We start from the raw sequence: 105,747 nt of genomic DNA on the forward strand, positions 1-105,747 counted from the left end.
CCGCTCGGCCAGGAACACAGCCCCGGGGCTGGTTTCCCAAGGGGACCAAGCGCAGGCTCCCGGAGCACTTGTGCAACCCCTCGCACGAGCATAAATGTCAAATTCCTTAAAAAAACACTTGCTGCGGTTTTGGCTGGTGGTCAGGGAGTGGTGCCAGCAGGGAAAAGTGGCTCCTTCTAGCTTTTTGCAATTAATTACTTCTCGATTCTGCTGTTTATCTGCTTGTTCCCACTTGGTGGGGTGGAGCAATCTGGCTTCTCCTCACCTTCAACACTCCTGATAAAGCCCCTGCACCTCGAGCTCCTCTCCCTAAGCCACCCCATCTTCAGGCATGGGTGCTCGTCCTCTCCTTTGAATGCAGATTTCCCTGGGATGGCTCAGGTACCCCAGTGCCCTGCACTGGACTTTCCAGAACTCTCCAAACCAGGTGATTATGCCACAGAAAACGAGAGCAAGGGCACGGGATGCTGTGCTGCTCAGCCACCACATCTGACCTCGTGCTTTGGGGTTGTGGAAGCTCCCAGTGATGTAGGAGCAAGGGGCCAGTGCTTTACTGGGATGAGAGCTCTCATCCTCTTCCTCATGGGCAGGAGGCAAACTTCCCAGATCTCCCAGGAATTGTCTTCATTTCAAGACAAGAGAGTGAGCCTGTCCCTAGGTGTTTGTGGTGGCGGTGGGGATGATGACAACTGCTGAGTCTCTTTCATGTGTCACCACACCCCAAAATGTGGCTTCAGGCTTCCTCGGCAGCGCCAGCTGCTCTCCCTTCCCCAGTGAATCTCAGCTCCCTCCTGTTTGCTGGATGCTCACCATAACAGACCCAAATTACCCCCTCAACCCATCCAGCGCAGCATCTGGGGCTGGTAGAGACACCACTGCATGTGCACCTGGCTTAGAAACAGGCCATTTGTGTCACCTGGCCCCATGCTTCACAAAATGGAGCTGCCAGAGACGAACTGCAGCAGCGGGAGGTGCAGGGAGGGACGAGCATCGCCCCAGGGAGGCGGCAGCACCAGAGGCTCCACCATGGGAAAAACTTCTCGTCAGCTACCGCATCCCCAATCGGTAACATCCGCTCAGCATGGACCCCTCCTCGAAACACGGGAGCAGTCAGGGGAGGCCCAGCAAGTCCCCAGCGATATCGAAAGAAAAGGAAAATCATGCGGTAAAACCAGAGGAGCAGGAAAGAGCAGACACTGGTTTGGTTGCTGGCTCTGTCACTGCCTGCAAAGATCCCAGCACTGATGGGTCTCTCACACTGGCCTCGTTAGCGTAGATTTAATACCAGGATGTTTCATTTAAGGGAAGAAACAGGAAAAAGAGGGAGGAGAGAGAAGTGACTCTGAAAAAGCTCCAGGACAAACCTTCTGCAGGATCCAAGGCGGCAGGAGGGACGCCCCGGGACAGCGGCTGCCCTGAGCCCCTCCGAGCTGCTCTGTTGCCCTGAGGCTGTCGGCAGGGGATGAACAGAAGAGGAATATCACTGTCAAAGCCTTCTCCCCCTGTTACCACAGAGCAGGGGGGCACTCACAAGGCTGCCGGGGCTTCATGTGCTCCTCGGCCCGGGTTTTTGCAGGGAAGGAAGCTGCATCCCCCATCCTTTGCACGGGATGCTGCAGTCGGGAGCCCAGCCCTGAAGGAAACCAGGGGTTTGCACCCACGAGAGCTGCCAGGAGCACGCTCAGAAATGGGGAAATGACAAAAACACTGTCAAGCTCGTAACCAGGAAAGGAAGGCTTAATTAACCTTCCTTCAAAACACCAGAGATCCTGTGCTGTAAGGGACTGGGGGGGTGGCAAAGTATGCCCCCCCATGCCTGGGGCTGTCACAGGGGAGCTCAGGGCCCCAGCTCCGCGTCTCCTCCAGGACTGGGGGGGTATCACACCACCCGCTTTGCTCCCAGACACAGCTGCGGAGGTGTAGTTTTAACTACGGAAGTAGCAAAAGAAAAACTCTCAAAACAAACAAACCAACCCCCAAACCCCACAAAACCAAAGCCAAAACCTCACCACCAAGCAGATGCTTCAAACCCCGCCAGGCACAGCACACTGAGCGGCTACAGAGCTCTGCTGGCCTCTCTCACAACCTATTTGCCTGCTCTCTGCTGCCCTTCTGAATTTAAGAGAGCAGCTCCCAACTCCAGTCATACATTCACTGCTCCCCCTGCACCGTTTAAATCAGTAGCGACTGCCAGAGCTTCCAAGAAGCCGATTCCCTGAGGTATCACGCCGTAAATCCTAGCCAGCGCCACAGCTGCTGCTTTTCCACACTAGAAGTTTCTCCAGCCTCAGCCCCCACTGCCAAGGTTCGCACTGTGACCCCGGTCCCACGCTCCGAGCTCAGGAAAACGGCGTGAGGGAGCTGGAGACGTGTCTGGTTCCACCTGCGGCACCGGTGGTGAAGGGATCAACGTGATGGTACTTGGAGAAAAAGCGTGGGCTCATGGCTCTCCAGCCCTTGGTTGAGCGCAGGTACGTCTCAGGAACCAGCTGGCATTCGGCATCTTGAAAAGGAAACATCATAACGTAAATATTTAGTACATCCCTTCCTGAGAAAGCATCCAGAGAGCCAGCGGACAAACAAGCCAGAGGGATAGAACAGAATATTTCAGTTGCTTCTCGCCTCACTCCGCTGCAGGCAGTTGGCATTTGCCTGACAAGTTCATAACACGCACCTACAAGCGGACTTCAGTACTGTTAGATGGAACAAGACAAGAACATTCACCTCATTTTCTCCCAAAGGAATGCTTTATTGACAAGTTTCCTCACTATTTATCTGTATAGAGAAACAGTTCACTACCCAAGCTCCAGCAGTCCCCGTTTCACTGGCTCTGTTCCTCGCAGGGAGGCCAGTTTCAGTCAAACAAGGAGCTCCAGTAAATGACACTCTACACTCCACCTACTGCCAGTACATCTGCCTTCTAATATTTCATCCTGTGTCCCCAGGTCTGCAGAGGGAGAGGAGCAGGGGTGGGGGAAACAGATTAATCAGCAGCTAAGTGTCAAAACTTGCTTCTCTAAAGAAGGGTCAGAGACGGTTCAGCGCCTCCAGGGTGGTAAACCACTAAAACTACCCAGATATGTACATAAGCAAGTCTAAAGACCTGAGTAAGTCCCACTTCGCCTCTAAGGCACAGAATTGCTCACTCCAGGTATTTCTATGTGGAGGCACCTCGCCTAGAATAAGATCAGGCCTCTAGAAGAAAACTCGCACTTTTTCAGCTCCTGAGCAATGAAATTGGACATCAAAAGAGCAAAACATCCAGCCTCTGGGGGAAGCGGTTGAGCTCCATTGACTCTCTGCCAGTTTTGTAAACCAAGGTTAGAGCCGGGGCTTTCAAGTGAAAAACCCATCCAGTCACAGTCAGATGTACCAGATGGAGGAGCCCAGAGAGAGCAGAACAGAGACCCTCCAACATGGTGTCCGTAGTGCTAGAGACAGCTTTGGCCTTTTTAATCTGGCCCTGTTGCTAGCAGCCTTCAGAAATTCTTCCTCCAAGAACGAAGGCGTAAGCTGAGAAGGGAGAAGCAAGTTTCATACACTCAGGAAACGGAGTGCACCACTGAATTTAACACAACAACTGGCTTATAAGCATGCTGCTACTACTGCATGATGCAAAACTCCAGTGCTCAACATCCAGCTTTATAACCCTTGCAGTCTTCCTTATAGAAAAAAAAAATCATAAACGAGTAAAGCGTAAGGTGATGTAAGGCTTACAATTCAGTTTCAGAGTCCAAGGGAGCATTTCCCTAATATGATGCCAAAGCTTTTTTTTTTGTTGTTGTTTTTAAGCTTTATTTCTTTAAAGTTCATTGCATTTAAAAATAAAGATTTTTAGTTTTGTTAAAGCTAGAGCATTAGTGTAACAACGAGGCAGCTGCTAAGTGAAGTTTCCCTTTTGGGAGCCCAGAAAAAACCCAACTGTTTACCCCATTTACCAGCCTACTCCAATGGGAGCCAGAGAAAACAGTAACAGGAGAAGCCTGGGAGCTCATGGAGAAGCTGCACGGCATGCCCCGAACAGAGACTGTAGCCAGAAGCTGAAGCTGAGATGCCCATGCACTTGGCTTCTCCAATAACTGCCCTCCTCACACTGCTCAGGGCAACGTATCTGTTCCAAGCTAGGTCAGACAAGGGAAAACTGGTTTTATCTATACCACTGGCATTTCTGAGCTACTTTAAGGAAACTCCATCTTACATGCTCTCCCAAGAGGACAGCAGTGATACATTTAACCTACAAACTTTAGTGTAAAATATTATTTTTGTGTACAAAACTTTGCATTCTCTTTATTTGACTTAGATCCAGCAGCAGTGTCTATGAATGAATGATGGATCTCTCCAGACTGGCTCTCAGCCCCTTCTAGGATTCGCATGTTGTTGCTGTTGTGAAGATTTGGGAGGGAGGGGGCTGGCTCTTACAGTTGTGCACAGCCGTGCAAAGCCACATCGCAGGTCTAAAAAGGAGCGTTGTCTTGTGGAGGGTTGTCTCCGGCTCCCGAGGGGGAGTGGAGGCCATCGGTGCTGTTTTCCCTGCTGCCCACCACTCTGGACTGAAAGGAGAGAAGAGAGAGTTAGGATAACAAGAAACCAGCACGGAGAATAACAAGTCGACTCCCCCTTGTCAAGGTCACCTACTGTAGCAAAGGCTTCACATATCTGAGAGGCCGTTTGCGCAAATTCTAGTCTACAAGGAAAACATTGCAGAAATTAAAGTTTCTGCATGAGGCTTCACCCTACATGTTTACAAGACAAAGGAGGCTGTTACCTTTATGGTCCCAACTCTATCTTCGAATGACTTGAAGGTCGCAGAATTCCTTGAAGAAAGGAGAGGGGAAAAAAAAAAAAAAAACAAACAAACAAAGAATAAATCAAGACAAGTTAGTTCTTAATTAAATCAAATCGTACAGTGTGACTGGGCTCTCTGGCCTCTCCCATGCAGTGACAGCGGCACCCAGAACACTTCCAGCTCCTCACAGCCTTTGGCACAAATCTCTCAGGCATATCAGACAAGAATGCCATGTACAAACTCTGAAGGAAAACATTTATACTACACGCAATCCACTCAATTGCTTAAGCTAAAATGTTAAGGGAAACAAGTCCTAGTTCACTAGGGAATCAATGCACAATAAGTAGAGAAGAAACTAGCTCTTAAGTTTTACCAGGCTTCCAACTAAAAGCATGCTGTCTTAAATAATGGAAAGGAAAAGCTGAAAAGGATTTAAAACAAAGGCTTCAGTTTTCCATATTACATCCCATGGGCAAGACAGGCAAGGGCTGTGTGCCTGTACCTATGGGCAGCTTTATTACTACAGGAGTGATCATTTGCATCACGAAATGTTCATAAAAAACACAGTGTAATAAATTACTCAGAGTATTTCTTATTTCTAGCAAGAAATCCAGGTCCATTGTTTGACAACATAACAAGCTCCTTTACTTGCAAATGATTCCAGGGGAGTGCTCAGCACTGAGCGCTGGGACTGGGCAATTACTCACACAGAGCTGCTCTCCCCAGGCTAAGCTGTGGGAGCACTGGGAGATGACTAGCCTCATCTAAGTTATTTTCGTTCAAAAGAGTCACTTTATATCTGTGCCTATAAAATAACCTCTGTTAATCTGGAACGAGGATGAAGAGAGGGTGGGTTTCTGTGGGCCTCATCCAGCCCTGCCAGTCGTTTCTCCTGCACAGAGATCACCACCTAATGCAGCACAAGGGCACGTGAGAAGGGCACTGAGCTTCCACGCTGGAGACAGAGGGTTCAAGTTAGGATTCATCTTGGTATTAGCAATGGCTGTGCAGTGCGTTGCGAGAGGAAGACTGTAATCCCTGCAAGCTGCAAATTTTAATTAGACTTTGGTACAGTTGCAACACTGCATTTAACACCTGTGTTGTTCTTGGACTAATAACCATAAAAAGAGATTGGGTAAAAAAAAAAACCACCCTGAATTACTCAAACTGCAGGACGTGGTTACCCCATACACCAAGTGGGGCCTGCTTAAGAAGGAAACCAGTTGTACAAGTCAACCAAGAACCCAGTAACAACAGTAAGCTGTACTCTCCCACCAACCCCACTCGGGAGACACGGGTATTTGCTACATTACCTCATCGCTGGCATACTTATCGAGTGGCGAATGGAGTAACTGCTACTCGGAAGCATTCAGAATAAGGAGGAAAGAGTTAAATGACAATTTTAGACAGACACCGTGCAAAAGCAGCGTACCCCTGGTTCTTAAGCACTCACTGTACACACACAGCCTGCTGTGGACAACCAAAGCGGCAAGAGCCAGCCCTTTCTTCCCTTATTTAACAGCTGCAGCCCAGAACTTAGTTTTTCTAGACATAGGACAGTAAGCACAAATATTTAACTGCAAACTGCAACTGTGATACAAAAGTCAATTATAGGGCATTGGTTTGTGACAGGTTTCTCAATCTGTGTCAAAAGTGTAGGCAAGGCTTAAATAATCAGCCTCCCCTTAAACATCTGCAAGGGCCTGGCATAGAAACGTCTGCTCTTTTAGCAGCCTTGAAGAATATCTTACCTAAAGGAATGCGAGAAGGGGTGAGCCCTGGGAGGAGCCGCAGGCAGCAGGGAGAAAGGGAAGCAACAATCAGACACTTGTTCGGATCTCAACACTAAATGCAGGGCAGCTAAGCAAGGACACGGTCATAGGATCATAGGGCAGCCAAGTCAACTACCCAGGAGGAAGCCTCTCAAAATAAATTGCGGAAGCAAGCAGAAACCAAATGCTTTTCATTAACTCAAGCCAAGCTAAGACATTTTTCAGAGAACAATAACAGCACCTACAGCAACTTAAGAGCCAGGGTGCTCGGGAGGGAAAGGAGTGGGTGTGCAACAACAGCAACCCCCCCCCCCCCCCCCCGAACATTTTACCTACCCCTATCCATTACTTTCATGTGATTTTTTTATTTTTTAAGGGCACGTTTTCCTAACCTGAGGGTTTTATCAAGCACTAAATAATTTGGTAAAGATACCTCCTTTCCCCATTTCCCCCCCCATGAGCTCTCACACAAGGACAGCATTGCTAGGACTCTGGTTGAGAATTTCTGTAACAGGAACCTGCAACAGATACCTGCACATTATCTTGCCAAGCCTGCAGATCTCAAAAGTTACAGCTCAGAGAACAAACACATCTCCGCATAATAAAGATAAAAGCATCTGGATAAGAGGTATCATGTTTACCCCACAACCTTCTTGCCCGTTTTTAGGTTTCAAGGCAAACTACCCGCCCACAGGTTACCAGATTTCCACAAGTGATTTTGCAATGCAGTAGCATCTCGGTAGTCTGAAATAACAGACTGAGATTTCCTACTTCTAGTAGTAAGATTACTAGGAGGCTCTACAGGAGCTTCTTTTACCAGAAGCAGTGTTTTATTCCACTTAAATATAATTTTTGTCTCTGCAGCAGGAAGCAGTCACGGCAAGTTGGATCTTAAGTACCTTGGAAAGGGGTACACGGGCTGTTCTTTACAGCCAGAGCGAAGACGTTAGGCTTTATGGTTTTATTTCCCCGTGCATCCAAGTCAGCTCTTTGGCAGGGTAGGTAGACTCCTTGAAATGCTGTCTTTGCATGCAAAATAAGTTAACTTTCTACTTACTCTTGCTTAAAGGAGAACACAGATAACATACATCCATGCATCATGCTACTCTGTATGCAATACCACAAGCACTGGATCATCTGTTCAGTATCTTGGCCCCGACACAGCAGTAACCCTTTTCCTCCTTTCACAAGGATTTAAAGTTTATGTAAATTCAGGAATTTGCAGGCACCTTTGGGGCTCAGGCTAACATTTCACAATGAATTTGCTTGTAGTATTATGTACAGCAGCAAACTTCAGGCAACGTGAAGTGTATTGTGGGACATAAAACGACAAAGCAAGCTGTTATCAACAAAAAGAAAACACTTCCAATTTAGCAGTTTACTAGGGTCAGTAAAACACAGGAACAGAACGTCTAAAAGCCAATTTACTTTTTAACTGTAAGTGGAGATAACAGAAAAAGCTGAACTGGCCAGAATTTGGAAGAGTCCCACCCACTAATTAAGCTACGTTTTCTCCCCTCAAGGCAAGCTAATACAGCAGCAGCATTAATGCAACTGGCGTGCAGTTACCGCATTATCTTCACAACATCTCCTTACAATTCACAGCTATAACATTTAAAGTTATTTTGACCAGAAAACAGCAACCCTAAAGACTTAACCCAGGGACACATTACTTGTATTTCATAGCACTTTGGTCCAAGCATTTTTAATGGAATTATGACTACGCCCTCCATGTGTTGGAGGTGTTTGCCCCATTCATCGTGCCTTCCTTGCATTTATCAACCGGTGAAGGCTGACTAAACAAGGAAATCCCTTCTGTTATCTCAACACTTCCAGTGATGGAAAATAAACCTGCTTTACAAGTGAATTTGTAGTGTAAGAGGAAAAAAGAAAGTACAGTAACAGAGGTTGCAGTGTAGGCTACGAGGCCTGTATGGATTCTCTGGGAAAAAAAGATCACCCCCACTTGTTCAGAGACGTGATCACAACAATACAACAGACTTCACTCCTCCTCAGCTCTGCTCACATATCAGAACACCAGTCACAGTTTCACCTGGCAAGGGTAGGAAGTGGGACAACTCCTGCAGAAACTTATGCTCAGAGTTAAACCTTATTCAGAATCGGAAATATCAAGACTTGAATGCAGTACAGGAGACAGAAGTCTGTTTATATGCAGACAGAAAAACTGAAAGTCTTAACAAAAAATCATTACTGTGTTCCCCCACAGGGCCACATAAAGAAAGCAAATCCTGCTGAAATAACTTTGGCAGGGATTGCCGAGTGATAAGACAGAAGCTGCCTCTATTTCATAATACATCACCCAAGGTATTAGCTATAAAACAGAATGCAGATGTTTAAATTGGTGATGAATGCTGAGCAATACCACTGCTGCAAAGGTCTGACTTGTTTGTAGTCATCCAGGCCAGCATCCACAGCCAGTTTTCACTACAACTATGTGAGAGCAGCTCTGTCACCAGGAGTAACAAGCACACTCTTTCAGCCATGCATCCTTTCTTTCTGTTACCTGCTCCTGGGATGGCACAAACATTTCTGCAGCTGCATGGTGAACAGCATTCTCCCAACCAAAAGACAACAGGCAGGACAAAGCCTGCCAAAACGGCTTCTTCCAGTGGCAACACTGGTTCACAAGTTACCCGTTTGGTCCCAAAAGCACAGTTCCCATCCTTTGCCACAACAGCCTGACCAGACTACAGAAGTTTGGCCCCAAATTTACTTCACTTTTCAGTTTAGCGTAACATGTTACCACCACATCTTGTGCCAATATCTGTAATGTACTGTGATTACATGCAAATCTCTTCTTCCAGCGGACTAGGCAGTTTCCAGGAAAGAAAAGTTAAAACTTGAATACTGCAAAGGGTAGGAAGCCAGCTAGTCCTCTGCCAAATTCAGAGTAGTGAGCTACTGAAAACACTCACCAAAAATTACCCTCCAGGAACACAGTAAATAACTCTGAGGACAGCACTAGAATAAATCAGTACTACGTGATCAGAGGCCAACAAGTTCTTACCACTTGGATAGTCCCAGCCACAGTGGAATAGGAAATTCCCTACAAAGAATGACAGCTACCCATTCAATCCAAGATCTGGTACAACATGTTAAACACAAACTCTAAGAATACTTCCCCAGTAGCCTAGACAGGCTGCAAATTCAGAAATAGCTCTCATTCTCATTTCCAAGAAAAAAAACAAACAAACATGGACACGGTATTCTGCATGAAAAACTTGGACGTTGCCAATAATGGGGAAGCAATCTTTAGCTTAAATTTCTGAAGATGAGGTAAATCACCAATTCTAACCTTGAACTTTGCACAGCTGAGAAACTCAAAGCAAGAACCTCAGTCTGCAACCGAGGGAACCAGCCCTCTACTTTCCAGTTCAGAGAGGTTTAAATTTGCAACCCCTTTAGCGGTCATCTGCTTAAGCAATCGAGATAACCACCAACCACAAGAACTTTTTTATGTTGTCACGATCTTCTGAATCAATTAGTATCTTCCAATCAACATGACATAACTGTGCCTGGAAGGCATACCGCCCTTCTCCAAGGAAATTTGACACACAGGACTGGAAACTGCATGAAATGCATTATCCAGATTTGCCCCATTTTAAAGCATAACAGAGCACAGGAGTGATGACCCCTTTCTAATCCTAAACAGTAACGCTGAGAAAACACACTTCCACAATCCAATAATGAATGGAAAAGGTAAGCTTTAATACTAGTTTCTTACATATGATGTAAAAGCTGCAGTGAAACTGTTGGATAGTTAAAAGGGGAAGGCTGCTAAAAACGTTCTGTCAGTTCTCCTAACCCAAATCAAACTTAAATGCCTTAGAACAGATTTTATCCCATGAAGTCTTTAATAAGTGTTCAATCTGTCCTAAACTGCGATGTACGAGGCTAAACAGGAGAAGGTAGACCATCAACAGCAATGTACTGCCAACTAAGCAGAAAAATGGAAAAAAGCCTAGTTATTGTCTAAAGTCTCATTACTGTTTGCAAACAAGATCAAAGCACCAGAGCGCAAAACAGAAATCTTACCTCATGTCACCAAGTTTCCTGCTGATAACAGAACCTACATTGGAAAGGGCTGCTGAAGTCTTCTGTCCTGCCTGGGAAAGGGTTTCTTGGGTCTTCTTATAACTAAATAGAAAAAGAACATCATAAATTGAACTAATGGGTAGCACCTGAAAGCAAGAAGCACACCCTCCCCTTCCATATTAAAGGAAAGAAGCTAGGTTAGTGAGCTGCACTGACTCCACTGAAAGAGGCCCTTCCAGTCTTGCACATATTCAAAGACTGGAAGTTTTAAGGCGGCAGCAAGTGTAGGATAAACCTTTCTATACACTCACTTCACCATTTTGACCATATGTTCTTAAATCTGACAAACATGGGGGGGTGGGGGGGAAGAAAATGAATGACCAGCCCCAAATTCCCATGTGGAAACACCATAGCATCGGATCCTATTTGCTCTACAACTATCTTTTGGTCTCCTTGAAAAAAAATAAGTCTATGAACCTATTCTACAATATGCTTGTAGCCTTGAAGAAGTCATAGCATTTGTTGTAGTGTTAGGTTACAGAGGAAAGAGGCAAGACTAACATCACCGGATAGGAAAGAAATAGAGGAATCTGCATTATCTCTACAACTTGCTGTTTAGAAATAAATTGGTAGAGAAGTTTCCTATCAGTTACCATTAACCACAATACATAAGAAGTCTGACAGCTTGTATTTGTCAGCTGATTACATTTCAGTTTGTACCAGAGCTGGAGAAGGCAGACACTTGAGAACCGTTGTTTCCTTCACATGAGACTAGTCTCAGGAACAAAGATTCTTTGAGCCACTTTCATTAACTGATCCTCTCTAAGCTATTCCACAGTTGGTGATTAATATCTAGATTTATGGCATTCTTCAAATTATTAAAAAAAAGAAAAGACTTAGGCTGGAAAACAAGTCCAACAATTTAAGGGAAGTTTTCTTATTCCAAATATTTCAGTTTAAGATTATTTTTTTGCCTGACTAGGATATTTAGAAGGGCATTATAAACAGCCTAACCTCCTTTCTCATGCCTGAGCTCCCAAGCCTAGAAGCACCACGATGACAGCTGACTTATTTATATCTCATTCTCTCCAGACAGAAGTGCAGGAGACAGCACCGCAGCACCTGAACTGGATTCAGGCAATACCAATTACAACATGTTGGTTTTTTGGTTGTTGTGTTTTTTTTTTTGTTTAAGACCACAGCCAAGTATCAAGTATTTCTGAATCAAGAATGTATACAAGACTTATGCAGAAGAGGGCAAAACTGCATCAGCTTTACCTTCCCTCTTCCTGCTCCTGAAAGAAAATTCCTATAACAAACACATTTTTCAGACCAATTTCTCTTGAATTCAGTGACCCCAGAATAACCTGAGTGTGGCCCAACAGCGAGGTCTCAACACTGTTTCTCCACAGCACAATCTTTTGCAAGAAGCAGTCATTTAAGGACAAGTCAGGAGTGAACTGGTCATCACCAACACCGCTTGCTCTTACACGTGCCTTCCTATCGCAATAGCTGTGGAACCCTAGGGCCAAAGTTGCTTTGGGAGAGGAGGATCTCAAACGCCTTCAGCAGTCAGGCTCCTCCCCAGCTGACTGAGTCCTATCATGGGGTTTGATTTACAGCTGCCTAACAGAAACATCAAAGACCTCATGCTCACTGAAGTATGTTGTGCTAACTTCTACATCTGCTTGGCATTCAACTCTCAGAAATCAGCACTGAGCACCAGAGAAGCAGTGAGAGGAATGGTTTACAGACTCAAAGGACACCATCACTTCATGCACACACTGCAAACTTCAGCAGATAAAGGCCAGAGATTTTCCAACTGCTTTTTCCACACTTGCCAGCTGTATTCGTAAGATAACTGAAGATCTAGCATTCACGCGCTGCTCCTTCTGACTAAATGTGCTCCTTCACAATGCCAGCACAACTGTTTGTGCTGACACAGTGATCTAGACCAAGGAAACGATGCGGCTGAAATATAAACTTGGAAGAAGAAAAGACAGCAGCAGCCAGATCAGATCGCCAGCAGTCTAATCCTGCATCCACAGCTTCCACACACACGTACACACCTCCACCACTGCAACGCAGGAGGCAGAGCCAGGAGAGTGCAGCCGAGATGAGAAGCTCTTTAACCCAGAACTGCCGTCAGACACACATGTGGAGCTGCATCTGTGACAGCCAGGGATCAGGTTATACAAGACTTTAATGCAACTTAACTACGCCCAGCCCTGACCTAGAAGCGCAACTATTCTCCTTGCAAGAGACACAGCCAGGTTTACCATGGCTTTAAATTCACAATCACTCACTTTTTTCCCTTAGCAGCAGTACAAAGCACAATAGAACAATCCAAATCTGGGAGTAAATAAATAAATATGAGCTCTGATTAATACCTTGCTCTACTAACAGGCAGCTGGCAGCAGCAGAAGCTGCAGAAGTGACCTATGCCCTATGGTGTTCATCCTCTGGTACTCAAACCAGAGGATGCACCCCTCTCCTATAAACCCTGACGGGGAGAAGCCAGACCTGCACCCTCAAATCCTCCTTTATCCATTAATACCAGCTTCCCCTCACTTGCTCTTATCCGGCGATTGCCATTTGTGTGGTCTGGTTAAGTACACAAACCATCGAAGCCATCTTGCATCCTGGTTACAATGAAACAAGCTGGGAACAGATTGGGATGATTTCTGTCCTGTCTATGTACTGCTTGCAGAGGGCAAGTCTGTGGCCAGGATTGGGAACTACCAGGAAATTCAGCAGCGCACCAAAGCACAATAAGGTCAGGAGTTCAGCCCATTCCCAGTTCAGTCAGGATGCTCATTAGTTACAATGCAGAGAAACTCTGAAACAGGAAAGAGGATGCATTTGCATAAAACCCCCAAAATATATGAATAAAACCTCATCCTTGGATTTCTTGAACTTGACTCTTCACATTTACTGAGCTTTAGACGGAGTTTCTGTTTTCTGTTTGTTTTCTGAAACGTTGCTGGGATCATACCTTTCAATCCCCCTCACTTCCCCATTTTAATCAGCATCTACCTTGCTAGCAAGAATTGTCACTCTGTCTAGTGCCAAAGCAAGCAGGAAAACTAGCGTGCCACAGCTATTCAGGCTTTAAGTGCTCTACAAAAGCACGCTTCCGCCACATTTCTGGCACTTACTATGTACAAGGAAACAGATATAACGAGAAGTTTTCTATTCTAGCAGGCACACCCAGGGAGGAACTCTGATTAAACACTGCTGGAGTCAGTCACACTGTCACCAAGCACAAAAACCAAGGTCATTCTACTTAGCAAGTGAAACAGTGACAGTTTACACCTTCTTAATCTAGAAAACATACACAGAACATTGAAAGTAGACCTGCACACTTCAAAGTTTCTTCTCATACTCCTACTTTTTATCTCTGCTCATCTTTCACCCACCTCACGAAGAAAACCTTCTGTTCACAGACACGCTGCCAATAACAAGCCAGCTCAAAGGACTGGATTTCATACTCCTACCTCACCATAGTTTAAATCAGTTCAGGAAACAACACGACCTGCCTGCTCCCCCTGCATCACTGCAAAGGATTCCCCGATATACTGTGGGAAAGACGTAGTGAGAAGGACAAAGGCTAACTTCCATAATATGCTTCCATAATTTAGTCCAGATGAGAATTTAATTCTAGGCATTTAATAAAAACATGGCTGAGGGACCTTCACAGACAACAACTGGAGTATAACAGCTGTGAGGTTTAACCCATTCAAGTCCATTTGGGCCACAATGTGCCAGAACAATTGCTTTGGACACTACAGCTCTATTTGTTCTCATGAGGTACCACAGCAAAAACCAAAGTTCCTGCTTCCTACAGAGCATGTTGAGGGTAAGAAGAGGTCAGTCTGGTTATTCCACAGCTTGTCAGCTGAAGATATAACATGTGGTGCAAAGATCTCAGCTACCCAGTGGCTTCAGCCAGTTCTCCTCTGAGAGCAGGCAGACTATTACGTGGACTAAAATGACATCATTCAAGTACTGACATAAGGAAAAGCTCCCTCTCCCAGAAAAGGCATTTATTGGGCTAAAAAAGTGATAGCTAGAAAAAAGAAATGTTTAAATAGGCCTAGTCAAAGCAGAGGAACTGTGAGAAGGGGCACAGAACGTTAGTGACAGCAGACTCTCATGAAAGCATTTGCTAACGCTGAAGGTTAAGACACTCACGCTTCTGATTGAGTTAATTTTTCATTCCAGTCCTCCAGTGTGCTGCTGGCTGAAAGATATCTACAAACACAATGGAGGTTAGATACAGTGCCGAGACTTACTACAGATGCTTCTTTTGACACTTCCCACATTATTAGCATCTCGTTACAATACCATAGGTTTTATTTCTCTGACAATAGCTTCCACCCTTCTCTGTTACAGCCAGAAGGAAGAGAGCTGTTGTTTGAGCGGGGGAAGACACCTAAAGCCCTGGGTTCTTCCTCATTTAAGCACATTCAAACCCTGAGCACAAAGAAACAAAGCCTGCAGTTTAGGTGTCAAGAATTCACAGACTTTGCATCTTCTGTTACCTTCCTACATGCTGTGTGGTGGCTATATACTAAGAACACAGAGTAGTGAAATGAACTCAAGGCCAAAAAAAAAATAAATCTGACTGCCACACCCAAAGCTATATTTTACCAATATAGCATGACCTGGATAAACCATTAAACTTAGTTTCATTTTCTAATCTTTAGAAATCATGTTTTGCCACATAGAAAACAGTACCTTAGGGGTTATGAGAATTAACACTGCAGGTACAGAACAAATACAAGAATCACAGAAAGCATCTGCTGCCAGCTTAGACAACACACCGAAGCGCTCAGAGGAGGTGACGTTTCACAGGCAGTCCACATCACCCAGAAGTATAACTCTCCCCAATTAGATCAGTGCCATCTTGCCTACTGACGAGACATTTCCAGCCCACATTCTCCTCTTAGCTAAATAATCATCTCCTTCAATACAAGGCATAGAAGGGAGAGAATCTTCAGTGCAGAAAACATTCAATGTCTCCCTTATGTTCAGCTATGCAGCAGGAATCAAAGTGATTCGTGTCTCTATTATGAATGGAGGTCTAATATCATCAAAGAATGTATTCTAGAGACAAAAGCAGATAGATGTTCTTTGTCTGCATTTCTCACCTGCTCATATATACTGCAAAGACTAAAATTCATGGCTTTCTAGCATTGATATAATCAAAAAGGGTCACATACATCAATGCAGAAGAGCCGCTACATGGCGGCTTCCAAAAGCTAATATATATATTTGCATTTGCACAGCCCCTATTTTCAGCTACAAGTAAATGCCTTCAGGCACCTCCCCTGTGGCTGTACAGAAAGGCAATAATCAAACTGATTCCTACCACATCTGCTCACAAGAAGAGAAATAGTTTCACAGTAAAGATACAAGTTTCACAAATAAGACACCCGATAACTGATTAACCTACCAATAACCAGCTAAAGGGAAACTGTGGTTAATTTTTTGCATAATTTTTTTAAGATGTGGTCTGGTAACTGATTGGAATTTCTATTCTGCAATAGCAAGACTACAAGAGAGATGATAGCAGGAACTTTTACTCATCTCCTCTGCAACTGAGGAATGCTTATAGCTGGAAGCCAGGCATGCTGCTAATAACAGTCCTGCTTCACCATGCCTCCAGCTCCCAGTCAACCCCTGATGCCTGTGAGAACAAGTAGCAGCACAAATCGGGGAACGCAGCAAGGAGCAAGGAGGTGTTGCTGAGGAGCCCGAGGCACTCACAAGTCAGACTGTGTCACTTTGTCATTCCACTCTCCAAGTTTCTCAGATGTTTTCACATAACTAGAAACAGAAAGTGTTAATGAATATAACTTCAATATTCATTTCTTAGAAGACAATGACACAGATTTCAGTTACAAAGGAATAACAGAAATCAGGCAGGGGTGTAGGAGGGAAAGATAAGGAAAAGACTAAACAGTGAGGTGAACAGCTCAACAATCTGCTCTGCAGTAACACTGTCAGTAACTCCAAGTCCCAGTGAAGTTACATGAGACTTTTTCGACTGAACGATCTCTCTATGGGCACCGAGAGTCCCTTACATCTGGGCACAACTGCAGGGTCAAACTCACCTCTTTGAGTCTCCTTTTGGCACTGTCAAGCCCTGCAGTGATCATGCCCTTAATGCCTGTTCAGGAACAGTCAGTCTAATTTCAGATCTTTACACAGAAATGACTATGCGTAATGCGCACTAGCATTACAGAATTTTTTCCTAGGAAGTGCAGGCTTTTTAATTCAGCCTATACGACTCTGGAAATAGCTTCTAAACTAGCACTATGCAGCAGAGCTTTGAAACTTCTTGCACTTCTCTTTGAGCCTGAGTTCAGAACAAGGTAGCAGTTGCCTGCATCTCAAAGAACAGGTAGAAATGGACAAACTGAACTGTTAAGTGGTGATCTAGATCTCCAACATCATGGGAAAGAGCATCCAGCTACAATTTATCCAGATCACAGACATGAAACTTCTGTTTATGCCGACATAAAGACATTGACACACAATAGCAACAAAATGAATGGTTTTGACTGCCTTTTACTCTACAAACCCATCAGAGCAAAAGCCTGCAGCCACTTGGAAGAGTCCTGGAATATGCTGCTGGGAAATAATTAATATAGAGTTATATTTAAATCTGAAACATGCAACACAAGTAACACTTACGCAGTGGAGACTTGGACATCGTGCCAGCTTTTAGACAGGTTTTGCTTTAACCCATCCAAGGGAGTCAAACCTAGCTTCCTCTTCAGCTCTCCACAGTGCCTCTCTTTAGCAGCCAGAACTTGCCTGAGAGTACCAATTTCTTCTTCAACCTTAGAGAGAGGTAGAGGTTTGGCCTAAATCACAGCTCAATGAGATTCTGAAAATTAAGCCAACTTTCTACCTCCCTCAAAATTAGCAGGACTTCATTAACATGAATTTAAAGAATTGTTAGGAACATCAGGTACATGCAGAACCATTCAACTGAACATGAAGGGTGCTGGAATGGGAGGCCTATAGCTCAGACTTCAATTGGGAAAATATCCATACAAGTCACTGTACGGGCGACTTAATGGCACCAGGATTAACAGAGCTCATTTCTGGCTTTGTAATTTAAATGGTAGATAAAAATCAGTTGCCAAACCTTATTAACTAAGCTTTCTATCTCATGATTCTTTTACTCTGATGTCATTAAAGCAAAGAGTTTTTCCTCAGAAGTCTTTCTTACAACGTTTCCAAAGTACTCTCAAGTTATTTCCACGCAGAGAGGGTTCATTTCTACTTTAACCACAGCTCACCAAGATGTGCCTGACCACCCAGGGTAGCAAAATCCTCCCTTGCTAGAACTTGCAAGTCAAAGAATAAAAGAAAGGACTAAGAAGAACTGCTGCAATTATTTTCAGCGACATTTCAGATAGAAATTATAAACTGAGCTTTAAACCCCCAAAGGCACCCAAAATTGAGGATATTACATTACAAACCCTCAGCTCTTCAAAAGCATGTAGGCATCAAAAATAGTTGGCTACAAAGTGTAATAAATATTTAAGAGAAAAAGGTAGAAAAAGAAAGTATGTGAAGTGCTCCGTTGTTTCAGCTTCCTAAGGAAAAACAAATTTCTTTTGCTTACCATTTGTTTAAAGTGTTTTCTTGCTTCAAATGAAGCTAAAAGCTTAGATTAAGCTCACAGCATCAAAAGCCACTTATTTCCTTACAGCTCTAAATTAAGTTGTTCTGGGAAAGAGCAGGCAACATACCAGCCACAGTGTTTGAAGTATCTGCCAGCTTTGTGCATTTTAACAATTAGGCAAGAGATCCAAAGGTAACATCACTGCAAAATTAAAAAAAAAAAACAACAACAAAAAAAACCCCAAGTCCTCCTCCGGTAGCTTTGTTCTTCCGCAGTGGAGCACAACTGCGTCCCCTGACAAACACCAGTGCCCCATTACCTTAGCCAGCTCAGATCTCAACTCCTCCTCTTCAGCGAGAGTCAGTCCCTGGGGTGCAGCGGTCCTGGCCGAAGCCGCGCTATCCACCGGAACATCTGTCATGGCATCCGATAGCAGACCTTTGTTGGGAGAGTTAAGGTTGATATCTGTCACAGACAAGGAGCAGAGGGCAGACAGAATGAGCAGCCAGCAAGCGAAGCAATTTATGCAAACCCGGGCAGTCTGATGGGAAAGATGAAGACGGGGGCTTCACAGAGAGAGGAAGAGAAACCTCCAGCGGGGTTTCCTCCATGAGCATCTCTCATAAGCGACACAAGCGCTGCTCTGCTTGTCAAAAATAGCTCCTCTGCCCAGCACCAGCTGCTGAATACCCGCAGGGCCCATGCCAGCCGGCGGGGTGGGGGGACAGGACGGGGACCGGACAAGCCCTGGAGAGGTGGGGACAAGCCCCGGGGGGTGGGGAGGGGGACCCTGGGACGAGTCGCCAGCGTCCTCCGCGGGGCCCTGGAGCCAGCAGCGCCCAGAGAGGCCCACAGGCTCGGCGTCTGCCGGGCCAGCTCTCTACTCCCCGGGGGCCGCCTTTCCCCTCATAGCAGCCGCCCCCCATCCCGTCTCCCCGGGGGCCGGCTCCCCCCTCACGGCAGCCCCCCCGAAGGGCCGCCTCTTCCCTTACGGACGGCGGCCCCCCGTCTCCCTCGGGGCCGCCTCTCCCCTCACGGCGGCGTCCGTCAAGGCCCCTCTCCCCCATTCCGGGCCGCCCTTTTCAGGGCCCGTCTCCCCCCGTCAGGGCCCGTTCCGTCCCCGGGCGCCCCCACCACAAGGCGACCGGAGGCGAAAGCCCGTCCCCGGGGGCTGAAGCGCTGCCTCCCTCCGCCGCCCCTACCCTGGCTGGCACTCTCCATGGCGGCACCCCGGACCCGTCCAGCCGCCGCCGAAGAAGAAGGAGAAGCCGCCGCCGCCGCCGCCACCGCCCCCCCGGTGACGCAATCAGCGCCGCGCCGCCCCGCCCACTTCCGGGGAGGGTCGCGGGGAGAGCGCGTCACCCGCCGCGTCGCCACGGCGACGGCGCCACGTTCCCTTCCCCGCCGGGAAAGGGCGGGGTGACGTCACGGTGCCGGGGGTGACGTCATGGTGCTGGGCGGTGGCGGCGGTGCGGTGCCGCCGGCCGGAGGAAAGGGGGCAGCAGCGGCACGGGCCGCCCGGGGCCTGTCACCCGGCCCGGGGGACGCTGCGGCCGCCTTCTCCCGCCCTGCTCGTTAATTAACCCTGCTAATTGGCCGCGGTAACGAACCCCGCTGCCTGCCCTCCCCACGCACCAGCCCCCGCAGGGTTTGGGGCTCCCGGGTGGGCCCCCAAACAGCCCCCTTCCCTCCACCGGCACATCTGGGAGCCGTGTCCCACCTCCAGATGTGCCTCGCGAACGCGGGTTTCCAGGAGGTGCCACCTGCAGCCGCCGCAGGGGGAAGCGATGGCGGGGGAGGAGGGTTTCTCCCTTCCTCTACCTCGGCCCTCGGCCACCAGCCCGCTCGGTCCTTCTGCAGGGGCTGGAGGGGCAGCGGGAGCCCAAACTGCCCCGGCGGCGCAGCCTCCATGTCTGCTTCGGCTTTGAGGAGGGCCCCAGGGCGCGGGGAAGCCTTGGGCCGCTCCGCTTCCACCCGTTGGACGACCCGCCTCACTGAAAGCCCCCTCGGCTGGCGTCTCCTTTCCAACCATTCTCATTTTCGGTGCCTTTTCCACGCGGTCTCTTCGCGTTGCCCAGGATGAGGCGTGAAAAGGGAAGGGAAAATACGTGGGGAAACGGGCATGAATTTCTCGGAGTCCTTTCCAACAACCCGCCCGAGCAGAGGGTTTGCAGTTGGCAGCCCCAGCGCTCCTGGAAATGCCTTTTCTGGGGCATGGCCCGTCAGTGCCACTTGCCCTGCGTGTCTGCTTGTCCTCGGAAGGACGGGGAGCATTTTAACAGCTCAGCTTTTCATTGTAGGGGTTTTAGCAGGGGGGGGGTTATTGTGAAGTTTGAAGCCTCAGCACAGGTCTTATTTTGAAGCAGTGGAAACCCAGGGAGTGGCCGAATGCTGAGCCCATATGAAAAATCTGGATTTTTCCAGGCTCACCAGAGCCCAGTTTCCTGAAAGTCTGGCCCCGAGAGGTGGCTGCAGCGGGAGGAGCCAGGAGGGCTGCGGTTCGCAGGGAGCTGCGGTGGCCTCTGCCAGCTCTGCCAGCCGTGAAACCCCACTGCCAAGTCCAGCCTCACCAAACAGCCAAGGATCAGACTGTGCCTTGTGGGGACACAGAGAATCGCCCTCCAAAGATCCACCACTCCAGCGGCTAATTTCGCTCTACCTTCAAGCACTGGCTTTTAATTAAATGGATCATGCTGCCAACTTAATTATTCCTCATCCCAAGCCCTTGAAGGGTGATGGGAAGCAGAGAGCAATGCTGCATGTGGGGAGGGGAAGAAAAAATCCTCTTTTTTGGAGGATCATTGCTTTTTTTTTTTTGAAGCTGCTGCAGCTCCACTGGGGCTGGGCGGTAATTTGGGGGCAGAATGTCTGCGTCGTCTGCAGAAGCGTTCGCTCACCCCGACAGCTGCAGCTTCACGCCCTCCACATTCCCCCCGAGTTCCCCTTTTGTTGCTGCTGGGCTTTTCGCTTGGTTGGGGCTTTTTTTTTTTTGCCATTTGCTGGCAAGAGCTGAAATGTCAGGCCTGGGGCCGGTTCCCTTCGCTGATCCCCTTCCAGCCATGCGGAGGCGGAGGGGAGGGAAGGGGCCAGCTTCGACGGGCGGGGGGACGTCTCGTTTGGGAGGCGAGTGGCATCTCCCTGTGCCCGGGCATCGCTGGAAAGCGCATGTCCCCGGGCAACGCTTTGGTTCCCAGCCCAAGCTGCAAATCACGGCTGTTTCCCAGCAAAACAAGGAATTGTGTGAATGGCCATACTGACGGGAAGCGGCACCCGTGGGCGTCCTTGGCCACCGCAGGTCCCAGGACGGGGATGCTCCGGGTGAGCACAGACATTTCCCGGCTGCCGGTTCCCCATGTTTGTGCCGGGATCCGGCAGGCGCCGCTGCTCCATGGCTTCGCTTGGAAGCCGACGCGATCTGGGCTCTGTGCCCCCTTTTAAAGCAAGCCCTGACCTAGATTTCCCTGCCCGCTGCAAAGCCAGCTGGGCTCTGCTCTCCCGTCACTCCTCCCTGCGGCTGGAAAGGGCCCAGCAGAGCAGTCCTGGCTCGTGCTCGTTAAGCCAGTGGCTATCAGCCCCATCGAGAGCGAGTCTGCGCTGGCTGATAGAGCCCTATCACGTTTTGCCTGGCCAAGTGCAATTCCCAGGCGCTAACGGAGCATCCCCCATGCAGAAGGGGTGGCCGGTGGGGCTATCTCTGTGCCCAGACGCAGCGGTGATGGCCCACAGCCAGCCCTCGGCCCTGCCTATTCCCCTGCAGCAGTGCCCCCTGTCCCCACCGAGCCCCCTGGGATGTCCCACCCCTCGGCCCTGCCAGAGCACCAGTGCCTGGGCTGACACGGGGGGCACAGCATTGCCTGGGGGTGCAGCGGGAAGGGGGCACGGCTGGATGGCCTCCAGTGGAGTGTGGGTGCAGCATGACCATGCTGTCCATCTGTCCATCCATCAGTTTGTCCATCCATCTGTCTGTCCATCCATCCATCCACCCATTTGTGTACCCATGTGTCTCTCCATCTATCCATCTGTCCATCCCTGTGTCCGTCCGTCTGTCCGTCCGTCCGTCCGTCCGTCCGTCCGTCCATCCATCCTTCCGTCCATCCGTCCGTCCATCCATCCATCCATCCATCCATCCATCCATCCACCCATCCATCCATCCACCCACCCACCCACCCATCCCTGTGTCCATCTGCCTGTCCATCCATCCATCCATCCATCCATCCATCCATCCATCCATCCACCCATCCATCCATCCCTGTGTCCATCTGCCTGTCCATTCATCCATCCATCCATCCATCCATCCATCCATCCATCCATCCATCCATCCATCCCTGTGTCCATCTGCCTGTCCATCTATCCATCCATCCATCCATGGCTCCCCGGCAGAGCCAGACCCCGCTCGTGGTTATGGACCGATCCCTCCCTTGGAGAGGCATCACCCGCTCAGTGTGCCCCACGCCGGGTGACTGCACAGGACGGCGTTTGCCTGGGCACTGGTGGCAAAACACACTCTTAAGAGCAAAAAGCAGCATTAAAAAATGGAGTGTGCACCAGCCCCCCCCGCTCTTCTGCTGCTGTGGACTCGGGATACGAAGGTGGCAGTTGGGAGCATCAGGGTGGACTCTGCAAGCGTCGCTCCCCAGGCACCACCCCGGGGGCTGCCCAACCCCCTCGTGCACACCAAAAAAAATCCCTTTTACACCTCAGATGAGGTGGATCCTCTTTCCCTGTCCCCCAGGCGGGAGCGGGGGGTGTGGGGCGGTGTTGATGTTCCTCTTTCCCCATCCGCCGCAGTCCCCTGCGTGCTGCGGGGCATTGCCCGCCCGCCACCGCAGCAGCCGCCCGCCCGGTGCTGCCTTCCGCTTTTCTCCAAACCCGAAATAACCCCCGGGCTGTGGTGGGGGGATGCCAGGGGTGACGCTTCCTCTTTCCGAGACGCCGCCACCACTGCTGGGGAAGGGTCGGGGACTCTCGAGCGGGGCTGAACCGAGGGGACGTGGGCGCAGCTGCTGGGGCCGGAGGACAGACGTCATGCGTGGGGCCTGTGGGGAGGATCCGGAGCATCCCCTGCGGGATGCGGGATGCCCGGAGACATCCGCCTCATTGCCTGGACCAGCCCCACATCCCCCAAGTTGCCATCTCCCCGCCAGCGTGGATGGCTTGGTGCAGACACACGGGCCGGAGCGGCCAGGGGTGGGCTGGGATCCTGGCATCCCCTGGGGGTCTCCGCCTTGAGCAGAAAGCCCCGTTCCCCAGAAAGTGTCAGAGATTCCCTGGCCAGCAGCTGGGTTTCCCCACCCACAGCCAGACTCCCACCCCACTCCCACCCCTAACGCCCTCAGGAGCCGTGGGACCCATCCTGGCCAGGGCAGAACAGACTCCTCTCCGTGGCTGAGCAGCCTCCTCCCTCTTCCTCTGGGGCCAGTTTCAGAGCCCATCATTGCACCCCTCCACCTGGAAATGAGTCCCTTTTAATTTCTGCTTCGTTACCCTGGCTTGTTTGGCTGCTCTCAGCTCTGAAGCAGCTCCAGGGGCTGGCTGAGCACACCGCGCCAGCCACCAGCGCTGCCTCCCCGGCCGTGGGGTTTCTGTCCGGTCCCCACTTCGTCGCCTCTTGAACCAGCTTACGCCACTCGTTTCCACCCTCGTCACCGGGAATTCCCCCAGCAGGGTTTGGGGTGAAGTTGCTCATCTCTGCAGTCACAGCAGAGCCCGGGGAGCTGCCAGCACTGTGGGGCAGGAGGGATCACCCCGCTCCAGCCCCACGACAGCACCCTGCTGCCCATGAGACCCATCCCCATGGCCAAGCCCCCCCAGGGGAACGTGGGGGGACATGGGGGGAAAACTCTCATCCCCAGGCTTCCCATGCACTCACAGAATGACGTGCGTGCCTGGGAGCGTGCAGGCTCCTGGGGGCACGTGCACTCAGGGGCACAAGGGACATGTGCAGCTGAAAGAGCAAATGGGTGGTGGATCCACATCCCATTCCTGGGACCTTGAGCTCCGCAGCCCGGCTGGGGCACAAGGGATGCTTCCCAGGGGGCACAGGGTGCAAGAGCTGCGCTGCTGCCACTGCGGCTCTGACCAGCTCTGGGCATCAGCGTGGGACATCCTCGCTGGCACCCGGGACACTTGGGAGCTGGGGGAAGGATCCGGCCCTCCAGCCCCCCCACCCCATGCTCCCGTCTGGAAATGGGCTGGGCAAAAGTCATCCTCCTCCTGGCTCCTGCCTGATTTTCCCCTGCCCTGCCCAGGGCTGCTCGGGGACCTGCTTCCCACCCTTCTAACCTCACCCTGGGATCCATCCAGCACCATCTGCTGCTTGGAAAAACCCTGCTCCTTAAGCTGCTCTAATCCCCGAATCCTATCTGCATCCCACAGTCCGTGTGAGCCGTCGGCAACGAGCATCTCCCCCGGCTCCCGCAGCCCACGCTCCCCGGCAGCCCATGGCCATGCTCGCTGTGGCTCTCCCGGCTTTTCTGCCCTTGTGCCAGGGCTGGTTGGGTACTGGACAGGATCCGGCCATCCCAGCCCCTGTGCTGTGGGAAAATGCAAAATGCTTGGAGAGAAAAGGGAAGAAAAGCAATAAATGATGCCCACCGCATCCGCCTCCCTGCCCTTCTCTGCCCCAGGGAGCAGGGCGAGCTCGGCGCCATGGCAGAGGGCTGGAGCGCAGGATGCGGCCAGGGATGGGAAGGCTCAGAGGGGCGAGACCCCCCACCCCCGAGGCCGGGAGCTGGGGGGCAGCTGGCAGGAGAAGAAAGGGAGCGAGGGGCCGGGGAGAGGTGGGAGAGGAGATAGGGGGGGATGAGCCAGCAGCAAAAGAGCCGAACATGGGAGGAGACAGACCCCCCAGCTCAGGAAGCCGGGGCTGGAGGAGCGGGGGGCCGGGGGGGTGTCTCCCCCCGCTCTCCCCTCCGAGGAAGCGCAGGGGAGAGCTTCCCGGAGGACGCGGGGGGGAGAGGAAGTGCCGGAGACAGCTGCACAACATCTGGCAGCGGCGAGGCCCCCCCCGGGACCCCGAGGCGGCCAAGCATGGGGGGGGCGAGCCAGCACGATGCTTCCTGCCACCCCTCCGCCTCCAGATGTGCCCCCCGCTCCCCCCCCGGGCTGTGGCCCCCCTGGCCCCCTGCACCCTGATCCCAGCCCCCTGCACCCCCACCCTTCCGTCTCCTCCGGGACGTGCCCAACACCTGCTCCCAGTTCAGTCCCAGTTCGCTGGCGCTCCCAGGACCCCGCGGTCCCCGCAACACCCAGGGGACATGCGGCCCCGTCGCCTCTGGCATCCCCATCCTTTGATGGCCTTCCCAGCTCCCGCGGGGTGGGCTGGGGGGGACGGGATGACAGTCAGCTTTTGTCCCCAAATGGGGTGCGTTCCACTCCGTAGCACCGCGGTGCCATTCCCCAGTGCCAGGCCAGGCGCGGGGACCCGGCAGAGCGGAGCAGAGGGTGCAGGGACCGCCCCATCCCAGCCAGCGCTTCCCACCCAATTCCTCCTGCCCCGAATCCTCCTGGATGCAGACCACCCCAAGCAGGGAGCAGCCCATCGCCCAGCCCCAGTAAATAGCTGGGTAAGGATGAAAAGCAAGACAGGATTAGCCGCGGGCAGGGAAAATAGCCTCTCTCCTCAAAAATAGCTTCCTGGGATTAAAAATAGCCAGAGGTCCCAAAGCCATTGCTGCGGGGGGACGCAGGCACCAGCTGGGCTGGGCTGCCTGCTCCCGCGCTGGGGGACAATTAGGGGCATTATGGGCAGCTTAGGGCTCCTCGGAGCCATCTGGCCGCGGGCAGAGCCCCTCAGCACCGTCCCTGCGGCAGGATCAGGCCCCTGCGGCAGGATCAGGCCCACTCCCAGTGATCCCAAAGAGGCCAGGCAGAACTAGAGGCAGGGATGGTTCCCAAACCCCGGTTATCCCCTTTCCCAGGGCAAGTCCCCAGGGATGCTCTGGGCTGTCCCAGGGCACAGAGCAGGGTTTTCCCCCACGGGCAGGATTGGGTCCAGCCGGGGGCAGGCGCGGGTGAAGTCCAGCCTGGAGCTTTGCGGGTGTCCCACGGCAGGGGGGCTGCCCCGCTCCCGGTGCTGGAAACCCCCAGCCTGGGGTGATGCTGGCACACGGCCGGGCTCCCCCCATCCCGGCCAGCCCCGGGGGGTTTCTGCCCTGCGTTGCACCCTGCAAACTCCCGTCCCTCTCCCAGGAGCTCAGGCAGGGCTGGAGCAAAACAATTCCCCCTTCCCTTTGCTCAGGCAGGAGATCCCCGAGCAGCCCCAGCAGGGAGCCACATGGGGCTTTGACATCCAGGCATCTACCAGCTGCCCCGGGGGATGCCCACGGGATGGGGTGGACACTGGCAGGACATGTCCCTGTTCCTCCTGGCACAGAGAACCGATGGGTGTCGAACCGCACTTCCCGCCGGCTGCCCCGGCTGCACCGCGCTGCTCCTCCCTGCGCCGCAGGAAAGCGGCATCAAAGGTGGCCGGAGGCACCGGGGCCGGGAACATGGAGCTCAGGTTTTCCCAGAAAGCTCCGGCACAGGCTGAGCCCTGGATGCCGGCAGCAATGGCCATGCCATGGTACGTACCAAACCAAAGCCACCAGCAGTGGCAAGGAGGCGGCCACCGGCATCACCACCACGCTGGTGACCAGAGGCAAAGGTGGTCTCGGTGTCGAGGGGCGAGGACCAAAAGCCACCAGCGAGTGCCGTGTCCCTGGCACAGCCAGCCCCGGGAGGGAGAGCAGGAGCTGGGTTTGACATTTTCACCTCCACCTCCTGTTTTCTGCTCTCCTCCCAGCCGGCGCTTTGAAACGGCTCCTCTTTCTCTCCCTGCTTTTCTTCCCGCATTTCCGCTGGCCGTGGGCTTTGTGCAACATCTCGGCCCGGCAGAAGAAGGAGAGCAGGGACCTCCTCCTGCTCAGACAGGAGGGCTGGGGGGTGTGGGAGCACGCGGGGGTCCTGCGGAAGAAAAGAATTTAGCAGGAGCCTCGCAAAGAATAAATCCCCAGCTCCTGGAGTCACGGGAAATTGTGAGTTGCCCGGCTCACGGTGCTACAGCCAGAAAGATACTTATGGGGCGAGAGCGGGGATGGCTGGCAGGGGACGGTGGCATCCCAGTCTCGAGCGGGGACAGCCACCCTCAGGGAGCGGCGAGGTCGAGGGGGGCCTCTCTGTGCCCCCTGGTTATTGTCGGCTCCATCCGCTCCCCGGCCCCTCTCTGCCCCCGCCGGGCATTAGCCAGCTGATCCCGCTCGCAGCCTCCCTAAGGCACTTAGAGGGGTTAAAAACAGCAACTGTCCCAGCCCCTGTCCCCAGGGCACCCTCCAACACCGGCCCCAGCTCCCCGGGGCACTGGCACTGCCCTGGTGCAGGGTGGGCACCGTGGCCACCCCCCCGCGTGGGTCCCTGTTCCAGGAGGGTCGTGGGTGTTATCTCCGGGTCACCCCATCCTCTCCCAGCGCTGGGGCAGTGGGGGCAGATGTGGGGCGACCCACCCGCATCGCCTCCTCCCTGCCTGCCTGCATGGGGGGGAGGTGACGGGGGACATTAATAAAGGGCGCTGGGCTGGGGGACGGTGGCGGGAGGGACAAAGGTGGCCCATTGCTGTCTGCTGCAAAGGGCCATGGCGGTGGGGAAGAGGGTCCCCCCAGCACCCAGCCGCTGCCCCCCTCCCAGCGCCCTCCCCTCCGCCTTCCCCAAAATCCTGCCCGAAGGCAGGGAGATGAAAGCGGGGCTCAGGCTGCCCTGCCTGCCCTGCCTGCCCTGCCTGCCCACATCCTTCCCCGCACATTCCTCTCCCTCCTTCATCTCCCCGGGGGTGCCCGTCCGCACTCAGCGCCGCGGCAGCCCAGGCTGGAGGAGACCTTGGCGTTTTCCCCTCTGTTAAAAATAGCATGAGATTTATTTTCTGGCAGCATGGAAAGCCCCCGGGGCGGACGAGAGGAAGCAGCCGGGCTCGGGCAGGCCGGGGCGGTGGGGGGAGAGCGTAAAGGGCAGGAAATAACCCCCGGCAGCGGCGGCCCTGGCGAGGGGAAAATGCTCAGATGCAAACAGTGTGCGGTTAATGTGGAAACTCCCAGGGCAGCAGCCACAGCCGGCCCTGCGCATCCTGCGCTCCGGCCAAGCTGCCTCCTCCTGCTCCCCATGGCAGGGCTCCGGACCCCCTGGACACCCCCCCTCCAGCACCCTGATGCCTCTGCACAAGCTCCTGGGTTTGCCCTGACCCCAGCCCCACGTCCTCACACCCTCCCTGGCACCCATTCCCCCTTGTTGCGTTATACAGAGGGGAGGTGGGATGCTGCCGGAGACCACGGGATGCTGGCAGACGGCAGGCAGGGGATTCCAGCCGGCAGGCCTGGGAAAGCATTTCGCATCCCGTCACCCCCTGCCCCATCTCCCTCGGGTCCAGCCCAAATTGCTCCTTGAGTGCTGGGCAGTTGGTTTCGGTCCTTGTCCCCCCTCCACAACCGAGCAGAGCCATTCCCAAAGCAGAGCGGGCAGCTGCCGGCACATAAACCCCCCGGAGCTCTGTGCTGCCCGCCTCTTCCCAGGATTTCATTCCTGGGGGGCTCACCCAGGGGCTTCCACCTGCCCTCTGAGGATGCTCACAGTGCCTCTGCCTGCACCCACCTCCCGCTGTCCCCCTGCCTAAAGCGAGGGGGGGGCCAGGACTGACCCCGCTCCTGGTCAGTGTTTCCCACACTGCCGGGCAGAGCATCCTGCCCTTCCCTGCCTGCCCCCCTGCCCCCCGGGAGCACAGAACCCCCGGTTTGCCCTGATTCCTCCCAATCCCTCCTCGCTTGGGAGGCCCTCTCTGTGCCGCTGCCCCCCACGACCTCCCTCTGCTTCCCGGGGGCCGGTCCCTATTTCCTGGGGACATTTTGCTTCTTTTCCCCCTTTCCCAGCCCATTTCTTATCAGCCTCACTATTATTTCCTCCCTGTCCACCCACCTGCTTATTTTAGCTGCTTCTTCCTTCCTCTCAGCTGCTTTTGGAGCCGAGTCCGGCCTCGCTGCCCCTCCGGTAGCCGCCACCCTGGCCACACCAGCCCACCCCCTCCCCGTCCACCCGCGTCCCCCAGCCCCTCCATCCCCAGCGTCCCCGTGACACCTCAACTGTGGCCAGGCAAGTGATGCTGGGTGCCGGGTGCCGGGTGCAGGCAGCCATGGGGTGCCAGCTCACGCTACCCACGGGCTTGGTTCCCTGCCTGCCCGCCGGCCGGGCGCGGGGGCTCTATTTAAGGCAGGATCCTGCCATGGCTCCTTGGCTAATTGAAGCCTGTGGCTGCTCTTTGAGGCTCCTTGGCTCGCTGGCCGGCTCCTCTCCTCCCTCGCTTGGGTTGCCTGGCCTCTGCCTGAACCCTGCCTGCAGGCTCTGGCTGCTGCGCTCCCGCCTGCCTCCCCCAGCCTGCGCTGGCTTCTGGAGCGCTCCGCCGTGCAAAACGGTTTGCAACGAAGCATCTTCCATCAGGGAAAATGGCTGGGTCACATCCCCGTGCCCTGCCCGCGTCCTGCCTGCATCCCTTCACCCTGCCTGCATCCCTTCACCCTGCCTGTGTCCTGCCTGCATCCCTTCACCCTGCCCGCATCCCCACACCCTGCCTGTGTCCTGCCTGCATCCCCACACCTTGCCTGCATCCCCACACCCTGCCTGTGTCCTGCCTGCATCCCCACACCCTGCCCGCATCCCCACACCCTGCCTGCATCCACAGACGGCTTCTCCCCCAGCTGACCTTCAGCATTTAAATCACATTTTCAGTGCGAGATTGTGATGCTCCATCACAGGAGGCTTTGAAAAGGGGGTTGGCAGACAACGTCGGCCAGTGCTGACCCTGCCAGGGACCCCCAGGACTCCCCCAGCCCCTTTCCTCTGGCTCCCCCCACCCTGGGGCCAAGCTCCCAGCAGCTGCTGTCCCCATTCCCAGTTTGTTTCAGAAGATGGGGGCTGTCGGGGAGGGCTCCCAGCGTGGCGCTGCCAGCAGAGCCGGGAGATGCTGGCAGCTCGTTATTTATTTAAAGCAGCATCTTTGCGGGATGCACCTGTCCTGCAGGGAGGGATCCGGCTGCGGAGGAGAGCTGCCGGCCACCCTCGCTGGGGCTTTTCTCCCCCCTGCCCAGGGAGAGGATACAGCCCCCTTTGCAGCCACTTCTCCCCCTGCCCAGCATGGGCCGTTGAGCAGGATTGGGGGGGACATGCTTCCTGGCACCCCTGCTGTCACCTCGACCCAGTGAGCAGGGTTTGGCCTCACCACAGCAGTGGCTCGGTCCCTCGGTGGTGACAGGGACGTGTGGCTCAGGCGCCGTTTCCAAGGTAACCCCGGATGAGCACGGCCCCCGCATCCCTCCATGCCCCCGCATCCCTCCATGCCCCTGCACGCCAAGGAGCCTCCTGGGGCCTCGCTGCTGCAGGGGCTTGGTGGGGGCAGCGGTGGCTCCAGCCAGGGACTGGGACTGTGACAGGGACAGGGATGGGGACAGGGAGGGTACCAACTGCAGGGAGGAGGGATGGGGAAGGGGAGAGGTGCGGGACATCCCTCCCGTCCCCGTTCCCAGCAGAGCCATCCCCTGGGCGCGGGTGTGTTCAACCCATCCCAGAGACAGGACCTCGGGGACCTTGGGGACCAGGTCAGGGTGTTCCTGTCCTCCCTCCTGGAGCACCTCCCAGGGAGAAAACCAGAAATAGGAGCTGTGGTTCCCCACCCAACCGTGGGCACAAGGCCAGGGCCATGGGTGGGAGCACACCCCGAGTCCCGGGGGGACACCCTGGCTGGAGTCCATCCCTGAGCATCCCTTGTCCGGGCGGGATGTGCCGAGCGGCCAGTCCTGGGAGAGTGGGCATTCCAGGAGGGTCCCACCCTGGGAAGGTGGGGAACAGGGTGAGAGACCCATGGGAGGCTCTGGCCTGTGTTAAACAAATCTCCCAGGGTGGGCAGCCGGGGCCGGAGCAGATGGGGATGCTCCAGCGGCGATGCAGATCTTGGCGGGGGTGGGATTCTCCTAAAGGGAACCAGAGCTGTGGAGGGGATGCTGGACTCTTCTCTGCTGCATTGGGGGACCCAGGGGGGCCGTGGGGAGCGCGGGAGCAAACCCTGACCTGCTGCCGCAAGGAGGGGGAGCAGCTCTGCTGCCAGGATGCTGCCAGCCTGCCCTGGGCACTGTTTCCATCGCAGCCCTCCCTTCTCCATCTGCTCTCGCCGGCTCCTCGGGGCCCTCCTGCGCGCAGGGCCACCGACAGCAGATATTTCTTATTACAATACGTTCCGCTCCATTGCCCCCAAGATCTGCATCCTTGGGACCTGTGCGACTAGGAATTCGATTCCTCGCCGTTAATGAGTTTATGCCAGTAAAGGGCTTTGAAGATGTAAAGCTCCGTACAGGAGCCGAGCATCATTTTTGTTATTGATTTCACTGCCCAGCCCCTGAGACGTTGCTGGAGGATGTGTACCTTTGGGTAAAGTCTCTCGAGTCCTTGGGGTGGCAGTGGGGAAGGATGTAACCCTGGCTTGGAGCAGAGAAGGAGAAATCCCTTCTGTGCAGACACACATCTCCGCAGCGCTTTCAGGGCTGTGCCCTTCCAAGAGCAACCCCCCGCACGCGGCTGGCAGGACCGCAAACCTCCCCTGGTGATGGAGAAACTGTTCTACAGCAAAACCCCACATCAGGGGCCAGGGGAAGAGATCTGAGTCCTGCCCGGCTACTAGCAAACAAAGATGTCATCGCTGGAGATAACGAATGGCTAATTATGCTGTCCGCCACAAAGTGAAGATGAGAGAAAATTGCTCCAGGTTTATTATACTTGGCAAATTCCCCCCTTCAGTAAACAATTTCCATACCCTAACAGGGATCCTTTTATTAATTGAATTAATTTATTCTTATCCTTTTTTTTTTTAAGACTGCAGATGCTTCTTTTCCTTAGGAAAGTGTCAGCAGCCTTGTGCCGTGTACGACACGCTGGACATCCGTAGGAGATGATGCCAAATGGGGCTATTCCACCTGCGGGGTGAAACCGTGATGGAGTTGGACCCAAAGGGACTGGGGAGGGGGGCGAGGCTGTGGGGGACGAGGTGGACCAGCCCCTGTCTCCAGCTGGTGCCGAGCTCTGCCATGGTCACCCCACCCTGCCCGAACCGGCGGATGCAGGGACTGAGATCGGAAACGCTCCGACTGTGGTTCAACCCCTCCCTGCCAGCAGCTGAGACCTTTACTGGCCCTGACAGCCCTTTATTTTACAGGGCACTTTGCTGGTTATCTTTCAAGGAAATGTGGCAGAAGCGAAGTGGGGGGATTGATGGGGCTGGAGACAAAACCTCCGCATGTCCCCCGGCCCGGCAGAGCCGCAGGCAGCAGGGGTGCCCGGCCCTGGATGTGCCACATTGGAGAGAATTTGGGGATAGAGGTGGCTGAGCTCTGGAGGGGATGGAGAGGGGCTGCGGCAGGGCTTCGGCATCCTCATCCCACCGAGGACACAGGGCTGCGGGGAGGGATCTTAGGGAGGCGGCAGGGCCAAGGTCACATCCATGTGTCTGCTGGGTAGGACGGGATGCCGAGGGGCTCTGCCGGTCCCGGAGCACTGTGCACACAGTGGGATGAGTCCAGGTGTGGATCCAGGCTGCGGGAGAGCAGAGCAGACCCCACCAGCGCCTGGGAGCCCAAAGTGGCCCGATGGCATCCCATCACCCTGCCCCAGCCTCAGCCGCCCCAGCAAGCTGAGCCCCGGGGTCCTGGCGCTGCACGGGACCCCAAGCCATGGAGAACCCGGAGCGGCCGAGGCCGGGGTCAGGGTGGAGCCGAGGGTTTAGAAGTGGCCCCTCCACCGGGAGCTGCAGGAAGGGCGGCCGGAGCCTTTTGTCGGCCTCGGCTGGCGGCAGCCACACGAAGGTCCTTGACGGGCTCCACACGGCCCCGTCCCCCCGCACGCTCCCCAGGGACCGGCCAAGCTGGGACCTGCCCTCGTTCCAGAGGGAGCAAACATCGGGCGGGTGTGCAGCCTCCCCCGGCTGCCGGTCCTCAGATGCTCCACAGAACCCCCGGGCTTCGGGAGCCCCGGGGAGGATTTCCTACACTGGCAAAGGGCATCACTGCCCCTTGGCCCGGACCTCTCCCGGCCATGGGATTTTCGGGAAACGCCTGCCCACTTCCCCGCTGCCGGGGCCACCCATGGTCATTTCCCGCGGTGGGAGCAGCCCTGGGTGCGGGTCTCACGTCTCCCTCCCAGCACTTGGCTGGGGAAACACTGCGCTGGGAGAAATCACCGGGAACCACAAAGCCAAAGGCTGGGGGAGAATCAACCCCGGCTAATTATCGGCGAGGGAAGGAAGTGGGGAGGGAGATGCTGTGCCGGGGCCGGAGGGTGGGGAGAGGAACCGTGCTGCTCCCGGCTCCGCCACTGACTCACCAGCAGCCCTGGGAAAGCCACCTCGCTCTGTAATTGCGACAGATCAGACATTGACAACACGCTTTTGGCAATCGCACGGATTGACCGGAGTGATCACCACGCTTGTGCCGAGCCTTGGATCTCTCCCGGTTAAATCCGGGAGGGTGTGGGAGCAGGGAGGTGCTGCATACACGGTGTGAAGACCTTCCTCGCCTGCTCGAGATGCACTGTGTGTTTTAAACTGTTTTCTACCTTATTGATGCTCTTGGATGGAGGAGACGAGGTGGCTGCTGCCCCGAACAGTAGCCAGGTCCTCCCCAGCCCCTGCTAACAGGAGCCACCCAGCCCAGCCATATCCTGACCTTGCGGCGCTGGTGCAAGTCTAATGCATTTCCACCAAGATTTACTCTACAGTTTCCCCCAGAGGTGCTGCCTGGTGATTCACCTCTCCTGCTGCCCTGCTCCTGGGGTGCAAACCTGCCATTCCTCCAAATAAACCAGGAGAACACGCTCGGATTTTCCCCAGCAGGATCTGACCCTCGGCTCAGCATCCCTCCCCAGTGGGTACTACCCCGGGGATGCTTTGGTGGCCCCAGGGCTGTCGAGCGGGACCAGCGGAGGTGCCATGGTTGGCGGTGAGCATGGCAACGCCATGCCTGCAAACCGCCATCAGGAAACAGCTCAAAAATGCACGTTAAAAAAAAAATAATAAAGAAATGAAGCAGATCCCCACTTTTGGTTCCTGTTTTGGGGTCTCCAGCCCCACAGCCAGCCGGTGCCCCGGGGGTTTGGTGCAGTGCGAGAGGTAAATGTCACCTCCGTGCTGGGGACGCGGGGCTCCTGGCGTGCGCCGTTCTCGGAAGGAGGGAGCGGGGGGTGCCCGGCCCTCGCTCGGTGTTTGGGGGATTTTCGGTGGAGTTCCCGCGGGTCCTTTCTCACGGGTCGCTCCCGCTGTGGGCAGAGCCGGCAGCTGCAGGCAGCGGAGGCAGCCTGCCCGTGGCAGGAGCCCCGGTGCTCACCAAAAGTGCTTGGGTACCTCAAGGCTGAGTTTTGGGGGTGGCGGGGAGGGAGCCCGGCCAGCCCCCGTGGGGCCAGCATCCTCCCTGGTGCGCGGGGGTGCGGGGGCGGGCACTGACCCATTTATCAAGGTCACGGCCATGGGCAGCGCAAAGCAGAGGCGATGTGACTATTTCGGTGAGCTGAGGGAACTTCACTGGCCTGATTCCCATAAATAAAACATGCAGGGAACAGCCCCTGCTCTGTCCTATTAATTCTGGACCCCAGGGGCATCCAGGAGCTCGGCGTCGCCTGCTCCGCTCCCCTCTCTGGAGCCTGGCTGGGCTCAGAGAGGTTTGAAAGCCCGTGGTTTCCATGAAATGCAGAGTGTGAGTGCTTTGAGGGCATTTTATGGAAAATTCATTTGTTTTCTGAGACAGTGAGCCAGCCGGGAAGGATGCTGGCATGCGGGTGGGATCAGGGAGCAGAGGAGCCCTGGCTCGCTGCAGCCCCCAGCCCGATCCCTGGTTCCAAGGTGCCAGTGCCCCCCCAGCACCCCTCTGCCCCCGGCGCTCCAGAAGCAGATGAGCTTGCATCAGCTGGTTCCTCCAGCTCCTCATGGAAGGCATTAGCAGAACAAGGGAGTTTAATTATCTGGGTTTTCTTCTAGGAGGGCATGAACCTGTCTCTCTGTTGAATTTATCAATTGCAGCTAGATTTTTATCTCTAGCTTTCAATTTGCTTGTGATGGTGTTTTCTGCACCGGGGGCATCATGTCAGCAGCTCCCCTCCCCGCACGCTACGGACACAGAAAATGATCTCGCTCTTCCCTCCGCGGCATCGGGTCCTGGGCGCTTCCTCCGACACCCACAACACAGCATCCCCCCCCAGCAGCGATGCTCATGTTGCACTCGCAGCTACTAACCACGGTGGCAATGCCCACCCGGCATAGCTGGGGCGCGCGTCTCGCCCCGGGGCTCTGCTACTATCCATGGCCCCACCAGTCATACCCAGAGATGAAGGGCCCCCATTTTCAAGTGACTCAGACTCACCCTTCCTTCCTCAGGAAAACCTGTGATCAGATAAAGCCATCAAACTATCTGGCAAGAATAAACAAGCTCGCATCTGCACGGATGCAGGCTATACCCCTTCTAACCCCTCGCAGAAAGAGGAGGCACCATGTCTGCTGCCTTCACCCTGTCCTTAGCAGGGACACCTCCAGCCCTGGGTGGGAGGACAAGCGGGGTTTGCTCGCCTGTGTGCAAGGCTGGGAGCTGCTCTCCCCACGAAGCTGCCCTTGCTGGAGGTTGGGAGAATCAAATCCCAGCTGGGACCAGCGCCGGCACAGCATCTCTCCTCTCCATCCTTCCATCCTCCCTTGTGCCGCTGAGCTGTATCCGTGCTGCACCAGCAATAAACACACAGGGAAAGCAAAGCTGCCCACGAGGGCGAGCAGAGGAGGAGCAGAGGGGGCTGCACGGGTGGAGGATGAAGAGGGAGGGAGGAAAATGCTTAAAAAAATCCGCAACTGCCACCAGATGGGCAGCTGCCCCCGCGAAGGTGGCGTGCTGGCAGGCGGAGGGGTTGGCAGGGAAAAGAGCAAAGGAAGGTGTGAAGATTTCCCAGCAGATTAAATCAAAAACACACAGCGTCTGCTGCTCGCTAACCCAAGCCCGGGCAGGGAAAACAGAGTGGCTTTGGGGGTTGCTTGCACCCTCTGAGGGTCCCAGTCCACCAGCGGCCAGACCCCCCCAGCTCCCCATGGGTCTCAGCCCTGCCTGTGCCCGTGGGGTGCCCGGAGGGGTCCAGACCGGGCGTTCCCACCCGACCTGGGGGGTTTGCGTGACCCCGCAGGGGCCGGGAGCCCACATCTGCCAGGGCAGCTCCATTCTTAGCGCCCCAAAAACCCCTCAGGGGCCGGAGACGAAAGAGCGTGGTGCAAAGATGAGGCTGCAGGGGCTGGGAGAGGTTACACCTTCCCAGCTCCGGCGCTGCCTTCTCTGGGAAAAGCAAGGATGGAGTGGGATCCGACCGAGGTGTGCAGAGGAGGGGCGCTACGGGGGCGCTGGAACCAGTGCTGGGTCCAGCAGCGGAGGGCAGGAATTGGGTTGGTGCAGCAATGCTGGGAGCGGATAATGCATTACAGGGAACGGGCTCCTGGAGGAGCGATAAAAGCGAGTGGGCTGGGTTTAGGAAAGCTGAGAAGAGAGCACGGATATTTTTGAAGGGGTTTGGAACTACTAAATCCAGGGGGGAAGAAAATAAAGAAGGCATCCGTCTTCTTCACCCGCATCCCTGCACCACTCCCCAGGGGTGGGGGCTCTCCCTGGTTTCAGGGGCAGCGGTGCTTCTCTCTCTGCCCACGGGCATCCACGAACCGGGATGAAGGTGCCAGCCCGGCCAGCGCATCTCCGGCCAGGATGGGCTTCAGGGCTCGCCCAGACAGTGATTATTGTCCCATCTGATGGTTGAAATCAGGTCAGATGTGATGGCCGAGCGAGAGGGCTCCTGCACGGGGCTGAGCACACGTGGGGCGAGGGCTGAAGGCGAGCAGAGGGGAGGCTGAGTTCATCGCTGCTGGTGCCTTGGGAACAGTCAGCCCTTGGGGACGCGGAGCCCTGCCTCCCCTGGACCCCACACCCCTCCAGACCCATATCCCCCCTGGCTCCAGTCCCAGGGCAATGCTGGGCTCTGCCCGGCTATCCCACAGAGCCAGGAGAAGAGGAAACATCTTCCCGAGGGTGGCTGGCTCTGGGAGGGATTTTCCGCAGCCTGTTTGCCGTGTGCTGCCAGAGCCAGCCCGGCCCCCGCTCAGGTGCTGGAACTCTCTGGCTGTAATTTCATCCCTGGGCTCCTGTAACGGCTCCGGCATGAGGGAAGTGACCGGGCCGCAGGTCCGAGCCCCGGCCCGGAGCTGCATCCGCCCAACATTTCCAGCCTTATCTGGCGGCTCCCCCCGTGACTCCCCATTTTCCTCCTCTCCCCGCCCTGCGCACCCGGCAGTGCTTCCTGCAGCAGGGCGAGGGCTGGGGGCTGCGGGGCGCCCGGTGGGACCCCTCCCTGCCGACCCCGGCTCTGCCCAGATAGGAAATCCTGCAGGAGCCGAGGCCTGGGAACCGCGGCCAAGCTTTTCCCGGGGCTGGGAAGCACTGGGATTTTGGCTGCAGGTCGCATCAGCAGCCAGGCTGCTCTGGGCAGGGCTGAGCTGGGAGGAACCTGGGAGGAGAGAGTGGAGATCACCATGACATGCCCACGGCGGACACCCATCACCTGTGTGCTATTTACACCAAGAGGGTTTTTTGATAGAATCATAGAATCATAGAATGGTTTGGGTTGGAAGGGAACTTTAAAGGTCACCTCGTCCAACCCCCTGCAATGAGCAGGGACATCTTCAACTCAATCAGGTTGCTCAAAGCCCCATCCAACCTGACCTTGAATGTTTCCAGGGATGGGGCATCTACCACCTCTTTGGACAACTGAGCCAGGGTCTCACCACTCCCAGTGTAAAAAAATTCTTCCTTATATCTAGTCTAAATCTCCCCTCTTTCAGTTTAAAACCATTACCCCTCATCCTATGGCTCCCCTCCCTGATCCAGAGTCCCTCCCCATCTCTCCTGGAGCCCCTTTAGGGACTGGAAGGGGCTCTAAGGTCTCCCCGGAGCCTTCTCTTCTCCAGGCTGAACCCCCCCAATTCTCTCAGCCTGTCCTCACAGCAGAGGGGCTCCAGCCCTCCCAGCATCTCCGTGGCCTCCTCTGGACCCGCTCCAGCAGGTCCACTTTATGTGCTTAAATGAGCCCCTTTCCCGTTGGGAATGGTGGGAAGCGGGGGCGGCCGTGGGCACCGCAGCAGGAAGACGCTGCCCACCGCGACGCACGGCCACCGGCATGACCCCGACAGCTCCCGGGTCGGTAGGAACAAGGCGTCGTCAGCACTGCTGCTCCCAGGGATGCTAAATGCTATTAACTGCCTTTGAATAGCTTCTAATATAAACTAATTTATCGACAGCCTCATCACTCCTCATGACAAGCAATTTAATATAAATTCAAATATCGTCCAAAATGCCTCCTATGTACTTATGAGCATTTTGCGAATGTTTTGCCGGGGTCCTCCTAATTTTTCTTGTTTTTATTTTAGAATGGGAAGCAATGACAGTGATCTGCCACTACCCCCACGGCAGCTCAGCTCCAGGCACTGCCCCGCGTGGGACCCCAAAATTTGGGCTGTCTGAGCAAATTCAGGACACTAAAGGTAAAGCCAAAAGGAAGCATCGGAGCAGAAGCAAAGTGGAGATGAGCATCTCCATCTCCTGAGCTGAGGGGGGGACGGAGGTGGGGTTAATTCACCCAGAAAGGGCCGGTCTGCGCCCACTGGAGTGTCAGCCCGAGCTCCGCACAAACGAGAGCAAAACTTGACTTGCCGTATTTAACCCAGCTAAACCTCGAATGTGGCCTGAATCGTTAGGCAAACTACCAATTGCGTGACTAAACCCCAAACCACAGTTCCCAGACTTCAGTAGTTATATATATTTTAACTGTTGCCTCTGCCCTTTTCAAGGGTAGCTCCATTACACGCACTATTTATATAGATTGCATGAAACAAAGGACTCGCGTGCGGCCCTGCAATTTCTTTGGGTTCTGAAGAAAACAAAATCTTTGCAAACAGAGGGATTTATTTCAGCTAAAACTCTCTTAAAACGCCGAGTAGTTTGAGGCGCTGTAGCAAAAAGGCTCGAGCTTAACTGAGAGCCCAATGGGACCTTGAAGGACGCTGGCACTATGGGAATGTCCCTGTTTGTGTCTACTGAGAAGAGAAATGGGTTTGCCCATTTCTAAAAGGGCTGGTGTGAGCCCCTGGGTAACGGACGGGAAAGGCTGCAGATGTGAAGGATGGTGATACTGGAGGAGAAAGGATTAAAATTTATTCTAAAGATTCCAGTGCTGTGCTGTTGGTCTCAGGAAAAAGCATGGCCCAGGCACTGGTTCTTCCCAGACGTACAGAGGTGAATGTCAACGAAGAGCTGCAAAAGGAGAAGATCTCGTTAAAGAGGACTATCCAAAATGCAGAGCGATGAGCGGCTCTGGATCCATTCCTGGGAAAGGAGGAAACTGGTTAGAGGGACGAAGCACTACGATGTAAAATAGAGCAGAAAGCAACCTCGAGAAGAGCCCAAGCTCACAAAAAGCAACGCAGAGATGGTTTATTGCAGGAGGGGGACAATGTTGGTGTAGCGCGATGATCTGCTTGAGCCTGGACCAGCACCGAGATGATCGGCAGCTTCTGGGTGGGAATCGCAGGGGTCCCAGGTTGTCTCAAAGCTCCCAACGGGGTCTGCAGAACCAAGGTTTGGCTGTGGCTGCGCCACCCCATGGAGGAGAGCAGGTGAGAGACGAGATGGGACGGAGCAGCTAAGAGAAGGTCTGGGGACAGAGCTTGCTGCTGTCCCCCCCCCCACGCACTCCTGCACCCCGGCCCTGTGCCATGGCCCCAGCACCTTCCATCCTTGCCATCATCTACAGCCTTGGGTGAACCTGGACGAACACCCCGGGGCTGAGCTTAGCCGGGCCACGAGGAGCCGGGAGTGGGGACCGAATTTGGCAGCCTGGATGCTTCTCCACTTGAGAGGCTTTGAAAGGGAATGTATTTTTGGAGCATTAAAGATCAACTGTTTCTGACTCTGGCCAATCCCTTTCAAGAGCAGCACCAAAGGAGGTCAGTGGGATGCGGCTGGTCAAATATTTTGTACATGAGCATCATCTCTCACCCCCTCAAGTATTTACAGACCTGAGAGTATTTCCTGCTGTTCCCCCCCATTGAGTATTTGGTGTCGTCTCTGCTTTCTCTAGCAGGATGGTGCGGTGCGTCTCGGGTAGTAGGGAAGACACGAAGGACCACCCCAGCGCTGCCCTTCAGTACAGAAAATAAAACTAAAGCAGCACAATGTGTTTAGTCGCACAAACGGCAATGGATTTACCCAGCAAGCAGTGAAATGGCAGTGCGCGATAATGAGAAAAAATATGCGGGGGGTGGGGTGGGGGGGGAGATGGGGTGGAAGGAGGGAGTTTTATTCTCCAGGGGTTTTTTGTAATCTTCATTCACCATATTTAGTAGGCTTGTGTCTTGCCCTTGCTAGCTCATGGAGAATTCCCCCAAGTGTTTACTCCCACAACCTAGCAAATGCCTCAATACACATCATGGAAAAAATACAATCGACATCTTCACTCCCACTAGAGCAGGAATTCCAACTTGCCCGGCGCAGACCGGGAGTATGTGCCTGTGAGAGAGACAAATACTGCTTCATTAGCTCGGCTCAGATGTGGTTTACTCCTCAAATGACCTGGTCAGGGCTGCACCACCTCCCTCCCTTCCTTCACCTAAAGAACCGCCTGACCTTTGATCGGAGCAGAAGGGACAGGAATGTGGGTCCCTTAACCCTTTCCTCCGACATCAGCGAGCTGCTCTCAATGTGGCTGACATAGTTGTTGGTCCCAGGATTTTCAGGGATCCCGAGCTGCTGTGATGGGTAGGAGCGGGGCCCTGCAAAAGAGCTTTCTTCCTGTTGTAGTTAGGGAAGAACAGGCGTTTCGGAGATGGAGATGGAGATCCATGTCTACCACGTACAGAATGTGGAAACAAAAGGGGGATCGCTGCGAGCAGAGCTTACAGATCAGAGATCATCCAGGAGGGTTTTTTGCACATTTATTTCAGAGCACAAAACTTTTGTAGGGGAAAAAAAAACAGAGTAATTAGGCCACTTGGGTTTTCTCAACGTGCTTCCGAACTGACCACATCACAAGGACACGCAAGAAATCATTTTATTTTATCATATGCAAAATCTCCTACAACTGAGATAAGGTAGAGCAGAGCTGAAGAGAGGAGATGGAATGAGAATGCTTCACAATTACGGATGATTTTGCAAATGGGATGCAGTATGAAGGCAGCAACCCAGGCAGCTTTCCGCTATCGCTGTTCCCTGGTCCAGTCCCGGCACAGGGGACAGAGGGAGGATGGCTTATTAGCACCAGTAAAGTCTCTGAGATTGTCTAGTGAGCAATCATGGAGGTGCAGGGACACAGAGCAGGCAGAAGAATTCAACAACACACACACCAAGTCCACATGCACTTAATTTGCGCACCCAGTGATGATGATTAGCCGCTCAGCATTGGCACGGGGCTTCAGCTTGGCTGTGCCGGTGGCTGGGATACATTCCCATGCTCTTCGTAAAGAAAGGAATGGGACGATTCCAAACTCTCTTGTGCTACAGGAATATGACTTTTACCTGTTTCTCCAGTGGCTAAAACCTATCAGCAGAGCAATGAACGCCTTCACCTCCGGCCGTTCCTGCCTGGATGAAATCTGTGATATGGTGGCGTGCAAAGGATGTCGACGCGAGCTGGAAACACGCGGTCTGTTATCCCTGACATTTCTCTGAAGAGGTGCATCGTGATGCTCTTAACCTCTCCCTTGCGCACCTTCTTTATGGCGCTTTGCACACCCAAAACCCACACAAACTACCCTGATTTTTCCTCCAGCTCATCTTTTTTCCTATTCTCTTCTTTTTTCCACACACGTTCTTTCCTTCTTTGTGAGGAGAAACCACCTCTCCTCTAAGGACAGGCTGAGCAATTGCAGTATTTACCTAAAATAGGATACAAACTTCTAATTAAAGGAGGAGGGAGTGTGATTGGCAAAAGATTATTAAACCTTTTCAAGTCTCCTGAAATCCTTTGTGCAGAGCAGCTTTGGGAAACTCAGCCTGCCGCCACCCTCCCCCTCTCGGAGCGCGTTCCCCAGGGCAGCGCCCAGGCTGCAGCTGCTGCTGCTCTGGGGGAGTCAGCCCAGCCTGACACACAAATAAATACTACATAAATAAATACTTTTTTTCAACAAAGACCTGAGGAAGAAACCCTGAGTAGGAGGAGAGGAAGGGAACGTATGTGCTGAACCCAAGGAGCTTTGGGATAACAAGGGGAGCTCGGTCTCAAATACGGAGGAGCGAGGAAAGGCAGGAGTGCTTATAGCTGCCACCAGGTATAATATAGATTTTATGCAAAATAGATATATTTACATAAAGATATAGCTTCATTTTCAGTCAGCCTCTCTAACCTTCAAAAAAAAAGAGAGACTTAGAGCACAGAAGGATTTAACACCCGCAGGGGCGGCGGGGATAGTTTCACATGGAAACCGACTTGAGCATTTAGGGTGGAAAAGGGATTTTGGCTGTTTAGTTCCGGTGCGCTTCACCCACAGGTGACGGAGGCTGGAAAATGCGCGTACGAGGAGGCAAACACACGGGATTGCGCGTGCAGAAAGAGCAGGTGGCAGCAGGAAACCCCGCCTGGTGATGATTCGGTGTTGCTCAAATCTAAGAAATTGCGTCCTCCGTTGCATTAACAGACAACTTCTGCAAAGCCTTCATTTGCATTTTAATGGAGCTCTTTCTAGGAAGGTGCTGCTTGGACTCTGTTGCAATATAAAAGAAAGAGGTAATTAAAAACATGCTGGAGTTAAAAGACATTTCATTTTCATTAATCAGGTTTATTCATCGTCTTTTCAAAAATTAAAGGTATTTAGGGTATGAAGGAGGAAACGAGGGGGAGGAAAACACATGATGGAACACCTGTTTATTTAAATTACAGATTAAAAAGTGCAAAATACACTTTTTGTGAGGGGACATCCTAGAGATCAAATGCACCTTGTAGAAATGGATTTGAATAAAGAGTAGGCATTAAAGGCAACTTCGAGGTTTCAACAGTAGGTCTCCTACTTGAAAGCCAGAGATGAAAAAAATATATAGGATGAGGGAAAGGAAACCACGAAGGAAATTTTTAAACCTTAGGCAATTACCCGGGCAATTACTGTGATTACACACCTAGGTCAGTTAACTATGCAAACAAACGGCCAACGCCAGTTACTCGCATGTGTATTTCCCCAATTTTGGGCACAATCACAGTATGCAAATGTTGATAAACAGTTTGCAAACATTTTTATCTGCGGGACCAGTTCCTGCTTTCACAATCCAGCGACCGCAGATTTCAAGAACGATTCCCTTGCTCGCCACAGCTATCGTACGGCCGGCGTTGACTTCCTCCGCGCTCCAGACCTATCCTGTCCTGTTAAGCTCTGTCCTTTGAAATATAGGGCAGTTTCTGTCAGATCCTTCAGCGCGACAGTCAAAAGGGCAAAATCCTGCCCTTTGTTGCAACAAGAGGTTTTTCATCCCCGGATCTGACGGCCGACGAATAACTGTGATCTCCATTTCGCGGTGGCACAACCTCATTCTCCAGACCTCCAGCCACGCTCTCTGGCCATTAAGCCGGGCCAGCGCCCCGCTGCTTGGGCAAGTCAAGGGGCTCTGAAGTCTGCAGGGCCGCAGATCTTTAATATTATTTTTTTATTCCAGGGGGTTGTGTGAAATACAGCTTATTTCTTCAGAGCGAAAAAGTGACTTTTTTCCCCTCCCCTGCAAGGTGCCGACGAGGCTGCAGCACGGCCCCGGCAGCGGCCCAGCCCCTCCGGGAGCCCTCCCCGATCTTCAACCCGGCTGCTGCTCGCCCTGGCCCGGCGGTGGCTCCCGGGGAGGCCTCGGTGGGCCTGACGGGATGCGCCCCGACGGTGTGTGTTGCGGGGGAGCCCGCTGACCGCAGCGGCGCGCCCCCTCCTCGGGCCGGGCGCACCTGCGGCAGCGACGAGGGGAGGCAGGAGACCCCAGAGGGGCCCGGAGAGGGGGGGGGGGGGCCACGGGGGGGGGGGGGGGGGCGGGGAGGGGAGGGGGCAGCGGTACCGGCAGCGGTACCGGGGTCCGCCCGCCTCAGCCCTGTCACCGCGCCGTCCCGGCGTGCTCCGCGCGGGCGAGCCCGGGCGCGCGCCCCCGCCCTCCCTCACTTCCGGTGTCCGGCAGTGGCAGAGCCGCCGGCGGCGCCCCCGCTCCCCCGGCGCGAGAAAGGGGGGGGTGGCGGGGGTGGGGGGAGAAGGGGGCGGGGAAAAAGGGGCGGTGCTTACGGAGGCCCGTGCCCGCCGCCGCCCAATCAGCGGCCGCCGCTGGGGAGGGGTGGGCGGGGAAAGCGCCGGCACGCGCCGGGCGGCACCGCCCTCCTGCTATCCCCTCCCCCCCCCTCCCGCCCGCCGCGGGCTCGCGCCCCGCGCGCCCGAGGGAGCGGCGGGAGCGCGCCCGGGCGCCCCCCCCGCCTCCCCCCTCCGCCGGCTTCACCCCCCCCCCCCCCCCCCCCCCTCCTCCGGCCTCCTCCCCCCTTCCCCTTCCCTTCCCCACCCGGAGGAGCGGCACGGAGTGACCGACGGAGCCACAGCTCCGGCCGCTCCGAGACCCCGCTCTCCTCCATGGGGCCCAGGTAAGCGCGCCGCCCCCTGAGGCGAGCGGGGGGGGGGGGGGGGGTCGCCATGGCCGCCCGCCCGCCCCCTGAGGCGACGGCAGCGGCGGGCCGCCCCCACCCCCGCGGCCGCCCTGAGGCGAGGCGGGCGGCGGGGAGCCCCCCCCCCGCTCATTTATTATCATCATTATTATCAACCCCCCCCTCACACACACACACCCCCCTCTCCTCACCCCCCACCTTCCTCTGCCGCGGGGGGCCCGATCGCTGCCTGCCCCGCCGAGGCGGGGAGGGGGAGGCGGGGGGGGCACGGTGCCTTCTTTGGGACGCGATGTCTTATTTTGGTGTGGGTGGATGGCTTAACTTGGTAAGTGGCAGGGTTTAACCCCCCTCCCCGGGCCCTCCCCTCCCCTCGCTCCTCCGCCCGCCCCCCCCCCCCTCCCCCCCCCCACCCCCCCTCCCCCGTAACCTCCAAAAGGGGAATTTTCCAGCTGGTAATTTCTGCTGCGTCAACACCCAGCTCAAGGGAGAGGAGAAGAGACAAGGGGGCATTTTAACAGCAGCTCCACTTGCGAATAGCCAAGCCTCAATCCCGGCTCCAGCATTAAAACCCTTTCCGCCCCCTAAAAACCAGCATCCGTGCAAGTTGGACCAAGAGTTTGTCAGGAGTGTGGTTCAAAACTGCTTGGAAAAAGGGATGAGGTAATAATACTGGTGAAGCATGTTGTATTTCTCTCTTTCTGCCTGTCTCTCTCTCTTTCTCCCTCTCTTCTTTTTTTCTTTTTTTTTTTTAAAGCCAGGCCTGTTTTGGGTTATTGTCTCCCCCTAAAGCCAGACATAGATCGCCTGGCCTTGCCTCCATTTTAATTGCAGGCTGAAATGGGGGAAGTGACCCTCTTTTTTTTTTTTTTTTTTAAAAAATCCAAACCCCAAGAAACAACAAAAAAAAAACCTTGAAAATATAATGCTGTTCCTTTGGGGGGGATATAGGTGATTTTTCATAAGGCTGTAACAAGTGCAAAAGTGGCTGTAAATGTTTTCTGTCATGCTGGGAAACTAGTGAGGTGTCCTCCCTCCTCCCCAGAAGAAACTGTGTGTAAAATTTGGCCGAGGGGAGAAGGAGAGGTGCTGTGAAAGGTGCTGGTAGGAGAAGGGGTTGTGCTGGTGGATTGCCTTTGTGTCTCTGTAAATAGACATGTCAGTTCCCAAAGTAATACAAGTAGTGTCTGATAACTCAATCCCAGATGACAAATAGAGAATGGAGCAGATTTTCAGTACTGTAATAGTGGGAGGATTTCTCTTTTGAAACGGAGGTAAAAAAAAAAAAAAAAAAAAAGAAATGTTGGTACCTCCTGAGGAGGTTCTTCACCGGAGCGTTATTGTGAAGCTGAGCGTTCAGATGAAATCCAGGGATATAAACCAATATTTATTTATTTTTACACCTGACAGGGGAAAGATAAACAAAGGAGAGTTTAACAGCTCTTTAATGAATTCCTCATGCTTTTTATTTTGCAATCTCAATGATTCATTTGGCAAGCCTTACAGGACTGGATTATTATCAGCATTGTTTAAAGCCATGCTAATTAGGAGATGTGTTTTGCAAACAGTGGTATTGTAGACACCTGTACCAAAGTTATTGCGTGCATTTTAATTGCATCACTGGTATCATTTTTAGCATTTAGTCACTGTAATACGGATCTAGATCTCAGTTCTTGAACTCGATCAAGTATTTATTACAAGTGTGGGTTCTCTGTGTACATAGAGTGGCTCTGCTACTAATGCATTAAATGTATTTTCTCAAAAAGGGCAGGGAGTATTTTTTCTCTTTTTTTTTTTTTTCTGTGGGGATTAAAAGGAAAAGCTACATTATCCAAGACGAGTGAGAAAAACGTAATTCTGAGGAAGAATCTTGCTGTGTCTGGATAGCTCTTCCACTTTTGTCACTACCTTGCTTTAACCTTTTATGTTTTTATAGCATCTTTTAATTGGAAATAAAATTTAATTTTCCTCTTCTAAATTCTGTCTAGCTTTTCTCTCTGTTTGTCAAGTTTTATATTTTGAAATCCTTAGTGATGGAAAAAATGGGTGGAGTATATTATTAGTCACAATATTTTCAACATGTGGTGAGGAATTACCGCTTTAAGGTGTTTTTTGGGAAGTGGCAAGAAATGGGTAGAGGAGCCTGCCCCATGGCTGGAGGGAGAGCTGCAGACAGTATTTAGGGGAGCTCCCAAACATACGTTGCTGAAAAATATTATGTGGTTTGTTACGCTACTGGGATAACTGTAACTGAAACAGAAAACTAGTCTTTTGGTTTTTGATGCAGCCTGTCCAGGAGGGGGAAACTCACTCACAGCTAAACTCCTCTCGCAGTTGTTTTCTTAGGCTGTATGTGAGCTTTGGTGTAATTGAGTCAATTTTAGTGTGGTACCCAAAAATGGGGTATTCTGATAACTCTAACGTTAGATGTTTATTCATATACTTTGAATGCTGCTTCGTTCTAGGGTGTGTAGCCTTTGAAAACATGACCTGTACACGGGGTTCTTGGAGACTGAGGAAAATGGGCCACTTTCTCCCCGTGGTCTTTGTTTTCTGGGACAGTTGTACAACAGTGGATATGTTCTTCGCAAGAGGATTTTTTTTATTTTTTTTTTTTTATTACTGGAAGTGCTTAGAGGAAAACCAGTTTAGCAGGCCCCCGCCTCGCCCCCCCCAACAGTCCTCCTTCAAAAGGAAAAATGCCTCATGTCTGAAACAGAAAGATTTGTTATTTGCTGTTAATACGCCTGCTTTTCCTCCGGTAATGTGTTGTGTTGCTGTGGGGTCGAGCATATTCTTTTTGTCTTTGCTGTCCACTTGTGTGGATTTTTGTTTTAGATATGTGTTTTTGAAGTTTCTAAGCAAAGTTTCCTGTCCTCCCAGCAGTGCGGCAGCAGGCTAACACCCAATCCAAACTGCTATTGCTTGCTTTCAGAGCAGAATTATTTCATAAACAGCTCAACCTTTCCCAGGACATTTTTCCCTTAATGTTCTTCCCAGTTTTACTGGCTGCTCTGGAGCACTCTGTAACCCTCTATAGGCTCCCCCTAAATTGGTAAAAAGCATTCTCAGGGGTTTTCCTGGCTCCTGTGTGCTTAGTTTAATGGGCAAACAAAAGCGCAAAGAGAGGGCTTAGTTTAAGTCTTTGAAGAGCTACCTGCAGTTGTAATGGTGATCCCACATGTCCGTTATAATTCCCAGGAGCTGGCAGTTCGTGTCCATTCCTGGCTGTGAGCGTTACCCTAGAAAATTCTGACACTTTGCACAAAAGGTTTAATACCATGTTTATATTTTGCTTCTGTCTTGCAACTGGCTTGAATATTTTTTTAAGTGTGTAGCTTACCTGTGTTTTGTGTGTGTGATATTTGAAACTTAAAATGTATTAATAGTGAAAGCAGGCGTGCTGTGGGGTTGTCTGTAGATAGCAGGGGTCATGTTAGGCGAGAGTACGAGGACCTACCACGTCCGTGAGATAGAGGGAGGTATTTGGTCTGCATGAAGTACTGCGATCCTGCTCCTCACCAAAGGGTCTCTGGGAGCATTTTTATGATATTTCGGCCAAGTACAATGACAGTCAGGACTCCAGTGTTAAAATTTGTTGCTTCAAAAACTTCACTTTAATCCTTCTTGAGGACTTTTTGTTTTGCTAGGTGATACCTTTGTTTTACAGCCCCCTTAAATACAACCCCCAGTAGTTGGTTTTCTCACTTCCCTCTAGATCTCTAGTCCTTTAGGCAGGAGGAGAAATAAAAGCGTATATCGCTTGTTGCGGGATTTCTTTCACTTGAGAGGCAAGAGGAGAGAATCTTGACTTCCTTAAACAGTTCGATAGTCCTCTGTTTCGTGCTGCCTTGGTGTATCTGGAAGCACAGCTATGTCCAGTTTGCGGGAATAGCTGCTTGGGATTCAGTTCCCATCCCATAGCTGTTGATTAAACACGCTGGTGGTGTAACTGCTTTTCCCCTTCTGTGAAACAAGAGTGCCAGGGTTTACTCAGCTCTTCCAAAACATTTTCTAATATACTGATGAAAAATGATAGTTGTGCTGAAAACACTTATTCTTCGTAAGTGCAAGCTAGTGTGAAGTCCTCACTAAATTTCCTATGAGATGTGTTGGAGTTGAGAGGCTCGTGGGTGGGGTTTTCTGTCCCTTACCAAGTTAGCTGTGGTGCAGTTATTTTCTGAACAGTTGCTTTAACTTTCTTTCCTACCCATATATTTAAGAAACATCCGCTTGTGTTTTGACTGCTGTTGAAATGTTGGTGTGGAATAGCTTCCTTGTGCTTCAGGGGCAGGGTGAGGTCCTTGACAGTAATTCTAATTAGATGGAAATGTGTTCCACTGTGCGGTGTTCTGTTGCGGGTAGGTAAGGAGATGTACGTGCGCGTTGGAATAACGCGGCTGCCGAGAGGAGCAGTAGCTTTGCTGAAATGTAACAGGTAGATGCCAGGTTAGAGCTGAAACTCACCTTTTTGCCTTGCTTTTTGGGGATTTGTCTGTCTTTATTCCAGCCCATAAAGTGGTGATCCCTTCTGTCATGTTACTCACTTGTCTTGTGTGTGCAGTCGGGAAGAAAAATGTCCTGTCGATGTTGGAAGTTGCCCAGTGTTCGCTTTATAGGAAAACTGAGTTGGGGTCCCCTGTAATGGAGGGAGGCAACAAGGCATCAGAAATATTCTACAAACACAGCTGCTAACTTGTGTATGGATTAAAATAAACTTAGTAACAAGAATGTCAGTGTGTGTGCCAGTAATTTAGCTGCTTAAAAACCCTACTTAGAAAAGTGAGTAGGATTTTACATATTAAAGAATATGTTTATACCTGTGTATACTTTAATACTTAGTTATCTTTCCTAATTATTTCCTCCTCGTGTATTGAACAAACTCCTTATTCCATCCAAGCAACTTTGCTTTGTGGTATTTCTCACCTCGTGAGGAAGAACTCTGCAGAAAGAGTTGATATTTCAGGTGCTTAGCACATTCCCTTTGAGGAAAGGGTTAAATGAAATTTGCATCTTTTGCTCTATTACACTATTGGAGGAAATACCTTTCTGACTAGTGCTCAAATCATGCTCTGAAAGAGAAGAATTGATGGTCTGTATTAGCCATTAGGTGCTTAAAATACCCAAACCCAACACCAACTAATTTAAGTACTGATAAACGAAGTAGTCAGGATGCAGTACTCCTAAAAGTCCTGCCACTATAGTATTGGAGAATTGAGGTGGTGTCTAAATATAAAACTAGCTTATTGACTTCCTTCTTATTACCACTGTATCCTTCTTGGTTTCACTCTGTTTCTCTTTTTTTTTTTTTTTTTTTTTGTAATAGTTGATCGGATCTGGATTATGAGATTTATACTAAAAAGTAAAAAGGGATACTTATCCAAGGCATTAAGTGCTTGTGCTGCGAATTACACAAACAAAATTAGATTTTTCACAGAGCACCTCGTATGATCTTTAGTTTTGCACTGTTTGATTTTCTTACTCTTAGATTATTCTTGAGTCCTTATGTGTCTTTTCTGTCTCTGAGGTGCTCTTTCTCTCAGTTCCTCCCACTGCTGTACTTCTTTTTAAAAATTACCTCATGATTCTTCCTCTTTCTTTGGCTCCCTCCCTTTTTACGTACTGGGTTTGGGAACTTTAGCAAAGATCCCCTAGTTAAAAAGCCAAAAAACAATGAGAAAGTTTTGGGGGAACCATTCTTCAGGGCAATTCCCAGCCAGCGTGATGTGCTTGCAGTTCTTTAATCCTCTTTTTCTTTTTTTTAAGGTGCTTTTTATGTTGTTTTTTGTGTAATAGATATACAAGGGCGAAGTGGTTTTGCTTAGAATACTTCTGTGACTCTCTTTTTAGTGGAAGCTTAAGATCTTGTAGGAGTTAATGGCACTTGGACCGGTAAGTGTCGTACTAGCCACAGGCATTCGTATTTTTTCAGGTTGTTTTTTAATCTTCACTGCTAGAGTAGCAGATACAGCTTTTTTTTTCTTTTTTTTTTTTTTTTTTTTTAATATCACCAGACTTCCCAAGCCTGGTACCCTGTAAGGTACTGGCTTTTTAAGTGCTGGCTAGCTCTTTGATGGTCTTGCTGTGTTCTGCAAGGTCCGTGGTATGGGTAGTGTTGGATGTGTTCTTCTCTTGGTGCGACCAGATGAGAGAGAGAAGAAAAATAGGGGAATGATATGAGTAACTGTTTCTGTACCGTGATGGAGAGATAGGCTCATGGACAGAGTTGGAAGTTATGGGGAAATGAGTAAGTGAAATGCAGAGGAAATACAAAGAAATATTACTGCAAGTAAGCATTTTGAACTAGGGCATGCACCTAGTGCCCTGTAAGGAAAGGTGCATCCTGTTGTGTTACCAGTTGGAATATTGTATTTCGGGCTGTGTAGCTTTTACAGGCATGGAAAATAAACCTTTACCTTCTGTTTTACCTTCTTTTTCTGTATCTTTGCGGGTTTTCTTTTTTCAAAATTTTTAAAGGAGGAATAAACCACTTCACTTAGTACTTTTGTGCACGCTGCTCTTTAACTTGAGGGTGACACTGGCTTTTGAAAGCTGCGATTCAGTTGAGTTGGGTGGGAACAGAACTCAAACGTTGTACTTTTGTATAATGAGGGCACATAATTTTTCTGTAACTTTAGGCAAATATTTTGGTCTGGAGGGGAATCACTGTAACTGTGAGGTTAGATTAATACTAACCCCATTTAAAGTGTGGGGATGGCGGCTGTCGCAGAAACATTAACTGAAACTTTATGATGTTAACTAGAACAAAAAATAATGCTAAAATTGTTTGAAATCCTCGTATAAAGTATTGGTTTTTACAGTGACTTTTTCAAAGCACTTCTTTTGAAGCATAGTCAGAAGTGTTAATGATCTCAAAATGTGTGTGTGAAACTCCTTAACACAAGAGCTAAATCATTTTTCCTATGTGTCAGAAGGTATTTACTATATATCAGAATATTTCTTGTTCAAAATCGCAAACAGTGTTGTAAATATGCAGTTACTTATATGCAGTAACTATTGCTTGTCATTATGTGACACTGAAGGTTTTCGCATTAAGTTAAAGTTTAGATTTTAATTTTTGCCTCCTATTCTTTCCATTCCCAAATACAGGACATCTGATGAACCTTTTGGAGCTTGTCACCGGAGGCCATTCTCCTCTACTCATTAAAACATGCACTATCCAGCTGTGAAACAGTGACATTTATTTTTGCTAACAGGAAGCATTTTCAAATATTGGTAAGTTCTCAGTATTTAAAGATATTTTTGTAATGTGGCAAGGGAAAGAGAAAGAGTAGCTGGAGATAACATTGTCACGAGGGCTTACAGTTCTTTATAAAATTTGATTTAATATTAATAACAAAGGCTTGTTTAGAAATCTTACCGACTGCAACAGTTGAAGAAATACCTCTGGCTATTCTTCTGTTCCTGACTTGTGGCAGAGGTGCCTCCATTAATCATAGTCACTTGGTTCACATCTGTTCGATTAGAAGAGGAAAACAGGTGCAGAGCTCAAAGCAAGAAGCAAAAATGCAGAGCAGTGCAAAATAGTATAGGTGTCCACTTTACTGTTCTTACCAGACTACTCTGGCTCACTTTGTGACTCTGGGACAGAGGTGTAAATGAGAGTCTTAACAGTAACAGTCCTAAGATGAAGTGAAAAATACGTATTACCCTTACACATTGCTAACAAAGTAATTTCCCATGTGTCTGTGTTGGTCTGGCTCCCTTACTCCCCCACTTTATTTTTTTTTTTAACTAAGTAACAGGACTAAAAAGAGCTAGCCAAAAACAATTGCTATGGGGAAGCAATCAGAATTAGAGAAAGGCTAGACTTGGCAGTCTGAAATAGAAATTGAGAACGAAGTCATTGGTCATTTGGTTGGGTTATATTTGTTTTCAAGATTTTCAGAGTTCTGCTTGTTGCCATAAGAATGCTTGGATTTTTCTTATTACTTCATTTGTTTATTAGATATGTTATTTCACCCTTTATTAATGACATTAGTTTGTATTGGAAAAGCTTTCTTAATTTTTATCTCCTGATGTTTTCGTTCACAACCTGTTACTACAGAAGGTCAGTCTTGAAATCAACAGTATGGATTTATAGCTTATTTTCATGAAGAGACCTAATCTGTATATTGAAGATGTCTGAAATACAGAGATCAGAAATATATGGCAAATACTTTGCTGTAATGACTAAAAGAATATCATCAGTATGAAGTTTGGAATAAAGCATAGTCAGAAATTTTAGTTGGAGTTAAATGTTGCAAATATTTTACAAATATTGCAATGTTGTAAATATGCTATTCTGAAGAAAATGAAATCAGGTGTACAAGTTGATAATTACAGTGAATGTGTCCTCACAGACAAATAACCCTTGTGTAGATGAGCTGGTTTTTATACCTCGTAATCATAAACATTAATGTTTTATCTGAAAATTCTATCTGTGAAGGTGCCTTACTGTACCTAACTATCCATATTTTACACAGAATTTTCAAAATCTTGTGACTATTTTGTCTCTTAACTTGGCCATTAAACTGGCCATTAAACATTTCAAGAGGAAATTCTCTTGAATATTCCATTGCAAACTTTTTTCAGGAGTTGTATTAGTAGCTTTTTAACCTCAGTATTTTATAGGTCAGATAAGGTGAATTAGTGCCCTTCGGGCCACAAATGTCTCTTTAAAAAGCCATTAAAGTGAGAATGTTTTGAAAAGCTACCAAACAGGAAACACTGTTGTTTCAAGGATCTGTTTGAAGTTTTACTATCTAAAATTAGAAATCTTTTTCCCATACTTTAAGAAGTAACTCTTGCTTACGTTGTTGCAAAAAGGTAGCCAGGCTTTAATTAGCTGCAATGTATTGATACATTTTGAGTTAACATTTTTTCGGATTCATTGGGTCATAATTAGGGATGTTATAACTCTGAGTTTGGAGGGAAATATGTCACTGTTGTTCAGTAATCTTGTAGTTTAATGCTAATAACTTCTTCTGGTTTTGTTTTTTGCTATAGTTCTTTCTCCTGCAAGAGTTCACCCCAGTGCTGTTGGAAGGTCACAGAACAGTGCACTACCTGTGCTGCCCTAGGGCTGTTGATGTCCTCAGCTGTTGTAGGAGAAACACTAGACCTGGAACCCAGTTTGTTACTGGTAAGAAGTAATTGTCTTGGATTTTATTTTTTTGTTTAATATTAAAGTTTACATGCTTTCTCTAACAAAATAACTAAAAAATCTTTTCACTGATTATTAATTTAAGAACACTGTAGCAAAATGTCCAAATGTGCATCTCTGATCTTATTATTATTATTATTATTATTATTCCCCCTCCTACGTTTAACTTTACAGTTTCTAAATTTCTGATTGCCCTCCTTCCAAAATGTGGAGGCTAATGGTTTTCCCTTAGCTTTCATTTTCAGACCTGGTTTTCTCTTGAAATTCTTCCTGTGCCGTTAGAGCTAATGGAGATTAATAGATGGATTTTCCTAAGACACCTTCAGAAATCCTGTGTTTTGGTTGCACTTTTGTAGAGTCCAGCTTCTGCACACTCCCGTCCCCGTAACTTCAGGTAGATGGTTCAACAGGCCAAAGGCCAAAGCCAAGTTGCTGGTTTAAAGTTTTGGGTGGAGAGTGAGGTGTTTAGTGATAGCTCCCTGTTATTTTATGTTCTGCTTATTGGAGTTAGATTTTGCTTGTGGATTGTGTTTGGATTGTGGAAACAAAGCTTTAATGAGGTGGTGAATGACTAGAAGCGTGTAGTGTTTTGCATGTCCTTATTCTTTTTTGATTCCTAATTGCATTCAGATCTATTTATTTTCATGGTAGAAGCAATTGTAAACTGATTGTATGGTCTTAAATGTGTTGTTTTTCCTGACTAAATCTAACCCAGACAGACAGGGAGTTGAAATCTCTTTGCCTGCCCTGAGAACTAGCCATTTGAGCGAGTGATTTCTTTGCCGATGTATTACAGCTGCCCAAGGTGTAATGTTACCCTCCTGCTGCTGTTTGAACTTTGCTCGTGGACTTTCAGGATCGTAACTACTACGGAGATGCTCAACAGAAATGCTGTTTTAATGCTGTCGATGACGGAGTAGCATTGGCTTGAAATTGGAGAAATTTTAGTCGATCCTTATCAGGCAGATGTTAATTGAATACTTTTAGGGGCTTGGGGTTTTGTTTTTTGTTTTTTTTTTTTTCCCTACAGTCATAGAGAATTGAGTGGGCATCTCAAATTTGACAATAAAAACATAACTAGTATTTTTCTTTAAGTTCACTGAAAATCATCTGCCTCCAAAATTCTTTCTTTTTCTGTAATTTTATAGTGTTTCTCAAACTGAATGACGAAACTTTTATTTTCTTCCTGTGACTCCTAACCCGTAAGGATGAACATGCACTGTTGCGCTGTAATTAAACATTCTCATCCCCAGTCATAAGGGAAAAGTGGTACAATGTTGTTTTCACGAAACCTTGAGTTGTGAGTAACCTCTTTGGCCCAAGAGTCTGGTTTGGTCTGTTTACAAACATCTGCCTGTTTCTCTTGAATTCAGAGTTGTGGTTGGAATGACCAACTTAAACAACGAGTGATCGGTTTTGTGAGTCAGAATAGAGTAAGAGAGTTCCTTTTTGGCAACTGTTCATTTTCATAAGCTGATACTTTCATCTACTTTGAACAGAGTTGAACATATGAATATCATTTTGGGGTATCTAGTATCAAGAAATTAAAACTCTTCTAGAATTGTGTGCTCTTCTTCTTCACACACACTTATGAGAAAACACTTTTGGAGAATTGTACTTGTTAAGCTCGCGAGCGGTGTCTTCGCAGGGAGTTCTCATCCATTAATATCCTGAGTCTTCTACTTGCTCTCTCATTTAGACTAAGTACAAGTACCTTCCCTTTCAGTTGCTAAGGTTACGCTGGGTTTTTTTGTTCTTTTTTTTTTTTTTTTTTTTTCCCCCCAGCACAGGGCACACAGATAGGAGGAGTTGTCTGCATTTCTGTTGTCTTTAATTGGACAAAAGTGAAACTTGTATACACACTGTGTCTTGTTGCACAAGGAGGCGTTTCAAGCCCAATCTCACCTTACAGAGCTCCTTTGCAGAGGAATTTAAAAAATGTTGGAATGTCTTGGGAGTGGAGATGTGGACAGAACACAGGGGAAGCAGAGAAGTGGGGCGTGTGTCTTGGGTTTTTTGTATAATAAACCATTGCAGTGAATTTGAGTTCTTCCTTAATCTGTTTTTACTTTTCTCTGAAGGGAGAGGGGGGAGGAAACAACACATTTTTGGTTAAATTCCAGTTGGCCTGTTTTCTCTAGGGAGCATAGAGTAGCTGGTGGAGGAGCGCACTAGTGAATATTTTGGTACTCTGTAAATTGTGTCCTTAGTATTAAGTGTAGAAACGTGTTTAGAAAATTGTAACAGACTAAATGTCATGTAGTTTAAATTTTTGGTTTCCTTATGTGCTGACAGCAAAAAGTAAACAAAGAAACAAAAACCCCTACCAACAACAAAAACCTAAAAAATCCCTCTAGTCCTTTTTTTTTTTTTTTTCTCCCCCGTTTTCCATCTGAGTGAAGGGAGTTTATTTTTGTCCTCACTATTTCCCAAAGGATTGTACTGTAGAGGCTTTCATGTGCGTACTCTGTTTATTGTCTGTGGCTTCTTGTCAAAATTCAAATAATGCACTGAGTTTTAGATGCAATGGATTTGTACCCTTAATTTTACTGGTGGTACGATTTTGGTCAGGCAACTTATTACAGGTATGCATGCTGGGAGGCTGGCTTTGTAAGTATTACTGGCTACTGTTTTTAAAACCCTTCCAACATTACCTGAGGATTGTGTTTATTTACTCTTATGTCATCAGGTGATATTTTCTTGTTCAAATAACTGTACTGATAGTGCAAAATAAACAGCTTTCATAGATGCTATATTTGTATAGCAAAGGTTCATTCTAGCTAGGGTTAAAGATTATATAAATTATTAATGCTTATTTTAAGACTGGGTTTTTGACAACATGAAAAATAAAAACCTGGCCTGTATCTTGGCAGAAGTTTGCATGAAAGGGATTATTAAATCTGTTCATGTTTTGTTCTTTTTGCTGTTACATGCAAGTGTTGTTTGTTTAGGGACAATGTTTTTTAGGTATTTATGGAATAGTAGTAGACTTGAATTACTGTACTGTCTGCGAAAAGACTTATGAAGAATTTATTTTGTGGAAAATCTAGAGATGGGCTTTCATGGTTCATGGGCTTCTTGGAAAGCTGTCTTGTGGCCATGTGCTGTCATCGCAGGCCCAGGCCTAAAGGATTTTAGTAGGTGCTCCACTTTGAAATCCTTCAGTGTACTAAAAAGACCTGAGATAAAAAAATATATCATTGATGTTTGAGGTCTGTTTCTGAAAAATCTCTACAGTTTATTCCATCTTTGCCATGCTTCCACTAGAAGTTTGAAGGGTACTGACTTTCTGAAGAAATCTTTCCACAACATCTTTTAAGTGGAGATAAATATCGTTACGAGGAAAAGGGGGGAAAAAAAAACCACCCATCAACAAGCCACAAAACAGCATGAAAAATTGGAACACAAGAGCACAGGGTTTTGAAGCTTACTGAATTTTTAACTACTAGCAAATTGCCTTAAATTTAACTTGGATTAATTCCCTAGTGATCCTTGACATTAAACGGATGTTCTGGTTTGACATGAGTAGACAGAAAACTAATTAATTCCTCTGAATTTGAGGCATATTTAATTTTCTCCCCCAAAGACCTCTCATTTAAAAGGTACTATGCTGTAACAAATGTTGAATGTGGAACGCTGTGTATAAGGTAGCAGACCTTTAGATGGAGGAAGATGAAGACATCTACAATAATTACTGCTGGTTTGGAAGATGTTAAATTTTATTGATCGGACTGAACAGGGGAGTATCCACATCATTGCTTGTGTACTTGAAAGTGCTATAATGTGCCCACCTGTCAGTGGAAAAGATGCTGCTCTTTGGTGGGCATCTTCCCCATTCATCTCTCTTTCTTTGTACTTAAAGTACTTTGGAACAAGGGCAGGTTGTCTTCCCTTTGCATAGAGGAATGTATATTCTCGTTATTTTTACTTGCTTTCTTATATTCTTTATATTTTAGACCATTGAGTGGTTTTTGCTTTCTTGTCCAAAAGATACCTACCCATTCTCTGCTCCTGTTCCCGGTGTCCTTGGAAATGTGGGCACGTAAGATACAAGGACTGTATGATCTGACTGGAATGACACACTTTTGTTCATCCATGGCTTACCTGGAGGGTGTCTTCTGTCAAGAGCTTGGCGGGTGGGAGGGAGGCCAGTAAGGAATCCTGCATAGATTTTTTTTTTTTTTTTTTTTTTTTTATGTGTGTGTTTAGTAAAACCCCCTTGATAGGAAATAAAGTCAGAGAAAAGCTGTTGCCTAAAGAGGAAAGCAAGTGCTTCATCCAGATCAGTCAATGCCTGAACCTCAAAGTGGTCCAGTCTAAACCAAAAGTAGCAAAAGACAAATACTTTAATCTGCGTTTCTGCCATGGGCAGCTTAAACAAAGGACAAGGTATATCAAAAATAGACTGTTATCAAGAGTGAGGGGGAACCCAACCCACTGAACTAAGCTGAATAAATACATGAAATAGTAAAGAAATAAAGTCTCAAGGAATCAGTGTAATTTCCAGGTGAAAGACATTGAAGAAAAGCTGTTGTTGCATAAATTCACAAAAGCAGGTGAAGACATTGACAAATACTCCTGATGCTAAGGCATATTAAATTGAGGAAGAGAAAATTATACTTGCAGGAGATATTATCCCCACTCCCCTTCCCCCAATTCATGGGAGCTGATGCATTGGAATATGGATTTTGATACCCGTGAAGGAACAGCAAAAGGAAATGCCATATCTGAAAACTTCTGGTCACTTTGTAATTGTATGCTGTGAGGTTTTCTTGTGCCGTCCTCTGAATCATGTGGATATGGCCGCTGTTGAAGACAGGATTGGTGATGGACAACTCACTTTATCCTGTGTGGCAATTCATATTTCCTGAGGGGACTACACTGACTCTTCAACTCGTAAAAGTAGATGCTGTAGTGGTTTCTGGAATAAAGACAAAACCGAACTGTCATTCTGCCTTAAGAGGTGGTTCTCTCAAACGTGAAGACGTTGGGAAGCGGTGGCAGCCACCTTCAGAGCCTGGGCTGGAGAGCTGCTGTGCTGGCTGGTTCTACCATAACCTGAAAACACCTGAAAAATCAGGGTGCTGTGGGTTGTTTGTGGTTGGTTTGTTTGTTTGTTTTTTTTCTTACTCCCTGACTCTGATTCTTGGTTTGATTTTTATTTCTGTATTTCATTTATTTCTTCGAGGTGGAGATGGCTTCTCTGTGAGAATTTGATTTGAGGTCTCTGGGCAGATTTCAATGGTAAATAGGCAGTGTCATTAGATAGTGTAGAGCTACATTGTTGTTGACCTCTTCCAGTTAAAAAAAAAAAAAAATTAGCTTCTTCATGCATTCTGTGCTTAATTCTGTAGAAAAACTATGAATTTGAAATACATAAACAGCAGTTCAGCCTGTTTGTGTTACAGGAGGATGGTCCTTCCTCTCTTGGGGGAAGCGAATGCGTCTCAATGATCAGGGACCAGCTGGTCTTGAAAATTAGCATTTCTGACACTGCTGAAGAGACAGCTCCGTTCTTGCGGAACTGGAGAAGCTTGTGCAGGCAATATTGCATAACTTGAACTTTTGAATCGTCAGGTGGCTCTCTAGAAGAGCGGTCCTGCAGTCATGCATGTTCTGTGGGCCGAGAGGTTGTTTTCTAACCAATGGCGTTGGCTAAGCTGTAGCTATTTTGCTCCTGTAGATGATGGTAATAGTGCGGACTAGGGGAACAGGGCAGAGATCTTGCAGATCCGTATCCCACAGTGTGGGAAACCCACTTGCAGGTGTCAGGAAACTTTCTTAATCGTAGCTGTCCTGGGACTGCCCACTGCTGAGAGCCGATTTGGACAGATGGGACTGAAGTGGTGTTTGAACTTGGTGTGTGTTAGAAAGTTGCTCAAGCTCACATCAGCCTCCTTTCTGACAGTGCTTATATTTAACTACGTATGCTTCAAGACCATAGGAGCTCAGAAGTACAGTAATCTTGGTTTTATCAGCAACCACCCGTAGCCTAAATCCAGGCTTCTGATGTGTGTGCCTGCCCGTAATTACATTCAGAATTTGGTCTTGTCAGCACATACTAGTTTTACAGTTGTATGTTGACGTGTGGACCCACATATCCAGTGGGTTACAGTTACAGTTGGAACTTCTTATATCGGAACAAATCTAAGTTTTTGAGAGAAAGGAGTAGATATCCTTCACATTTTATGGAGCTTGGCACTCTTAATTAGGTGGACCATTAAACCACTGTTGTAAACATGGTATATAAACCTTGATAGTAAGTTCCAAGTAAGTGATTGCCAAGTAGGCAAAATGGCAGAAATTAATGCCAAGGATTTTGTAAAGCTGTGGCAGCAAAGGCGAGTATGGAATTGCAAAAGTAGTAACTGCCGAGGTACAGTGTCACGGAGGGGACTTCATCGATCTGTTTGGGTGCTGCCAGCCTCCATCCTTAACACCTTGAGTGTCGTGAACTTGAAGTCATCTCGCTTGAGAGACAGAATGTGTTGATGTGCCTGACACCAGTGAAGTGTCACCTTGGGAGATGAAGGGCAGGGAGTTCCTGATGATGCTCCATGGACAACAGATTAAGCTGCGTGGTAGGAGTGACTTACTGAACGCTGTGGGAAATGTATGTATGCGCTACTCCGTGTTGGTGTATTACTTCTCTCGTATTTGTGCTTTGCAAGTGGGATGAAATTCAGTCTGAAAATATGAGTGTGACTGATTACTGTCAACATATCCACATTTAAGATCTTTTTGTCTGTTTTGGGGTGTAAGAAGAGGATAATTTGGAGCATAACTTAAAAGATATGTGTCTCTACCACGCAGCAGGCTGGCATTAACTAGGCTTTTTTTGGATAATACTGTCAAATGTTATGAAAGGTGATGAAAATTCCTGTGAATTCTTCTCAGCTTGATGGATGCTTTGTTATTTTGGTCATAAGCATCCTTTCTAAAGATGAATGTTTAGGTGACTATTAGAATTTCTCTACCCAGTATCTTAGGGTGGTTGTGGGGTTAACTTGGAGATGTAAAGCCAAGGAAATAATATGCTTTATTGTAAAGTTAAAAATGTTGTGCTTATAAGTAGTTAAGCTTCAAATAACATTAATTTCATCGTTCTGATCTATTGCCAGTTTAGTTTGGGTGGGGACTTAACATTTTGTGATCTGTGGTCTTGGATTTGCCTGTTGCTCTTCTGACTTGAAAACAGTATTTATAGCCCCTCAACAGCAATATAGCAAGGGAAATAGCTGGTTTCAATTGGCATTTGCTGTTTGAGGATTTCAGCTATTCAGTGTGCTACACATAATGCTTGTTCCCTTGAGGAAATCGTGTTACAGAGTACTCTTCAATAGTTTCTCTCATGTTTTGCATGGTTTCAAGTGTAGTATCTCTTTCAAAACCAAACTTGACTGAACCCAAACAGTAAAAACTGACAGCTGTTTTAACCAAGTAACTTAAGACAGGTTTTCTTAAAAGTCTGTAGTAATTTAAAGAAGTGTTTCTCTGGGATGTTAGGAGCCACTGGAGGATTGAGCTTCAAATCTAGTCCCTTTTAATGTAAGTTATCTGAAGCCTGGTGAAAATAAGCTGCATCGTGTAATGAATGCACGGTCTTTCTAGGCAGCAGTTGTATTTTGTGGTATTCTTTCAAGATGAACCTGTTACTTAATTTGGTACAACTTGGGTTTGTCTCAGTCTCTGAAAAACATGTCTGTGAGCTTGTATTGGATTTTGTAATACTGTCATTTCCTTCCCCATACAGGACTTGTGGAAGAGGAAACACAAAGATTTCCAAATGAATAACCGAAAGGAAGATATGGAGATTGCTTCCCACTACCGTCATCTGCTGCGTGAGCTTAACGAGCAGAGACAACACGGCATCCTCTGTGATGTTTGCATTATAGTGGAGGGGAAGATATTTAAGGCTCACAAAAACGTTCTGCTTGGTAGTAGTCGCTACTTCAAAACGCTGTACTGCCAGGTACAGAAAACCTCCGACCAGGCCACAGTCACACATTTAGACATTGTAACTGCACAAGGCTTCAAAGCCATCATTGACTTCATGTATTCCGCACACCTAGCGCTGACCAGCAGAAACGTCATTGAGGTGATGTCAGCTGCTAGCTATCTGCAAATGACAGATATCGTACAAGCCTGTCACAATTTCATAAAAGCAGCTCTCGACATAAGCATAAAGTCAGATGCCTCAGATGACCTCGTCGATTATGAACTTGGAGCCCCTTCCAGCAGTAGCACGGATGCTTTGATTTCAGCGGTCGTGGCTGGCAGGAGTATATCTCCCTGGTTGGCTCGGCGAACAAGCCCAGCAAACTCTTCTGGAGATTCAGCTATTGCCAGCTGCCATGAAGGAGGGAGTAGTTACGGAAAAGAGGATCAAGAACCAAAAACAGAGAACCACGAAGACATTTCATCCCAGTCTCTTTGGTCTAGTGACATGGGCTATGGGTCTTTACGTATCAAAGAGGAACAGGTTTCACCGTCACATTATGGTGGGGGTGAACTACATTCTGCCAAGGATAGTGCAATACAGAATGCGTTCTCGGAACAAGGAGTGGGGGATGGCTGGCAACCCACGGGGCGCAGGAAGAACAGGAAAAATAAAGAAACTGTGCGGCATATTACGCAGCAAGTAGAGGACGACAGCAGGGCAAGTTCTCCAATGCCGTCTTTTTTACCTGCCTCAGGATGGCCGTACAGCAGTCGAGACCCAAGTAAGTCATTCTGATTTTTGTGGCTGAAATTAAAAATGCTGAGTTAATTGGATCCGTTTATGGTGTGATCTTATCAGTCTCTGGAATATATTAGCTTGCCAGAAACTGAAAAATGTAGGAACCTGCGTTGCCAGCAATTCAAAAGAACCAAGCACCGTACGCTTCAGTTGGGGACCTCAGTGTCACAGCATTGCGGGCTGGTTCTCCTGTGAAAGGAACTGGTAGTTCTGTTTTGGCCTTGAACATAGAATGGCCTAAATTGCCCCCAAAAACACTATTATAATTGTTGGAATTAATGAGAGAAAAGGTTAGAATTTATTTTAGCAGGTGTGCAAACTGATGTCAAGGTTGAAGAATTTTCCTTGCAGAGTATATTGATGATGTAATTACACCACACACGGGTGTCATTTAGTCTTAACGATACTATTTTCTTGATACTCAGGTGTCACTTTCTCATGTGTAAGAAGACCATAGCTTGTTGCTGGTAATGGCAAGATAAGTGTTTGGTAACCGTTAAGAATAATGTGGGTTTTTGAGGTACTACTAAGGCTTACAATGTATTTTGATGTGTGACTACTTGTCTGAGATGAGTGGCTGATTTTAAAGTGTATAGCCAGGGAGAAAAATGTTTTCTTGCCATCTTTTGAATCTTCAGTAGTTATTTTTCTGCCTCAGTATAACGGTCCTAGTCGAGTCATTAATCACTGGCAGTTAATAGATCCAGGAATGCTGCTGATGTAGGGTTTGGGTGGCTTTTTTTCCTAAGGACTTGAAGGGAGTGTGGTATTAAACTCCCTCAAGCTGACTTGAAGAACTTTGTCTGTGTGAGTTAGCCTGTGTTTCATTGCATACCAGAGTCCAAGTTGGCCAGGAGAAGGGTGTGTGAGATTGTATACCCTTATGTTGCCAAATTCAGATGAAAAAAGCAATATAAATGGCACTGAAAGTCTGAAGAGTCTTTATGGGCTGAAAAAGGATGTTTAAGTTGTCTCCATACTGAAGTTTAAATGTGGTTTTCATTGAACGGGTAACTCTGTACAAATGTCTTTTAGATTTATGATATTTCAGTTATCTGCTGCAGCAAGCTTGCATGTAATTATTCTAATTGGCTGATGATAAAATCTAAACAATGTCAGTTAGAAGAAAAATGTGAGATAACTTAAGATAACAGTGATTTATGACGAATCATGATTTTTATAATACATGTATTTTAGGATTGTTTTGAATTAAGATTCAGCATGGATTGCCTGGTTTGCTGTTCACACGCAAATATTTTCCACTTTCGCAGCATCCTGTAAAAACAGCTCAGCCACTTGTACTGTCTGGGGGGGGTTGGACAGGTATGTGAAGCAAACTACCCATGTTGGAATGACTGCAGAAACACAACTGCAACTCTGATCGTTGTAGCAAACTGGTTATAGATTGAATGTCTTTAAATTACTAGAAACAGTGCAAAATAGAAGAGATTGTATTACGGGAAGCTGAATGGTGTCTAGATTACTTAATTCCTGATTGTTAAGGAATTAAATAGAAGTGGCCTTTTTCTTTACAGCTGTTTGCAGATGAGAGGAAGATGGTGTCTAGTGTTGACTCAGTGCAGTGCTGAGACAGCGCATCAGCAGGCACAATCAAATTATTTGTTCCCAAGCTTGTCTTAAATGTGATTTCCAATAAAAGAGGTGTTTCTCATGATAGGAAAGGGGAAGCGGAGTGGTGGTGGTTGGGGGAGTAGTTTCAATATTCCAGTAGTGCTGGTAAAGCAAAAGGAAAAACTGAATAGCAGCAGTTCTCACAGTCCAGAACGAGAGGAATGCCAGAACCCAACAGGCTACGTATGTTGGCAGGGGCCAGCTGGTCTGGCAGCTGTTCCAAGAGCAGTGTGTGCAGAGTGGAGGTAACCACACTGAGCACAGGGGACATTTGGAGACAGAGCTGCTCAAGGTTTCCCCATGTTGACCATTTGGAGAGGTGAGCAGAGATGAAATTCTCCTTTCTGCCCAGCTGAAAAGGGGTGTTTCTGTGCTCTTCAGCTCGTGGGATGGGTGCGTCTCTGCATGCTTAGGGGAAGCACACAGGAGGAGCCCTGCCTGCATTTTAGGTTGAATTTTCTTGTCTTTTGGGGGATTTTTGGGTATGAATTCAGAGAATTTGAGATCTGTGTGTGCTGAGTTTCAGTTAACACTTGGGCATCTTGTCAGCAGCAAGGCTCTCATGTGCTCGCGTGTGTTGATGTGTGGTTTGGGTGAAATCAGAGTTGGTCGCTTGGGTAAGGTTGCTTCTCTTTCAGTGTGTAGTGAGACCATCCCCGCTATCCCAAACCATCCCTGTCTTGGTCCCTACAAGCAGTAGGGCCTTTTGGTCTTACATTGATATTTCCCATCTCCAGCAGGTGGAAGCAACCCTCTTGCAAACTGCTCCATCTCCCAAGTTGCCAAGCTACAGGGTTCTCTCCTTAGGTGTTGGGTATTGGTATCCCAGGTTCTTCCCTCTCCTGCTAGAATTCAGAAGTAGTCTAGGGGTATTGCAAACTTAGCTCCCATGCATGAAGAAAAATTGATTCTCTTGTGTGAAAATGGATAATGGCAAGTATCTGCACTGTGTAATGAGTATTTGGGATGTGTTTAAATTTCAGCTTGAAGTTCTCTGATTTAGTAGTGTCAGGCTTCAATCTTTAAAACAGACTTCATAGTTTAGGGCTCTCTTTTTTAACTTCATGTATTTAGAAGTGTCCCTATCTATTGTTCATAGCTAAGGTGAAAAGGTACTCGTTCGCTGAGGAAATGGGTGTTGAATGTTCTTTTGTAAGTAGCTGAGAGGAAAAAAGGCACCTAGGACTCTTTGTTCTTTGGGGCTCATTCACTTTTCTGATCTAATCAGTTATTTTAAGATGCTGCTTGTTAAGTCTGGAAGCCCTCATTGTGGGATAATTTGGATACCATTTGCAAATGTCTCTATTCTGGAGGACTAACACACACCTCCTGGTAATGAAAAAGCTGATTTAGGAGCATCCATCTTAAAAGTTCAGCATTAGCGTCTTCCTCCTGAAATTGTGCAAGATATTCATTTAGTCTTGCTTGCAAGCAGCTTCGCATTTCACCAACATGCAAGCAGCTTCTGGAAGGTGGATCTTGTAAGTAGCCATTGCGTCACCCTTTTAATTCAGTGATCATTTGGGGCAGTATACTTCAGAGGTTAAAAATACTCTGCTACTCCTGTATTATATAGGATTACTTAATTGATGTTATGTTACGAAGCAGCACATTGCAGTGACTGAAACAACTAACATCTTGTTTACACAAGTAGTGGTGCTTCTTTCAGTGGGAAATGTTCTTATCAATACAGGCAGTGTACTAAAGTGTCCCAGATACGTAAGTAGACCGTACTTAAATCTGAATCAATGGGGCCTCAAAAAGACACAGATTTTTTTAATTGGTAAGAAAATTCTATCCAAATCACTTGATTCTTTTCCAGAGGCTGGAGTGCTGCTGAGAGTCTTTGAATTTGATCACGCTATGGATTAAAATAAAAAGGAGTGTCTGGAGTAATCTTATTAATGGTAATCTAACATCATGGAAATAGCAGCTGAAGCAAGAGCTTCTTAATGTCTGACATGAAGGGTGTATCTTCTTCATCCAAGAAAGAAAGATCAGATAGGATTTGCAAAGGAACCCAAACTAAGTCGAGACGGTAGATTGAGAAACGTGATTAAGCTCTCAGTTTCAACAGGGTGGTGTCAGTCAAGCACAAAGCTTGGTGAGGACCATCTTTTCATGCTAGTTTCAGTCTATTAATTTGGATTCTCTGTTTAGCATAAAACATATTAACTTTTTTCTTTCTCATCCTGTTTGGGTTGTTCAGGATGTCAGTCTGTCATTCCTTGTATGAACCATTTATATGTATGTCTTCCTCACTAAGCTGCACTAACTTGGAACAGCAATTCTCCAAAGTAAACTGAAGGATGGGTTTTTATAAATAATAACTTGCTTCATAACTGAGCCAAGAAGAATTTCCTCCACAGACTTGCCAAAGTAACAACTCTGCCTTTTATTTTAACCTTTCTTCTCGAATTTCATAGGTTTTCTAAAGACACATATTGCTGTTTGTTAGTCTTAATATCAAAGATGCTTACGAAATTCAGAAGTAGTCTTGTGCCTTGAGCATCTTCATTTTCCTTCAGTTGCTGTTCCTTTAACGTTGCTGGATAAAGTTTTTACAGGATTACATATCCTGAGTGCGTGGGCTACAGGATCGGGTGGTATTTTAAAGGCTCTCGCCAAAGAGGACAGTTATCTTCACTGGACGAGCTGTTATGCTAGCAAAACGTTGCTGGTTTTGCCTCTTCGTATAATGGAAAACTCTGTCACTTGGAGGGTGTCTATTGAAGAATTTATTGATGGTTTTATTACTGTGTTAGTTCAAGCATAGTAGTTATGATTCAGGAATTTATTTCTAAGCAAATACTCCCACACATCTTCTGAGTGTTTGCATCCTGAAGCTACGAGTGAATTTTCGTGTACCAATTGACTGTGAAATGAAGCTAATTATTTTCAAAACAAACCAGTCATTTTTAAAGACGCTACAGTTTGGGAACTTTTTGCTTTACTTTAGTTCCATGCAGTGAAATTGTTGCATTCTGTAAGAAGAGCTTCAAGATTTAAGTAATCCCAGAGCAGTGACCTTCATGGAGAGGATGTACAGGACTTCACTGTATCCGTCTGACTTTGCAGAGTTCCAAGTTCCTTTAATATTTTCCCATCAAAATCTTAAATTATGCACAAGTTTCCTCCCTCATGGTGAGAAGACGTTCGAGTTCGTCATTTTCCAATGACACCATCTGATTTCAGTGCCTGCTGTAGGGAGTTGTGCTACTGGCTCTCTGGGAAGACGGGAGACAGCTGGTGTCGTAAGCCATTCCCTCTCCCTTTTTCTGTCTTGGTTTCTGGAGAGCAAATTACGATTACGGGAGTTGTTGGCGAGCGCAGATACTTAGCAGTTGGATTGTATAGTGAGCTTACGTTTCAGAAGGCTTCAGAGGGAGGCAAGAAAGAGCTCTGTGTAGATGAACTCTCAGCTAATTCTGTGCAGGTGAGGTCTTGACCTGTCCGAGTACAGGTAGGTGAATGTGTAGACTGTCTTATTATAGGATGATTTTATTCTTGAAAAAAAGTCTTTTTCTCAGCAAGCTACCAGGCTTCCTGTAACTTTCACCTTTTCGATGCAAATCTTCAAATCTTTCCATGATTTTTTTTCTTGATTATTAGTATTGTTTTTAAAAACAGTGAAAATTCCATTGTTTCTGTTCTGATACTTGGTAAGCATATTAGTCCAAATAGTGTCATAGAGGTCTTGCATAATGAAAAGAGGCAAAAATAGAGCATGGTGTTTGTATTCAGGATTCAGATGTTTAAGGAACTCTTAAAACTTCTGTTCTGCAAAACCTGTATAAAACTTACGAGTTTAAATGATGCTTTATAAATAATCAAGTTACCTGTCCTGAAGAGGTAGTGTTTACAAGAGAAGAAAAAAGATCTGTAGGCTGGCACTGAAGGGTTAATATTAATGAATAAATAAAGAAAATCCAGTGTGAACGAGTTCAGAAAGAATGGGGCTTTGCAATCGGTGATGGAGGCTGTTGGCTGTGAAGGATTATGCCAACGTGGAATAGAGCTAGGGAAAGCAAAGGAGGGGTAGGTGGTATGGGAGAGAAGAGTGTATAAAGAATGGGAAGAGGGATAATAGAAAAAGAGATCTGAGAACAAGTTCTGAGAACAAAGAGCCTGAAATTGGTGTATCTGAGACAGACTAAGAGATGAGAGTGCAAGGTTAAACCAGAACGTGTCTGTACCAGGAATACCTGTTGAGCGTTAAGGCACAATGAATTAATTGATTTTTAGGCTTTTCTACCCAGCTATTTGTATTAGAGATGGATAAACCTTACTGAGACTAATTCTCTCCTGTAGAGTTGTTTTTCACTCTTCTTTTTAACTTTCGGAGCCCAATATTAAAACCCTCTTGCTCCGGCTCGAAGTGCAGCTGCATGGTGAATACTGGTGCTCCCACGTGCTGTCCCGCCCTGCCTGTCTCCCGTTAGTGGCAGACTGAGCCGTCTGCTCTGAGCTTTACAAAACTGCTTTCCCTGCTCCTCAAAAAGTGTACAAAAAGCGTATTTTTTTTTTTTTTTGGGATGTGGTATCACATACTGGATATTCACTATTCATCTTGTCTAAAATAAAGATACATTGGTAAATTGTAGATTTTTATGTGATGAAAACAAACGTATTGAAGGAGATGCTAAGGGAATGCTTACTAGGTAGATTGAAAGTGTGCAGCGTTGAAATGATGCGTGTAGTGTGGCAGCTGAAAGAAATCACTGGGACAGAACACAGTCATTTACTCTTCCTTCAAATGGATTGTGATTTGAAGAGACGGAGTCTCCAATCCGTCTGAGTTCTGGTTGCAATGTAAAACCTTAAGGCAGGTGTTTAAGTATTCATCCATTCATTCAGCCATGAATGAAAACTAGGCTGGTTAAAATCTCAGTTGTCAGATTAATATCTGATGTCCTGAAACAACACAGGCTCAAATTTTAGTAGTTTCCTACTGTTAGTTCATTGTTTAGATCACTTATGCTCAATTTTGGAAACATCACTTTTTAAGGAGGATGGATGTTTTTGATTAAAACATTCAGCTTACTGGAAAGGTGTTGGAGTATTTTTGAGGGTAGGTAATAGTAAATTACAAATTGCCTGCCACTTGGAAAATTAATTACTGCATTTTTCCACCTGCTTTTCATGAAGTTGTAGTCATCGTACAAGGTATTAAAGTTTTCTTTGCTACGACTGAGGCGGGTTTAATGGTGCTTTTACTGGGGAGATATTTTGATGCCTTAAGCAGCAGTAGTCAGCGATGCCAGGCTTGCTTTCTCAGCCAGAGCTGGAGGGGTTACAGATTTGTCCTCTGATGCCACCCCCAGAATTCTTTCTTAGTGCCGAAATCAGCTTAGCCCGTGTTCTGCATTCCTCTGGCTTATGGAGCTGCCCAGGTTTCTAGACCGTCTTTGGTACTCTCTTCGTGTGTTGAAGTTTACTGCGTGGAGGTAGCTGCCACTTGCAGCAAACTGCAAAACCAAGCAAACAAAAATACCCCAAAATGCAACACACTGACCTCCTGTGTCCGTATGCTGAATTTTGGTGACACATTGCCGAAAGTGCTTGGTGAATAATTTGCGTTCTCCGTATCGCCACAGTTACAGGTGAACAAAATTATTAGGACGCAGTCTTTGCAGGACTCGCTCTTTTGAGTCTCTGTTATTAAAGGGTTAGGTCAGGTTATTTTCAAGTCTGGAAGCGAAAATCATTGCTTTAAACCCAGACACTTATTCCCTGGCTACACCCTGGCTTTAAAATGGTTCCACCCTAAACCAGCTTTAGCTCAAAGCTCAGTGTCTGTTTCCTTTCCCCACCCTGCATTCCGTTTTCCCCAGGCTCCAAAGCCGCCCTCCTCCTCCTCCTCTTCCTCCTCCCTATGGTAACAGCCGTGATTCTGTTAATCTGCTTTAACTCCAGAGATCAGGGGCACTTCCCCTCTCTTGAGTGCTCTTCTCACTATTTTAGTTGTTCCTTGTGCCAAGGTTACCCTAGGCTCATCTTTACAGAGATCTCAGCTTTTCCAAAAAAATATTTTTTACTCTTTTTTTGTTTCATTACTGAAATAAGGTTTTAGATTTTTAAGATTAAAAAAAATAATAATCACAATCATCACTGTTCAGGACTTCTACTTTCCTACTTGAAGTGTTGATTTTGCACAAAAACATAGTAGAAATTAATACTTGAGGTGCAGTGTCTAGGAATCAAACCCAAAACCTATCTTTGCTGTATTTGTCTCAGATTTTTTTAATTTTTTTTTTTTTTACATTTCTTACAGGCAGTTATTTCAAAAGGTAAATATTTGTTCTTGAGGATTTTCAAAGGCTTGATCTTGTCACATCATGAGTACTAGTGTTCATATTTAATGTGATACTTGAATGTTATATTTCTGTCCCTTCATGTTTGTGTCTATTTGTGTGCAGTTGTGCAGCAAGAGACTGTCTCTGTACTAAGCAGCAGCAGAGAATAATGTCAGTCCTTTTACTGCCTGAGTTATGAGACTTAGAAAAAGAGGTTAAGCTTGCAGTCAACCTTAATATTTTTAAAGCGATAGTCTGCCTGTTTTGGGGAAACAAGAGTTTGACTTCAGGTGTTTCTGCGCTGCTCAGTCATTCCTGCTTCTGCAAGGACCACTTTTATTATTCCATTTTACAGTAGCTTCAGAAATAGTCAACTCATCCAGTTTAACTATTTCCTCCTCCTTTGCATTTGGGTGTTTTGTTGTATCTTGTTTTGGGGAAGATCAGTTCAGTGACCAGCTTGACTTTGTAGCCCTACAAAGAGTTGAGTTGAGGTCACTAACACGTGGTGGGAGAGTGGCAACAAACAGGACAAACAGATGGGTTTGGGGCCAGGAGCTCCTTTTGCTGACGCAGTCCACAGAAAAATATCTGCAGAACGTGAGTCAATGTTAGAAAAACAAATATCACAGGAATAAGATAATTTTTTTTTTTCCAGATATCTGGAGCAGTTGAGGGAATTTTCTAGTTGATATTTGTACACTGGTTAGTTCGGAGTAAAACAAAGATGGAAATATACTTGTAGGATAACACTGCAGAAATACCAATATAAACCCAGGTCCTATTTGTGTAGAACAAGCCTGTTTTATTTTAGAAATACTATTTTAGAGATATTTAGGAGAAGGTTTCAGTTGGTAAAACATGTATGGTGAACGTCCTATGGCTGTATATTGAATATAATTTTCAAGCCTATATGATGAATACTGCCTTTCAACTGGCACGGACTCCCCCTGAGCCCTCCAGAACAGTAAAGCATTGGAAATGTGCAGTTTTATGCAGGATGGTGTTTCTCAGGAACTCAAATCCTGACAGCACAGGACAGTGTCCCAGCTCACCCTGCTTTGAATCATGGTTCAGAAGCTGTAGTAGAAGAAGAGATGGAAAAGTGCAGTCTGAAGGAGAAAGCGTTTTTGCTTCTGTAAGGATTCAGTTAGGATATCTTACAGTCTTTAACATACAGGAGGTTTTTAATGATCATATAAGTTGTGGTTAAAGATCTGTGTTTGCCTGATAGTTTCCTGAGTTCTGAAATTGGAGCTTATTTTGAATGCTGCGCACATTTATCATATCCACATGTATACTATTATGTTTGTAAAAAAGCGCTAATCAAAACCAATATAGCTCATGGCATCACTTCTTTATGTAAATATTACAGTATGTGAGGATGATTTTGCTTAACAAACAGTAAGTTGTGAAACAGTTTTTGAAGGATTTCTGTTAGAAAGGAAGGGGGTATCTGAAATACAGGCTTCAAGGATATTTTCAGCAGCTGGTAAAGGATTGTCGTTTTTCTACCAGCCCAGGTGTTCTTTTTTTTTTTTTTTTTCTCCGAAGAAAACACACTAGGAAATTAAAGGGTTGTCTTTTTCTTTTTTTTCCTGTGAGTTTAAAAATTAATTGTATTTTGCACAGAAAGAGATCAAGCCAAATCTTCCTAAACTTATACAAGAAACATCATCCCTGAAACTTTAGATTAAATCTACTGTCAGACAGATCTGTAGAGATACTTGACACACATAGGTAGAAGAACTTCAGAAAATTAAGTCTTTGATTTCACCTAAGATTTTTTTCCAGAAGAGTTTGGCTCAGGTCATAATTGGGCAGCGTCCTTGAAAGAAAAGCTGAGTTTAAGTGGCTCCCACTTTCCCTTGGTACTTAATTGCACCCCCACGCTCTGCTGCAGTTGTTCCACTGAAAATGTCTGTGCAACCGTGTAGTGAACTGGACTGGGAACTGATCTGGGTGTAAAAATAACTTTTTTTAATAAACCGGTTTATTTTTAACATATTAGTTCCTGTCTCAGGTTTACCTCACAACTATGCATGTAATCTTGATACAACTGAGGGAACAGGAGGGGGAGATGCAGGAATGAGTGTTTGGGGTGGGACAAATTGCTAATATTGGGACCTCTTCCCTTGCCCCCCTCTCCCCTTTCTGCCTGTTGTGTTGTAAACAAAAAAAAAAATTACATTTGCCACTGTGCTACAAGTTACCCAGCTGTGTGCAGGAGATCCTAGACCACTACCCCAGAAAGCACGATGCCTGCATCCATCACAGGAGGCTTCCAAGGCTGATGCTGTTTACTTTGTTCATTAACAACTTGGGCGGTGGGATGGAGCGAACCCGCAGCAAGTTGTGGGATGACACCAGACTGGGAGGAATGATTTGCTGGAAGGCAGCAGTGCCAGAAACAGCGTGAATTCAACAAAGACAAATGTGAAGTCCTGCGTGTGGGACAGAATAACCCCATGCACCGGTACGGGTTGGCAGGCAAGGAGTGAGAAAGCAGCTTTGCAGAAAATGTGTTCTGGTGAGCAAGGAGCTGAAGAGGGGTCTGCGTGCCCTCGCGGCAGCGAAGGCTGGCTGCGTGCTCAGCTGCTTTACCAAGAGCGTGTCAAGGGAAGTGAGACCACCTTTGGAGTACAAGATCCAGTTTGGGGATCTCCAGGACAAGAGAGACTTTGACAAGCTTGAGCAAGCCCAGCCAAGGTCATCAAGATGCTGCGTAGGAGGAGAGGCTGAGACGGCTTGGTTCAACCTTGGAGAAAGGGGGTGAATGTATTGTCCAGAGCCAGACCCTTCTCAGATATGTGTGGGGAAAGGATGGGAGGTAATGGCCACAAGTTACAGGAAGGGAAATTCTCATGGGGCAAAAGGAGGAAATTCTTCACAGAGTGGTCAAATGATGGAGGAAGGGGCTGGAGAAGTTGTGGTATCTCTCTCCCTGCAGATATTCAGAACTTGGCTGTACAAGCCCCTGAGCAATGGGATCTAACTCTACAAGTGTATCCCTGAAGTCGCTTTCAACCGAATTTATTCTACGATTCTTAAAAATGGATCCAGGTAATACGGCAGCAGTGCTGTCCCAAGTCAGGACAGCTGCTCTCTCGCTGTCTCTTGGTGACACCACTTCAGTTGTTGTTTTCAAACGGTACCTTCCTCGATGCTTGCCTTTCTCTTTCTGACAGCAGGACTCGTGTACCTGAAAGTTTGTCTTCCCTTCACCTTTCCACCCTAATTTATGTAAAGAGACAATATTGTCTCCACCTATAAACTTTATTGTGGGTTTTAATGTGCTTTGTTGTACAGTGTTAAAAAGAGAATGAGCAGTATGACTTGCCAGCCTGTCTTCATGGTTGCCTATAGGAGGGAAAGTGTTTGGTGGACTTAGCTGGGGATTCTACTGTTTATGGCTGTCAAGTGTGCTGTATAAATACAAGTAGGATATAAGTTTGTCCAGTGTTTCTTTAATTAGGTCCAGATAGTTGTGGGATCTTGCTGTCACTCTTAGCTTTGGCAAGTGGCCACAAATTGCAGGCAGCCGGAGACCTCGGCTGGGTTTAGTTGACGGTGTGACTGATGTTGGGTTAAAAGGATGCTGGTGAAACCAGCAGGACGATGGCGTTCGTTCTGCTGAACCACCTAAAGGCTGAAGTTCTGCTGAAACAGGCACAGCAGTGTGTGATCGGGTGAGCTGTGTGGAAAGGATAAGGATGCTTCTTGTGACAGGAGGTGGCTCCAACTGACGTTGTCTTTGGAGGTTGTGGGGACTTGTAGAGAGTTTGCACCAGGAGCTGAGCAGCCATAACCTCCCCTTCCGAAAGGAGGAATGGCTCGTGCTGTGGGGAGAAGTGCTAAATTCGAGGGGGGTTGAGGCAAGGTCGGAAGGGCTCCTAAAAGCCTCCTGAAATTTGCTGGGGTGGTAGAGAAAACGTACAGAAACTGGATAAAAAAGCTAAAAGCTTTGTCTGTGAATTATAAGCTAAAAGCTGTTGCCCTCCTTTCAAGGACCGCCGTGTTTCCCCTGCCTCGCCGACGGTTGGGTCCCTGGTTGGGTAGGCAGTGGTGTGACGAATCTGTGACGTGCGACCTCATCATCCTGGATGCTCGGCAGAGAACCATTACTGCTTTGTGTTTCTGACAGCCAGAAAAGGACTTTGAAGAGAAGATGACAGGCTTCTTGGATCTCCTTGTACCTCGAGACTGTAATGAAAAGAGCAATATTGAGGAATAGCAGCCTGGCAAAAAATTACCTTTAATTCTTGTTTCTGCTTTGAATTTTCCAGCAGCAGATGTAATCTTATACATCTTTTATGCACACATTTCTCTCTTCCCATGGGTTTAGTCCTCCAGCTACAGATTTCTAGAAGATGTTCAACTATGTACGTGAGAGAGCCGGAATAAAAGTTGAAAGAGGAAAAAATTATTAAAAAAACCAAAACAAAACACCAACCAAATTATGAAAGGGAATAATAGCCTTGGGAGTCTGGGAAACAACAGAAAACACCACTGGGGCTTTACTGAGAAGGTAAAAACACAGTGCAAACAAGAAATAAGCGGTGTGAGAGAAGCAGACACTGAGGAGGTAGTTTGGTAACAGCTGAGTTTACGCTCTAACGAGGAAAAACGACAGAAGCATTACAGAGAAGAAATACAAGAAAAAATTTAGTTTGTGTATTAAAGTAATTAGTTAAGGTACTCAAATGGATTCTTTAAAATGGAGAAGCTTTTCCTTGGCCTTTCTGAGATGGCCTGTGTGTTTTTTCAGTTGTTTGACTAGGATTAATGCTTTTTACTGTCAGTTTTCTCAGAGACCTTGGAAAACAATTTATCACGTTAACATTTACTTTGGATACTTTTAGTAAGTTGCATCACCTTTATTTCTGCCATAGCCCTTCCCCAGGGGCTGTCAGTTGTCTGTAGTACTTCTTGATTTTCTGATTAGTACAACTTGGTTTTCTGGTACTTGGGTTTGTGACAGGAGCTCAGTTTATATGACTTTCAGTTAATGTGGGGTTTTTTGGGTTGGTTTGTTTGTTTGTTTGTTTGTTTTATGGTGGTAGTGGCATGCCTGCTGATAAATGGAATTTCTGATCTGGATTTGGGCTTTGCATAATGTGGCAAAGCAAGCGGCTTTCCTGGGGCTGTCCTTCCCGTGTAGAGCAAGCGTACAGTTCAGTTTTGTTTTGCCTGAGGGTAAATTTCTGCGCGACAGCCACCCTGTGTGCGTTCAGGGTGTTGTACTGGCCCCAGCGTTATTCTTATTTGTAGATCTGTTAAAGCCTGCCTGGTTAGCGTGGTTGGGAATTAAATGCCTTTTGTCCTGCAGTGCTCCGCTGGGCGCTCTCGGTGAAAGGATTCGCTGCGCGATCTCGGTGAAAAGATGCTCGTAATCGGGCTTCCTGTATTCCTTTTCCATTACGCTTTCGTGCGTAGGGAAGAACTTTACCAGTTAAATGTCGCTTTCGGAGTTTCAGAGATGCGTGGAAATACTGTTGCCAAAATTGTAAAAAAAAAAAACAAACAAAAAAACCCAAAAAAAAAACAAAAAAAAAAACCCGTGTGTTTTATTCAAAAATAATAATAATAAATATTCAAGTCAACAAACTAATACAGCTTTTCTAAAGCTTTCGTGTCTTGGAAAGTAGGCTCGTGTAATAGAATAACTACAAAATAATTATTTGCTAAAGAGACTAATGAGCTCAGTTTTTTAGAGCAGCGTTAATCCCGTTTTAGCTCGCTGCCCTGGTCAGGTTTTCCTGCAAGCGGTGCCTGGAGTCCGGGCGTGAAAAAGGAGATGTGGAGGAGTCGGAGGGAGCTCTCGGGCTGGCGCCTGACCCACTGCCTTGAGTAATTGCAAAATAGAAGCTCATTTACTAAAGCTTGGTTTACGTACTGTTGAAGCACTGGAGTAAACAGTTTAGATTACTGGGAAGTGACAGATACTTTTGATTCATATAATTCTTTGGCTAAACTTGTTAAAAGAAGCCGTATTCTAGAGAAAAGAGAGAAGTGGTTTTGGAGGCGTCGTGAAGAGGAACTTCATGCATTTTTGGGGTTTTGGTGTACTGAGAGTATTTTGGTACTTATGTGACTAAGTGGATATTTATTTTGCCTTAATATGTATTTGATTAGATTACATCAGCTATAAATACTGGAAGCTCTAAAGCCTCTATTTCACTGTCTGTCTCTAATCTTGGCTTTTGAGGAACATTTAATGTCTTGTTGTGGTTACAATTAATCTGCGTGTGTTTTAGCAATTAGTGTTTATGTGCAGCAGGCAGTAACGGATTCTGGCAACTGTCAATCAGCATCTGTAATTGGCTATGAAAAAGGAAGGAAGAAAACACGAGGTGATTTACTGCCTGCCCGGTTATTTGGCAACACCGTTTTGTTGACAAACACCCTTCCTGGCACCAGTTATTTGCTGTGATTTGCCATGTAGGTGGTGAGGAGCAGAGGAATAGCGGAATTATCATTGCTTTGGTTTGATAAAGCTGTCTGTTACATTACCGGTTTAATGGGCTAGAATTTACTTGCTTTGCCACCTTTTGTAGCAGCTGCTGTTTCTTAAACTCTTGTAATTTCCCTTAATGTGGAAATGTTTGCTTTTAAAACAAACTTCATTATCATCTAGAAAAATGCCTGTACCTGTTAACCGCTCACTCAGTAACAGAGGGGTGACAAAACATGTAAAAATTCAAAGCAATTGAATTCTTCTGCTTGGCTAAGATTTAATAAAACCAATCATAGGAGATTATACAAGCAAAACACAGATGGAGGGGGGAAAATGGTTTGTTTTAAAGAGAGAGTAGTTCACATAGTTGCTGCTACTATGTTTGTAGCCCCGGCCTTGGCTATTCCTTACATCTCCGGGGTGTAGGAGTACTCTGCTAATGATTGTTTTTTCCTTATTGTTTGCTTTGAGGCTTTTTGTTTTTTAAAGGAAGTGGAAAAAGTTAACAGCAAGGGGTACTGGCAGTACAGTAGATCTGAATAAAGTAAATCTGAACATGTTAAGGAACCTGACGTGCCCTGGGCTGGGGCTGGGAAATTCACTGACTGGTCCTGGCTCTGCAGGCTGGACACCTGGAGCAAGTCACTGCGTCTTTCTCTGGCCATTACCACCTGTAAAATGGAGATAAAAATAATGATATTATTCCTTTAGCAGTTTTCCAGCTTACAGGAGGTAGGCACTGTACCGGTGTCCTCATTAGCACTTTTCAATAAGGCTGTGCAAATTGATAGCTTGCCCTGGTTTGACGTTGTTGGATGCTACTACCGCATGCCAGTCTGCCACACTCCTCCTCCTTCTCCTTCCTCCTCCTGAGCTCTGGGCTGCAAAACCCTCTGCAGGGGAGTAAGTTTATTGCTGTGGTGTATGTGGACAACGCCTGAATTCCTTGCCCTGAGAAGTGCAAGAATTTCTGAAAGCAGCTGAGTGTTAATTTTGTACACGTCAAACCACTATTCTGAACTGTAACAGTTACATTAAGTAGATTTAAACATATTTTGAACTTGGAGGCACTAAAATCTTCAGGACCTGCAAATTAGCTTCTTTTTCTATCTGATCACTCGTTATCAACGCCTTCTCTTTGTATTTCTTTCCTCTACGTGTTGATAGTGCAAATACTGCAAAGGCATTCGTTTGCTGGGAAGTTTTAGCCCTTTTTGCCAGGTACTTGACTGGGTTTGGGGCATGTCAGCTGTGTTCTGCTGCTGCAGATTCTGGAGTAGGTAACTGCAATTTGGTTTACGCGCTTTATAAATGGGGTAACAGCCTCTTCTGTAGATAATTTTTTTTTTTTTTTTTCTTCCTGTGAAGAGTAAAGAGAAGTGTAAGAGTCACTTTCCTTTACATGAGTCAAAGCTCACAGCACGAGGGACTCTGTAACAAATGTATATTTTGACATGGAGGAATTAACCTTATTATAGCTTTTTCATTTTTGTTTGGGTTTGCTAATTGTTGGTTTTCTTAATAGTCTGTTATGTTTTTATACAGTTTCTTGGTGGCTAATCTGTATTTTTTTGGGTTGCCCCCCCACAATCACTTCTGCATAAAACCTACCCTGTGATATATGCTGGGAACCGCTGATGACTGTGTATATTTCAAATAAATGACCCAAGGAATTTATACTAATTAGCAGTCCGCTATTATAGACTGTTTATTACTGGATTTTTCAAAACCTTCATCACGGGGAAGAAGTGAAAGAATGAAAATGCAGACTACCAGAGTAAAATTATGGAAAAAACAGACTTAAAGTATTTGAAACTAATTTCAGTACTAGCAGACTATCCTGAAATCTTAGTTTAAAATAAGTAAGTGGCTAAAATTTTATCCAGTCGTTGGTTGTGGGGGAGGTGGAACATATCTCTCCCCCTTTCCCCTGCCCTCTCAGTGCTTGGTGCTGGGGTTGATGTGGCAGAAGCGAAGGGTGCAGGTGGGCAGAGGCTGGAAGAACAGAAACCCCTGGCTGTGCGGTAGGTGCACTTTCTGCTGAGCCTCTGAACGGCCAAGTTCATCTTCAGACCTTCTGGAAAAGGGGATCGAGACACATGAAAAGTGACAATAAGGCCAGAATAGGTGGTGATAAGTTCCCAAGTCTCAGTTCTTTGTAGCCGTGGTTAGACAGGCACGTGTGGTCGACGTGCCACATCCCAGGAATTTGTTTGCATTTCTGATGGCATCTTTGGTCACGCAGGTGCTGATGTGACAGTGACAGAGCCCAGCAGCTCTGACAGCAGAGTGGAGCGATCGGACCCCTACGCGACCGTCGAGGAAGCCCTCATCGGTGGGGAAGCCAGCTACATCTCTCAGCCCCTGACTCCGGAGAAGGAGGACGCGCTCCAGGCTGCCACCGTCGCCAACCTGCGCGCGGCTCTCATGAGTAAGAACAGTTTGCTGTCTCTGAAAGCCGACATGCTGGGAGAGGATAGTTCTCTGCTGTTTGAGTACTTGCCCAAAGGCACGCATTCTCTCTCTCGTAAGTTTGTGTTTTTCTATTTTTTTGTTTACTGATACTTTAAGTGAAATCTTTAGTAAGAAGAAAATACAGGTCACGCTCTCATTTATTGCTACCACTATGTTTATATCCAGTTTTAAGTGCTGCTTAATCCCGCTTTCTATAAAATGTGGAAACCTCTGTCTGGTATTGATCCAACTTTAATGTTAACTGCTGAAGCTGTGGAAGGAAGTATTTAGTGCACATGTACGTAACACTTGTCCTCAAATTTCTCTTTTTCTTGTTTGCAAAATGGTACTTAAAAACAAAATACAGAGTCCTTATGGTAAAAGAAGTAGCTGCAAAGGTTTTCAGTCCAAAATTGGCTAATATTGAAAGGAGGCTTGGCTGCTGCTTCTGTGTCTGTAGAAACAGTTGTGATTTTGTAGACTGTGTGATCTTTGCTTCTCACTGTTTACTTTTAGACTTCTCTCTAAGTAATGAGCAGCTATTGATTGGTTTGTTAGACTCGCTCATGGACACGAATGTCTTTCTAGTGGTAAGCGGTTGGAGACAGCTGATAGGTACCATTACATGTGGACAACTCATCTTTCAGCATACTTTTGTATTTTCTTCATTGCAATTGTAAAATAGTTTGATTCTCCAGTGCACAAAGAAAGAAAAATTATTAAGGCTGTATTTTAATAATACTCTCAGAAGATGGGGATATAATTTATGACATAAAACAGAGGAAGCGGTGGCTTTCTGAGTACTGCATGTTAGTTTCCAGCAGAGAAGGTTTATTTTAATCTATACTGAGAAAATTGACCAATTAAATAGAATGAAAAGTTCACTGAAGATATTTTGGTTTTAGTTTCTTTAATGGCAAAAAAAAAGGTAACTTTTAATGGTCACCTGGATTGTATGATAAAGGGGAAAAACTGCACAACATAATGTCGATCTTAGTATCTCTTTTCAATTCGTATTTCTGAACAGTGGTATTATTATTTTTAAAAATCTTCCTAAATTTAGAGGGGGGAAAAATTTTTTTGTACCTTATTCTGTAGCTTTAATGTTTCTGGGAGAACTGCTGATGCAATGTTCTTGTTACTGTTAGTTTGCTTACTGAATGATCTCCAGTTAAATCAGATTTCGATGGTTCAGAGTAGGCTCCTGAGTTGAAAATCCCTTGGTTGCCTGGATCCGGTGCAGCCGTTGGGTGGCCGGGCTTGTGCGCGGTGAGAAGAGAGCCCTCAGCTGGCAGCGGGGCAGGCGGGAGCAGAGATGGATGCTCAGCTGCGAGGGTGATCGATGCTCCGCGTCTTCTCATCTGTGACTCCTGACAGGTGAAATCAATGCTTTCATCTTCTGTCATGGTAAACTGGAATAATGATGGGGCTGCCCTCTATCCATCATCCTTCTCTTGGGCGGAGGATTTTAGATTTTACTTAAAAGCTGAAGGACCGCTTGGCGTAAAGACAAATGAGTGTAAGGCACTCATAAATTTGGGTTAGAAATTAGAGATTGCCTAATGAACTGAGAAGTGGAGTTAGGGAACAGACATGGTGTAGGCAGAAGACCAACTAGGTTTAAAATAAAGCAAAGAGGGTAAATGATAGCTCAGTGAGGGATGCGATGACTGAGGAGGTCCTTCCAGCCTATATTTGAGGTCCCTGTTTTCCAGTCCTTTCACTTATTACTTGAATTTCCTTCAGCTAAGCTTCAATTATCTCATCTTTGGGAATTGCATAAGACAAAAAGACGGCTGCTCGCTTGGTCTGTAGCTCTCGCACCAGTGGGTGGCTGTGGCTGTGGCCTGGTAAGAGGATCTTTACAGAAGCAGGGAGTTAAGGGACATATTTTTCTTTCATCTTACGCAGGTTCACAGGTATCGATTTATTTTAATCACTTGAAAAAGATTTTCTGATATGACTCGCTTGCTTTTAAGTGCTCATTACTGAATACAATAGGATATCAAGTTTAATGAAAATTTTCAGTGTATAAAACGACAGTAAAGCAAGTGGTAAGAAGATTCCAGAGATCTAAAAGCACAGTCTGGGTTGGTGCTAGCTTTGTAGGTGTTTTTCGCATTTTTCTTCAAACACAATTTGAGGATGTTGAGTCATTTTAAGTCTTGGGTTATGTTAAAAAAAAAAAAAAGCAGGGGGAGTAGGCAGGAGTGCAGTGAACAAGTTTTGGGTTGTTTTTTTGTTCGTTTTTTTTTTTTTTTTTTAAAAAAAAAAACCAAACAAAACCAGCACAGTTTTAATCTGGCTAATTTGAAAAGAAACACACTTTCTCTCTTGAGTTTAAATCTCTCTTGAGCTAAAAAAATGTGAAGTGTGTTTTTAATTCTAACTGTTGTCACTAGATTGTCTTCTTACTCTCTTATGAAGCACTACAGTAAGTAACTGACTCAAGGAGCAGTATTCAAGTTTATTTTTCTGTTCTGGAGGAAAAAACTTAATAGAGGTGGACAAATCCAAAGAGTATATTAACATGTTTAGAATTCTGATGAGTCATTTCTAAAGGGGATATTACTCTCCAAGTTACTGCATACATTACAAGTTTTCATTTTTTTCTTCTGCATAGTTCATACTGTTGTAAAAGTTAATAGAGGATACCCCAAGGTTTTCATTTTACCACGTTTTTCCTAATTCATTGTATATTGCAATGATCGTATGAGGTGTGAAATTACTTAACATTCTGCTGATGGAAAATGAAGCCCAGGATGTGTGTGTGGGGTGTTGTATCACTATGATGTAGTCAAACATCATTTCTAAAGTTAAACAGTTCAAACTAATTCAAAATCGGAAGGGAAAATGTAAATATCTTGTTGGGTAACGCAGTTGCCAGAAAACCTGCAGCTGAAGAGCTCTGAGAATTTACGACGTTCATGGTGTATGATCAAGACTGACGTTGTTCATGTGCTTGTCAGAAAGCTAAAGAACACGCAGGTTTTGCAGAAAAAAAGGTCACGTCGGTTATTCGTGGGTAACGCTGGGGTCATCTTGGGTACCATTAGTTACCGAACCTGCGAAGTGTGGTGGTGGAGGTGTCTTTCAGATCAGATGTTATAGGAGGTTCAGTTTTCCCCGTCTTTACATGTTCTCATGGTTTGTCTGTAAAAGCGGGTTATTCTTTGCTGATTTCCAATTTCGGCAGTGCTGTTCTACTGAGCTCCTTGGTTTATTAATGTGTGTCGTATTTCATTTATGATACTGAACTTTGGTAGCATTGTTCCGTACGGTTACACCACATCTACAAAAGTCTCAAAGGCTTTAGTTGAATGTTTTTTTAGCTGGTTTTGCCAAGTATAATGGAGAGAATGAGAATTTTAATAATCATTAGAAAATGAGTTGGTTAGTTTACATCCTTGCTTTCTCATTTAAAAAAAAAAGTCAGAAAACTTTCATATTTTGGGGTGATTGACTACCTTAAAGGGTGACACTTCCAGATTCTCAGAATAGTACATTGCCTACTTTTTTATATGTCTAAGTTTGGCTTTTCCTGTTTACGCTGTTGCAACTGAAACTGTTTATAGAAGCAATTCCTATGAAGCTTTGCTGTCCAAGTGATTACATGGTACACAGAGCCCTTTTCTTCGGGCAAACCAGCTAATACGTTATTTTTAGTTAGTGGTTCATTGGAGCCAATAATTTATACTTGCACTGGATGTTAAAGGAATACATTTTAGACAGTGGTCAACTTTCCTGAGAGGGAGTTAAATGTATTCAGTTTGGTGCGGAATTTTTGTACGTGGCAAACCAAGATTTAGGGGAGAATGGGTGCAGTTTGAAATGAGATATAATAACCTTTGCCTTCCTCTTTTCCACAATAGTTTTCTGTCAGAGAATACTATATTCATATGAATACTGCTAAACCAGTGCATCACCTTCCATACACAAAGCTGACTGAAGGAAAGCACTTCTGATTTGTGGTTTAGAAGTTAAAATGCTTTACATTAAAATTCATTTCAATACAAATTTAGGAGGGAAAAAGGTTTCTCACAGTACTAGTCAGAATGGGGCAAAACGTAAACTCAGGTGCTGTTTGCATTCTTGTGTACAAAGTATGGGTCATTTATGTGGGTTTCTCATGTTACTTGCAGTTGTTGAAACCAAATAAATATTAATTACCATTTTAAAAAATCATCTTTGTACTTTGTTGTGTTGTACATCTTTGTGGTTTGTGTTGGATGATTGAGTTTATTGTTTCTCCTTGCTCTATTTCAGTCCTTGTTCATTAGCCTTAACTTTGGCTTTAAGAAGTGCATAGTTTCTTAGGAACCTGTGTAACTCTAGAACTGCTAATAAAGAATCAATCAAGCCAGACCCCACTGGCTTATCTTTACGCTAAAATACCGTTTGTTTAAGGAAGTGCAACCCGGAGATGCCTCTTAAGTTGTCTGTGGTCACAGTGTGTAACTTCAGTGTAAACAGGGCAGTTTGAATCAGTTTGGGATGCTCAGGAAAAAAAGGAGCGGGTGGCTGGCTAGGCAGGAATTCCCTTCCCCCCCCACCCCGCCCCTGACTTTTTTCCTATTTTGAATTTATGGGGTTTTAGCATTTTTTGTCCTGCCTTTACATGAGGACAGCAATAGATGAGCACCACCGGAATGAGAAGCACTGTTATCACACTCGAATAGAGCTAAGTTGTGAAAGATTTCCACCTGCAATCAAAGTGGAGGAAGGTAAATCAAACATCCAGCTTGTGGCACAAGAGCAGAATTTCCTTTGAAAGCTGATAAAAAGTTTGGTTTGGGATTGTTTGTGTTTAGAGACCTTTGTGTGGTTTCACTCAACTGCTTTGTTGTGACCCAGATCAGTGTATTGTATTCACACAGTATAAACTTTGACTTGTTATTTGTAGCTGCATTGAAGAGTGTGTGTTTTATATGCTTAAAGGTTTCAATCAGACTCTTTTGTGTTAGAAGTAAAAAAGCCTTTAGGGCATAGAGTGCTTTAAGTATGAATTTGTTTACTTTTATGCCATATTTCCTTCTGATTTTTACCTGCTTGCTTTTCAAAAATAATGATCTGCTCAATGTGTCATCCCCATATTCAGTCAAGGCGTTTGTTAAAGTTCATTTGACAATTTGTAATGTATGCTGGTCTTGATTACAGTCTTTATTTGTATGTAGATTTGTCATTGATTTTTTTTTTCTGTGCGGTTTCTGGAATATTGTTTACCATTTGGCTGTTGCTACAGCATAGACAAGAGGCTATGATTCTGCTTTGGCCGGTCAAATAATGTTTTATTTTTTAATTGTGGTAGATTTGTAGAATGTGATGACTGTCAGGTACGATCAAACAGTTTTGTACAAATATTTGAACTTCCACGCTTGCTAGCTATAGCATGAAAGGAATGCTTCTTCCTATCTTTTGTAAAGCACTTTGAGATCAAGGACTGACAGTACTATATTAAATAAAACGCCTCGGTCAAATCTGAAGCTTTTTGACATAAATAAATTCAAGACAGCTAGTACTAGAATAAAGTTTGCATGTACATTACTTAAAGATTGAACTGTTTGTGTTTGAAATAGTGCTTCTGCAAGAGGTGTCTTTCAGAAATGCGATGGCTCTGGATATTTGCGTTGCGTCGTGCTTCGTTCTCCCAACGGACTCTTTAGTGCCCGCGCCACGCGATAGAACCCCACCACGTACATCAGGCGCAGACGAGGCATTTTGGGTGGGGAGGCTGGTTTTTAAAACAAAACAAAAAAAGAAAATCAACCCACAAACAAATAAACAAAAAAGCCTGGCATCGCTGTCCTGCTGCATTCCCTCCCACTGACGGAAGATAAGCTGCCTTTGCAAGGCCTTTTTTAAAACCACCAGCTGGTGCTGGTTCACGTGGGTGAGATTCGTTTCCTGTGTTCCCCAGGGCCTGGCACCAACTTGAATCGTTCAAGGGGTGAATGTGATGGCAAAGTGGAAGCACCATCTCCCCCGCTGCCTTCATCACACCTTGCCACTCAGAGCCCCCCCGAGATCTGCTCTGCTGGTGAAATGTCACCAGAACCCATGATAAAAGGAGAGGTGCCTTCCTCAACCCAGGTAAGATCGTGGGGGGAAACTGCAAAGATGTTTAAATGCAAAGGTATCTATTTAATCAAATTCTCCCCCGTTAGGAGTACTTTGAAAGACTGTAATACCTTATACTTTGATCTGTTAGCGCTTTTTTTTGCCCTTTTTTTTTTTTAAGTATAGGTTATTTTAGAACTAGAAATCTGTTGAGGTCAGGGCTGATGCTGTCCTAATTTCATCCTTTCTGCCTTACCTCAACAGCACTTGGTTCAAAAAACTGTATTTTTTTTTTTTTTAGAGCATACATGTCCTTTTTATTGTAAATGCCTTCGTTTGCAAAACATTGCGCGCAGGAATATTAATAATGGCATAAAGATAGCTGAGTGCCCAGCTCTCTGTCAACCACTTGTGTTTTGCATTTGGATTTCTTCTATCTACACAGAGCTAGAAGCAGGCTGGCTTTCTGTATTACAGGAGTTTGACATAAAATCCCTAGCGTTCTGTGGCATTTCTTATTCTTAATATTTTTGAGTGAGGCTTTAGTCCCTTTAAACAAATAGGTGGAAACGCCAGTTTTCCTTTGCAGTCGCCTTAGAGCAAAGCGAGCTGGTCAGAACGGCTGGTAGCTGCTTGCGCGGTCGCCAGCAGACCTGCCCAGGCTGCATCACGCCTCTGCCTCATAGAGGGTTGCCATCTGCCGCACGCTGGCATAGTGCAAATGCTTCAGGGGGAGAAAAAAAATAAAAAAATCAGCTTTTATTTATAATTTGGGTCAGCAGTGCCAGAGAGCATTGCATAAAGGGAACTATGCAGAAAGTGTTTGTTTTCTACGGGCTTTTCTATGTGGAAAGAAAATTAGCTATGTGGGGCTAAGGGAGGATGTTCCAGTTCTGTTGTATCTGCTGGACACTTTGGACCCAGGGTTTCTTTCCCATTGGCCTGAGTGGGAGCTACTGATGGTTAGCGAGACTGAAAACTGAGCAGTTACCCAGGACCTAAGCAGGCATGTTGATTGCTCTCTTCAAAACACCGAGTCTTGCAAAATCTGGCCCAGTTAACTTAGCCATGTTGACAGTGAAAGCTTTGTGAAGGCATGTAGGGTTGCCAAGTCAAATGATGAACTCCCTTAAAGAGCAAGTGAAGGCAATGATAAGACGGGAGTCTGAGCACTAACTACAAAGATGTGTTCTTGTAAATGCTTGCCTTAACTTAAGCGTGCTTTTCATTTGCAGGCCACTTACGATGGATTTTTAGCACTTTGGCAGCTTGATAACTCGGATTCAGGTTAGTCGAGAGAAAAATATTTTTTTAAACTACCATTATTTTATGCCAGCAGACGCTGATTTCTATGTGTGTATGTGTATTTCTGTTGTAGATATGAGTTTCTCGAGATCTGAAGACACGGACATAACCACAGATGGCCTGTTCCTGGATTCGGCCCTGGCCAAGAGGCTGACCTGTGCTTTCTGCAGGAGGGTTTTCCAGTGTGCTGAGGAGCTGAAGGAGCACATCCACGAGCACGCTTTCTCCATGCTTTTCCCGTTCGACTTGGTTGGCTGCTCCCGGCCCGACAGCGTCCCTCCTGGCCAGCTCGCCCGCTTCCAGTGCTCCAAATGCCCCGCGAGCTTCACTCTGAAATCAAACATGGACCGGCATGAAAAGACCATCCACTTCAACTGTAAGAAGATGCAGTGTCCTAACTGTGCCAAGCTGTTTCGAGACAAGACAGACTTAAACCGGCACCTTATGTCTGTGCACTCGAACGAGCGTACTTTTGTGTGTCTCTTCTGTGGCAAGGGCTTCGGTACCCAGAAGAACCTCGCTAACCACGTGAAAGCGTGTTACCTGGGCTCTGCCCAGCTGGGCGGGCTTGAGCTTTTGGACAGGGTAGGACAAAACGAGGATCCCGAGGACGCGTAGCTGCTCTTGCCTATGCAAGACACTTCTTTTTAAACTAGGAAAAGTGAATTGTTCCATTGTTCTCGTGCTGCAAATAAACGTACCGCAGGTGTAATATAATAGAGTAACTCCCCAAAGCTGATCAGGTCGATAATGTGCTGGTTCCAGGTACTGTGTAACTGCAGCCACAGTGCAATTTTTGTGCAAAGACAACTTTTGTCAGCTCTATAATGGGTACTTTGGCTATCCTATCGGTGTCATCACACTGTGTGCTTATACTGCCTTAAACTTTTTCTATCAGTAGATCTCAAAGTGCTTTATAAAAGAAATGGTGATGTTTTCCTTCTGTTCCCTGGGAAAATAACATACGTCAGCTTGTTGAGCGTGTTAGCAATAGAATTAATAATAGAATTCAGTCTTCTGAGTTCTGCTCCGGTGCTCTGTCCATTAGACAACTCGGGCATTTCAGGGTTTTTCAGCTTGAAATTAGGAGCTGTGAAAGCACTGGGTTGCTCAGCCCTATAAGCTGTTTATAAAAGTCTGGTTTTCCATGTCGTTTAAAGGAGAAAAACATGCTGCTTGTTCACATGTGCAACAGGGTCTATTATTTGGGCTTGGAAGTTGTTGCAAGGCTTTGTATACTTTATTGGTATTATGTTTGAGTATTTTTAGGACTTTTTAAAAAATATACTGGTGTAAGGCCGTGGTCTTCAGGAATTCTGTAAATTTTTCTTACTCTTTTTTTTTTTTTTTTTTTTTAAATATAATGTAATTCAGTTAGCCAGGCTTGAATGTATGTTGTTGAAACTAAGGAGAGGAGGCTTTACATAGAAGATCCAATTGTAGCTTAGGGTGCGTATACAAAATCAGTAATGGTTGTTACCGGAGGATAGAAGTCTTATTGTAATTCCTGTTTTATTCTATGAAATTCATTTATATTTTTTTAAGAGTAAATATTTCTGTGTCTCTTGCTATATATTTACATGCAAAATCAGATTATAGTAACTGTGAAATTAAAGTAGTGTAATTAAGTGTAGTGCTTCCCAGCTGCTGTGCCTACAACACAGCTTGTCAGCAGCCTGAGCGTTAGCATTGTAGGGTAGAGTTCCTTCACGTGCGAGAGGGACAGCTGAGGAGGTGAAGGCAACTTCTACGCGTGACCTTTAGAGTTCTTCAGAAAAGTTCTGTCTCATAATATTTTTGCATCTCAGGGAGACAAAAATGAGAAATATCTAGTCATGCACAAAGTGGGCTTTGAGCAGCCTGGAGGTCTCCAGTGGGGTGTTTCTTGCCAGGCTTGTTCCCTGTGGAAAGCTGATGAGAGAGACTGGCCGGATCCTGCTGCCCTTGCTCTCCTGAGGAGGGAACAGGTATCTTGCATGTCAGCGCTGCTCTGCCTGCTCCTGCTGGGATCCGGAGCTTCGGGCAGGTGGCTCTGTGCCAAGTTAGGGATGGGTTTCTCCAGGTTGGGAAGCCAGAGTTTCCCTGCTTGGCTTAGTTCTTACTCTTTGTTTGAGCAGGATGCACTCAGAGCTGAGAATATGTTCCTATATGTTCAGTGTAGTACCCCATACTTCAATCACTTTAATGTTTTTTGTTTGTTTGTTTTTGCAGTCACGTTCATTTTTTTCACTCTTGTTCTCATTGACATCTTTGGCATTGTGGATCACGGCTGTCTGTGTATAGTTTATGGTCAGTTTCTCTTGTCGCAGGTGTCAGTTTAATTGCCTCTTAATTTAGTTTGCTTTTAAATAACCAGCAAGTGAGGAAAGAGCTGAGCCGGAAGAGAGAGTTGTGACCAAAATGAGACTTACCTGGAAATTTGGGAGCAGCCTGGTAGGGTTTGTCTGAATTGGAAAAGTAAGATGCCAGCAAATGCAATTTCAGCAAATTTTAAAGGGCTTTGTTCATGTGGTAATGGTTAATGATATTTTGTGTTTGTTCATTTTTTCTCATATTTGCGGATTTAATTCAACATGGACCTGTTTTTCTGTAGTCAGGTCAACTCATTCTCTCTGATAGAGATTTTAGTAGTATTTTCCTTGGCCTGTACATCAGAGTGCTTCCTGACTTTTCCTGACTTCAGCACTGAGAATTTCCAGTGGTTGCCTTCAGCATCAGGAGTGGGTTTTTTGTAAACATTAGAACCATAGGGTATAACACAGCAAAGGCTTACAGAGTTTGTGTAGAAAACTTTTTAAAAGCAGGATTTTTGTGTTAGAAAATGTCAGGGGAAGGTGATGGGATGTGTGAGTTTGACAGTCAAATGGCACCTTGCTATTTATAACCTTAAATATAATGAGTAAATGGACAAGAATTCTCTTTAAGTTTGTGAATTCTTCGTAATAACCAAATGAGTGTAGTATTTCAGTGACGATATCAGTTTACAGAGTTCATCGAAAGTAGCTCCATCAGGCCCTGTATCACTAGTGCTTTCCCTTCTCTCAAGTCAGGGATGCAGGAGCCTATTTCATGTGGCTGCCTCGCTGAAATAGGTAAAGTTATTGGAAATGACAAAACCAAAGGCTTTTTTTTGAAGCATTATCGTGTTGGTCTTAAAACTGCACATCTTCTGTAAGTATTTTAGTGGAGTTAAGTACATAGATTTTTACTATGGTACTCTGTGTATTATATTCTCCGTTTCTTGGTGCTTTTCTTCCTATAGTTGTGGCCAGTAGCTGGTTATCCGTGGCACTACTGCTGGTGGTCTTGAGGATCTTGTTAAAGATTATTTCTTAGGACCTTAATGCTGCTATAAAATATTGTCGTTTAGACGAAAGATTATACTTATACCAAAGTTGGTATGTTGTTCACTAAATATATGTGCTTGTGAGTGCATATATTTAACAGTACTGTGAAAATGTTAACTCTTCAGTACAGTTATTTTTCTAACAATACTGTTGTTTTTCAGGTGTTTACATTTGTAGATACAAGAACTAAATTTATGGCTATTTGGTGAAAACGTAGTTTTCAATAAAACTATAGCTGCAAAAAGTGTTCTGTGACTTTTTAAATATAAGCGTACTAGAAGCTGAAAATGTTATTCTTGAGCGATTTAAGCTGGGTGCCGGCAAAAGTAAGCAAGAGGGATCTTGGACTCGGAGAGTGTTACGAATGTGTTGGAAATACGTTTATGTGTATTTCCATACTGGCTATTGGTGTGTGAAAGCAGCGTGCCAATGGCGTGGGCTGCACGTCTAACGCCTTTTCAGCTTCTACCATAGCTCAGCCCTAAAGGGAAGGGACGGGTACGGATGGTAAACGAGAGAAGGCATCTGGCCGTTCAGGAAATGGTGGGATTGGATACAGTCTGGCGATGTAGGAAATAGGGGATTTTGTGGTGTTCTCTTCTCTAAAGCACTTTTGCTTCGTAATCTTGGGATCTGGTTGCTGTCGGGATCTCCGTGTCGTGTTTTTTTTTTTTTTTTTATGGAGTGAGGTGGTTAAACCTGCCGTGCTGAGCGCCTTGTCCTGCTGGCCGTGCTCTGCACGTGTGGTCTTTGTGGTGTTGGGTGCCACCGCATGGGACCTTGGGCTGGAGGAAGGAGCGTTACGTGTCCCCTCTTGAGTCCCCTTGATCAGCTTACAGCTCGCTTACCTTGTCTAGACTCCATCGTAATGGGTTTATAGTGACCCTGGGGAATGTAAGCATTTGTGTGGCGTATTGCTAATGCTCGAGCAGTTACAAGATCAGAACGGAGACATATTTATCATAAATAGCTTTGTATCCTAAAATTGATGTAGAAGAAAGTGGGCTCCTTGCCTCTGATTGTATGGACAAGGGGGTGTCAAATCCAAAGGAGAAGATAAAGCGAAAAGTATTTTTCCTGTAATATAGAAGAGAGAGAATTTTCATGTTCTAAGTTGTTTAAAAAAAAATTAAATCTTGCAAATCAGAAGACAGGTATGGGGCAGGAGAAGGGCTGGGTTTTTAGTTATCGTCGACAAGAGCTTGCACGAGGCTCTGGGCATCGGGCCATGTTAAAGTATCTGCTTGGGGAGGTTCCCAAAACAGTGCAAGGGCACGGTCACTTGAAACCAGCCCTTCAAAATTCCACCTGATCCCAGTGAGTAATCATTACTGACGGGTGAATTAAATATTCTTTAGCGTGCACTTTCCCTGTCGTCAGTATTGCAGCCTTGGCCCGGGTGAGTAAGCTCTTTTTGGTTTATTTTCCCTTGGGCTGGAAAATTCTCTTGACAGCTTTACAAATGTGCTGGGGAAAAAAAACCCAACACACCAAACCACCACCAAAAAAAAAAAAGCGCCTGTAGGATGGAGCACCACAGTCGCTGGGCAGCCCGGAGCAGCAAGCTAGGGCCCAAGGAAAGAATATAAGGATATTAGATCCAATTCAAACTGCTAATCAAAGGAAGTATTTTTTCCACAAAGTTGGCTGTGTGGAGAATATGTCTAATCGCAAGTAGTTAAATGCTAAGATAACATTCATATCACGGCAGCTTTTTAGAAATTGAACCATGCCTTTACTCTGCATTAGGACAATAAAAACTTGTTAGAATACTTTTTCTGAGGTGAGCTTGTGCTGAAAGGTTTGTCCTGGTGGTGTTACCTTATGTAAAGGTGTCCCTTAGTAGCTTCGTGTAGTTAGCACTTTTTCACGAATGCCAAAGATAGTTACTCTTCACAGGGTTTTATCTGTATTGCAAATACAAGACAAAATACACTTTAAAAAGAGAAGAAAAAAAAAAAAAGAAAAGCCCACAAACTGGGCATTAAATGACACCGAGTACACGGGCCCACTGACTTTCTTCAAAAATGCCATTTTTAAGCAGCAGTTTTTCAGTGTCCAGTGCAACTCCCGGGCATTATCTCCGCTGTCCTGAGGCCACGCGGTGGGCATCCAGCTAGAAGGGCATTCGTAGCAAATAAAATTTCAATAAGCACCTAAAAATATTGCAAAGTACTGGGTATGTCAGAAGCCATGGAGTAGGTCTGGTATTTCCCTTATTCCCTTAGCTCACCTACTTAGAAGATTTTCATTTACCAAGAGCCATTTACATACACGATAGTGTACTTAAGGTGATTAACAAGAACTTGCTTTCTTTTTTTTCCCCTCGTTTTTATGTAAACAATATATTGCTTTGAGAAATGACAATAATTAGGAGAAAAGTGGGTGGAAATTAGCATACTAATGGAAAGCAATAGAATTATTAGAAGGTGGAGATATAAAATCAGATCCATGTGGACAGTGACTTCCAAACTTGGAGTGGGTGGATGTCCTCGGGGAGCAGCAGATATTCTGTTTTCACCTGCTGGATTTTGCATATTGCTTTTTCACGTTGTTTGGAGGGGAAACGCGGAGGCAGCTGCCGTGTGCGTTCTGCTGGCAAATTAGACCCTTGGGCTGTCAATACTGTACGCGTCCCCTGGGTCTGCTTTCCGAGATGACAAGAAGAAAAGAATCAACAGTGTCAGAACGGCTTCAAAGAATTCATCCCTCTTCTGTTTCGGCAAAATACAATTGGGGGGGCAGGAAAAAAAAGTCCATCAAGGGCTTTATACAGTTGTCTTGTAAGGAGGCTTGCAAGGGTCATGCTGGAATTCGACATTGTGCATCCTTTTATATTCCTGTATCCGTGCCGCAGTGGTAATACTAATTGAGGTTTGGAACACGTAGAGTGTGTTTGTTGTGACTCTCCTGTTTCTTCTGGGTAATCCTTCCTCTCTGCACCTTCACCGAAATGCTCCTGGAGCCTGTGAGGATAATCTTGCATCGCCCCATAAATAAAACTAAAGCGCAGAGCTTACGTTTGTGGTCTTCTGTTCGCAGCTGGCGGCTACTTCCACAAATAATCGTGTTAGAATTTTAGATCTTGACATTGAGGGTAATTCATTCTAATAAATCAGAATTCTAGCAGGTTGTGAGCCCTCTTTATTTGCCGTTCAGCAAGCGTTGGGCAATGCGTGTTACAGACTGTTGCTACATGTTTGTGTATTGGCTTGTTCAAAAGCTTCTCTGATGAAGGTACTTGAAGTTCTCAGCTTTAATAATACAAGTGCAATAGTATAGTATAAGATTTTAAAAATTGTAGATGGTTAAGAGGTGAGAGCGTGATTTCACAGTGAGCTAACAGCGAAATAGTAAATGAGAAGACTGACTGTTTTGAGACATTTTGAAAGTAATCTGCGTGTTTTGTTCTCTTACAGTCAACGAGTTCACAGTCATCAGGAAGAAATTCAAGTGCCCGTACTGCAGTTTTTCGGCCATGCATCAGTGCATCCTGAAGAGACACATGCGATCCCACACGGGAGAGAGACCGTATCCCTGCGAGATCTGCGGGAAGAAGTTCACCCGCCGGGAGCACATGAAGCGGCACACCTTGGTAAGGGCGGGCACCGGCTGGGAACAGCCATTTGTTCCAGTTAACAATATTGGGAGCTTCATCTGCTTTAGGTCTGTAGTTTGGTTCCCCCTCTGGGGCTCCTATGAAGGCTTCTCCAGTATCTTTTTTTCCCCACCTTTCAAAGCCCCCCTGTGTTTTGTTGCCTGTTGATCCAGAGCTGCTCTCCTGCTTGGCCGGGAGGTTCCCGAGTTGCATCCGGAAGCAGCGGGTGCTGCCGGGGCTGAGCCAGCCTGGCAAACCCAGCATCACTCTCCAGCACATCCTTCTCCTTCCCATCCAGCCCTACACGCCTGGAGAGCCTGACCGTTAGGGACGGGAGGTATAGTAGCTAATGCTGTCTCCCAGATAGGAAAGAATTTTTTTTTTTTTTAATAGGTTGAATAACTCAGTGCAGAAAGCTTTAAAATAAGTCACTCAGCAAGAATTCGAGGCAAAGCTACCCGGGCCTGGCAATGCCTAGTTATCGACAGTTGTGTCATGCCTCATTAAAGACAGCTGCTCGAAACCAACTAGGAGGCTGGCCGGTGCCATTGTCTGACTTTTCACAACTTCTTCTGAAACAAATTTTTAAGCCAAATTTTGCTTTTTTCCCCATGGAAGAATTAATTTGCCGTCCTAAAGTGGTTTCTCAAAGCTTGCTATGGAGGTGATATTGTGGCAGAGCAAATAGTTTCTGCGTAATTATTTCAGTAGTGCATGCCAGCAAGCTCTGTTGCCCCTCTAATTAAGCTTGTAGAGAAAACTTGGATTTTTTTTAAATACTGAGGGTGGTAGCTGTGAGGTTCTAATGCGGTGAGGTAGTTAAAAAGAAGAATCACAAGAGTGGTGACAGTTTCAGTGACTAAGAATTGATTTGTTGAGGTCGTTTAAATAACTTTTTCCATATTTATATTATCTATATGCATCATATTTATATTAACTATTAAATTTTGAACGTAAAGAATATCTTACTGGAGGAGGTGTGCTTAGAGTAGTTAATGTTTTCCTGGTTGTAATTCTCAAAAAGCCACAAAGAACTTTAATTCCCTCATCCCAGTCCTGCAAAGGCAACTTAATCGCGGTGCTGCAACTTGGTTCAAGTGTAACAAAACGTGCAATTCCTTTTCTTGCTCTATAAATTTCTATACTAATGAGAATCAGCATATCTTTACGTACCGTGGGGAAGGCAGGAAAATGCTCCGTACCCTCCAGGAGTGAAGCTGAGATGATCTGCAAATTAATTTTAGTTCTCAGGTTTTCTTGCTGCCGGAATCTTTCTAGGTGAGTGACTTGGTTCTGTTGAGTCTCAAGTTCTGTAACACACCCGGGGAGATGAAGTCAGCTGTTTGTGAACACCCCCAGGAGAGGATCTATGTCTCTCTGAATCTCTCTGTGACTTCTTTTACGTCAGGAATGAAGCTAGTTTAGAAGATACCAGCTGGATTACAAATTTTTAGTGTCAATTCCTGAAAAAAAAGTGCAAGCCTGACAATACTGATTTATTTTCTTTTCCAAAGAGCCATAAATGGCTCAGAGGTATTCTGGAATGGGTGCACTAAAGAAAAAAAGGACAGGGATTTGGGTTTGGGGTTTTTTTGGTACTGTTTTAAGGCAGGCCCCAGAAAAATTTGTTTCATTATTTATCTGAAGTTTCTTTTGAAATGAAGCTACAAAAAGGGGTATTTTCTTATATGCAAATGACACCGTGATCCTCATTTACAAAAGCAGTCGGTGATGTGGGCGCTCTGAGGTGCCTGTGGCAAGATTAACTACTGGATTCGTGCGCTTTGCTGGTATTCTCATCTTATTTCCAGTGCGCCTAACAGTTTGGGGCTTAATTGTCAACTCTCGGCTAAATCTGTAAAGATGAATGCTGGTATGCGTCAAAGAAAAATACGCGTTACAAAAATAACATGTAGGAAAAGGAAGTAGGTTTAACACACCAAAACCCCTTGTTTCGCTCAGTTCCTCAACTGATAAACAAAGACAAAAGGGACTACTTTAGTTCATTTAACTCAGATTAAAAAGCATATTTTGATAGTCTTTATATAAAATCAAAATTGACTAGAAATGCTTGTTTTCTTTGAATTGGAATGTTAAAGTAAAACCAAGATTTTCTTTCTAAAATCTGTGCATCCCAAGTGATACTTCTGTGTGGTGGCAGAGCGCAAACCCAGGTTTCTCGCCCCGTTGCAGTGATCAGGCTGCGTCCAGAAGGAAGCGCTACCCTGTAATACTCTCAAGGTTTTCAGCTTAAAAGCAAACAAAAAAACTTAACCAAAAGTTCCTTCGTTCTAGTTTGAAGTGACTTTTCTCCATATAATTCTCTATATGCTGGACTTTCTTACCCAGTCTGTTGCAGCATCGCAAGCTACTTCAAACTGAAGGAGGGGAGATTGAGATGAGATATTAGGGAGAAATTCTTTGCTGTGAGGGGGGTGAGCCCCTGGCCCAGGTTGCCCAGAGAAGCTGTGGCTGCCCCATCCCTGGAGGGGTTCAAGGCCAGGCTGGACGGGGCTGGGAGCAACCTGGTCTGGTGGGAGGTGTCCCTGCCCAGGGCAGGGGGGTGGCACTGGATGGTCTTTAAGGTCCCTTCCAACCCAAAGCATTCTGTGATTCTATGTTAAAACTGGCAGGATAAATTTAGATGGGAAAAAGTGGTTTTGTTTGTGTACTGAGCTTCCATTTCCTTGGAGTGGCCTTTTTTTAATTTTTTTTTTTTTTTTTTTAAATCCATAGTGAATTTGGTTACTATTTCAGCATTCCACCACCTCTGCAGCTTGCTCTGTCCCTGCTGCTGCAAAAGCCGGTGCCTTTCCCCGGGCAGTCCTCTTCCAGCAGATGCCAGTGGCGCAGCACAACTTGCCAAACGGCAGTGCCCGCACCGGGGTGGCCGAGCAGCTTATGCGATGAGCTGCTGTGGTGTCCAGGACCCCACCATCCCCTACCGCTTCCTTCCATGCGCATGTGTCTGTTCGGACGAGTGCCCGGCCATCTGCTCGGGGCACTGCCTGCTCCCCGAGGTGCCCCTTCCGTATTTCCTCAGGGGGGTTCTGGTGTTGGGAGGCAGATCCAAGCAGCGAGCTTGGTCCTGCTGCAAGCACGCAGATTTCAAGATCTGTTACTAGTTTTGCAGCAGGGAACACCTTGTTGTGCCAGCTGGTTGCCTCCATCATTTCATTTCTGAGAACTTTCCCTTTTTTAAGTTTTTTTTTCAGAAATCTAGAATGTGTCAGCACGTTTTCCCCTTTCTCACCCACAATATTGTTATTTAGTCAGTTAGAATATGGTCTTTCTAATGGTATTTTCACATACTGAGGGCTAAAAGCCATTTCTGTGTTTAATACTTACTAATTCGGCAATAAGGGAAGTAAGATTAATTTCTGCTCAGCTGCATCCAGTAATATGTTTCACTTTGAATATGCTGACTAAACTGTCAGTGTTGGAAAAGAGGGACAGAAGTGATCAGTTTTTTAACAGATACCTCAATTATGCATCTTTTTAGTACCTGTTCTATAATTTCTTTTTTTGTATGGCTCTTTTAGCCCTTATTCTGCACCCTTGACCACCTCCTGTAATCCTATTCAGCTTTTGATGCCTGAAAAATCATTCTTCTAACACTTAAAAATGAGTGATACCTATAGGTCCTGTTAGATGACTTTCACCAGCCCTGGCCAGCTGCTTTTAAAAAAAAAAAAGCTTCCATGTAGTTTAAAAAAAACCCTAGAATACAATGGCTTTGCTGGATGCAGTTGAAGAATACATCGCGGGGACTAGCTCAGAGCGAGGAGGACCTGAAGCCGGAGCGCATCAGAAGAGCTCGCAGGCTTTGAGCGCGGCTGGGGCTGGTGCGATACAAAGCCTGAGCGAGTGTCCTGCGGCCCTGAGGGCTGAGGGGGGTAAGGATGGGTCAATTGGTCCTCTTCCCTCAGCTCGCAGCCCAGAACGCCAACCACAGCCCGGGCTGCATCCCCAGCAGCGTGGGCAGCAAGGTGAGGGGGGGGATTCTGCCCCTCTGCTCCGCTCTGGGGAGACCCCCCTGCAGTGCTGCCTCCAGCTCTGGGGCACCAACAGCAGAAGGACACGGAGCTGTTGGAGCAGGGCCAGAGGAGGCCACGGAGATGCTGGGAGGGCTGGAGCCCCTCTGCTGTGAGGACAGGCTGGGAGAGCTGGGGGGGTTCAGCCTGGAGAAGAGAAGGCTCCAGGGAGACCTTCCAGCCCCTTCCAGTCCCTAAAGGGGCTCCAGGAAAGCCGGGGAGGGACTCTGGATTGGGAGCCGGGGGGCATAGGACCAGGGTAAGGGTTTGAAGCTGGAAGAGGGGAGATTGAGATGAGATATTAGGGAGAAATTCTTTGCTGTGAGGGGGGTGAGCCCCTGGCCCAGGTTGCCCAGAGCAGCTGTGGCTGCCCCATCCCTGGAGGGGTTCAAGGCCAGGTTGGACAGGGCTTGGAGCAGCCTGGTCTGGTGGGAGGTGTCCCTGCCCAGGGCAGGGGGGTGGCACTGGATGGTCTTTAAGGTCCCTTCCAACCCAAACCATTCTGTGATTCCAGATGAGCGATGAGTGCAGGTCGGTGGAGAATCCAGTTGCGAGAGCAGGTGATCCCGTGCTGGGCTGGAGCAGGGAATGGCCTCACCAGGCAGCTGGTTTAAAATAGAAGAAAGGACTTTTCCCACACAGAACCTTTCCTACAGGCCTCTGTGAGCATGAAAAGAATAAATGAATTTAAAAAAGGATGAGGCACTGGCCATACATGCCCAGAGGTTCCAGTAGCTGATGGTCTGCAGGAAATGGCTTGCTCAGGACAACCCCAAATCGCTGGTTGCTGATAGGGGTACACACGAGGTGGATCCTTCTCTGCTCCTGCACCACTTCCCAAAGTGTCTCCTGCTGGTCAGTGCCAGCGACAGGGCACTGGCCAAGGTGAGCTCCTGGGCTGTCCTGATGTGGCGTTAGTATATATAAAAATAAAGAATATACATATATATGTCTGTATGAAAAGAAAATACATATATGTATAATATATATTGGTCAGTGCTGAAGTAGTCAGGTGGTTGGACTAGATGATTGTTGTAGGTCCCTTCCAACTGAACTTTTCTAAATATAAATAAAATAAATATATATGCATTTTAGATATATTTTTGATGTGTGTATATATATACATACGTAAATGAAAGTACCTGATGAGGCTCCTTGTCATGGAATTGAGAAGATCTCACTGCACTGGTTGGCCGTTTCCTTTGGGAGAGGAGCAGACGAATGTTTTGAGGAAGCTCCTTGTCTTCCACACATGGCAAAAGTAGCCAGTGACAGATTTCACCTTTGATTAGGTGTTTTTGTGCTCCTCAAAGTATGTAATTTTGCTCATTGTGTAGTGAAGTTTGAATCTTGAAGTGATTTCTGGTGTCCTGCTGAGCATTTCCCCACTTACCGCTTACTCTGTAAGCGCGATAGCTCCGTATGCTTGTTATTCTTGGGCATAGAATGCAGCATCGTTTGTAGAACAGAAACATTTGTGACAAACCACTTCTCACCCACCAAAGAAGTCAGAAATAAGGTTAGAAGCGCATTCAGCAGCTGGCTGGGTTTTTTTAGAGATACAGGATGCGTTAACGGTGCTTCTGCTCTTCGGTTCTTGGCAGCAGTGGGATCAGGAGAAAAACCGCTAAATTAAGGTGACATTAACACCAGTTTGGTGGTGGGTTGTTCTGCTCTGGTCTGCAGAGAACTGGTGCTTGGGGGTGGTGGGTTTATTTTTTTGCTTTTTAAAATTTTCCTCGTGGTGGTGGTGGTGCAACGCGACTATTGCACCCCAGAGAAAAAAACAAAAAGAAACGGGGAGGAAAAAAATGAAGTGATAAAAGTTGCTCTTAAAACTGCTAGTTTGATGATCAAAAGGCACTCTCGAAAGGATTTTCCATTGTGCGACCCCATTACAGGGTTGAGTTAATCATGGTGGGTTCGAATTCACAGTGAAAGTCCGTGACTATCTCAGGCTGCAGCGGTGGTTTTACCTTTGCAGAGGGCCGGGGAGCGTGTCCTTGCCTGTAGCTCTCGCTCCGTCTCCGTTGGCATTAACGTCTCTTCTCGTTCTCCTTTTCCAGGTCCACAGCAAAGATAAGAAATACGTCTGCAAAGTGTGCAACCGAGTGTTCATGTCTGCAGCCAGCGTGGGGATAAAGCACGGCTCTCGTCGCCACGGGGTTTGTGCCGATTGCTCCGGTCGAGGCATGGCCGGTCACCTGGACCACAACGGAGGAGAAGGGTCTCCAGACGAGTGCTACCCTGGGGAGGGCCAGTACATGGAAGACCCAGACGACATCAAAGTGGAAGGAGATGAGGAGATGGGAGACGACGATGACATCAAGTGGAAAGATGACGTGGGAATGTCACAAGATGATGTGATTTTAGATGATGACAAAGATGTCGACTCTCCACAGGAGCAGGACAACTCTGGGGAGAACGACAAGGATTTTACCTGGATTTCTTAGGGATTATTATTATATTTTTTTTTGGTTTTTGTTCCGCTCTGTTGTTTGTAGGGGGAGGGAGGGTGGGGGAGGAAGGAGTATGTTGGAAAAAACTAAGTAGCCTTGTTGTCGTCCATGTGTGCAAAATAACTCTTGTGTTTTCTAAACAAGTCCTCCTCTGTTCCACTCGGATACTGTCTTAGCGACGTCGCTTCCAGCGACGCGACTGACTTCGCCTTCCCCCTTCTCCCTTCCCCGACAGCCCCGACCGCGGCCGCCCCTCCGGGTTGCATGCAAGGGAGGTAGAGTTTCTGCAGGTCTGAGCGCTGCGCCGTGGGCGAAGCATGAGTCCTCCAGCCCTTCCCGCCGGGGAGATTTGTGTGTCCAAAGCAGGGGGTTTTGGTGGTTGTTGGTTTGTTTGTTTTGGTTTTTTTTTTAAACACCTTGTCTGTGTGCTAAAATCCCAGCAGCAGTGGAATTACAAGCTAACGTTGTGAAAGCAAGTGGATGGATGTGTTGGAGGGCTTCCCTTGATGATACAGGCCTTTTGCGAAAGTTATTTAAAGAGAGTTTTTATTATTTTTTATGGAGCCAAATAGATCAAAAGGCAAGTCAGATTACAGCCTTACAAGTTCTTTTCTTAGATTCTTAGCTTCCAAAAGACTCGCCATCAAAGAAAGATTATGACGTTTCTTGGACCTACTGGCATCTTACCCACATCCCGTCTTCCAGCCTTGGTTATCCGCGGTCGGTGAAATACGTGTTGGTGCTTCCAGAAGCACCCTTTGCTCTAGAGGACGCAGGTAATTCTCTACCTGTCAATTCTTCTCTGCAAATATCGTCACTTCTCTCCCTTTGCTCGTAAATATATGCCTTTTTCGTAAATATATGCAAACCGTAGCAAAAATGAGGCATTTAGCAAAGCGCAGGATGAACTGGGAACCACGAGAAGCCAAGGTGAGGAGATCCCAGCCGGGTGGAAGTCTTGCTGCTCCCGTCCCATAGATTTTGGTGGGGCCAAGGTTTCACCTGGCTACGTTGTTCTTCCTTGCCAATCTAAAAATCTTCATTCATCACTGGTAGGTGCAGCACGTATTTAATTCATGACGCAGACCTTCAGCTTCAGCTGCACCGGTTTCATGTAAATTTTCAAATAAACCTCTTTTTATTTCATTTGTTTTTTTATGACTAAGAACCAGGTTTCTCTCCCAGCGTCTCCTAACAGACTCTGTGGGGCTGCTCCAGGTAGTTGGATTCTCCTTGTTCATATCGGCCACTGTTGCCTTCTTCCTGCTAAGTGACAACAGCAACAAAGTGCGTTGGAAGTGTCTTGTTCCTGAAAAGAAGCTCGTTTTACCCTTCACCTCTTTGCTTCTGGTGCTTTTTAAAAAAAAAAAAAAAAAAGGCAAAAAAAAAAAAAGCTGAAGACCTCACTCTTTCCTTGCCGTGGAGCAATTTTCTATGATGTCTGTGGTGATGGTGTCTTGAAACCTGCCACAAAAGACAACCCGGAAAAGCCAAATGCCTAAAGGTGCTATTTTCCGCCCCGTCCCGTGGCGGGACCGGCCGTCCCCGCGGGCTGAGAGCGTTCTTGCAGGTCTGGTGGTCCTTAACCAAAAGCGTGGTTCCACCCAGCAAAGGAAATAACAAGTATCTTGTACAATAAACCCCAGTAAAGCAAATAATCTGGAAGGATTTAAGCCACTCGGTGCCGGGATTGGGTGGGAGCCTTGACCCCGGCACCCGGTTCATATTCATTCCCCGATTTCGGGGTCGCGTCCTGGGTTTATGGCGTTCGAGTCCTTTTCTCAGCTCTTCGGTTCCTTGCGAACGTTCGCCGCCTTCTCGGCATGCATCACCCCAGGCCCCTGCTCTGTCGCTTCGGGTGCACGTCAGGGATTTGGAAACGGGGGTCTTTTTTTCCTAAAATCCTCGGTTTGGCTCAGTGAGGCTGCGCAAGCACCGGCAGCTGCTGATCCTTGGGATTGAAAAGTTAAGCGGGACTTGTTGCTTTTAGCCGGTGAGAATGGATAACCCTCCTCTTTAAATACTTAAAGAAAAGAGCGATAGGGGCGCGTAGAAACATTTTTATTGAACTGTTAAAAAAAAAAAAAAAATATATATATATCAAATTTTGCATTTTAGCTTCTTGTAAAGCCCTCCTACTGTATTTAAAAAGACAGAAACAAGCCCAGTTATTTTACGGTTGGACCTTTGTGTACTGTTTTCCAGCAGTCGTAGCGGTTGGGGGGGGGTCCCAGAGCGAGGTCGCTGTTTCCTTACCCTGATTTTTTTGCCTCTTGGAGTGCGGGCTCCGTATTTATTGTCATTTATCCTGTAAATATGGAGGGGGGGTTGGTGGGGTAAGGGGTGTCTGAGGTCCTGAACTTGCAGCCTCACCTGTTACGTGTAGACAAATACATACAGTACTTAAAAGATATCTGTAGCTTTGCTTTTTATATGTAAAAAAATCTATTTAAAAAAAAAAATAATAATTTTAAAACCCAAACCTTTCAAAACCCCTGGGTTTCTGTGACATTCCGCCTTTCCCATCCGCTCCGGTGCTGGAGCGTGCATCCACTGCCGAACCTTCCCGGGAGGAGCAGGAGACGTCGCTCCGAGTCCTCCTTCCTCTTCCATCGCCCCGACTCGATTTTTTAAAACCAGACTTCTGGGGCGCTTAGCTTGACTTTGCAATTCCTTTGGAAACATTTTATTTTCTTTTTCTTTCCTTTTTTTTTTTTTTCCCCAAGGGTGGGCAGTAAGGCAGGTGGCTCCCAGAAGCGTTTCCCGGTGATGCCACCTTGAAGCTCTTTGAGCTGAGGATGCAAAAAATAAATTAAAAAAAAAAAAAAAAAAAGGAGAGAAAACCACAAAATCCCCGTAAAAGCTAACTTTTACCATGTCACCGTGATAGCCTAGCCCATGCTTCTATATTACTAACCCGCACTATAAATACCAAATAAAATCCTCCTAACACCTGCTGTATATTTGAAGCGCTTTGTTTCGACGGAGGTTTGCAGACTTGGAAATGCAGGAATCGGTCTTTTAAACTTCCGTGCTCCGGCGGGCGCTTCCCGAGGCTTGCACTGGGGGGGCGGGGGGGATATTTGGGTTTCTGGTTTGTGGGGTTTTTTTGTGGTGTTTTTTTTTTTTTTTTTTCCTAATGCTGAAACTTTATAAAACTTCATCAGTTGCTCCGCGCGGCCAGACCTCTCGGATCTTACTGCCTATGCAAACTTCTGCTCTTTGAGATTTAAACAAAAACCCGGTAATTTTGCCTGTTCTCTCCAACACTAGCTCGAGTAACCTCTAGCGTCTCGTCTTTGTATTTCCCTTCAGGGCTTTGTATACTTCACTGAGGTTCCCTTTTTTTAATTTTTTCTAAATATATATATATGTGTGTGTATATATATATATATACAGATTTAGTTTAAAAAAAAAATAACTCCCTTATAGGTGAACAATTGATACACTTGGTCTCAATAACTACTTTAAGTATTCGTACATACTTGTAAATGTCCCTCCCTCAATTTCTTTATGATTCTCTATTTTATTTTGTTATTTTTTTTTTTAATAAGAAAGCGTGCCAGGAGTACAGGGAGCATTTCGAGCCGCGCTTTGCCGCCGTCTCGCGCGGAGCTGGGCGCAGACGGCGTCGTCCTGCCCTCGCCGCCAGAAATGCTCCCCAAAACCCAGCCCGAACCGCGCCCCGCCTGGGCCTCGGAGAGTATCTTAAATGGTGAAGTGAGGTTCTTGCGTGGCCTTCTGTCAACTTGTTATTTCCAAAAATCGTTATTTAAAAATCAGAAGCTACCCGGGTTTTGTATATTTTAAGGTCACCCTAAAGCCTCGCAGCTCCAGAGTGACGGCGCGGAGGCGGACGGGGGGATGCGTCTCATGAAGGTTTGCAAAGTGACTGTCCTTTTCCTTTATTTTTTTTTTTTAATCAAAAATCAGTGTTTTGGACTACAAAAGGAATATTTTTTTCGTGTGCGAGGAAACCCGCTCTAGCATTAGATCCCGGTGCTCGTTTCTTCTCTTGACTCATGCCTTTAAATACTTTGCTTTTCCAAAGCGAGAGCCGCGTTGCTTTGGGGTTTGGTGCGTTGTGTTTTGGGATCCGTGACTCCGTGGGGGCTCAATTCCTGTCCCCCAGGGTGTCCCGATTCCCGCCGGGGCTGAGCCCCCCCTCCCCGTCCCCCCACCCCCCACCGGGCACCCCCCCACCTCGATGCTTCCCGTTTTGCACATCGCCCTTTAGGAAAGAAACTCCATGAAAAAATAATGCAAAAACTGGAATTTTTTGCAATATTATGAAAGATAATCTTATTTTAGCTCATTCTGTGACATGTGCAACTCCGAAGAAAGCCATAATTAATGGTTCTTTTTTTTTTTTTTTTTTTTAGATTCTATATTGTGTTTGGAATTTCTGCCTTTTTTTTTTTTTTTTTTTTTAGTTCCGCATAGTAAGAGTGCTGTGTGTATGCTTTCATATATATTTATTTTTCAACGTGCTTTAAACCTGTCTACAAAAATAAAGCTAAACTCACACACACACACACACACACGGACAGTGTTTGAAGATTGTTGATTTTTTTTTTTGTTGTGTTTTTTTTTTTTTTCCGCTGGGAATATTCTATATTATACTGACTTTATATTAATTATTATAAACCTGTGTTTGTATTGAAGATGTGTTGAATATTTTGGGGAGGTTGAGGAGATTTTAGTAACCAGGAGTCAGTGGGAGAACATGGCTGTGTTGTACTGATTTTCTGTAAATGTAGTTCAGGTAAATATGACCTTATTTTCTAGTTGATCTCCCGGTTTCTCGTCTGCCTGGGCATGCCGGAGGCGTGCCTCTTAATTATAATTACTTTGTGATGGGATTTAGCTTAGACATACTTGCAAAAATCAATCAGTTTCAATAAATTGGGAAATTGCTGCTACAATTTTTGTCTTGGTATTATTACTTTTTTTTTTCAAATATATATTTTTTTTTTCTTTTTTTTTTTTTTTTCTTTCTTTCTCCCCAGAGGTCCTGTGGGTGATGCTGGGGCTGTGGGCACCCCCCAGCTGCAGCTCCGCGATGCTGCAGGGCCGTGTGTCTGTGTCTGTCTGTCTGTGTGTCTCCGTGTGTGTGTGTGTCTCCGTGTGTGTGTGTGTGTCTCCGTGTGTGTGTGTCTCCGTGTGTGTGTCCCCACCTATGGAGATGTGGCTGCTGCGGGGTCCCAGCTCCCCAAAATCGC

The 105,747-nt window shown here is 47.0% G+C and overlaps 2 protein-coding genes across 17 annotated transcripts; one reads left to right on the plus strand and one right to left on the minus strand.

Annotated features, from left to right (window-relative positions):
• Positions 1 to 2,734: 2,734 nt before the first annotated feature.
• On the minus strand, positions 2,735 to 19,611 carry TPD52L2 (TPD52 like 2). Of its 12 annotated transcripts, XM_063349725.1 has the most exons (11): positions 19,462 to 19,604; positions 18,579 to 18,724; positions 17,317 to 17,465; positions 16,387 to 16,446; positions 14,809 to 14,868; positions 10,615 to 10,716; positions 9,587 to 9,625; positions 6,538 to 6,564; positions 6,100 to 6,141; positions 4,766 to 4,814; positions 2,735 to 4,550 (listed from the first exon to the last, which is right to left on the minus strand). In XM_063349725.1, the coding sequence occupies exons 1-11, from the start codon at positions 19,478 to 19,480 to the stop codon at positions 4,455 to 4,457; spliced, it is 789 nt and encodes a 262-aa protein (XP_063205795.1). In that variant the 5' UTR covers positions 19,481 to 19,604; the 3' UTR covers positions 2,735 to 4,454. The 12 variants fall into 12 exon arrangements, with proteins under 12 accessions (XP_063205795.1, XP_063205784.1, XP_063205783.1 ...); XM_063349714.1 differs by lacking the exon at positions 9,587 to 9,625 and having other exon boundaries at positions 18,579 to 18,697; positions 19,462 to 19,611; XM_063349713.1 differs by lacking the exon at positions 9,587 to 9,625.
• A 25,245-nt stretch (positions 19,612 to 44,856) lies between these two features.
• Positions 44,857 to 101,927, plus strand: ZBTB46 (zinc finger and BTB domain containing 46). 5 transcript variants are annotated; one of them, XM_063349677.1, is made up of 11 exons: positions 44,857 to 44,962; positions 45,462 to 45,643; positions 52,091 to 52,216; positions 53,990 to 54,125; positions 61,900 to 62,869; positions 79,517 to 79,798; positions 85,643 to 85,815; positions 87,018 to 87,069; positions 87,161 to 87,463; positions 93,854 to 94,029; positions 100,133 to 101,927. In XM_063349677.1, the coding sequence occupies exons 4-11, from the start codon at positions 54,072 to 54,074 to the stop codon at positions 100,517 to 100,519; spliced, it is 2,397 nt and encodes a 798-aa protein (XP_063205747.1). In that variant the 5' UTR covers positions 44,857 to 44,962; positions 45,462 to 45,643; positions 52,091 to 52,216; positions 53,990 to 54,071; the 3' UTR covers positions 100,520 to 101,927. The 5 variants fall into 5 exon arrangements, with proteins under 5 accessions (XP_063205747.1, XP_063205748.1, XP_063205746.1 ...); XM_063349676.1 differs by having other exon boundaries at positions 44,909 to 44,962; positions 45,433 to 45,643; XM_063349675.1 differs by lacking the exon at positions 44,857 to 44,962 and adding an exon at positions 44,981 to 45,308.
• The last annotated feature ends 3,820 nt before the right edge of the window (positions 101,928 to 105,747 follow it).

Source organism: Chroicocephalus ridibundus, chromosome 12 (genome assembly GCF_963924245.1).
Source record: "Chroicocephalus ridibundus chromosome 12, bChrRid1.1, whole genome shotgun sequence".
Classification (NCBI taxonomy): domain Eukaryota; kingdom Metazoa; phylum Chordata; class Aves; order Charadriiformes; family Laridae; genus Chroicocephalus; species Chroicocephalus ridibundus.

Excerpts from the sequence above, each read along its gene's own strand:
- ZBTB46 (XM_063349677.1), top strand. The coding sequence starts at position 54,072 with ATGTCCTCAGCTGTTGTAGGAGAAACACTAGACCTGGAACCCAGTTTG. Across the intron at positions 54,126-61,899 it reads TGGAACCCAGTTTGTTACTG|GACTTGTGGAAGAGGAAACA; the intron begins GTAAGAAGTAAT and ends TTCCCCATACAG. Across the intron at positions 94,030-100,132 it reads ACATGAAGCGGCACACCTTG|GTCCACAGCAAAGATAAGAA; the intron begins GTAAGGGCGGGC and ends CTCCTTTTCCAG.
- TPD52L2 (XM_063349725.1), bottom strand. Across the intron at positions 6,142-6,537 it reads CCCTTCTCGCATTCCTTTAG|CAGTTACTCCATTCGCCACT; the intron begins GTAAGATATTCT and ends GCTTCCGAGTAG. Across the intron at positions 4,551-4,765 it reads ATAGAGTTGGGACCATAAAG|TCCAGAGTGGTGGGCAGCAG; the intron begins GTAACAGCCTCC and ends CTCTCCTTTCAG.